The sequence below is a fragment of the Bidens hawaiensis genome, unplaced genomic scaffold, assembly GCF_021521415.1.
Source record: "Bidens hawaiensis isolate Kalapana, Puna unplaced genomic scaffold, B.hawaiensis_p1.1 tig00027194_1, whole genome shotgun sequence".
In the NCBI taxonomy this organism is placed as follows: Eukaryota; Viridiplantae; Streptophyta; class Magnoliopsida; order Asterales; family Asteraceae; genus Bidens; species Bidens hawaiensis.
The window spans coordinates 37,504-159,399 of NW_027494394.1; the positions used below are offsets into that span (position 1 = coordinate 37,504).

Sequence of the window (121,896 nt, forward strand, 5' to 3'; positions counted from 1 at the left end):
GGTGATTTAGCTCATTTACTTTGAATAATTTTATGTTTAAGAAAATTTATATGATACTTTAAATGTTAAAGTTTCAACCTCCTGAATTCAACTTCAAGTTTCAAACAACCCCCCCCCCCCCCCAACCCCAATACACACCCACACCCCACCTCCATTGGGTGTATAATTTATGTATTCAACTTTCGTCATTGCTTTACATGCAAAACACACCAAGTCATTGGGATGGGTCACATGTACTTTGGTAAAGTGTATACACTTTGTATGGCTACGTAACATGTGTGTATAATTATGCAACGTTTTAAACAACACACCATGAATAATTGGAGAATATATTAACAATTATATACGTTTTTTAGAAGCAAATTAAATAAAAATAATAATGAAGTATTTAAAAAGTTATGTGTGTTAAAAATAGGGTGACTAATTTTTTTTAAATCATCAAATAGTTTTTTTTTTTACTTTATTATTTATGATATAGTCACTCAAACTTTTTTGCTAGTTTGAGTCTAATTTGCTAGTTTCGTAATTTAAAGAGTCTCGTGGGTTCGATATCCGGACTTACTTAGCTGTACTAGAGTCGATCGGTTCACTTGCCGGTTAGTAGTTTAAGTTAAGTTTAAGGGTCTAGAGTATTACTTAGTGTCTAGATTAGTATATTTTTAGTTAATAATTATTTGACTACTTCAAGTATATGACCCCCTTCTTTTTTTTTTAATTCCATTCCTCCTTCAACCTACTTTCTCAACAACACCATCATCTAACAACAACCACCGCCACCACCACCACTACCATAGACACCACTATCATCTGACCACCACCGCCACCGTCACCACCACCACCACCTCCGCCGCCACCACCGTCGCCGCCACCACCACCTGACCGCCACCGTCGCCATCACCATCTACACCACCACCACCTTATCACCCAAGCTACCACCGCCACCATCGTCGCCATAACCACAACAACCATTGTCACCGTCGCCACTCGACCATAACCGCCACCACCACTATCACTGCCTGGCCACCACCACCGTCATCACCACCCTACCACCGCCATCACTACTAATGCTACCATCGCTTGACCACCACCACCACAACCACCACCCCCGTCGCCTGACCGCCACCACCACCACCACAACTACCATAGCCACCACCATCATCTGACCACCACCGCCACTGTCACCACCACCACCACTTCCGCCGCTACCACCGTCGCCGCCACCACCACCTGACCGCCACCGTCGCCATCACCACCTACACCACCACCACCTTACCACCCAAGCTACCACCGCCACCATCGTCGCCATAACCACAACAAACATTGTCACCGTTGCCACCCGACCATAACCGCCACCACCACTATCACTGCCTGGCCACCACCACCGTCAACACCACCCTACCGCCGCCATCACTACTAATGCTACCATCGCTTGACCAACCCCCCCCCCCCCTGACCGCCGCCACCACCACCACCACCACCACTACGTCTACGGTATGAACAAATAAATAAACCTACGCTTAATCTTGTTACAATTAACGACACATACAATTAGTCATTGATCAGGTTAAAGATTAACGTGTAAACCAAAATGATCAACTTTATATATTATATTTGTAATTTTTAATTCTCATATTATAATTACAATTAGTTCTTGCTTATTCAAAATTTATATATTTGTCGTAAAAAATATATTAACTTTATGTCAATGTTTTACCTAATTAATTCGATATATGTTTGTTTTATCGGCGTCATAAATTGAGATGGATGAACAAGGTAACAAACACATACGTAAACCGAAGAAACACCGTTCTAAAACGGGTTTGGACATGTTTCAATGATTAGCTTTCTAAGACGAAAGCGTCGTTAGCCTTGTTACCGGAAGGAACGAAGTCCATATCTCTTCATAAACATTAATCATACACACCCACTCGAACCATATAAACACCAAAGAGAGCTACAAAAGCTAGATACATTATATAAAATGTATAAAGAAAATTTAAGTAGAAAAAAAAAACTTATTACAATGTCATAAGTTGTTTTTTTGAAACATATAAAATTTTATATTTATAAGCTACACTCATACCTAAAACACTAATTTTGATCAACATAACCAAGAAGTTTGATCAACACAACGAACATTAAATAAAGGAAAATTGGATTTAGAGAATCCTAATTATTGACCGTTGGAAACTAATAGGTTGGCTGCTAGCGGTTTCAAGTTTTAACATATTAGTTCTCAACGAGTCGCGACTAACAGAAGCTTAACTCTGTTAGTCTTTGGTTGTCGGAAAAACGTTTTTTTGGTCAAAAAAATCTTTTTGGCCAAGTAAAACTCAACATTTTCGTCATAAACCTCTTTGTAACCTAAGATCGGACCTTTAGCAAACTTTTTCTAGTTAAATCTCCTAATTATTCAGGTTGCGAGAACCATAGAACCACCTTCAGAGCCATCAGCTATAGAAGAAGAGGGTCGCATCAGCTCCGTGAGAGTGACGGGCAACGGTTTGAGGCAAATATGGCGAGCACCCAACCATTTAGACGACGAACTAGGGCTCTAACGACTGGAATGAATGACGGTTCGGCGGTTTTAATCGGCGAGAATCGGTCTATCCCTAACACGCAGAAGGTGTTGTTGGTGGTGATGGCGATGGATATTAGCGGTGGTGGTGATTATGGTGTTGGTGGTGTTCAGGTTGAGTTTTTCGCCGAAAAATGTTGAGTTTTTCGGCAAAAACGTTTTTCCGGCGACCAATGACAAACGGAGTTAAGCTTCCGATAGTTGGGAGTGTTATTTGTCACTTCTCCATGATTAGGATTATTTAAATCCAATTATTTTATAATTTTTGACCATTTTTTTTTCTTCTCTTTTTCTTACATTATGATCTATCCATAAACTAATCAACAATTTAGGTACTCCGTCCCTCGTCACTTTCCAACATCATTTTATAAATAAAAGTCGCCCCATAATTTATTCAACACGTTTATACATTTATATATCCTAAGCAGACCACAAAAGGCCATTCGTTAATTCGAATATAATTAACATGAATAAATATCTGTAATTTTGTGTTGATGGAAACAAAGAAACATGAAATTATACATTTGATAGGAAATTGAGATGCAAAGGGGATCGACGATGACATGAGAGGTGATCACCAACAAGGAGTGGGCACACAAAGCAACAGTTAGGCATGAGTTGATGCCGACAAATGAGAAGAGTGATGGGTCATCTGCTTAAGACACGAGTAAAAAAAATCCAACTTCAAATGTTCAAACATAAAAATAAAATATATAATACGAGTTAAATAGTATAACTCTTTTATTGTATTTTCTTACAAGAACCTCACTAAGACTTATTTTCTTTGTCTAAGGGCGGACGGGGCGGTGCGTGGTGGCCTCCTCGTCACGCGTGATGAGCCATCCAACACCGCCGCCGCTCCCCTTGTCACGCGAAAATATGTTAGTTTGCGTGATGGTCATCACGCTTGGTGGGGGTGATTTCCAAGAAAAATAGCCGTTGAGGGGGGGGGGGGGGTCAATCTAGCCGTTGGAGTTGAAAAATAAAAACAAACATTATTTACAAACACAATAAAAACATTATAAATATATCTTCAAAACATACACAAATCCAACTCAAAATCTTCTATTACACACACCATTTTTAACATATCAAATGGAGGGTTCTAAGAAACGTGGGTCGGGTTCAAAGAAAACCCAAACCCGACCAAAGGTTCGACAAAATCTTGGCGAACCGACTAGATTTCGCTTACAAAACGAACCCGACACAAACCAACCTTCCGAACAACAACCTTATTATCCCCAACCTTTTCATCCGTCCCAAAACCAACAACAACGTTATTATCAACCGTCCCAAAACCAATCGTATTAAAACCAACCTTTTATACCACCTTTTTCTACCCAAAATTACCCAAATAATGCTTTTCTAACTTTTGGATCTCAACCGTCTCAAATGTTTGGCTCTCAACCGTCTCAATTGTTTGGCTCTCAACCGTCTCAAATGTCCGTCGATCCCCTAGACAATAACGATGTCATACATCAATTTGCAAGTGCTTTTCGTCACGATGTGCAAACTTTGGATGAAGATGAATCCGAGGATGAGGAGCCGCATCAAAGAGGTGCTCGGCGTTGGTTGGCCGATGAGGAGGTCGCCTTGACCAAGGGCTTATTTACATTGCTCCGAATCAAAAAAAACGCTCAAACCAACAAAAAAAAGACGCGTTATGGAAACGTATTAAATAACATTTCTCGCAACTTCCCGGCGCAACCGAACGAAACAAGGATCAAATGATTGGCAAGTGGGGAGATTTGAATAAAAAAATGTCAAAATTTAATACATGTTACGTCCAAGAGGTAACTATTTTAGTTTATTTATTTTATAATCTTTTACTTTATTTTTATAATTTGATATATATAATTTTTTATAAATGTTTTGTAGTCCCGAACTCCACAAAGCGGAGCGAGCGAGGCGACTATGATAACGAACGCTTTGCGCGAATATGTCTCAGTTTACAAATGTAAGGATTTTCCCACTTGGATGCGTGGCAGATTGCGAGACGTCACGCGAAGTGGGTACCGATTCCGTTGGTCGATTTGAACGGACCAACGGCTCCAAGGAAGAAAGGATCTTGTTCAAAAAGATCAAAAACTTCCGAGTCCGGGACTACACGACGTCTACCGGCGGCTTGTCATGCAACATGCCGAACATGAACTTGAACGAAGAACCCGAAGACAATCCCGACGAAGACATACCCACATTCACACGGCCGAATCGCAAGAAAAGTGGGGAACCGTCAAGACTTGGAAAGGAAGCGGTGGCCGAAAACCTCGCTGAATACAAGTCGGCTAAGATGGGGGAAATGGCCGAGAAGGAGTTTAGGAAAGAGGCTCATATGTTAAAAATGAAACGTGAGGAGACGTATATCAACCATTTGAATGAAAAACAAAAAAACGCTGATCTAACTTTCCTCCTACAACCGCACGACTATCTTGATGAACCATTTAAATCGCTCCTACTACAACGAAAACGCGAGATATGCGATAAGTGGGGTTGGGAAGGGCCGTAGGTTTTTTTTTGTCGGTTTTTTTAATTCAGTTGTCTTTGTTTAATGTAATCTTGTTTTATTTTTTAGTTAATGTAAAATATTGTTTTCTTTTTATTTAATTTAGTATTTATTAAAAAAACCATCACACACCATCACACAACACCACCACCCCTAGTAGAAAACCATCACATGTTATGGATTTAGGGTTGGTGATGTGACACCATTTGATTGGGTGGGGTATGTGATGAGTGATCACACCACATCCACCACCCCTCCCCCTAAGGAATCCCATCCTAATAACATTTTTTATAACTTTTATAATTTATACAACATAAGGTTGTTTATGAGCCAAGTTGAGCAAAGTCAAACTCGAACTTGCTCGACTTAAAAGAAAACTTAGAATAAACATTTTTAAACATAACGAAACGAAACAAAAATACAGTATTTAGACACTTGATTTCTAACATTAAATTTCAATATCTTAATTAAATCAACAAAATATAAAGGGTTTAAAATAAATTTTAATCAACGAAGTAACATAAACTCATTCAAAGCAACAAAATATTTGAATCCATTGAACAAAATATCATAAACTACTTGTTTAACGACAATCATAGCCACATACATACATAGAATATATAATAATAGAGTAAAGGTAATATAATTTGAACCAAAACCGAGCCGAGCGAGCTACCCTTGGCTCGGGCTTGACTTGTTTACAAACAAAGCCAGCTTGGCTTGACTTGGTTTCAAACCAAGCCAAGCAAGCCTTTTCAAACGAGTATCAAGCCATGAGTTTTTTAGATCGTCCTATTACAACTGGGGTTGCAATCGAGTCGAGCCTAAGCTGCAAATGAAGCTCTTTTAGTTATTGAAGCTAAGCTCAAGTCTTGCATGAGAAGCTGATTTAGGCTTGTCGAGACTTGCTATAGCTAAGTTTTACCTCTTTTAGACATCTATGTTATAATTTCACACTATATAGCCGAGCTCGAACTGATCTTTAACTTGTTTAAGGTATTACACAAGTTCGAACAAACCTAGTCTCTTTTAAGGTTTATTTTTTTTAAATATATAAAATAATCAAAAACATATAGAAATTAGTTAATAAATAATAATTGAACCGGAAATAAGTTTGAGAAAACAACTCAAGAATCAAGCTTGAACTTAGAAATATAACGCAAAACCAGCCAAGTTTGAGCTCTATCTCTTGTATGTAAGCAGGATGGGCAAATTCGGTATTAGTACCAGTGCTAAACCTGTACCTATTTGGTACCGTCGGTTCCGAATCAGTAACAAAGTTTTGAGTTTTCAGTATCGGCACGGTACTGCTATTTCCCGAATTTTACCTTAAATACCGATAATGTTACCAAAAAATTATAATTTTAAAGATCGAGATTTTTGGAGCCGGTAGGATATTGTGTTCATCCCTACTCGTAAGTTATAATTAGCTAAGCTCGCTTAACTTCGCTCTTTTACACCCGTAGAATAATAGAGGGCGTTAAAAAAAGGTTAGGCAGTGAAAGATATAATTTTGGTGGGCGTAAATAATATTGGGGAAGGACAAGGACGGATCACCCTTAATAGTTAAGACACCAGTGTCGGATTCGGTCCCCTTTCCCCCGGTCCCCGCCCTACCATACCATCATCATAATAATAATATTATTCATTCCTTTCTCTTTCTCTTTCGCTTTCTCTTTCTCTTCAATACCATACTACTTCCTCTTATCTAAATCATGCACTCACCGTAATTCCATTCCATCTTATTTTGTGACTAGTTTGCTCTCCATTTCCTATTATTATTATTATTATTATTATTATTATTATTATTATTATTATTATTCTCCACCCACTTTCCACCTCCAGCACTCCATTTATTATTATTATTATTTGTATGGAACCGTTTCAATTCGGTGAGGATATTCAACGCTTGATGTCAGTTGTTCCACCGCCGGACTCCTGCAACTCCTTCACTGCGCTGCTAGAGCTTCCGCCCAACCAGGCGGTGAAGCTCTTACACTCGCCGGAACCTTCCTCGGTCTTTCCGCCAATCCAAACCGACAATTCGGTGAAACAAGTGCCGATTGATGACTCCGGCTCGATGCTTAATTCCTCACCGTCAGATCCGGTGGTCTCCAAATCCACCAAGCGGAAGGACCGAGACAGAATTGTGCGTATCGGTTTCTGACGTCATTGTTTCAATTCCGGCTAATTATGTTTTAATTTTATTGTTATTATTATTGTTGTTGTTATTATTATTATTATTATTATTCTTACTGTGAATAAATTAGGTTAAATCGACGGCGAAGAAGAGCAAAAGCGTTGCGGTTGAGAATGACGGTGAGGAGCTGCCGTACGTTCACGTTCGTGCTCGACGAGGTCAAGCTACAGACAGCCATAGTTTAGCTGAACGAGTAAGTATTATTATCTCATGATTAGTGCAATTAATTAAGTTTTATTAATATTAATCTCGTGAATTGTTTAATTATTTTTTACTGATTTTTTTAAAAATTTTATTTGAAAAAACTGACATGTTACAGGTTCATTGGTTCTGTTAACTTTTTTTGAACAACTAAAGTTTATTTCCACTTAGAACCCACGACCATTTGGTTATAAGCCACACGCATTTGTCACTAGACTAAGCTAGCGGTTATTGGTTTTGTTAATAAACTAACCGGTTTTGATGGTTAGATTTCCAGCCTATAAACTTTCAATGTCCGGTTTTGACCATTTGACAAATAACCGGTTAGCCACTAATCTCATAATTAGTATAATTAACTTTTTTCTATTTTTTAAAAATAATTTTGTTGGAAAAGACCGGTAAAGTTTACTCGTTACAGGTTAACCGGCTCGGTTAATAACGTAACTGATTTTGATGGTTATAGATTCCAAGCCTAGTTAGTAACCAGTTATTTGCAATAACTGTATTTGACCGTTTTTGACCAATAGCCCGTGTTGATTGTTAGACCAATTACCGGTTTTGACTGTTTGATCAATAACCGGTTACAGTTAGTAGCTGATATTCCATTCCGAAAACCGTTAATTGTAACTCTTAACTCAACACTTTTTGCAACTAATTTGCAGGCAAGAAGAGAGAAGATCAATGCTAGAATGAAGCTCCTTCAAGAGCTAGTTCCTGGTTGTAACAAGGTTAGCAATGTTCAATTTCACTATTCATCATATCACCTGCCCTGATTACTTGTACCGTCATTAAACATTATACGAGAGGCCTCAAGTTCAAATCTTTTAAAAAGTGAAAACAACATATGTCTGCAACAAATTTCATTCGGTTTTAGGAATAACGCTTTATTATTATTATTATTATTTATTTATCAATTTGTTTTTTTTTTTTTTTTTTTTTTTTGCAGATTTCAGGTACAGCAATGGTGCTTGATGAAATTATCAATCATGTACAATCCCTACAACGCCAAGTAGAGGTTCGTTTAGCTGTCTTAAAACTGTTTAACCTAGGCTTGTAAGCGAACCGAACACGCACATGCCCCCTTCGTGTACGTTCAGTTCATCTGCAGGCCTGGTTTAACCTTTTATTTGTTTCATATAATTATCAAACTTCTAGAAGACCACAATTACTAGTTAGCAAACAGACTTTGACCGGCCGTGCATCATTTGTTATTGTGCAGTTTTTATCAATGAGACTAGCTGCAGTGCACCCTAACATTGATATCAACCTAGACAACATATTTGCTGCTGAGGTAACAATTAATTACATTTACAGTCCTTTTTATCGACTTTTATGTAATTTCACATGATATGCTATAAGTCATTAATTCCTTTCGGTTTGGTATACTTTCACCGGTACACAATATAAGCAAATGCATACAACATGAAATCAATGAACATCTGCCTCCATTTTGGAAATTGGACCACAAAAGTCAATTATTTTCACTTTGATTGGAGAAATTGTATTTACTCTTGTGGGACTGCACATTCAATCCACTGTTTAAAGAATTAATGGTACTTGCATAGTTGCATACATTAGTCATATAAAGAAGCAATTAATGTGGTGAGTAGAGTCGTTGGGCCCGGTTGTTGTATGTGATAAGGGTGACACACTGAAGGGTCTACTTCTTTTTTGGTCAGCTTGTCTGACCTGTTTATTGGAATGATGCAGAGTGGGTCACTAATGGACTGTAGTTTTGTGGGTATGGTTTCACCCCAACCGTTGAGCCACTCGTTATGGCAACCTGATGGGTTACCCCAACAGCCACTGTGGGGAGTTGAAGAGATGAACCCTAATTTTATCACACCCGAAAACTCGCTTTTTAGTTATGATTCTTCTGGCAATTCAGGTAAATCTTCATTATTATTACTTTTTTTGAGGGGGGGGGGGGGGGGGGGGAGGGGTGATATGGTCAGGCCAGTAGTCAACCTATAAACATGCAGGCTTGTAATGAACCAAACGAATACAAACGGAGCATGTTCGTGTTGGTTCGCTTAACTTCAATCAAACAAAAGATGGAACACATACATCAAACGGCCTTAATTTTCTTAAGAAAATGAACCTGTCCGTCTTTGTTAAGAAAATGAACTTGTTCGTGTTCGTTGAACGAACAAGTTAACGAAGACGAACATTAAAGAATGGATTTTCTTGTTTGTGTTAGTTTATTAAAGAATGAACTTGTCCGTGCTCGTTTATGTTTGTTCATTAACAATATATATGAACGGTTCATGAATGAACGTGACTGAACATAGATGAACGAACATAACTTAGCGGAAACCACTTAAAAGTAATTGTGAACAGCAATGTATTGGGTCTAAAAAGTTATTAACACTAGACTAAATTGTTATGAGCCTAAACAATTTAACTGGATATATTAACGAACGAACATAAAAGCATTTTAATGAACGAATATAAGCGAACCTTTGCAAACATAAATTAACAAACGAGACATGTGCTCATGTTCATTAGGTTATCAAATTAACGAACATGACACGAACTTTCAGCCAAACGGTTCACCGAACATTTGGTTCGTTTATAGGACTATAAAGACGCAAATGGATCTTTGGATTGTATGGTTTGGAAGTTGGGACTGGTAAGATTTGATTTAGAGTTGGCAAAAAAACGGGGTGGGTCGGCTGAAAACCATTTTCTTTTAATAATAAATATATCCCAAAATTACCTTTTTACCCTTGTTTTAACAACTATTAAATTGTGTTTTATTTAATTTGCAGTTTCATTGTATACAAACCAGCTGAAATTGGAATTATGAAGACTTGGAGTTTTAGGTAGTCAGTATTTTGTATATATATTGGAAGATAGTACTTGATAGAAAATAGTAGTTTATGCTATTAGAATCAAATCATTGATATTAGGTTTTTAGAAATCAAGTTTGAGTGGTCAAAATTAGTAATTTAGTATCAGTTATTTTATATATATATTTATTATATATATAGTTGGACTCTAGCATTCATTTCTGAGGAGCATCCACAGTATTGTTCCCTACATGATAGTATTATTAATTTCTGGTCTCTTCTGTACAAGCTGTTATTTTATGAACCAATTCACCTTTTTGAGTATAAATTATTGGTCACAATCACATCATTCAAGAGTAAACCAGTGGGACACGTTGGCTCTAGTGCAAACGAGTTATGTTGCTCACGGTCTATTTGAGACCGGACCGTTAAAAAGCTTGAGCACGGGCTTGGTCGGGCCTAAGCCTCACATAAAGCTTGTTTTGTTATCAAGCCCGAGCCTTTAGTGGGAAGATCGTTTTAAGTCTTTAAGCTTGTTGAGCTGTAACGAGTGTAGCGTATTTTTGAATTTGAACTATTTTTGTATTATATATATTAATTTCACACTGTTGAGTCGAGCTCTAGCTTGTTTAAGTTAGAGCCTAGAATAGGTTCGTTTAAAGTTTTTATTAAAATATAAAAAATGCATATTAATTAATTAAGATATAATAAACGAGTTTAGCCTAATTCGAGCTCGAGCTTGAAAAAACAACGCAAGAGACGAGCTTCAGATGTAGAAAAATTGCTTGAATCAAGCCGAGCTCGAGCCAAGTCATAGTAAGGACCGGATCGGCTCGCCTCATTACACCCATAGTTGGCTCGCTTTCAACTCATCCCATTTAGCTAAAAGAGTTCGAGTTTAACACGCTTCGAGCCTAGTGTAAATGCAGGTTTTACAAGCTCGAGACTTGGTTCGCTTCATTTACCATTCAATTAGTTTATTTTAATTATATTTTTGTGATTATGCTGAATATAGAACCATATTTGATGTTTCATTTTATATAATCGTAAATATGAATATATAATAGGAGTTAATTATATATATACGTTATAACACTAGAGAACTAATATGTTTGCTTAGGCTGGTATGTCTACTAGTTAAATCAAAACTCAGATTACCTTTATTGTATATTTGTATAAGCTTCGAGTTAAGACTGACCTTGTTAGAGTGGCTCATATCGCGAATATAGTTTACTAATAATCTGGTTTTCTTACCACCTGATTAATTTTTTTATATTACGATACTTCACTATTAGTTAAAAATGATAGACTAAGATTGACTATAATAATAAATTCATCTTTTTTCTCTTTTCAACTTATGCATGTAACATAATTTTAAACTATGTAAGTACACCATCTATCAGAGAGAAAATAACTCAAAAAAAAGTTGTTAAAAGTGTACCATTTAGGCTTTTAGGTATTGTGGACCTTGTGACTGTCAATTATTTATTGCATTTAATGTGTGCATATATTTTAAAATATATGCTGTCAGTTATCTCGTAGGTGACGAAATGGGCTATGTCATATGCAATCTAACTATTTATATAATTGTCTGTCATAAAATCCTAGGTGTCGCTTTTATGTTGTTATTAAATTAATAATAACAAACTAATATATATTATTAAATTAAAACATAACCACGTTAAAAATAAAATAAATCATCATAAAATAGCAAAACGATTAAAAACAAAAATTTAAATAAACTCTCGTAACACGAGAGAATCAAACTAGTATTAAAATATATATCTACATATAAGATAAGTACAAGAACGGATATAGTGCAAAGAGAAATACAAGAATGGTCAATGGATATTAGGGGTGAGCAAATTAACCGTTGTTAATCATAAACCAAACCATAACCGGCATAACTGAACCGATTTTAACCGATAACCGCTATAACCGGTGGGCCGGTTTAATGATTTTTGAAAACCGTCAAATACGGGTCGGTTTTGGTTATTGATAATATCAAACCCGCCATAACCGAACCGCCCCGTTTATTATACTTATGAATCGACAAAGAGATTTGGATATTGGAATTAGTGCCATAGCAGGAGACATTCTTTTAACCTTTTAGCTTCATTTTCTCAACAAACTACATCAATTGAAACGTTAATAATGGTGGCTGCCATATTGATATTCACAATCAATATATCAATATTAATTAAACTAGGTTAGGTACCCGTGTGCAAAACGGGTTGGAATAAATAAATGTATTAAATAATGACAATATAAAATAAAAAAGAAAAAAAGAAAGAAAATGTTGGACACTCTAAAAAAATTAAGAACTGTTAGGAACCCTTAAAAACTAAACAAATTTTTTATATATTAACATTATTTAAGAGTAGTTTTGTCATATCATATATAAATTTTTTGATTACATATATTATTCACAAGTTTACATACATGTAAAATTTATGTACTAACAAATTTACATAGGTGTAAAACAAAAACATAGATATTTATAAAAACTAATTTTCAAAATTGTAATTGTAGATATAGATATAAAAAATGCTAAAACTACTCTCAAAGAACATTAACATACAAATTTTTTTATAAAAAACGTTAGTTTTCAAGGGTTCCTTCAAGTTCTTAAATAATTTAACAATTCTGTAATGATACTCATCCTATATATATATATATGTGTGTGTGTGTGTTAAGGATCCTAAGAGAACCACTTGCAAATTGAGAACTTTGAGAACCATTTTGAACCACTAAAAAAACCTTTAAAAAAATTATAAAACAAAAAAAATTTAAAAGTAAAAAAAACCAAAATTATTATATTTCATTCCGGTTTCATTAAAAAAAAACTTCGTATTATACACATATGTATAATTTCATTTAATCTCTAGTTACGCAATATACACATATGTGCATTATCATTTACCTTAAATTGTACATATGTGTATAAAAATACGTGTATATACATATATGTTGATACCAATAGGTCGAGCCAACTCTGTGGGCCACCACTCCGAGGTTGGCTCTGAAACGTTGGTCACGGCTAGCTCACTCCAGGTCACCACTCCGAGGTTGTCTCTAAGTGTATTTTGTTTAGCTCTCAGTTGCCCATACGTTGCAATGGTTTCAGTCCGTAACATTAATGTACCTACGATGGAAAAATGATGCATGCTTCATCTACATGCTAAGTCATTCTCCTTAACTTCTCATCTCAAGATTGCCCCAATTTTTAAATTCACTGCAAATAACAACAATTTCAACTGATAAGTGTTGATGGTTACCTGATCGCCTAGCTCTCAACACATGCATGAAGGTTCCTTGGTGGTATCAATGTTGATTTGCATATATAAATATAAAATTTGCTCAACTACAACTAAACACAGTACAATCTACACCAAAAAGACGCAAGAAAGTTAGTCTACTTCAACGAAAAGTTGGGGTTGACCTGCTAATCTTGTTTTGACTTTCTTTCACAAATAAAGAATGTGTTTACAATAGTACAATACAATATTAAAACAAATGGTATTTAATATTCTTTGAATAAAAAACTTTACCTATTTAATTAAAATGGTCTTGTTCAGGTTGACTTGTTTAACCAGTTTAGATAAACGGGTCAACCCGTCATCTGATCTAGTTTAATGAGTCAAATTGTCATCTTTTTTAGTTAGACGAGACAACCCGCAATCATGGCTAGTTAAATGGTCCAACCTGCATCCTGTCTAGTAAAATGGGTCGACCCATTTATGACCCATTAAACCCAATTTTTTACAACCCACAAATTCGATTAAAAAGTTTACACATTAATTATCACTTACCATCTCATTTGACAAGTTTAGATAAATGGGCTAAACAGGTCGTATTCCTATTACAAAATTTTACGTGTGTGCAGGTTAGGGCTGGCGAACTTGACACAAATAAAACTACTAATTTTGTTTGGGTTTAACAATTCAACCCATAAACCAGCAACCCATTACTCAAGAAATTCTCACTCGGATTCTTGACAGCTTTTAATCCACTTGGTCACATTTCAAACACACCAATTTAATATCCATTTCATATAATGAATAACCAAAATAATCAAACACACATATTAACATGTTTTACCCTATATGAGCATGCTTTAAAAGGGAATTATTATGGAAAAAAAGTATTTTAGCAAGTTAATCTTGACAAGAAAAACAACATTACCTGATCGTTTCTAGAGAACACAGATTTTTTTGAGCATGTATTGTTCTTTTCGTTGCAACAGTTTTTCTATGTTTTCTAGTAATTAAATAAAATTAGCTTAAAAGAAGTATAGAACCAAGTATGAAACCTGAACGGGATCATTAGATTCTTTCTTCACCAATAAAGTTGCTGCCCACATAAGTAAAGACAAACTAAAATAAACCTTATTTATGTATTCTGCTAATTGATCAAATTTATTAACTACTAAAAGATACAACTTCGACAGGAACTATTATTTTAATCGCAGTTTGAAATAGGCATGTAATTGGAAAATGTAAACATGTAGGGTTTCGAGTTAAAATTTTTGCGTCATATATCAAGCATAATGATGCCAGTTAGACATTCAAGAGCGAACTGAAGAAAATGCAATAAACAATTCATGTAAATAATCAACATTTTAGACGTCGAGAACCCTCATATTTTCTATTAAATTGCAAATACAAAACTAAACAAATACCGAGCAAAATTGTAAACTTGTAAACTCAACAATCAATGGTCACAAATCAAAGAAACCCTTGTGTACCTGATGAGAACGAATATGATGAGGAATTTCAAGTTGTAATACAATCAAAAGAAACAATTTTTAGGAATGTACAATAATACATTCTTAATATACAATCAAAATCATTGTAACAAAGCACACTCGGCATTATAGAATTTGCTTACCATCACAGGTTTGACATACGATTGTTGTTCTTCACTCTTGATTAGCTCATACCTAAAATAATTGGCTGGTACCGAACATCCCTATAACAAAAAAATTGGCAGCCTCAAAGAAAAAACCACAACTTATAGAAGTAATTAGTTGATCTAATTAAAAAAGGTCAGAGCATGATTCATGTGGTCAGACTAATGAAGTTAAAAAAAATTACTTCTATTATTGGCATGAATTAATGTGGTCAAGCTACAATTCAAAACAGACATGAAATTCAAAATTCTACACATTTAGGTAGCGTTTGGTATGCATGAATGGTGGACAGAATGGAATGATCCATTGTGAGGGAATGAAGAAAAGTGTGTTTGGTTAATCAAAGGAATTGAATGACCCATTACCTAGTTCATTCCTTCCCTCTTTCACCCTACATTACCTCCACCATCCTCCTACCACCACCACCCACCATCATCAACATTAACCACCCATCACCACCATCGCCACTGCCACCAACCACCACCACAGCCGTTCACCGCCACCACCACCAACCATCGCCATTAGTGCCAACCGCCCACCACCGCCACCCGCTCGTTGCCACCATCAACCGTCACCCCTGCCCCTCACCACCACCACTTACCGCCCACTCCCACCACCGCTACCGCCACCACCCACCCCAACACCACCACCAACCACCATTATCTCTCATCACACACCACCCACCCCACCACCACCCCCATCACCGCCCACCAATGCCATTACTGCCACCTACCTCCCACCACCACCGCCACTCACTACCGTTTTAATTTTATTTTTTCTTTTTACCCTGCATACCAAACTACGCAAAGTAATCATTTCATTCCCATGTGGTAACCAAACATTTCATTGGAATGGTAATAACCTATTCCATTTCTTTGTCCATTCCATTACCACGTTCATTCCATTCCATTACTTCATACCAAACAGAACATTAGGGTTTCAATTTTATATTATAAAGTCAAATTAGAGTTTATACAGTGGATGAAATTTAATGATTCAAGTAGATAACGGAGCAAGGTTAATAACATACCTTAAAATAGATCCAAATAAGAACAACGTAACTGCTAAATTATGAGACCCAATTTCGATTGAATAGTAACAAACACGAATTCAAGAGCTTTTGTGAGAATTGAAGAACAAAGAAACCGTCAATTGAGGAATACGAGTGAATTTGGAAAGTATATTTACGGTAAGTGAACAAAAACGGGGTAAAGAAAAACTATGCCACGTGGGTTAAGGACAGACCAAATAGATGACAAGTGGCACAATATCATTTTTATTTATTATAATATTAGATATATATATTCAGATTATATCTTTTTGTGTTTTGGTTCACTGTTTCTTATCGAATTAACTTGAATTTTATTGGTGTGTTATGTCATGGCGTTTTGTTTGAATATTTGGTATTAATATTATGGATTATGTATTTTGTTTGATGGTGTCATGTCTTTTTTTGTTTTTTGATAATATTTGGTACAAAAGTTTTAGGCCTAATTATATTTGTTTTGGTCACGGTTAACCGACCCATAACCGATTCGTTATAACCATCAAAACCGATTAACCGAAACCGCCATAACGGATCGGTTATGGTTATGGTTTTCTATTAACCGCCATGTTGGTTATAGTTATGGGTTTTACCAAAACCCGCCTCAAACCGTCCCATGCACACCCCTAATGGATATACATGGTGTGACGAAAGTAAGGTATCAAATTATACTAAAGACCATCCTCGTACAGAATTTGAACCATCACACAGATTATTATATTAGTTGGAAAAGAATTTTGTGAGTGTACGAAATTATAACAGTTTTGAGCAATGTATACTTCACATCTACAATCTTGTATTGATGTGTTACATAGTTTAACTTTGGTTTGAAAAAATCCCAATGAACAAAATGACTTGATAACACAAGAACCACCAACACTTGCCACCACAACCTAACAAAGGTTAGGCAAGACTCAACTTGATACCGGTAGATGCTATATAGCAATAGTGCGAAAGCCACTACCAACAGTTAACGCCTTAGATCAATAGTGAGCCTCGACAAAGCAACACCTAACATGAGGTAAAACTGGTAATCATATGATCTTTATACAAGTGACAACGTTCTTGAGAGAACGTGTCACATAGTAAGAAATGTTAAAAGATGCTCATTATAATTTATAAATATACTCTTTCTTTATCTCACACTAAGGGGGTGTTTGGGATTCCTTATTTAAGGTAAAAAGACCTTTTTATGATAAGTTGAAAAGGTCTTATGACTTTCTAATAATGACTTTCTAATAAGGAGTTTTCAAAAAAGTGTTTTTATTAACATATGACAATAAGTTGTTCTTTAAAATGTATTTGGTTTATCTTTTTGATTTAAATGACCAAAAAAGACATAAGTTAGCAATGGGTGGAATGGAACTTGGAAGGTGTAATGAGTTTTATAATCCTAAAAGGAGATAAGTTAGCAAACTCTAACTTATTGAAAACCCTTATTTTAGTCTTGTTGACAAGGAAAAATGGAAAAGACCTTATGTGTTTCCAAACACTTTGTTAACACAAAAATGACTTATTCAACCATTATAAGTCATAAGGAGAGGAAAATAAGGAATCCCAAACACACCCTAAAATCTATGTAGCAACAACTTATTATCCTTTTAGTTTTGTAGAAATATTCATTGTTATAAAGATTGTAGTATCGGTCAAAAAAACTAAAATGTAAAACTGTTGTTAAATAACTATAATAATAATATTATATAATTTATCTAACAAAGCTAATGGTTTCTTAGTTATAATTTGTTGTAAATTTTTGTGTTATCAACATATATTTTAGTATATTCAATTGACTTGTTGAGCGAGATAAAAATGTTTGTGATTAATCGAGTTAGGTGCGTGACAATGCATGCTCGTTCAAAACTAATATTATTTGGGCCTTATCATTGGTCTTACACATGGGTTTTTAAGTTGTTAATGCTTGGGCTCAATTATAATGTAAAGTGGGCTTCTAATTATTGATTTAGGCTCATATGGGAATTAGTTTTGGTTTAAACAAGCCGATGTTATAAAATGTAAAAAGCACTCGATCGAATATTTTGTTAATAAGGAATATACACATGCATACAAAAGAGACGGTTACAACATCCATCGATTTTATATACACTCGTAGATTTTTTAAATCCAAGATTTCCAAGATATAATTCTCTGTTTAATTTGATAAATAATCGTATGTTACCCGGCCACAAATAAGTTTATAGTGATTACAAGATTAAGAAAATGATCCGGCCATTCAGCTTTCAATTTCCTCATATCTACAGTGCATACATAGTTTCAGATTTATTTAATTTTTTGATTTTAGGTTGTAGACTACAATATACACAACATACTTTACGTGTCAAAACAAAAATGTCACAATCTCATTGGATTACAAGAGCATTAACTAATGTTTTCAAATACTTTCACGGCAATAAAATAATCAGATTTAAGAAGTAATCAAAAGTTAATAACGACATAAAATAAAGTCACTTTGAAAGTTTAGTAGCTTCTAAATTATTTGTTAAAACAAAATGTCACTATCTCATTGGATTATCAGAACATTTAACTAATGTTTTCAAACACTTTCACAACAATAAAATAATCAGAGTTTACGAAATAATTAAAAGGTAATAACATAAGATAAAGTTAGTTTGATTCAGTCTCAAAAGATTTAAATTTAACTATTTAAAGCAACAATGCTAAACAACGTGCAAAAACTACAGGTTCACTTATAATTTAGACACAAACCTTGTAACTTACTCTAAAGTACCAAATTAAGAGGATGTCACAAATATGCTGTTTTTTTAACGTATACATATTTCAGGCAATGTTTTTATTTGGCAAAATCTTCATGAAATACACAAACAAATTACAGGTGTACACTTTATAGTTATAGTTTATACCGATAATTAGAAAGGTTTTATAGCGTACACACTTCATTCACTTTGTAAGTTTAGAAAAGAATCAGATTCTTAGAAAATATATAAGGGAAGGTTAATGTACAAATAAAATTAACGTGCTAAACGTGAGAATCAAGTAAAGTACTTATATATACAAGTAGCGTAACTATGTAATTATATTATAGAGTAATTACGGAAAACAAAACCAAATCCAAAGTGATCGGGTGAGAAGATTAATATACCACTTATCATGAGTAATTTTCAAAAGATAATGACAACATGCCTATAATAAAACATATGCGCAATTTTTAATAGGTAAAACAAATTGTAGTATTTTAACTTACAATGTCTGTTAACTTGTCTTTTTAAACAACAAAGTGTCGACACCCGATTTACATGTAACATCCCGTTTTTCGGGTTTCGGTTAATAAATGAACGTATGGGTTATTAGGAGTTGGGCTAGTGTTGGGTCAAATGAACATGGGTTATGGACTTGGGTTATGAAAGAAAGAGGAAATGACCATGGGCTTAGGCCCATGATCCATATATATATAAACACTTAATACCCATTTTCATTCATTCACACATATTCCATACACCTCTCAAAACACACACTTAAGCTCTCTCTCTCTAGCCGAAATATAGAAGAAGAAACGGATCCTGACCCAAGGTATGATAGTATTTTGTTGTATGAGTTTAAATCCGTGAGATATAAACACGAAACGACGAGCCGACACCGTTAAACCGTTTAAGTCACGAGATCCGGGTGGAATCGGGTATAAACCGAACCTATGATGAGCTTAGGGGTCACCCTAGCTCAGATCTGGATCAAACGAGACGAAAAACGGTGGAAAACGAGCTAGATCTCGTTTTTCCGGTGAAACAGCGTTTTTCCGGCGGCGGCGCCGGAAAGGCGGCTGGTACGAGGTTAGCGTGTCAGATAATGTTTCCGACATTCTCTGACCTAACCCTAATTCGCTAAGGGTAACTAGCGAAGTAGATATGATTCGCCAGCCGATTCGCTAAGGAAAGATTAGCGAACTGGCATGCAATTCGTTAAGGAAATAAGAGCGAACTAGGCCATTCGCTAAGGCCATTCGTTAAGAGAGGGACGAACGAACCCCATTCGTTATAGGGTTCATTCGTTGACCGGATCAGTTCGTTAAGGTTCAATTCGCTAAAAGGACCAGTTCGTTAAGATGCTTGATTCGTCACAAAGGCATATTCGCTATAATGGGTAATTCGTTATGAATTCCCATTCGTTAAGGACTGAGTGACGAATCAGAACTTTGAAAGAATGACAGAATGGTCCTGGACTTAAAAAATAATGATTTAATTACAAAGAAGCCCTTGGATTTTATGTAGCAAATTATTTAATGATTCAAAATCCTAATGGAAAATGTGTTAAGACTGTTAATGAAAATAAAATTTTTCCAAGCTGACCTGCCAGCTTAACCCCAGCCAGGGGCTCTGCCCCTTGGACCCCGCTAGGGGCTGCCGCCCCTAGAACCCCGCTGCCAGGGGCGCTGCCCCGGACCCTCGTTCGTTGAGGGTAATAATTAAACTAGAAAGACGATATGTGTAGTGATAGTTTACTGAAACGTTAATTATTATACAGTTAGTCGTGCACAGCTCAAGAAGGGAATAACAGTAAATGGTGAACGCAACCACATTGAGTTGAGTTTCTAGCCCCACTTCCTTGTTATGTTTTCAGGGCTGTGTGCATACTCGATGTGATAGTTAATACACTTACCTTAAGTGGTAAGTGTATGCCTTGTATGTTTTATGTATGATGATTGATTGACGGTGCGTGAACGATTTTCGGATATTGCATGTACCGTCAGGTGGTAGCTAAAGATGTGATTGCTATGTATGATGTAAGATAAGATGCATGTATGAATATATATGATGTGTGCATAATGTACGTATGATATGTTAATGGTACGTGAACGCTCTTCGGAGATTGCACGTATTGTCAGGAAAAGCATTTAAGAACATGTATAGTATGAAGCTATGGATGAAGGGTACCGGGCTCTAATAATATCCGAGGATGAAGGGTACCGGACCCTAATAATATCCGAGGATGAAGGGCGACCGGACCCTAATAATGTCCGAGGATGAAGGGTACCGGACCCTAATAATATCCGAGGATGAAGGGTGACCGGACCCTAATAATATCCGAGGTATGTAGGGTGAAACACCCTTTATAATGTATGGTTAGATATGAATGTGTATGGACGATTGTTGATCATGATATGTATGTAATGCGTACCTTCGGGCACGTATATGTGTATGAAAAGTAAGTTATGTGATTAACTAGAACTCACTCAGCGTAACTGACTTTTAGTATGCACGTAGGCAAATAGGTTGAGGCAGCTTGCGTGACTGAAGATACATGGCATGGAATCGAAGATACTGGCATCTCGAGGAAATGTTGTGATGTTTTAAAGACTATGTTTTGTTTTAATTGTCTACGAACGTTTTATAAGACATGATTTGAGGGTTATGTAAAATGTTATGGTTGAAGTTTTATTATTCTGCGAAAGTTTTTATTAACTCTGATATTTAGAACTGCGTTTATGAGTAAATCCAACTTCCAAATGTGAGGTACCGGTAACGGGGCCTTACATTACCCTGATAAATTGATTGCGTTTTCGTTTAAAGAACATAACATGATGACTTGGCCCATTCATTCACATAGAAAGACCTTCACAACAAGGAAAACCTTCTGATTCAATCCGAATCAAATTTTTATAGCGAGACTCGAGCCCTCGATTCATATAAAAATAAACCATTGGATGACTTCTACACCACGTTACCATCAATATAACTTTGAGAATGAGATTGAAAACAACATGGATTACTTGCTTGAAATATACTCTTTTAACGAGAATATTATTATAGTTTGTTTAGAGCAATTTTATATGTTTACACTTTGCAAACTTGTTGCTAACAAATTATTATTTTATTATTATTATTAGGGATAATGAAAAAAAAAAAAGAGACTATTTTACTAATAACATTCATTGACTAACCCCTCTAAACCAAAAATACTCAAAATGATCATTTTTTAAATTGTCGGATACAACAAATTAGAACTGACATCCGACAGATTTATCTGACACACTTCTGTTTTCAAACCAACCACATCTAAACACGTATACGCCTAAACCATTGGCCAAATCTATTCTGTCGAGGTTCACATCTATTATGCCGGGCTCCATTTTCGTATGATATATTATTCCGTCGGGACCGACATAGTAGATACGAAGCCTGACGGTAAAGATCAATGGACAACTATTTAAGGGTATACGTATCTAAATGTTGTTGGTTTGAAAATGAAACAGTGTAAGTTAGATTCGTCGGATATCAGTTCCAATCTGTTGTATATGACAATTTAAAAATGGACAATTTTTTTATATTTTTAGTTTGAGTGTTTAGTTAGGGAAATTTGTTATTTAAAAGGGCTATTTTAGTCATTAACCTTATTATTTACTTATTATTTTATTATTATTATTATAACCAATGACTCATCACTTTTTATATAATTTAAAAAGATTCTGTTATCAGGTATCATCATCATCATCATCATCATCAATATCTTTTAAAATCTTCAACTCATAAAACCCCAAACAATCCGCCGGCTACCACCGTACACCGGCGCCGGAAAAAAAATGCCGATAACTCTTAACCTCCATTCCTTCTTCATATTATCATCCACTTTAATCCTCATCATCTCCACACTAACAACTTCATCATTTCTCCAGCTTCCTTCAGTCAGTTACACCTCAAACCCTAACCCTAATAATAATAATAATAATAATAATACCATCTCCGTCACCGAATTCGGCGCCATCGGCGACGGCATCCACTACGAAACCGTACCAATCCAGACCGCCATCGACGCGTGCTGGTCCGCCGGCGGCGGCCGCGTGGTGTTCCCGCCGGGGAAGTACTTAACGGCGACGGTGTGGTTGAAGTCCGGCGTGGTGTTGGAGGTGCAGAAGGAGGCGACGGTGTACGGCGGGACGAGGCTGGAGGATTATCCGGAGGAGAGAGAGCGGTGGTACGTGGTGGTGGCGGAGGACGCGGAGGATGTGGGGATAACTGGTGGTGGTGAGATTAATGGACAAGGGTTGGAGTTTGTGGTGAGGTTTGATGACAGGAAGAATGTGATGGTGAGTTGGAATCAGACGGGCGCGTGTGAGGGCGATGAGTGTCGGCCGAGACTGGTTGGGTTTATTAATTGTAGGAATGTTAGGGTTTGGGATATTCGGTTGATTGAGCCGGCTTATTGGTGGTTAGTCTGTCTTCTTTCTAATTGTTAATATTTGCTATATCTGCACACACACATTTGAGATTTGAGTTTGAAATATGTATATTGACTGTGTCATTAATGCTGCTCAATAAACATAAGTAACACATCGTTGAAGTGTTATACGGGCCATTTGATTAGGAGAAACAATGTGGACCGTATGACAAGAAGTAAATATTGTCATACGGGCTGTATAGCGAGAACTAACTATGGTTACAGGGGCCATATGACATGAGGAAATCTGTCGTACGGGTCGTATGACAAACATCAGGAATTTGAATTTCCTTGTATGTCAGAAACCTCATACGGGCTCTTAGATTTGCCTTTTATATGACTCGTATAACCATTTTCTCCAAAGTCGTGCAGCCCGTATGACCATATTTTTCATGTCGTACAACCATTTTTCACTCAATCATACGGCTCGTATGACGAAGTTTCGCCTTTGCATACATCTCGTATGATGTGGCAGGTTCTAGTGTGCGCATTCAATTTGACATCATACGGCTAATATGAACATTTTTCACTCTACAATATCCGTTTTGACTTTTTTCCACCCTATCATAAGGCTCGTATGATGTGGCTGGTGTCTAGAGTCAATTTGACATCATACGGCTAATATGACCTTTTTCGCCCTTTTCATATAGCCCGTATGACTATTGTTTGCTATGTCAAACAGCCCCGTATGATGTGGCTGGCTCGGGTGTGCGGAGTCAATTTTACATTATACGGGCTGTATGACCATTATTTGCCCTATCATAAGGCGCATATGATGTAGTAGAATCTAGTTTACATAGTCGATTTGACTTCATACCAACCGTATGATGTGGCATTCTTTGGTGTGCAAAATTGATTGGACATCATATGGCCTGTATGATATGATAGACTGTCTATTATAGACCTATTGGTTACACTATTGGGAATTGGGATTGGTGTTTCTGTATATTACATTATTACCTTGTACAATTGGAATTGGTACTGCTAATCTGCTACTGATTTCGAATCAATCCTACAAATTTCATAAGTTGTAATTCATGATGTTATAATTGCAGCTTGCATTTGGTGCAATGTGATAACACCTACATTCATGATATGTCAATCTATGGAGATTTCAACACTCCAAACAACGACGGAATTGACATAGACGATTCAAACAATACTGTAATCACAAGATGCAACATCAACACCGGAGATGATGCCATCTGCCCCAAAACATACGATGGTCCTCTCTACAATCTCACTGCAACAGATTCTTGGATATGAACTAAATCCTCTGCTATCAAATTCGGTAGTGCAAGTTGGTTCGATTTCAAAGGGCTTCGTTTTGATAACATCACCATTGTAGACTCTCATCGTGGACTTGGATTCCAAATACGCGATGGAGGTATGACTATTACCACTATGTTATCTGATTATTGTGTTTTCATACAACACTTATTAGTTTTTAGTGTTAGCTTTATTGGTTAGTTAAAATTTTTTTTTTTTGAACTACCAACTAAGTAACGCCGGGTACTCCGTACGCGGCCCCCATTGGCTAAAGGTAGCCCGAGCCGGCCACTAGTCCGGACGGACGGAGCCCCTAGCGGTCCACCAATTGAGGGATTCCCCGGATAAAACCCGACCGCCACGCCCGCCAAATGACACGACAGCGGGAAGCCGGTAAAACCGGGTGACATCAGGACTCGAACCCTGACAAGCCAGGGTCATCCCTCATATCTCCCATATAAATTGGTGATAGTGAGGTTTGAACCCCCTACCTCTCACTTGTAAAGTGAGTGCTCTACCATTGAGCCACATCCAACTTATTATTGGTTAGTTAAATATGTTAGTTAATTATGGAAAAAAGAATATCAAAAATTTTAAAAAGTAATAAAACAGAAATATATCATAAAAAGTTGCTTTTCAAGAGTACCGCAGATCCATCTTTGTTGTAAGATTCAAAAGGTAATAAAAAATAGCTTTTTAAGAGTTCTGTAGATCCATCTTTGTTTTAATATTATATATATTGTAGACATGAGTGATAATGAGATTTAAGTAGGTTTAGCGGTTCAGTTTTTGAACCAATTTTTTCCCTTGTTCAAAATCATTAATTTATGTAAACTTTTTAAAACGGTAAACATGATTCATGATTATAATACATATGCATATCTACATATTCTAAATAAAAATATGTATAAATAGTAAAAGTTACCATACCTCAAATCGTATAGTTTGGACCTCAACCCGGGTTTGAACAGTTTGGTTAGTTTCAACTGTTTTTTATTATTTTTTGATCGTCTTGATCACACACACACCGTTTAATTATTTTCTAAGTTCATTATATGTTCTTGTTTTTCAGGAAATGTAAGCGATATAACATTTTCGAACATTAACATAACTACCAGATACTATGATCCATCATGGTGGGGTCGGGCCGAGCCGATCTACGTAACAACATGCCCACGAGACAACACTTCGAAAACAGGTTCAATCTCCAATCTACTTTTCGTTAACATCACTGCCACTTCAGAAAACGGGGTGTTTCTGTCCGGGTCAAAACATGGCAGACTTGTTAATCTGAAGTTCTTGAATGTGGACTTTAACTATAATCGATGGACCGATTATGATGATGGGTTCGTTGATTACAGACCGGGGTGTCAAGGCTTGGTTAACCATAGCTCGGCTGGGTTCATGATGGAACACATTGACGGGTTAGAGGTTGAAAATGTAAATATGAGATGGTTCGGGGACCGTGTGAGAAATTGGAATAATCCTTTGGATTTTAGGCCCTCAACTGTTGATAACATTTCTTTGGTTAATTTCCACTCCAATTCATACGGACAATAAACATGGTAAAATAATGGTATTTATTTCATGAAAATTTATATGCACTGCTTGTAAAGTTTCATACTTTCATGAGATTAAGAGAAAGTTTGGATTTTTTATAAACTTATCATTTACAGATTTGATTATGTTTATTGTTCTTCTTACTCACTGTTATGAGTAAACGGAACAGGCATTTCCGCTTAATCGGTGTATACGTTTACACAAGTAATCATTTAATTCACTGTTTAGCAAACTTACGCGTCATTTAAGCTAACAGCAATTGCAAATCAGCTGCTATACCACTTCTGTTAGCAAAGTTCAGCTCGTTAGATTATAAGAACTAAGAAGTTGGCCTTAAAAGATTAGATGTCTATTACCTGGGCTATAACATGTTAAAGGTTAGTGTTCGTTTAAACGAGCCAACAAACAAGCCACGAGCGAGCCAACCTTGGCTCCCTTTTAAACTAGACCGATTTGAAGTGGGCTTTTTTTGAGCAAGGTTCAAGCCACAAGACGTCATAATTCCAAGAGGCTTCTCTCTTTCTCCTCCACACTCTTTGTCCTAGCCGACAATCTCTCTCTGTGTTTGTGTTGCACCGTATCTCTGCTTCCTCTCCCACTCTTTGTCCTAGCCGATTATCTCTCCATGTGTGTTTGTTTTGTATTCCATCTCTACTTATATACACTTGTACATAGATGAGAGGTGTATATAAGTCTCATAATGTTGTATAACTAGCTAACGTGATCATTAGAAGGTGGTCTTGAGGCTACAGCATCGAGGGCCTTCTAATGGATTTGTTGCATTGCATGTTGCAACTCTGCTTCATATTCAAAAACGTTAGATTTGGTCCACATCATTTCATAATCCGACCCGTATAATCGTCGCTTTAACAGTTACAAAATAAACTGTTAAATAATGTATCAAATATTTACAAACCAATAGAAAAGTTAAACAAAGGCTTAAAAGAACCGGACTAAGCCCATCATGAGCCCATGTACTTGACAATTTTTATAACAGCTGGACTGGGCTCTTGAAAGTTGAAGCATGAGAAAAGCCCACATGGTAGTGGCCTACTGGTTCAGACTGAGCAAATGCCAATCAATTTGGTCCTACACAAAACACCTCTTTATATTGTAGGGCCGATTGAGTCGGTCGTGCTTCTTCATATACATATTTCTTGTGACATTATTTATTGGTATTCATAATTACTCGAGTCAATTTAATTTTAGCTGTTTACATAAGTATATGGACATTCTTTATTTGCTAATATAAAAAATCTAGTTGAGGTGATCATATAAATATGAAACAATAGAAATAAAAAAATAATAATCATGTTTTGATAATCTTTTTGTGTGTGAAACTATCTTCAATCAATTATTTATTACTATTACTAGTACTAGTATGAGAAATAGTTGACCAAAGTCATATGAAATCAATCATAACCATTTTTTTTTAACTGCAAATTTTTCATAATCATGTAACTTTTGGTCGTTTTTTATTGCTACTACTACTATTATTATTATTATTTAAAAACACACACACACACACACATATTTTCTAGCCTCAAATAAACACAAAACCTCTTTAATCTTAAATGAATGAGTAGTTAGCTAGCTATATACATCTAAAAAAAGGATCTCTCCAAACTACTATATTTGTCTATTTTCACCAATCCATATAATTAGACCCATAATCATGTTTGTCTTATGATTCTATTAAACAACCCCACCCCACCCCACCCCACCCCACCCCACCTTACTACACACACATTTCTTTCCCATCAAGTGAAAACTTGGGTTGTTCTTTTACCACTTTACCCATGCCACATTCCTTGTTTACCACTTCTTCAAACACTCCAATTTGGTGACATATTACATACTTTGTTGCAAGTTTTGTAGCGTATTTGTGGTACTTGCTAGAGAATATGAGTACAATTATGGATTGGATATTGGTATTATATTGCAAGAAATTATTTTGTGTCCTTTTGGTAATAACCATACCAAACAAAGGAATAAGTTAGGTATTTTGAGGTGTAAGACAAATATATCATGCCTTTTATTATCCACACGAGGGAAGGGACGGGAGGGTACAAACCTTATCTTTACACCAATATATGTGCACGTATTTTTGCATTTATGTACCATTTTTCTTAATATTTTACGCAAAAGTTGGTGTGTGACATTCAATAACCCTATTAAAATTTGCCTATCCTTTTTATATACATTTAATTGATTGTGTTAGTTGGTTGTAGTTTCATTAAACATAAAATTCTTGATGATCGGTAGTCTTTTAATTCAAATTTTGTTTTTTTTTTTGTGTGTTTGAATTGGTTCTTATATTATATTAAGTATTTTCATTTGAACATAAAATGCTTGCAAATAAAATTATTTTAATGAGATTTATTATTGACTTATTTCTTTATTTCTCTATTACTAATTACTAAATGGCTTCTAGCCTATTAGTTTTGGTGTGTGTATGACGGTGTTGTTCTTTATTTGATTTAGGGTTCAAGTTACATAATAGTAATAATTAGTAATAATGTGGATCTAAGAATGGACTATTGTGTGTGAGAGTTCAACCTTATTTTTTCTTTTTTTTCTCCTTTTTTAAAGAAAAAAGTTATGTAAAGGTTTAAGAAAACTACATTGTGTTCCGTTTAATAACTTATAATTTCATGATTTGCCGTTAAATAATAATAATAATAATAATAATAATAACAACTTCATGATTTAAATATTAGCTTTAATAATCTAATCTAATATATATATTTGGATAACGAAAATTATTTTATTGTTAACAATTATTGAATGAAATTTTTTCTTTTCTTATTTATTTATGTTTCATACACTATTGCATCGTCATATTATTTATCATCTCTTGTTTGACTCATTTTTCACCATAGTTATGAATGGGAAAAAATTTTAAAGTCACATACAAGACCTTAAATAACTTATTAGCACAAAAAATAATTCCTATAATAAGAATGATGATTAATCCTCGTTGATTTTTCTATTAAACTATGTAACTAATTGGTTTAACATCATTTTCCGGCTTTCAATGTCTAGGTGTTGATTACGAATATGAGTGATTTGAGATATAGCACGAGTATAAGATTTGTCAAAGGAAACCTAACTCATCAGACTAGTTGTTATGTGTTGTTTAATCATACGAGGGGACCGATAGCTAAGCTTAATTTACAACTCATATTATGAGCCTAGGGCATTTTGTCTTGAAGCAGCCAGTGATTTACAATCATCATCCCTCCTTAGGTTTAGATTAATGATGTTTAATTAGTGTTCACCATGAAATCGAACATTAGGTCAAATTAATGATAAGATATGAAAACAACGTATTTTTATATGGCATGACTAGTGTCGTCTATGATATTTCGGGTGCCCCATACGAGTACTAAAAAATACCCTTATATATGAAAAATACATATATTAAAAAATTGACGATAATTGTTATCGAACTTGTCTACTATGGGTTTATTGCTTAACCATACTTGAATTCTCAATTCTGAATTACCGTGCTACCCAAATTTGTTATTAGTTTGATTACTATTAGGGTCTAAAAATTGTATATTGTGTAGAGTAAACTTTACAGTTATAGAAAAAGGTTTGTATGGCTATATACATACAAGAATTGCTCATCGGCCATCTCTAAGTGTAACTATATATTTTACACATATACAAATAAAAAAGAATCAAAGTTTCGAGCCCCTTCTTGATTAGGGGGCTTCAACTATGAGTCTATGACCGAGCCCAGTTATTATTGATAGCAGACCCGCGCATAATTTTCTATCATAATAGGTATAATAGGTTAAGAATAATCAAATCAAGATTTATAGTTTGATAAGGTGGTTGGGAACCTAATAATTGATATTGTGTGGCTTAAAATTTAAAATTTCACAATGGGTCATGAAAAGTGATATGTATTTATGAGAGATTGTAACTTAAATGACAATTAGACCCCTTAATAATATATGAAAACTAACTCACCTGGACCATAGGATGGTTTTGGGGGTGGGGTCAAAACTAAAAAAGTTGATGTCAACAAGGTTGTAAAGCATTCAAACTTCCAAAAAGCAAAAACGAGTATCACTTGTTTGTTTATATGCAAATCATGCCTCAATTAACGACTTTTAGGCAACCAAGTTCAAATTTGTTGTCACATTTTCAACTTCACCTTAATGTTTCTCTACCTACTCATTTTGGTGTCACTAAAGTTTTTCTATATATGAAACGTTCAACCGTATTATTATCAATGCTATCAAATATTTTAGTGGACCATTGGACCATATATTGGTGCGAGGTTAGACCGGCAATTTTTTTCTTGGTATAAATTAAAGCAGGGTCGTCCCCGAGCTCGTGCAAAATATAATTATTTATTAAGCTCGTGCAAAATATAATTATTTTTAATAAATTTGAGATTAAATGAATTATGTAATTAAGTTTAAACATTAACAATACACTTTTTTAAATATATATAACTTAAAAACAATAAAATATTGGGCCTACCTGGGTGAGCGAGCCCATAGTTAAAGCTATAAAAATACTGAGAAGCCCACTTGAAGGTATCCCGAGTTGGATTGTTCACGAGTCGAGCTAGGGTGAGCTCGGCTCGGCTACACTATTTGAGTGAGTTCAAGTGTTGATTTGACTCGTCTAGCCTACTTGGACTGTTTTCAACTATTGCTTGATTAATGTGCTTTAAGTACTTTATTTGTATAGATGACATAACTATTAGTTTTACAAGCTTTGAATACGTAGACAAAAATAATAGTAATTTTGTTGTTACATATTTTAAACCCTCAAGTCCACAACCTATCAACCACATGATAAAGAGCTCTTGTCCAAGTATAACAAAACAGACAAATAAAATTTACTTATACAATTCATACGAGCCAACAAACAAGCGAACACGCAAGTTTTCCTTGCTTACAAATCAACTCTCCTTGGAACAAGTTTTTCTAGAGCGAGTTCCGAGTCATAGATCATTTAAGCAACCATAGTTGCAAAAGTCAAAGAAAGTCAAAGTTTCGAGAAATACCCTCTTAAGAATCAAATTAGTATCATGTGTATGTGTATATGCATATAATGTGTAAGATCAAAACTCTAAATAGTGGGAAAACAGATTGAGGTTGTATGGAAAGTGAGAAAGAAGCCACAATGTAAATAGTCCCGTGATAGGTTAATAGGTCTAAACACATGGGTCAAATGGGACGAGCTAGGTTCCAAAAATATCGGATATGATTGGAGTTTACCTTTACAATCAACATGTTAGATTCATTTGATGTACTTTTGAGTGAATCTAATTTACTATAAATCGTTTCGATTGTGATCAAACGTACCGTTTTTATAATTTTATATGTATGAAAAATAATGAAAACACATCAAGGGTCATTTAATTGACTAAACTGAAATTTTAATTTTGTTTCTAACATGTTTCAACTTTCTCAAAAAAATCAATACATAATTTATTCTAACCCGTAAAAAAACTCAATCAAAATATAAATTTAGTCTCCCACTCATATTTGTTATCACTACCCCTCATCAACACCACAAAATCCATCACCGCTAACTCGAACGTTGTCGGTTTTCATCCATCCAGATACCGCTCCACTAAAAATATATGCGACTATGAAAGCCTCTCTCTACAACCTGTTTTTATTTTTTGGCTGTATGAACTCATTTTCTAGCAAGAATATCTCAAATAGTATACTACTTTATAAAGATCTTAAATCTTTTAAATACTAAAATGATATTAATTAACAAATGAATTGATTGCATAATATTATAATCCAAGAAGTCAAGAACCAACAACCATGACCACCCCATCACCACCCACGTGTGCATAAACGGCTACAATGTATGCCAATGGCTACAAAATATTTTTATTATAGCTTTTATAATGGTATTAATCTACTAATATAGTAATCTTTCCCAATATAACTGATTTTTGTTATATTTTCTAAAACAAAAAGTATTAATAAATGAGATATGTAACTATGTATACGTGTATTAAAATAAAATACCAGAGAATTTCAGGTGTAGATGTTGACATCATAACCGTAGCCCATTCCCTAAATAAAATAAAATAAAATAAAGACAGAATTACAAATTTTGTCCTTTAAAAAAAGCCAAATTACGGTTCGTGTCCTTTTCTAAGTTTCCTTGCAGGCGGTGTACTTTAAACTTTTTTTTCCTACAAGTTATGTCCTTTACGCTAACTGGGTTAGAAAAACTCTGTTAAATCCCATCACGTGATAAGCATGTGAGTGTAGTTTTGTCTTTTTGCCTACCCTGCAACTTCTTCATCACAAGGGCAGAAACATCCCGCCGGAAAACTCGTCGGAGCTCCGGCATCCATTTCCGGCCACCAAACATCAACATCACTTCAAACCAACAATCCCATCATAACCACCTGTCACCGGAAAATCCAAGCCAGAATACCATATCCGACAACATCAAGATTGGAACCGAGTTTAACCCCACCGAAAAGTTGTACTCCGGTAACATCACCTGCCTTATACCAACAACACATCAAAGGTCATGGGGCATCTGCCACTACAGCCGCTGCTGCCATCTTCCACCACGAACCACTGCCGGAAAACCATTCTTTCTTCTCAATCACCACCACCCACCATATTTGTTACTGATTATCTCAACCCCAATTTCAAAATCCCAGCTCACCTTGAAATGGATTATCTCAACCCCATTCAGTTATCGCAAATCATACCCCCATTACTCTCGTCACTTTAATTTTATCAGAGGAAGGCAGTCACGACCAATCGAAACCCTAATAGAAGTCCATTCACGGTATTCCGGCCAAATAAAAAGCCTAATCGAAGTCCATTCTTCTTATTTTGGCCAAATCGGAACCCTATCGAAACCCATTCACTGTCTTTCGGTCAAATCGAAGATGGAGGAATGCAAAAGAGAAAGGAAGATGGTGAATGGACTGGTTATACGGCAGCGGAGATCGTCAGAGAGATGGTTTACGGCATGGTTTATGGCAGCGGAGATCGTCGGAGCGATGCTTTACGGCAGTGGATATCGTCGGAGGCGATGAAGCCGTGGCTATGAACGTCGGAGCGATGAATAGTGATGAGTGATTTTGGTTATGGGGTTTATTAAATGTGGATTAAGTAATATTATTTTAAAGGTGTAATGGAGGTTTGGGAAAGTTACTGTAATGAATTTTCAAGATCTGCAAAATGAAGGAGTTGCAGGTACAGGTTTAGTGAAACAGTACCTCTACATCATTCCCGGTGGCTAGGGTTAGAAGGATGAGGCTAATGAAGATGAAGAAGATGGATATGATAAGGTTTAGTGGTGGGTTTAGTATGGTACAGGTGAAAAGATGGATATGGTACAGGTGAAACAGAAGCTTAAGATCTGCAAAATGAAGAAGAAGAAGGAGTTGCAGGTACAGGTGAAAAGACAAAAATGCCCTCAAATGCGCCTCACGTGAGGGCATTTAACTGAGTTTTTCTAACCCAGTTAGCGTAAAGGACATAACGTGTAGAAAAAAAAAGTTTAAAGTACACCGCCTGCAAGGAAACTTAGAAAAGGACACGAACCGGTTTTTGGCTTTTTTTAAAGGACAAAATTTGTAATTCTGTCTAAAATAAATAATAAAAAATTCCTTTGGTATGAATGCTACACACCCTATTAATAAACCTGTATGGAATGCATTTATTTTCCATTTATTTTCCATTTATTTTTATTCCATAAACAAACCCATCTCTCTCTCTCTCTTGTTTGGTGAGTTAACTACCTCTTTCTTTGATCCCACAAAAAATAATATTGAAAAAAATATAAAATATATAAAAAAATAAAAAATACACCCCATTTGATTAATCATTATTATTTTATAAGTGTTGTGTTCATTTACTTAAGTTTGCATATCCTCATCTCTGTGTGTGTTTATGTGTAAAGACTATATGGTGAAGTCTTGAAGTTGCTTTTCTTGAGTCTTGTTTTTTCCACCTATTTTAAATATAAAACTACTCAAAAAATTCAACTTTTAATTGAGTGTTTGTGCTTCTTTCTACCTCACACCCATTTTCTTGAATCTTGATATCACCATTGTTTAAAAATTTCACACCTTTTTTATCCCAAATTCTTGTTTCTAGGGTTTCTTGAATGTTTTGAGACAACCCATTTGAATCTGTTGAAAACCCATTATTTTAAAGCCATAAAGTTATAATCTTTTTAGCAAATCAGGGAAGATTTTGGTGGTTTTAGGTGATTTGAGGTAAAACCCAGTTCATTTTGGTAATCTTTTAGTTAATTTGTTGATTTATTTGACATTTTAGGGATAAAGATTGAGTCTTTTTTGGTACTGTTTTTAGGGTTTGAAGAACATGCCTCAAATGGAAGCTGAAAATGGTGATGGCAAGTCAAAGATGGAAGAATATGAAATTATTGAGCAGATTGGTAGAGGGGCTTTTGGGGCTTCTTTTCTTGTTCTTCACAAAATTGAAAAAAAGAAGTATGTAATTTAATTTAATTTATTTTTATTTTTATCTGTGTGTTCTTGTGCTACTTGTTATTATTATTTTTTAAATTGTGACTTGTGTTTTTGATTTAATTCAAAATAAGAAAAGGATGTTTAGTTAATTAGCTGATTATTGTTATTATTATTTTTTTAAATTGTATAACATGTGTGGTTTTATTGAAGGTATGTCATGAAGAAGATTAGATTAAACAAGCAAACAGAGAAGTTTAAGAAGACTGCCCATCAAGAGGTATTTCTTTTGTAGTTTCTGAGAATTAATGACTTCGTCTGTTCTATAGTTGACTTTATTGAAGTCAAACATATTTTGTTTTAATGAAAAATATGTGATTCAAGTTAATACCCTTATGACATCAGAGGACACGGTGGATACATGAATCCTGTAGCAAAATATAAATGTCACCGACAACATCATGATGAATAAAAAATAATTTTATAGAGTTATCTAAATAAGAAATTGAATAATAGGAATTGAATTGATGTTTTCTTATTTAAATGATGTCATTGTGGTATGATTTTATTCTGTGCTAGATATACATTTGACTTTTATGGTCAAACAAGGAATTATCAGACTAAACTAAAAACTGGATCTTTGTTTTGATTTATTTGAAACAAGATGCTAAATTAGTAAATTATTATCACATGTGAGAACTATATTGTTTTTTTTTGTTTTTTCATTAAAGGAATTTTATGTTGATATGGAATTTGATTGGTGATGTTGGTATATAAATGTTAGGCTTGAAAAGAAATGAAACATGTTCTGAATTAATTTTAAAATGCCCCCAAAAAGGAAATTTTAATGGTTAAAACACATTTCATGCTTTGAACTAAAAAAACTTTTATATGTTATTATTGTAGATGGATTTGATATCCCGACTCAATCATCCATACGTTGTGGAGTACAGAGATGCTTGGGTAGATAAGGTAATGTGGTTTTATTTCTGTATTCTTCTTTTGGTTGAGCATAAAGAGTGTTTGGTTTTACTTAGAGCCTTTTATGTATGTATTTATTTTAATATCTTAGTTTTTAGTGTTAAAATTTTTACAAGTTAGTATATTATCTGTAGGCAATTTATTATTATTATTATTATTATTATTATTTTTTATAATTCCAAACGCCTCGAAGTGCCTCACATTTTTAAAACAAGATAGCATAAATGATGCAATATACAAATATAACTTATGTTTATTTTGTTTTATAGGCGGGTATATGCATAGTGACAGCTTATTGTGAAGGAGGAGACATGTAAGTATTTCTTTGTACTTTGAAATTGCAAACCTTTTGACTTTATACATAACTAAAGAAATTTTTTTTTTGAATAATTTTTGAAAATTTTAAACCCCTTAAACGAAAACAAACTAGTGGATATACGTCTAATGCCTATTATTAATAATTTTTTTGTTGAACTCTAGAATTTTTTTTGGTTAAACTCCTTGCAAAAAGAAGTTAAAATGATATTAATCTTTTGGTTTATTAGGGCTGAGCTTATACGTAAGGCTAGAGGAGCATATTTCCCGGAGGAGGTAATTATATAAAAACCTCAAATTTCTTGTTTATTTATTTATTTATGTATATTTGTCGGTTGAATAGAACTTATATATCTTTCTATATATCTTTGTAGAAACTCTGCAAATGGCTCACACAACTATTACTGGCATTGGATTATTTGCATACTAATCGTGTCCTTCATAGGGATTTAAAGGTAACCTTTTTTTCCCCTTTTCCAGTTAATATATATTGTACATTTGTACTTCATACCAAAATAAATGAAACATTTCATTTTATGGCAAAGTATTCTTTGGCTCTTTGCATGAATTATAGTTAAAAAAACTCAGGAAATTTGACCAACAATCAAACGCTTCTATTATATACGTCTCTTTTTGAATATTCCATTTGATATTGAATCCTCAAAGAAGGGCAGGTGGTCCCGCAGGTAACGAAGTTCAAGTATTTAAGGGCAGGTGGTCCCGCAGGTAACGAAGTTCAAGTATTTAGGATCATTTGTACAGAGCGATGGGGAATTAGACAGTGATGTGACCCACCGAGTTCAGGTAGGATGGTGTAGATGGAAAGCAGCCACATGTATATTGTGCGACAAGAGTTTCCCGACTAATCTGAAGGGAAAATTCTATAGGGTGGCAGTTAGACCTGCAATGCTATATGGAACAGATTGTTGGGCCATCAAGAAGGCACAAGTGCGGAAGATGGAGGTAGCAGAAATGAGAATGCTACGTTGGATGTGTGGGCACACAAGGCTAGACAGAATAAGAAACGTTGTGCTTCGCGAGAGATTAGGGGTGGCGAACATAGCAGACAAGATAAGAGAGTGGAGATTGAGATGGTTTGGACATGTAAAGAGAAGACAGACGACGAATCCTGTTAGATCCGTAGAAAACATTACTATAGAGGGGAGGAGGGGTAGAGGACGACCGAAATTGACTTGGGATGAGAGGATTAGGCATGATTTGATAGACCTAAACCTCTCCGAGGACATGGTTGAGGATAGGAATTCGTGGAGAAGTAGAATTAAAGTTAAGGATTTTTAGAGAGAATTGAATACCTTAGGGCTTAGACTTAACTTATTTAGGTCACATACCATAATGGTATTTCCCTTACATATTTTATTATTATTATTATTAGCTTTTATATTGCGGTTAAACTGTGACCTTATTATTAATATTATTATAATTAGTAGTAGTTTTTTATATAACTGTTAAACTTTGATTTCCTTTTTTTTGCTTCATACACATGTTCTTAGAGCCGAGGGTCTCTCTGGAAGCCACCTCTTTATTCCTTTGGATAGAGGTACGGTGTGCCTACATCCCACCCTCCCCAGACCCTACCTATAGCTCTGCTGTCGGTGGGATTTTACTGGGTATGATTGATTGATTGATTGATATATTGAATCCTCACATTCTCATACTTAGAAATTTTTTTGTTTAATTTCAGTGCTCCAACATATTCCTCACGAAAGAGAACGACATCCGTCTCGGTAAGCATGCAATATATTCTCATTAAATTTAAAATTCAATTGGTTTTATTTGGTATTTATTTTTTTAAACTTTTGTGTGAGCAGGTGACTTTGGACTCGCGAAACTACTCAACTCAGAAGACCTTGCTTCCTCGGTAATAAACTTGTTATCAACTTTTAATATCATTTTAATGCTTGTAAAATATATTTTTCTACATGCCATGCCACACTTCTAATTTATATATCATTTTAATTCATTAAAACCTTTATTATTTTGCTTTGACCCATTTACTTATGGGTCAAACTGATTGAAAGTCGCTACACGACTCTTTTTTTATTGATCACAACCCCCCGGACCGTTTTATATTCCAAATTGGATATAAAAATATGCGTGGGCCAATACAATCCGTCCCGGTCATTTTGACCCGAGACAAAAGTCAACAACTTTTTTTCAAATTATAATATTTTCTTTGGCTATTGAATCTATAGGTTGTCGGCACCCCGAACTACATGTGTCCCGAACTCCTCCTTGCAGATATTCCTTATGGCTATAAATCAGATATATGGTCCCTTGGTAAGCACACAATAATCCCAATCGCCTTAAAAGACTCAACCTTTATTTTGCTTTGTTATTTTTGACACTTAAGTTAATAACCATGTCTTTTTGCTCTTTCCATCATCTTAGGTTGTTGCATGTTCGAGATTTGTGCGCATCAACAACCATTTCGAGCTCCTGTAAGTTCCTTTTGGATCTAATGGTTGGGTAACCGGTTAAAACATGTGAGGTTGGGTTGACCCAAAACGCTATATGCTCATAATTTAAATTTGTAAAAAGATAGTGTTTCAAATGTGATTTCTAGTGAAAGGTGCAAAACTATCCTTTTTAAGACAGTTTCTAAATCAAAGTTACCTATTTGCCATTAATCGTGTGCTACGAAGATCCTTATTTTGACCTTTTGAAGGATATTTTCGGTATTTAGCGCCTTTGATTCCGTTAAAAGTGCAAACTTTTCCTTCTTTAGAAAGTTTTCAAGCCAAGTTTATTTATTTTTCTTTAATTGCATGCTTCCAAGATCCTTATTCAAGACCTTTTGAAGGGTGTTTTCGGTATTTGACATCTTTGATTCCGTGAAAAGTGCAAAATATTCCTTTTTTTAGAAAGTTTCCAAGTCAAAGTTACCTATGTGCCCTTGATCATATGCTTCCAAGATCCTTTATTCTGACCTTTTGAAGGGTATTTACGGAATTTAACGTCTTTAATCCTGCAGGATATGGCGGGACTCATCAACAAGATAAACAGATCCATCATTTCGCCTCTCCCCATCGTTTATTCTTCGACTTTGTAAGTATTTTTTCATCCCAGACTAGTTATATTTTGTTATTATTATGCATGACACGAACGTTTTCTCGTTAATGTTTCAGTAAACAGATTATAAAAACGTTGTTAAGGAAAAGTCCTGAACATAGACCGACTGTAAGTCAAAACATCATAATACAAGTTTTTTTTAATCATTTTTTGAATTTTATCTAATTTTATTATGTTTGAAACTAATAGGCTGCAGAACTTTTAAGACATCAACATTTACAACCGTACCTCCTCAAATGCCACAACCCGTCTAAGGTTTTTCTTCCTGTGAAACCCCCGAATAGCCCGAATAATAAAACCCCTAAAAGACATTCACCCAGGACACTAAATGATGCACATGTTATAAAGCAGAAAGTACAAGTAACAAAGCATCAAGAGAACGGTAATGGTGGCAGGCTGGTTAGAAGTTTACATAACCGAACATTCACGGTTTTGGAAGAAGCAACTGAGACCAAGCGGGTGGACCCCACGAGTTATTCTAACGATAGTGAGGACACAAGTTGTGAGACAACAACAATTGTTTGCAATGGAGACGGGCCCGAAAATTCAGATTCTTTAGCACAAAAACTCAGCACAAGGTCAAACTCGTTGAATCTTTCTAACGAAGAAGAAGAAGTGACAAGTCTTGAACTTTTTCTGAAACTCGAAAAGGATATTATTGGAAATGACAAAAATGATAATCTTGTGGACTGGTTTAGTGAGAAAGGTGAGTCTTTTGATGAAGAAACCATATCGAGTCAAAAAGTCAGCACAAAATCAAGCTCCTTGGATCTTTCTAATGATGAAAAAGAAGTGACAAGTCTTGAAATTTTTGTGAAACTCGAAAAGGATATTATTGGAAACGACAAAGATAATCATGTGGACGAGTTTAGCGAGAAAGGTGAAGAAAACATATCGGGTCAAAAAGTCAGCTCAAAATCGAGCTCGTTGGATCTCTCTAACGAAGAAAAGGAAATGAAAAGTCTTGAACTTTTTGTGGAACTCGAAAAGGGTATTATTGCAAACGACGAAAAGGATAATCTTGTGGACGGGTTTAGTGAGAAAGGCGAGTCTTTTGATGAAGAAAACATATCGGGTCAAAAAGTCAGCACAAAGTCTTCTAACGAAGAAAAAGAAGTGACAAGTGTTGAACCTTTTGTGGAACTCGAAAAAGGTATTATTGCAAAAGATGAAAAAGGTAATCTTGTCGATGGGCTTAGTGAGAAAGGCGGGTCTTTTGATGAAGAAAACATATCAAGTCAAAAAGTCAACACAAAGTCAAGCTCGTTGGATCTTTCTAACAAAGAAAAAGAAGTGAAAAGTGCTGAACTTTATGTGGAACTGGAAAAGGGTATTATTGGAAACGATGAAAAAGATAACCTTGTGGACGGGTTTAGTGAGAAAGGCGAGTCTTTTGATGAAGAAAACATAGCGGGTCAAAAAGTCATCACAAAGTCAAGCTCATTGGATCTTTCTAACGAAGAAAAGGAAGTGACAAGTCTTGAACTTTCTATGGAACTCGAAAAGGGTATAATTGGAAACGATGAAAAAGATAATTTTGCGGACGGGTTTAGTGAAAAAAGCGAATCTTTTGATGAAAAAAACATATCGGGTCAAATGGTCATTTGTGAGGTTGATACCGAGCAACCAAGAACCATTGAGCCCATACCAACCGAACCACCCATCAACCAAGAAACAGAGAAGGGTGCACCGGTTAACGAGCCTAGACCGACCGAACCATCCGTTAATAATGATATCAACTGCAAGACCGAATGGTTAAACCCGACTCAACAAAGAGCCGACGCTCTAGAAGCTTTACTTGAGCTATGCGCGCGGTTGTTAAAACAAGAGAAGCTTGAAGAGCTTGCTGCTGTATTGAAACCGTTTGGTGAAGAAACAGTTTCTTCACGAGAAACCGCGATTTGGTTAACGAAAAGCCTCATCGGTGCCCAGAAACTCGCAGAGGGTTCTTGATATCTTGAGTTTATAAGTTTTTGAATAGTTTTGTTAGTTGTGTGTATCTATGAGTGGTTTTGGGTTGGAATAAAAGAGAACTGGGTAAGTTTTTGTGTTTAAAAGATGGTTTGACTTTTGAGTAGTCAGTCCTTTGACTTTTGTGGGGGTTGACTAACCTGATGTAAATATATGACTACCCCCACATTTACAAAGGCCTTCAATTTACCTATGTTTTTATGGGTGTTTGATTGCTTGTGTGGATTTTTTTTTTCTTTTACGGGTGTTGTTTAAGGAACATGGTTCATCTTGTTTACAAATGTTAAGCTTATAATATAATATTATTAGCTTTGTTAAGTGGTGCCAGTCTCTATATATGATATCAAATGTGACACGGTCACATGGAACTATAAGATTGTTATGTATTAATATGACCTTATAATCAACAGAAAATAGGTAAGTGATTTCATTTATACCAATTATGACAATGAAAAAAACCTTACGAGAAAACGACTACTTTACAGAGAACATCTTTACAGAAAATGGCTTATTTGCCTACATGCATTATTACAAGGTTTGTAACCGAGCTTTAGCCGGCTTGGTTCTGGTTTGACCGGTTTCAATGTTTCAAAGTATAGGGTTATAAACCGACTTCAATCTTACGATTCAGGTTCGGTTCTAGTTCAAACTGAGGGTTCGATCCCTATCCCGTTTGTTGTGAGCCTCTATGTTGATTAGGGCCGTCCAAACCGCTCGTCGCTCGAACTCGCTCACCGCTCGCTCGGAAATTGCTCGGAAAATGCTCGCTCGATTGAAAACGAGCCGCTCTGCTCGGTTCGGTTTGTAAACGAGCCAAGCAACGAGCAAAGATCTGCTCGGTTTGGTTTGGCTCGAATATTTTTAGTTTATTTTATATATAATTATATATGAACAAATATATAAATATATCGACAAAACACATAAATATAAGCTTACAGTTGCTTACAGTTATTTTTACTCCTTTAATTTTTTTCATATTCCATCAATTTTATAGCTTTATTTGTTTGTTTCAAGTTTTTAGAATACTAAAAAAGTTTGTTTACATGATCATTATATCACGCTTCAAACTTATTTTTAATAAAAATTTACAATCTATAACGCGTATGTCTAAAAACTACTAATTTATTTATAAAGCATATTATTTACAACCTTCAAATTTGTTTTTATTGAAAATTTTAAAGTAAAAAAGAAATAAATAATGCTCGAAATCGCTCGATGTTAGATCGAAAAATGCTCGGTTCGATTTTGGCTCGTTTCGGTTTTCTCTCGGTTCGAATTTCAGCCGTTCGGTTCGGTTCGGTTGTAAACGAGTCAAGCAACGAGCAAGCCTTCGCTCGGTTCGGCTCGGCTCGTGAACAGCCCTAATGTTGATACACGTCTATTGGGCTGAATATTTATGTTTGTGCTCAAAAGTTGGATTTTATTCTCTGACTTTATTGGGCTGAATTCTATGACGAATAGTTAAGGAGTAAGATGGCTATTAAAAGTATTGAAACTTTTAGATGAACATTTAATCTTGTAGGACGGTGTACGTTTAATAATAATAATAGGAAAATATATTATGTTTAACGATGCTTCGTTTTTGTTAAAACATAGGTCGAAATAAAGAGGAAAATTGAGCTTCTTTCAACGAGTCGTTTGTAGTTTTTTAAACCAGTACATTTTAGAGTTAAAAAAAAATAAGATTTGAGTTAAATTAGTTATAAAAATACAACAGTAATAGTAATAAGGTTTAATTAGTTACATGTGGGGGCCTATACCGTTGTGCTAACATGATTCCCTATACATACACACACATATTTACATTCTGTTAGGGCAGGTGTTAGTAGTCCACGTGAGACACAATTTGTTGGTACAGTTGGACATATGCTTTATTATTATTATTATAAGTTAAGCATTTTTTCCTTGAGACTCCTTACATTAAGGTTAGCATTTTTGTTTTAATGTTTATACGTGGTAGAATTCGTTTGGAATTTTTTGTATCAGACCTTTTAATGTTAACACGTCAACTTTCTTTTTTCTTTTTTCGGAATGACAATGAGATTTTAAACTTACCAAAAATTAACAACACAGTAAGAACAGAAAGTTAATTTCAAATTTCAATTCAAATAACGCACCCTGAATCTAACAAAATAAGCATATATCGTTCACCCTAAATCTGTTAACAATAGCCATCAAAACAAGCAGTAAAATGAAGAAGCAAAAGCATGAACGGTAGACATATCTCCTTATCTAATAAACAAGTGGATTCTTCAACAAACCACCCCATTACTTTTCACCAAAACTCTTTATTTGTCCACGTGTAATTTTCTATTTCATTTTATTTTTTAATTTAATTAATAGTATATTACCACAAATCGTAACATGTATGTTGGTCCAATCGCAGTTTGTTGATCCAGTCGCGGTTTGTATTATTTTTTAATCCAGTAACAGTATTCTTCATATTTCATTAGCCTTTGTTTACACCTAAATATTCTATTGTTCAAAGTTCATTCATATAAATATTATATGATTATCAGGAAATCTTATGTTGGCAATGTCTCACTTTTCAATGCAATGGAAGAACAACTAAACCATGTAGGTATTTGATCTTAATTATGACAATTTTTTTAAGAATTAAGATTCTAATATTTGTTTTATTGTTAATCCATCAGGGTGAACATGTGATTTCGATCTCAAAGCACAAATCATAAGCAGATCCAGTTTTATTGCTTGAAACAACAATTCCCTATAATTCTGAAAACACAGTAAGTCAGTAAGTTTTTTATTAATCTCAATGCTTGAGTTACTGTAATTCTCGTCTATGTGGCTTAGGGGGATAGAGTTACAACATATCCACTTTTTTGTTGTTTTCAAACATAACTAACTATGTTCTAATATTGACTTACAACATAGGAACCGATTATTGTGCTTATATTCAAATTAAAAAGCATATGAATGGTGTTCTTTAGCTTGCTGAGATGAAAAGGGGAGGATCAAATGCAAGAATTTAAAATAGATGGCTTCAATTTTAATATTTTCTATCCTCTGCCTAAACACTATTAATAATTTGGAACTTTTGCATGGTGAAATAGGATAAAGTCATAAAACGGTAAATCAATTTCAATATTGTTCCAATAAAGTCACATTTTCTCTAACTATAAAAAATATGCAACTTTCATTATCATTCTATTGTTGTAAGTTTTTTTCATAGTTGTTTGAATTAGATAACCTAAATGGAACAATTATAAAACTTGATTATTATTTAGAGACCTTTTTAATTCACTGTGAAGCCGTTCTTTAGGTTAAACATGCTCAATCATTAGTAACTAATATATAATATTTCCATTTATATTTACGGCTAATAGTCAGCCATTAGTAACTAGATTCAAATTATGGTTTTATCAAGGATTGAGTTTTCTTTAATCCAGGGGAAACTTGGGGATAAGTAAAACAATGAATAAATATAGTAGTATATCATGCATGCTTGATTTGTGCAAACATGCAAATACATAAAACTACCATTCATTAACTATTGTTGATTACAAGGAGCCAAAGTTCTTGTGGGTGGTAATTTTAAAGGTTTTGAAAGAGGAACTACAACAAATACATTTGTTGTATAATAAATATATGGATTTGTGAAGACGGATTGACTTGGAGATTTATATAAATGAAAAAAATAAGTTATCATGCTGAAGGTGTTTTAGTGACACTAGATGTGAAAATTTTCAAATTTTGATTTCAAGAATTATAAGAGGGTGTCAATTTTTTTACGAATAATTGATAAATGAGATAGACGTAGTTTAACTATTGAAGTCAATTGGGCGATTCTATAAACAAGCAAATGATAAGGAAGTTTATAAGACTGCATGAATATTATGATGATATCCACATTTGTGAGAGGTTTTTGTTTACTTTTTATTGCAACCCGTATCAATTAAGACTTGAAAAATCACATTCTTGACTTTTGAGGTCAACTGAACCATGTTTATAAACACTAAACTGATACGATTTCTTTAGGTTATCAAGACAGTTGTTAAGACGTTCATAAACTTTATGATAAATTGACATTCAAGAAAGGTTTTTCTTTAGTTTTCATGACAGCGTATTGCAATCTTGCACTTGAATGTTTAAATCTTCGACCTCAAAAGTCAAACCTTACTTCTTAGCATGATAAGTTGATATTTTTTTCCTCAATTTTGCAGGTGAATCTGTTAGAAACATGTTAGAAACATTTGAAGTGAATCAAGTTCCGCCACCACTTATGTTCTAATAGTGTTCTTACTCGCTTATAGTACTTTTTCTTGTGTATGTTAATGCTACTTATGTAAGTGGATGTAAATAGTTTGTAATTATTTATGTTTATATATTATGTTTTATTGCTTTATTTCATACCAACCCGTCTATTACACGGGTTCTAACCTAGTTATTAATAAAAAGTAACGAAATCATCTACCAACGGTTTCATAGTCCGCCTCAATCCCCACCACTGGCACCACCGCCATTCCCTCCGCCGCTGCCATTCCCTCCCCCACTTCCACCAGCATTTCCCCCGCCTCACCGCCAATTTTCCCACGGCCACCTATATATTAACCCACCGAGCCCAATTGCACCGAATAACAGGTTAATCCATTGGTTCTACACCCGTTTCACCATGCCGATAAATCCCTTTTTTGTCTGAGCAACAATGTCGGCATTATCCTTCTCCTGCTTCTCCTTCTATGCTTCTTTTGCGGCGGTTTCTTTCGCTTCCTTCCAATCCTTCTTATCATCGCCGGCTTCTTTCGGTTTTTCGGGTTCGGTGGGCTTCTTCGTGTTTTCTGGCTTCGGAGTTTAAAGTTCGGGTTTTGCGGCGGCGAAAGGATTATGGAGACGTCACGGATGTGCTTACGGACTTCATCAATCCAGCAATTGACAAAGGTTAGTGTAGAAGAGATCGTCAAGGACTTACCATTCACATCAGACAGAGAAAGGCGACCGACGGCCGCATCGGCCATTTCAGCAGCAAGTTTTGTCGTCGCCTTTGCTGCGTCCGACGACGCCTTTGCAGCTCCGGCCTTCCTGGACAGATATGACGTGTGAAACTCATGGTGATAGGTGGGTTTTCAAGTGGATTGATGTTAAGCTAGGTGTAGGAGGAGATACAGAATGGGGGTCCAGGTGGTATTATATATAGTCTACGACACACACTCACACACACTCTCTCCCTCCCTCAATACGTACATATATTATATATATATACTTTATTATTCTCTTATTTTTGAACAAATAAGTACACGTATTTATGTATTTTCACTATTGTGCCATTTAATTGTATTTAGCAAATTAACTTTTTGTAATAATGAATATATTACGCATTTGCCCTTAACAAATTGTGTCACGTGGAAAACTAACCGCCTGCCTAACATAATGTAATATAAATATATGTGTGTGCGCGTGAGGTAGGACCACGAAATCATGTTAGCACAACGGTATAGGTGTAACATCACATAACTTACCCTAAAATAATTAGCCAAAAATACTAACTTATAAAGCATAAGGACCAAAATTGTAAATTCTGGAAAATCTATCCATCGCGATACGCGACGGGACAAGCATTAAGTCCATCGTGTAGCACTATGGAGTGGCACAAAAACCAAACTTTGGGCGGTGTAGCGATACGCGATGGCTCAATTCAAATGACCATCGCGTAACGCGATGCCCTTGCTGAGTCATTAGGACATGTGTCCAACCACGTGTCAACACGTGGCACAATATGACAGGCCACATGTCATAAGCAGATAAGGCGGAGACTTATTGCGGCGTCGCGATACGCGACGGGGTAAAGAAAACCCATCGCGTATCGCGGTGGGGGCCAGATTCTGCCTATAAATAGAGGGTTACGAAATTGAGCCTCGTTCATCCCATTACACCTTCACTTTCACACACATAAGCATAGAGAAACGTGCCCTGTTGCCGTAGCAAGTCGACGTGCCTTTATCTCGAAGTTCGTGCAAGAATAGAAGTTATAATCAAGTAGCAATCACATAAGCGAGTAGATCAAGATCCTGCCTGTCACACCCCAACCTATGGCGGAAATGCTAGTGCGCGAACTGATTGCCACAACTCTCAAGGTACTATCATGCAATATTTATATGACAATATCTATTAATTTTATTCAATTTTCAAATAAATCAAATACAAAATATAACTCATTAAACAAACAATAAACACAAATTTAATTCTTTATTTTATCTTTTCTAACATAATTCTTCACTATATCTTCACAAAGTCTTGCAACTAATTCAAGCGATAACCTGCATATGCGTATAAAATAGAATTTTGTCAACAACACATGTTGAGTGAGCAACACACCAGTTTAGTTGTACATATAGTATATGTAGCTGCAACAAGTCATATGAGAATAACAAATTAACCAATGAGCAAGTATAACTGAGATGTCGAGAAGCACAAAGGCTAACGACTGGCGTATGATCATACTAGACTGAGATTATGTTGGACCTCTCCGAATGCGGAAGCATACAAAGCAAATAAGCACATAAACACGTAAGGTATAAGTTGTTAACACATAAGACAAAAGTTGCAGTTTTGTGTATAAGTATATATGAGAAAGTATATTTACGCATATGTCCCCAAAATGTGAGAAAACAAGTAAAATAGGGGAATGTGGTACTCACCTTAATAGACGAACAATAGTGAAAAGAGAAGTATTAGAAATGATGATTGCGGATCATGCGTTGACGACAAAGCCTAAGTAACGTAAATTGAGGAAAATAAATACGAGTTGAATAAAGGATTAAAGACTAAATAGAGGTTCGGGATTTGATGATTGAGTGTGTTCTTGCGAAAGTAAAATATTAAATAGATTTATTATTAATTTTTAGTATCAAAGTTTTATCATAAATAATATGATTTAATTATACGAAGATACATAAAATATTTAAATAAATATCTATAAGACTTTAGATAGATTATATAGAATAATTATCTTAAACTAAAAATACATTTAATGTTTATACATTTTCGTATTATTAATAAAGATGTCTATTAAATAAGTGTTGTAAATATAATAGATAACAGATAATAAATAAATAATATTAATATAAACTATGATACTTTAAATATATTTTTAATACGTGATATTAAAAAACATTTATCAACTTGAATCACTTTATATAAAATCACATATATACATGTATATATATTTGGCTTATCATAAGTTCGGAAAAACGATCGGTTATTATGTCGGTTTTAACAAATATGGATTGATTATAAGTTTTATAATATTAACAATAATTTAAATTATTAATTAGGTTAAGATAAATGGCTAAATAAATTAAAATAAAAAAATAACTAAAACCCGGGCTGGGGGAGGCTCGAACCTGTGCCCCCAGCCACCACAGACCCAACGAGCACGCCCCTAGCCAGCTGGGGCTAGGGCTAGGGGTTTAGATGATAAAAACATGAATCTGTTAAAATAAGATCCAGAAGTCTGCGAACCAGAAGGGGCATAAACCCTAAATAACTAATCGATCAAAATGATCAAATCATTAACTATGGATTCAATTAACATTAGGGTTATTGAACAGCAGTCAAAGACGATTCTAACCATACAAGAAATTACCTGCTGCGATGATTATAAGAGGGCTAATTAGATCCGTCCATTGCCAGCCAAAACACGATGACGAACAGGGTATTGAAGGTGATTATAATCATATTAGACTTAGGGGTTAGATAGGCGCTATTAAGAGGGTTGATTCCGCAACTTGAATTGAATTATGATGATGATTAGAGGGTATAACATAAATGGGTTTTCCCTGTAACATCCGGCCCTTCGCACCACCAATATTGTCCGCTCTGCCCACGAAGAGCTCACGGATTTGTTTTTGGTTACCCAAAACGCGTTGGTGATTGAAGAGGCAAGACATTTACTTATGAACCCAAGGATCTCTCTTGTCCACGGCCGATGTGGGATAGCCTAAGAGTGGGACGATGTTGTGTTTGTCAAGGGTGTTACAAATAACCCCCCTTTGGACTCATCGTCCTCGATGAGGCGTGTCCCATCATCCCGAACGGCACAAGAGTGGCTATGATACCACCTGTAACATCCGGCCCCTCGCACCACCAATATTGTCCACTCTGCCCACGAAGAGCTCACAGATTTGTTTTTGGTTACCCAAAACGCGTTGGTGATTGAAGAGGTAGGACATTTACTTATGAACCAAGGATCTCTCTTGTCCACGGCCGATGTGGGATAGCCTAAGAGTGGGACGATGTTGTGTTTGTCAAGGGTGTTACACTGCCTTTTTCTTATTATCATTCTAAGCATCTGATTTAAGGTAGGAGTTATGTATAAGTTGTTTGAATTATAGCTTAGACAATCAATCAAGGTTATGGCTGTAACACCACGTTCCTAACCCTCTTAATTTTAAGCTTAAATATACTAACTTTGAAAGTACAAGGACCAAAAATGACAATTATAAAAATCTTCTCCCGTCGCGGTACGCGACGGGATAACAATTAAACCCATCGCGTAGCGCGATGGGGTTGCTGAGTCAGTGGACACGTGTCCAACAACGTGTCAACACGTGGCACGTTGTGACAGGCCACGTGTCACCACCGCATAAGGCGGCGTCTTTTTGCGGCGCCGCGGTACGCGATAGAGCACAAGGAACCCATCGCGGTACGCGATGGGGACGAAAATTGGCTATAAAAGGGGGGCGACGGGCATGAGCTCAAATCATCCCAAAAACACCTTCCTTTACACACACATAGCATTGGAAAGCGTGCCCTATCGCCGTAGCAAGCCGACGTACTGTTTTCTCGTAATACGTGCAAGAAACGAAGTTGGAATTAAGCTAGCAATCACATAAGCGAGTAGATCAAGTCCTGCCTTATCGTGTTATCATTTTAAGCATCCAATCTAAGGTAGGAGTTATGTTTAAGTTATTTGAATTATAGCTTAGACTATCAATCGAGGCTATGGCCTTTAACCTTGATCGTATTTTACAAACATTCATTCCCAATCATGTTTTCATAAACGTTACTTCATGATGAAGTAATGTTAAACGAAATATATATTTTGACGGGCATGTAGTAACTGGAAGGGGGATATCATTAGTAGTAAGTTTCTTGCTTAAGGAAAAGTAATTCGCATAAATCCCAATCAACCGAGGGACCCGTTTACTTACCTGGAGAAACTTACCAACGCGATAGAACCTATTAGGCCAAAGCATGCTATATCAAACGTCACATAAAACAAGTGTTTTCATTCACAATCAAAGATAAATGATTTCAAGGTTAAGCTTACAATCATAGCTTAACATCATTCAAAACATTCATACGAACCTATTTATGTATAGGTTAAGTATAATTCACAATCAATCAATCAGTCAAGGTTTCCAACACCGACGATACAGGTGAATACGTTCAAACCTTTTATAACATGAATACGTTAACCTTTTCAATCAGTCAAAACATATTTATACATGATAAGGTGTTTGTCTTAACAAGTCAATCAATGTCTACATGAGATAATGAAATCTCTAAAACGTTATAATACAAAGCAGAGAATAATATCAACTCAGACCTAATACACATGTGTCTGGATCCAAACATAACTGTTCTCAGTTTAGGGCAATGAAGCCGCGAGCTTAAACGGTCATGACCAGTTCTCAGTTTAGGGCCGTTTGGCTTGGGGAATACCGTTGTGTGTGTAGGGCAGTGGTACATATACCGGAAGTAGAAATGCTTCCGCTGAGATTGTCAAGAAAACTACATTTGTATTGTAATCGTCATTCAAAATGTTTTATTGAGTCATACGTGTTCACCAGCATATAGCTGATGTATTTTTCCAACCCATTGCAGGTAATTAAGCTTAAGTAGCATTAGCAAGGATTTGAGTCTATATGAAGATAGAAGAGCGTACAAGATGGCTCCGTTTTTTTTTGATATAAAATCCTTGTAATATGAAAACGTATATTTTGTAAACTAATACTTGGGTATTTAATTCCCAAGTAAATTTTCAATGTAAATTAATATTATATTCAAACCTAAAGTCTTCCGCTAAAATTAACCCATAACTCTGATATATTCACAAAACAGGTACCAACTTGTGGTCACACGCCTAGGCCCTAAGTCGGGGTGTGACAATAGGCCCCACATGTAACTAATTAACAGCATTCTCATTCCATTCTCCATCTCTATCTCTATAATTACACTAAAAACATCATCTTTTCTCTTCCAATTTCAATTAAATAATAATTTTTTATACTTTTATCTCTCCTTCACTCACAACCACTTTCAAAAACATTAAAAAAGTATAGAGGTGAACAGTGTGTTTCTCCAAATTTAACCATGAACAGTAATATTTTCTCTCTGCTCATCTCACAACAACTTTTAACAATCTCTAAAGAATGGAAACTCCCCTCACATTATTTGGGGAATGGAACGGGAATGCTTTAAGATCATGACCTTATTAATATTACTATTGTATTTTTATAACTAATTTAACTCAAGTCTTATTTTTCTTAGTCAACTCTGAATGTAGCGGTTTACAAAACTACAAACGACTCGTTGAAAGAAGCTCATTTTTCCTCTGCATTTCAACCTAAGTTTTAACAAAAACGAAGCATCGTTAAAAAATATATATTTTCCTATTATTATTAAACACCATCCTATAAGATTAAATGTTCATCTAAAAGTCTCAATACTTCTAATAGCCATCTTACTCCTTAAACTACTCGTTTAACAAATTTAAAATATAAATTTTATACATTTTTATTTTTACCACCAAAAAGAGGTGTTACAACAAAGATACACACCAAATCAAAACGGGCCTGTTTTGGAAGCTTGACCCGGTAATAAATTATAGACCACATCCATTTGGCCACCCCGCATTGAACCATTAGATTAGTGAATGTTCTGGACGTGCTTCACATAACGCGCAAGTTATATTCCCAACATCGTCACCTCTACATGACAACGTCTCTTTAATATAACTCCAATCAAGGAGCAATCTCTAAATGACAAACGTGATTGACAAACTTGAGGGTGGAATAGATTGTCAGGGACTTGCGTACTTCATCGATCCCGTAACTGCGTACTTCATCGATCCCGTAACTGACAAACGTGAGGGTAGAAGAGATCGTCAAGGACTTACCATTCACGTCCGACTGAGAAAGGCGACCGGCGACCGCATCGACAATTTCAGCAGCATGTTTTGCCGACGCCTTTGCTGCGTCCGACGACGCCATTGCGGCTTCGGTCTTCTTCCAGATCTGACGTGTGAAACTCATGGTGATAGGTGGGTTTTCAGGTGGATTGCTGTTAAGCTAGGTGTAGGAGGAGATACAGAATGGGGTCCAGGTGGTGTTATATAGTCTACGGCACACACTCACACACTCTCTTTTAATACGTACATATTATATATATATACACACCGTATTATTCTCTTATTTCTAACAAATAAGTACACATATGTATGTATTTTCACTATTGTGCCATTTAATTGTATTTAGCAAATTAACCTTTTGTAATAATAAATATATTAACGCATTTGTCCTCAACAAATTGTGCCACGTGGATAACTAACCGCCTGCCTAACAAAATGTAATGTAAATATGCGTGTGAGGTGGGACCAAGGAATCAAGTTAGCACAACGATATAGGCCCCACATGTAACTAATTAAGATCATGACCTTATTACTATTACTATTGTATTTTTATAACTAATTTAAATCAAGTCTTATTTTTCTTATCCAAATGGTTTACAAAACTACAAACGACTCGTTGAAAGAAGCTCATTTTTCCTCTGCATTCCAACCTAAGTTATAATAAAAACGAAGCATCGTTAAATAATATATATTTTCCTATTATTATTAACTAAGGTTAAGTTTTCTGTCTAGAATCGAAAATTGTGGTGTTTATATCTTAAATTGCAGAACATGAACCCAAAAAGCAAAAAAAAATGAAATCACAAACAAAATACCTTTATGAAGTTAGAGGAAATGCAAGATATTAAACACATAATATGTTACTTTTAATAAAAACATATGGAGTGAGAGGTATGGTTTTAAAGGAGATGGCCAATGACTAGTCACTTTCCATGGCAGTAGCAAGGACCAAAGGAAGGGGCTGAAATGGGTTTTGGTTTTCTATTTACTATCTTTATATTTCTTATTTCAGGGGCGGACATACCTTATGTCGAGCCATAGCCTCCTCTACGGCTCAAATTTTTACGGGTAGTGTAAAAAAATAAAATTTTGATCGATTTTCGTGTTTCGTTACGGCTGGAAAAAAATAACGTTCCGGCTAAGATTTTAAGCCCAGCTAATATATGTTTTAAACCCAGTCAAAATATAAAGCCTAAACAAGTTTGTTAAAATTATTCCCAGAAGTTGTTGAGGTGCTTCAATTTATTAAATTAGATGGAGATAGTGTGCAACAAAGATACAACACGAAAGGTATTCTATCATATTTTAAGACTCTTGAATTTGTGTTTTATATACACTTGTTGGACAAAATTTTAGGCCTCACAAATGCTTTATCAAAACATCTTAAAAAAAGAGTCAAGATTTGTTGGAAGCGTCTAAGTTGATAAGCGGGACAAATCGAGCATTAATAATCTAAGACAAACCGGATTTGACAAGATGTTGGCAAAAGTTACATCTTTTGTGAAAAAAACAAGATTAAGATGTTAGATATGGAGGAAAGTTATGGTAATCAAAGAAACCGGAAGTATGTCATTACTAATCCACATCATTTTGAGGTTGAAGTTTTTAATACGGTCTTGGATATGCAAATTCAAGAACTTGGAAATAGATTTAGTGAGGTCTCGACTACTTTGTTAGAAAATATGTCGGGTTTAAATCCTTGTGATTCGTTTTCCAAGTTTGACATATCTAAGATAGTGGCTTTTTCAGAGATGTATCCGAATGATTTTACTAACGAAGAAAGAGGGTGTATTCCGGGTGATCTTACGACCTTTTATTACACGTTAAAGAAAGATGATAAATTTGCAAAACTTGGTGGAATGGGTGATCTTGCTCGTGTAATGGTGGAAACCGGAAAACACACAACTTTTCCTTTGGTTTATCGGATATTAAAACTAGCATTGGTTTTACCGGTTGCAACTGCAACCGTTGAAAGATGTTTCTCTAAAATGAAGCTTATCAAGACGGATTTGCGCAATCGAATGGGTAATGAGTATTTGAACAATGCTTTAGTTTGTGCGGTCAAAAAAGAAACGTTTGATAAATTAAATGAAGAAGATGTAATGGCTCGATTTCAAGCTATCAAAAACCGAAGAGAAGATATTTACAGCCCAACCTAGATCCGTCACGGCGCCACTGTTGGTTCGTTAACCCGGTTAGCTTAAATTTATTTGTTGTCGTGTTCTTTATATTTGTTCGTTAACATTGTATTAAATATGGGGAAAAAAATTTGAACGCTCCGGCTCGGTTTCGAGTCTAGATCCGCCACTATTTAATGTATTATTTTAATTTCTTGTTTTAGACTTTAGTAGTCAAATTTTCGACAAACTATTTTAAGAACTTATTATACTCTTCTTGAGGTGTACAAAACTGGGTTAATTACAAAAGCGGTTCGAGTTATAAACCAAACCTGATTGATGAATAGGTTATAAAAATTAGTTTCTTAAAAAATGAGTATGAGTTATAAACTAACTAGGTTAGCCCACAACACATAAATATAATAATCAGCTCAAATACACGATAAGCAAAAAAAAAGTTAAAAATCAAGTTATTAAAAATACACGAAACAATTTAATTTCTCAACACAAGAGCAACAACACATGACAAAACCAAAGAACATGCAACTATTACTCCGGAAGCAGACCCGGAGTAGGCCGCTCCAGCGTCCGGTGAAGGTGCAGGACCTTGAGCCGACACCGTTGAGAGTACGACGGCAACAACCGCAAGAATGGAAGCCTTCTTCACCATGCTAAGTTGCACCATCTCTTGTTACACTTGCACTGAATGATGCAAATGCTTAGAGAGGGTTTATTTATATGGTGTGTTTGGGTCCATGAATTAGGATTACAGGTTGTTTTATGCTTGTAATTAGTTGTTCACCAAACATACACAATGATATGCAATTATACAATACACCTAACATAATATTTTAGAGATGAATGATTTGTTTCCATGTTCATAGAATCATAGAAAGTTAATGATATTTTAATATATGATTAAAAGAAAGAGGAAAAATTCATTTTTTTTCAAGATTTTACATTTTTAAAAGATTTTCTTAATTTTGAAAAATAGTTTAAAATAAAGATAATTTTTTTTAGAAATATACTTTTTAAAAAAATTTATGGATATGGTTTTAGTGTAGGTATGGGATATTTGGTATTTTTTATCATTGTTTTTTCGGTATTTAGTACGGATTCCCATCCCTATTAAAATGGACGAACGCACATGGCATGTACCAACACTCATGCCTATTTAGTATATTTGATACGGTACTATTGGTCACGGTATCATTTTATTCTATTTGATACCCTATTCTATTTGATACCCATACCGGTACCTAGATCAATAGAAATTAGGGGAAAAAACAACCAAAGCGGTAGCCTATTGAAATATCGGGATCGATACCAGTACCGATACCCATACTATACTAGTATACTCAATACAATATTTGGTGGTTAGTGTTGTTTTGATTCAATATTAGTATTTTCGGTTTTGGTACAGGTAACAATACAATACCAATCTCATCCCTAATTAATTGATATCCGGCCTAATTATCCGATATATAAACAAGCATACACATATACCCAAACAACACCCCTAAAAATATTTTATAAATGGTTTTATTAAAAAAAAGTACATATATTTTATATATGGTTTTTATTTTAAAAACCAGAGTATACAAATTATTCTTTGGTGCAATGGAATTATTTTTTTCGTATAGAATGAAAGGTCATTGGTTCAATTCTCATTAAGGTTGTTTTTTTTATTAGAATTTTTTTTTCTTTGTGTTTATTTTTTATTATTATCATCATCATTTGACCATTGAATTCGAAACCAATTACAATAAAGTGACAAGCAAACGGACAACAAATTGCGCCGCCACCACCTTTTTAAAATATCAAGGTCAGTCCTACTAAAACGAATCTTTGGGACCTAGGAGCCGAAGAGGTACCATGTACGAAAAGTTGAACCATACTCAAAAAATTCACAACCTCTAGCCAGAAAACCAAAAGTATCAAAAGCAAATGAGAGAAACGCATGTTAATTCTCTAAACAAGCTTTCTTTGATTTTAGTTTAGGGGTCCTTTTTTTAAATTGCCCCGAGCCCCAAAATTTTGATGGATTCTCAGAGACGGTCATGCCTCTATTAGTAGTGCACATTCTAAACACGTCTCATTGTTATTCTTAAATTTATGTTGGCATATAAAGCTCATCAAGATCATGGCTAATCTACCGTAAAAGTTTGTGAAACGTTTGAGCTGGCAAATTTTAGAGGTAGAGTACGTTTTTTTTTGGCATGACTACTATTTTTTTTAAAATATGATATAACTAAATAAAAACAAAATTATTTGATATGTGTATACTAGTAATTGACTCATTAACTATTTAAGGGTTATCGGCCTTGCATAGTTCCATGAAACTTTGTAAATTTAAATATAGTAAGATTTTAAGTTCTATCTTGGTAGTAAGGGCCTTTGTTTTGTTTTTTCAGTCATAGGATTCATATGAATAATATCGATATTCTTAATATGAATAAAAAAGTAACCAACTTTATAATGTATAATATTATCATCTAATGAGTTATAGTATATTAGTTATCACGAATCATGATAAGTCATCTGTTTAATCACCAAAAATTCTTATTTTCAATTAGGCCAATGAAATCCATTGTAAATATTAGAAATCAATAAAGGAAAGATAAGTGGACCTGACCCATTGAATTATGACCATATCCGCTATTCTGATATTCAAATTCAATAGAGATGAAATTGGAACAAGTTGACCCCTTTTTTGTCTTTTCATTTCTTTGGACTCCGCAAAAATTTCCAGCCAATTCAATTCACTATGCATAACACGATTCTATATCCTATCATATATCAAGAGGAAATATTAACACGTGTTATAACTGACGTTCAATACATAATCAAAATTAATTAGAATACCGTAACATTTTAAAGATACTTGTATATTTTGTTTTAAGACAAATCTTTATATAATTGTTTACTCCAATGTCCTTCTAAGTTCTAACTCTTACTATATCTATAAAAATTAGTATTATGTTTAATGGGAAAAGAGTTGTAGAATTTAAACTATGTTTTTTGAGTTTCAAATCATTCAAAATTGGCTTCAAGTTATATCTTTCAACACATCTTTTTAACACTGCGTGTTTTGTGGAAAAAAACGAAAATTATTTATTGGACACAAAACTGAATCCTAAGAATGATTCATGTTATTCATGTTAGATGTGTTGTACTTTTATCTTAAATAAATATACTAATTACATTCATAATTCATAATGCAAATATGTAATATATTTAAAGTATTGGATCATCCAACCACCAGCCATGTATAAAACTAGTTCAAAATGTTAAAAGAAAAGATCATGGATCTCATAATAATAAATATCTTCCCGTATCAATTCAATCATACAACAAATATACAACACATAAAAACAAAAGAAATCTGAATATCATTAAACAATTTAAAAGGGAATTAAACAAAATTAATTTCTCAAGAGAGCAACGAAGGAGAGTATGAGAGAAGTCCCGATCATGACACCGGAAGCGGGAAGAGAAAATGCTGCTCCGACGTCAGGAGAGGGTGCCGGAGCTTGAGCCGACACAATGGAGGCCGCAGATAGAGCAATGGCAATGACTGTAATCATGGAAGCCTTCTTCACAATAACCATTACTAACTCTAATTATTCAAAAACCATTAATTAAAGCTAATAGAGGCAGTTTCGAAAATCGCGATAATGAACTTGAATCATAATTAAATCATTAAAAATGAATTTCATAAGAGCAATGGCTCGTCACTTTATAAACAAAAATTACAATTCACAAAATAGCATTTTCTTATACAATAACTATGAACATAATACTTATAAAATCATTGTGCATAAGTGCTCCTTAGAACTTCTCAGAAATTACATGAAATGTTAGTAATAATGTAAATAATAAAACAGTTTAAACAATGCATATTTACTTGCTTAATAAGCAAAGGAGACAACTAAATTTTAATCACTTTAAGCAGTTCCCTTCAAAACTAAAAATTTAATAATAATAATAATAATAGTTAATGTTATCCAAAGAAAGAAAATTAAAAAAAAAATTATAAAGGATATGACTTTTTAAGACAACTGTTGTATCTAATGATGAATTCATATAAATTTGAAATTAATGAACCAAAAGAATTCATATAATGCAGTTTGACTTTTTAAGCCAACTACTATATATAATGAAGAACACACATATAAAAAATCACTTGTACCTTAAAACCTCTAAAGATGCTGTGTTCCTGAGTCTTATTTAAAGAGGGAATGGGAGGGAAATGAGAAGAAAATGGGAAGGAATCATGTTCCAGAGATTTTTTAACAAGAGGAGGGGAGAGAAAAGGCTAGAAAACATAAGTCCATACCCATCCTTCCAAATTGGAGAGATTAGGAGAGAAAATGTGTGTATAACATTAACAACCTATTAACTCCTACATTTTCTTTCCTTTTCTTTCATTTTTCATTAAACTCGGGAACATGAAATGAAGTGACACATTTTCCTTCCCCTTTCTTTCTTTACTCTTTAAATTCTCCTCCCTTTCTTTTCTCTCCTTAAATGAAACTCGGAAACACAGTGTAAAACTGAGAGCAAAATATAACTGAGAGCACAACCAAGAAACGATATGAACATAGCAGCAGTAAAGGCCTCTTCATATTTGTGTTCATATGTCAACCAGGATAGTTCTTTCTGTTGGATTCATTTGTACTTCAATCTATTATAATAATTAGAATATTAATGAATGATTTAAAAAAATTGTAATATAGCGAAAGGGTAAACCGACGTTTTCACGTAAAAAAAATTAACTAATTTCGATAGTATATTATGTATGATTAAACACATTTGGTAATTGACCGAACAATACAAACATATACGTCGAGATTGAAGAGATTCGAGTAGTTATACAAGTTCTTGTGATGTCGATCTAAGTCCATATGGTGTCGGCAAGCGACAATTTGAAGAATTAGGTGAATGGAACCGTTATTGTGAAGAAAATGGTGAATTTTATTTAAGAAACTAACCCTATGCATGTTGGAGAAGAAGGCCGATGATAACAGGTTTAAGGAGAAGGGAACGGGATAAGGAGGTGTTATGACTCGTGTAAACTAATTGGGTCTAAACCGGGTTAAATCAATGAGAATTCAGCACATAAGAGGTGGGAGGCGACCAGAGCGCAACACTTAGTATTTTTGAGGTTTCGTTTATATATATTATAGATTATAGATAGATACATACATTGGTTTGTAATATTTTGAATTTATTGTAAATTAACTAGTAGTTTGTTAGGCATGCTATTTTCCCTGTTGACCTTTACTATATTTAGAGAGGATTGGGCATATTCTTGTTTGATTGTATCAAGTGTTGCGACATCAACTGATTTCGATTTTTGTTTTTCTTTTATAAGTTTTAATATATTATGTTTAAAATAAAAAAAACAAAAAAAAAACACCAAACATGACGTTATGATATGTTTATAATTGTCTATGTTTTGGCATAAATTTTATGAAAATGGAGCCATTCTAAATAAAAACTTTTATAATTTGTTACATAAATTTATATTCGAAACAACCCCCTCGTAGAATTCATATCAAAACGAAGCTACTAATATATACTATTGTATATATCACAACGCCATACTCGCTTTTTATAAAACATATTTTATTTATTAAACATTTTAAAAGGAAACACAAAAATCTGAAATTAATTAATGTCAACATTAGTTGGTGCAAATATAAAAAAGTTGGATGTATATTGGACCATTGATTACGAACAATTTATATATTATAATAAACTAAACAGAGTATACATCAACAGAGGACAAGCGAGCAACAAACAGCGTCATAAGCTTTTTTTAAACTGCAAATGACGGATTTGTACGGGTAAAAGGTTTGGATTTGTATCATTGTATTTATACGATTAAAGAACGAAAAGAAACTCTGGTATAGCCCAACTTAACACTGGCTTGAGCAACAGGCCCAAATGGGACCTCAAAAAGTTTGCTAAATTAGTTGAGTAAGCCTAAAGAAAGCAACCGGTCCATGTCTTTAATTATAATTGACTAGGTTATAAACCCGTATGATACACGGGGTTAGGTAAAAAAACCTGAGCTTAACATCAATTATATTTAACATACATTAGTGAAAAGAAAACATCAAATGACAGGATCGAGTAACACGTAAGTAAAAGTTGATGTATAAATAAAATCCGTTTGATAACGTGGAGGAGTAAATTCACAAATAAAAGCTATAACTAATTCTCTACATAATTATGAATCCTTTTGCAAAAGTATTTTTCATTTTGACAGTTGATTTCTTTATTAATATATAGTTGATGCATCTATTAACATGATTAATAATTCATCATTGCTACAACTATTAACAAAATTAATAAGTAACATGTTCTAAAAAGTGTCATGCGCAATCCGAATAATGAAAAAATGAAAATTTACATTTATAATTCATATTTGAAAAACTATTATCCATCAATATTTTCATCCACAAGTTTGAAATAAGTTCTATCTAAACCGACATTAAAGTGTTTCTAAACCATATTCTTGATCATCTAATTTTTGCGTTGGTTCTACAAATAATATCCCATTCAACTTCTTTTGTCTTTAAATTATCTACACAAGTCCACATTCAATTCAATATATATTCTCAAGACAGAAAATTTTGGTTTTTTACAACCGGGCTTGAAAACTAAAAAAAATACAATTTAAGATAAGAGTCTCATACCATTCTCTTACAACCAGGCTTGAAAACTAAAAAAAATACAATTTAAGATAAGAGCCGCATACCATTCTCTTACAACCAGGCCTGAAAACTAAAAAAATACAATTTAAAATAAGAGTTGTACACCATCCTCCTAGTTTTTGGTCCTACTAACCTACTACATGAACCAATCTTAGGATTCAATTTTGTGTCCAATAAATTACTTTGGGTTAGATCAACAAAACACGCAGTGTTAAAAGGATGTGTTGAAGGGTATAACTTGATGTCAATTTTGAATTATTTGAAACTCAAAAAACATAGTTTAAATTCTACAACTCTTTTTCCAATTAAACATAAATCAAATTTTATAGAGATAGTAAGAGTTAGAACTTAGGACATTGGAGTAAACAATTATATAAAGATTTGTCTTAAAACAAAATATACAAGTATTTTTAAAATGTTAAGGTATTCTAATTAATTTTGGTTATGTATTGAACGTCAGTTATAACACGTATTAATATTTCCTCTTGATATCTGATAGGATATAGAATCGTGTTATGCATATCGAATTGATTCGGCCGGACTCGTTGATAATAACACAACCAAGATAGAACTTAAACTCTTACTATTTGAATTTGCAAAGTTTCATGGAACTATGCAAGGCCGATAGCCCTTAACGAGTCAATTACCAGTATACAAAAATCAAATAATTTTGTTTTTATTTAGTTATATCATATTTGAAAAAATATTAGTCATACCAAAAAAACGCACTCCACCTCTACTATTTGTCAGCTCAAACGTTTCACAAACTTTTACGGTAGATTAACCATGATCATGATGAACTTTACATCTCAACATAAAATTAAGAATAACAATTAGACGTGTTTAGAACGTGCGCTAATAGAGGCATGATCGTCTATGAGAATCCATCAAAATTTTGAGGCTCGAGGCAATTAAAAAAGGACCTCTAAACTAAAATCAAAACGCAAAGAGAAAAAGATTTTCTAATAAGGAAAAACCACAATAAAAATTGAACCAATGGCCTTTCATTCTATACAAAATAACAAATAAAAATTCCATTGCACCAAAGAATAATTTGTATACTCTGGTTTTAAAATCATATATAAAATATATGTAGTTTTATTTTAAATAATTATGAACCTATGTGTGAATTAATAGATTATTTTATTACTCAATAACAAATGAAATAAAAAAAATATTTTTTAGGCATGTGGTTTGGGTATATGTGTATGCTTGCCTATATATCGGATAATTAGGCCGAATATCAATTAATTAGAGATGAGCTTGGTATCGAAACTGAAAATACTAATATTGAATCAAAACAACACTAACCACCATATATTGTATTGAATATACTGGTATAATATGTGTACTGGTACCGGTATCGATGCCGATATTTCAATAGGGCTACCGCTTTGGTTGTTTTTCCCCTAATTTCTATTGGTCTTGGTACTGGTACGGGTATCAAATATAATAAAACGGTACTGTTACCGTATTACCGTATCATATATGCTAAATCGGCATGAGTGTTGGTACATACCATATGCGTTCGTCCATTTTAATAGGGATGAGAATCGGTCCAAATACCGATAAAAAAATACATATACAGAAAATACCAAATATCCCATACCTACAGTAAAACCATATCCATAATTTTTTTAAAAAAAGTATATTTATAAAAAAGATTATCTTTATTTTAAATATTTTTCAAAATTAAGAAAATCTAATAAAAATGTAAAATCTTGAAAAAAAATGATACAACTATTTTTCCTCTCTCTTTTTAATCATATATTAAAATATCATTAACTTTCTATGATTCTATGAACATGGAAACAAATCATTCATCTCTAAAATATTATGTTAGGTGTATTGTATAATTGCATATCATTGTGTATGTCTGGTGAACAACCAATTACAAGCATAAAACAACCTGTAATCCTAATTCATGGACCCAAACACACCATATAAATAAACCCTCTCTAAGCATTTGCATCATTCAGTGCAAGTGTAACAAGAGATGGTGCAACTTAGCATGGTGAAGAAGGCTTTCATTCTTGCGGTTGTTGCCGTCGTACTCTCAACGGTGTCGGCTCAAGGTCCTGCACCTTCTCCGGACGCTGGAGCGGCCTACTCCGGGTCTGCTTCCGGGGTAATGGTTGCATGTTCTTTGGTTTTTTCGTGTGTGGCTCTTGTGTTGAGAAATTAAATTGTTTCGTGAATTTTAAATAACTTGATTTTTATTATTTTTTTGCTTATCGTGTATTTGAGCTGATTATTATATTTATGTGACTAAATAATGTAATATAATGAATATGCGTAAGGAAATTAATAAAAAGTATTATATAAAGTATGACTAGTTATAATAAGATGACGACTGTTTTGACGAAAAAACTGTGTAGTTGAGGGTGGAGGCGTCGCCCCAAATCACATCACCACTTCTCCATCAACATCTACCAAGAAGGTTGAGCCCTTTGGGTGCTACCCTATTAACAAGCTCAAGGGCTTAAATTATGGTGGTGTGGGGACTATTTAATTCAATCAATCAAATTATTTAACTCATGCTATAAAAACAAGAAAAAAATGCATATGGTAATAATTGTGTTATTAGTATAACCATTATGTGTTTTTTAATGTAAAAGTAGTGACGACCTCAATGTCTACGTGACAGTGACGTGATAGTTGCAATTTCACCTTTTTAGTTAAAAGTTAAAACCATATGAGAATCAGTAAGACATATTTTTTTACTGTGAACTATCTACCATACTCCTAGTCTTTAAAATAAGGTATTAACTTTTTATCAGCATTATAACATAAATATTATTTTTCATGTGTACGTTTCCAATAGAAAAGCTTCCCGAATTGTGAACATCATTTGAGTCGAGCTTTATGAATGGCATGTCTATAGTAGACCATAGTGATTGGATGCAAGTTCAGACCATGTGTAATGGGCTAACGTAGTTAGTTTAACTCAGAACCCATTTTTTAAAAGATTGTATTTTATAACCTATTGACAAATCATGTGAAGAAACACTAACCGGACCCCGAGCAGGTTACTGGTAACCTGGGGGTTGGAGAGATGTTTCCCACGAGGGGTTAGACCCTTGGAAGATGGTTCTTCTGATAACCTGCAAAACAGACACCGTGAGCTCGTCACTGAGAAGGGGGGGGTTCCTCCTTGTGACCACCCTCCGGCGTGAGAATCAGACTAGATTGCTCTTTAAATATAAAAGTATATTAAGAGATTGCTAGAGCAGATATCAGGTATATTATGATGATAATGTGGTAAGATATGATAAGATGAGATGATCATACCATTTGTGGTATTTATAGCCGAAGGTAGGTTTCCAAGGGGTTTAGCCGGCCCAACACGCTACCAACTGTAACCTATGCACGTGCCCTGCCTGTGAGTGGTGGATAGGTAGCGTCTGACACAGAGCAGGCGTGTCGTGCACTCTTCCTCTTCTGCCAACTACAGGCTAGGCACGTGGTATGGCAGGAGTTGGTGGGTAGGCGGCGGCTATTGGTCACAGTGCTGTGACGTGCTGTCTGCCATGCTGCTGTCAGTGAGCTGTCGCATCTCTGATCAGATCTTTTGCCCATACCTCGTCAGGTACAGTAAAAGATCCTTCAGTATACGGACTGGCTTATTTGGGCGGGAGTATTCCCCCTCCCGCCTCTGTGCGGGATTGCTCCCGGCTTGGCTCATTCCTTCAGGTGACACTGAACGATTGAGAGCTAAGTGCCTTGTGCGTGTAGCCATGCTGCGCGGGTGGCCTTCCCTAATGGCTTGTATCCGAGGCTGCGGGGACAGGCGGAGTCCTTCACCATTGGGAGGCATTTCCTGCGGGACCAGCTTGCGTACTGCGCGTAAGGACGTCACGTCTCTGAGCATGGTTGGTCCTGCGGATCCAGTTGGTCTCTGCGCAGACGTTCCTGTTTAAGGTGAGTCTTGCGGGTCCAACTGGGCTCTGCTGGGACCTACCTCTTCAAGTCCCCCCAGTCCAATGTTCTTCTCATGAGTGTTTAATGAAGTGAGGTGAACTTTTGGACTTTAAGCAAGGGGTTTTGAAAAGGGTTTTGTAAGGTTTTCCATGGGGATTCTTTCCGCGGAAGTCCTTGTCACTTGCAGAAATGCCCGAGTTTCCTGCTTGGTCTTTGGGTATGATGCGGGTAGGTCTGTAACCTCCTCGCAAGTCAGGAGCATTGAGTCCCAGTTGTATGTATTTTCCATGAGGTTTTGGTAGTTTTGAACATAGTGATCAATTATGTTAAGACCACCAATTCCATCCTGGAGCTTCAAACAACGTAGTTCTCGATGTTCCCGCTATGCGGGGATGCTATTTCCGTTTCCGCAAGCATTGCCCAGAAGATCCTTCTTGGTTTCAATTCCCAGCGGAGCGCTAGGTATGTGAAGGGTTTTGCCTTAACACTGTACCTGCGCTCGTCTTACGGTTACTTTTACTCTCAAGGTATTCCTGGCGTCAATTCCCTGCGGGTGCTAGGTATGTGAAGGGTTTTGCCTTAACACTGTACCCGCATCCGTCTTACGGTTACTTGTTCACCAAGGTTCTTGGCTTCAATTCCCTGCAGGTGCTAGGTATGTGAAGGGTTTTGCCTTAACACTATACCCGCAGCCGGCTTACGGTTACTTGTTTGCCAAGGTTTATTTGGCTTCAATTCCCTGCGGGTGCTAGGTATGTGAAGGGTTTTGCCTTTACACTGTACCCGCATCCGTCTTACGGTTACTTGCTTGCCAAGGGTTAAGGGGTATTTTCCCGCTTACTTTTTAATACTTTCGAATTTTGAATTTTGAAATTCGAAGAGTTGGTGAAAAGATAAACCTCTGAAACGTCGTGCGACGGTTACTTCTGACTGTGTCAGGACGTGCAGGAAGTTATGGTGACGTGACAGAACATGGTCATTCCAGTCGCTTTTTCAGGCGCGTGGGAGCGATTTTTCGGGCGCGTGGCCGCGAAATTACTGGCACACGTCCTTTCAACAGCTGTTGCCAGCTTGCTTTTTGCCACGTGTCATAGTTTCATTGCACATTTGATTTCTCTCTCCTCCGCATTAAATTCACCGCATTAATTGCGATTACTATATAAAGGGGGAGAGGGTTATTTGCAATTCACACTTTCCACTTTCATCTCTTCTTCTCAAGTAATTTCCGGCGAATTTTTCTGTTCAGTAAAGCATTACCCTGAAATCTCTTTTCGTCTTTCTTCCACCATGTCTTCTCATGATGCTGATGACCAGAAGACTGCTGGCGAATGCCAGTGCTCTCTTCCTGTCGATCTGTACCAGTATATCATCAGGAAGTTCATGCTCGAGTCTCTCGAGCCTGAGTTTCCTGAACCCCACCATACTGTGTACGATGCCCCTAGTGGCAAGATCGGGGTTTATGCTGCATTCTTTGTCTACGGGAACCTTAGGTTTCCGTTGACAAAGTTTGTGTACCGTGTCCTAGAGAGGCACGGTGTGCACCTGACAGAGGTGCACCCCATGGCCATTGCCAAGGTCCGGCACTTTGAGTGGGTGTGCCGGATACTGGGCCTTGAGCCCCTCGTTGATCGCCTGATGACCTTCTATACATGGAGGTGCATCCAAGGGTGGTACACTCTTACAACCCGTATCAAGGGTTTAAAGATTTGTACCACCGAGCGGAGTCTTCGCTCATGGAGAAGAGAGTTCTTCTTCATATCCGCTCGCGCCATCCCCATCGCCATGAAGTTCAAGAATGGCCAGGCGCTTCCGAACCTTCCCGCCCTCAACTACGAGGAGGCGGAATGGTTCTCGAAGATTTCCCGGGTCCAGTCCCCGGTTTTCCGTTTTCCGGAGTCGGCGATGGTGATGTTGGGGATGAGCCGGGTGTGGAAGGCGGCGAATGCGGATAAGGTTCCGATCGTCCTTGAATATGGTTCGAACTCTGTCCCTTATGGTACGTCTTGTTTCATTTTGCTGACTTCGATTTTTACTAACTTTCTTGTTGATTTCAGAGGGGAACGATCTTCAGTCGCTCCTGAACCCGCGGGAGGAAGATGGTCCCGCGCGGATGGGTACTCGTGCTCTGGACGAGAACGAGTTGCCCATCTTAGAGCAGACCGCGGGTCGGTTCGTGGAGGTTTACCCGCCAGGCCAAGAGATCCTGAGCCACCGACGGCCAGGTAAGCCTATCTTCTACCCTGAACCTCTCAATGCTGTGCCTGCTGCTGGAGTTCATGACATTTCTTCTTCTGAGGAATCCGCAGAAGGTCCTCCACTGGTGCGGAAGAAAAAGGCTGCCGTCGGGAAGGGCAAGGAGAAGGTGGCCTCTACGGCCGACCCGGTAGTCCTATCTGACTCGGAGTCAGATAATGCAGAGGTGGCGGGGAAGCCCGGTGGTGAGGAGACCACCGCTCCGGAGGCTGCAGGTGTTACCTCCGGGGAGGCAGCGACGACGACGGTTACCGGTGTCAAGAGGCCGGCTCCATCGGGTTCGCCCCCACTCGTCCGTGCGTTCAAGCTCAAGAAACCCCGTGAGTACCCCCATAATTCTTGTCTAAATTTATTGTTTCAAATAAATTTTTCTAACACTTTTGCTTGTGCAGGTGTGGATGTTGACGCATTCCAGGGTGGAGTTGGAGCAAGTGTTCCCCCGCCAATGACGGTAGGCTCGGTCAGCCTTCCCGAGGCGTCGACCCAGGCGTCTACGCCTGCTTCCGCTGGTTCCAGCCTTCCTGAGGCTGTTCCAGCTGAGAAGGTGTCTCCGCCGGCCGTGAGTGCAATTTTTACAGCATCTTTCACGGAGCCGGCGGTTACTGTTGCTGAGGAGGTGGCGCCAAACATGGCTACCACAGCGGCTACCACTATACCTGCGCCACCGGCACCGACGGCCGGACCATCAGGTATGCGCCAGGCTTCCCGCCGATCTATGCCACCTTCCCGTCTGCCTGACCTGTTGGATGGATTTCCTTTAGGTTCAGGTGATGGGTTTGGCGGCTATCGGCCTGTTATTGACCCTACAGGTACGTAGGGTTCTTTTTCCCTTATATATTTTTATCATCTTTTCCTAACTGCCTTTGTTTCTTTTGCAGTGTCGGATTCCAATGAAGTGTATGTTCCAAGATGGAACATACGCCGAGGAACAACCCTTCGTACCCCTGTGGAGTGCGTGGACTGGGCTCGCCACGCTGCTCCTCATGGTGCGTTGGGGGAAGCCATGGCTAGCTACCAAGAGGGTAGGCTAACCAATGAGCTTCGGGTTCTCCAGGCCCGGACGCAGCCCCGCGTCGAGCTGCTTTGTCGTGAAAACGACAAGTTAAAAGCAGCTCGCGCCAAAGATGTATCTGAAGCGCGGGCTCTTCGGGAGGAGAACCGGCAGTTGGCCGCTGCCGCAGCCGAGAAGGAGAAGGCATTCAAGGCCCTCGAGGTTGAAGTCCAGGCGCGACTCGAGGCCCGCTCCAAGGCTGCCCAAGCTGTGAATGAACAGCTTCGGCTGGCCAAGGAGACTGCGCGAAACTCAACTGAGAGGGCTGCCAAGGCTGAAGCTGTTGCTGAGCCACTTCGCGAAGAGAATGAGCAGCTTAAATGCAAATTAAAGGCTCTTCAGCATGCTCATGACGCCTTGGCAATGGAAGACGCCAAGAAGCTGCAAGAGATTCTTGACCAGAGGGGGGTGCTTGACCAAACCGAGCGGAAGCTTAAGGGCGTCGAAGAGGCTGCCGCAAAGGAAGTATTACTTGCCAATCTGAACCAAAGCGAAGCCGAACGCGCCCGTGACGAAGTGCAAGCTACCCTCCAATGGCTACTTCGAGAAGCGTTGCCTCAGGTATCCTCTTTTTTTCTCTCTTTTCTACTTGTAATTAGAAAATGTTCTAACTTGTAATTTTCTTTTGTAGGTTGTGCGTCGGGTCCTTTCAGAGACCTCTTACGACGATGCAATGAGCGCAGCCCTCAACGCTTCTCATGAGGATGGGGAGAAGACTGGTTTCCTGCTTGGTCTAGGGTTTGCTGAGAGAGGCTTTCCGCCCTCCAACTTCCCTTTATTCAATGTTAATACTGAAGTTGCTTATGACCAAGCTGTGAACCAGTATGCTGCCTTCCCGCATCCAGTGGTGGAGAAGGTGAATGAAGCTGCTGCTGCTGATGATGGGCTCAACATCCTTAAGGCTTTCCTTGGGCAGCCGCACTCTGACGGTGCTGGTCCAAGCGGAGGTGGCCCTTCAGCCTGATCCTGAAGATCTCTTCCCACCGCTAGGATAGACTTAGCTTTGTATAGATTTCTTTTAGGCGGGTAGTTACCCGGCCACTGTTGTAATATATCATTGAAATATTAATCTTTTTGCGTATAAGATTGTTATTTCCTTATTTGGGTTCCTTGCTTTATAAACTTATGACTTGCATACTTAGTTTAAATTAGCAATTTTCCAAGTGTTCAGAATAATAACCTTTGAACGTGGTTGATAATAGGTGTGAAGTTTTGTTTCCTCTTTCGTGATTGTGCGGGTAGAACCGTCACTTGCACTTAGTAGGATGGCAAGACTTTACCCTTATCTGACCTGTGTGTAGGTTTCTCTTACCTTTTGAGGATAAGTTAACCTTTGAACGTGGTTGATAATAGGTGTGAAGTTTTGCTTCCCCTTTCGTGATTGTGCGGGTAAAACCGTCACTTGCACTTAGTAGGATGGCAAAACTTTACCCTTATCTGACCTGCGTGTAGGTTTCTCTTACCTTTTGAGGATAAGTTAACCTTTGAACGTGGTCGATAATAGGTGTGAAGTTTTGCTTCCCCTTTCGTGATTGTGCGGGTAGAACCGTCACTTGCACTTAGTAGGATGGCAAGACTTTACCCTTATCTGACCTGCGTGTAGGTTTTTCTCATCTTTTTAAGAATTTTGTTTTGAACCGTTCGACGCGCGGTTGTTGGTGCAGTTCCCTCGAATGATTCATGCGGGATAGACCGGCACTTTCATTTAATGGGATGAACTCCTTCAACTGACCTGCGTGAAGGTTTGCCACGTTATTGGGTTCGTGCGGGTAAGACCGCCTTCCCACGCAACGACTTCACGTAATATGAATGTCGTCCAGTGTTGGATAGTTTTAACCGTTCGACGCGCGGTTGTTGACAGGTTATTATTCAGTTTCCTTAATGATTCATGCGGATAGACCGGCACTTTCATTTTTGGGTGCTGAATTTTTTCCCCTTCAACTGACCTGCGTGAAGGTTTGTTACGTTATTGGGTTCGTGCGGGTAGGACCGCCTTCCCATGCAATGACTTCACGTAATTATGCGGTGAAAACCGGCATATTAGTGTCCAGAAAAGTATAAATGTAAAATCATCAGCTTCGATGTTCTAGAGAGAATCATTTCCATTAGAAGTGGCTCTTGGCCTTTTCTTTACAAATTGGAATTGATTTACATGCAAACTGTGTAAATGAGCTCCCTTCCATGTTGTTGGGATGGGAGCGCCATCGAGCCGACACGCACCTGTTTCGGGATCTCGTTCTTTACGCAGCATGTAGTCTCTATTGAAGCTGATTTTTTATTCGTGTTTACCCCAGCCGTGGTTCCACACGCACCTGCCTGCCTGCTTAGCTTTTATTTCGCCACGAGGTGCGCGAGCGTCCCATCTCTGACGAATGTTTCGACCATGTCTTTTACGTCTATGCATTCTTCAGTGTTGTGGCCTTTTGTTCTGTGATAGTCGCAGTACTTGCTCCGATCAGCATCGTGACGATGTCGGATTTCTGGAGGCTTTGGCCATGGGAGCTCTTCAGTAGCAAATATGTCAGTGACGCTTTTGGTAAGTGGCGTCCATCTGGGGTTCCGGTGCGGCTTTACATTATCCCTTTCACCCAATCGGTGTTGTAAGCCGGATGAGGTGTCAAAGTTTACCCTTGACTGCCAAATGCCTTGCTTCCGTTTTTTGTTCAATCGGGCGGTGAGGACGTTGTCCTCTCTCGTCCTCTGGGTGTAAAGGTTTGTGTTCTGCGGAAGGTCTCTACCCAGTTGCTTCTCCGTTTCCGCATAGCGTTTGGCTGCTGTCATGATGCCATCCCATGTGGATGGCATTCCATCTTTACCCGTTAGGGTGCGGATAAGCTCTGGGTCTTGCGCGCCCTGGATGAAGGCTGCGCGAACAAGATCCTCGCTGATATTGCCCAAACTTAACTTCTTTGAGTTGAAGCGAGTGATGAAGTTTGGCAGAGATTCATCTTCTTCCCGTGTGCATTTGAGGATTGTCCATTGCTCCTCGGTATACTTTCGCTGCTGGCTGAAGTGTTGGCTAAACTTCTGCTGGAAGTCTGCCCAGTCGTAAATGTGGTTAACCGGTAAACGATCAAACCAAGCCCTAGCAGCCCCCACCAGCGTCATTTGGAACATGTAACACCACGTGGGTTCCGTCCAATTGCTAACGGTTGCCCCCGCTATGAACCTGTTCAAATGATCGTCTGGATCAGATAGGCCGTCATATGTGCCTATGTTAGGCATTTGTTTAGCACTTTTCGGGGCAATTGCTTCAGCAATGTCCCTTGCAAATTTGGACGTTCCTGCATTTGTAACGTTTGGTCTGAACGTTTTAGAGAAGTCTCGTGGACTTCTATCTATGCTTTTTGGTTTGAAGGCTTGTCCAAAATGCCTTTTCGGTTGGGTTTCCGTTTCTTTACGCTTCCCTTTTGCCTTATGACGAGGGTTCGCGTCGGAGTCGGATTCCTCCGAGTCATCCTCCCAGTATTCGAATTCGTCGGCCTGTTGCACGGAACGCAAGCGTTCGTTCAACTCAGCCTGGAATTCCTTTTGTCGTGTCTCCGCCCATGCCTTGACTTCGTCGAGAGTCTGGCGGGGGAGTCTTCGTTTTTCAAACTGGGTATCGGTGGATCCCAGTAGGCGGTCGTTTACTGCACTTGCCCCTGCTTTAGTAAGTGGGGTAGTGTTCGTAAAATTTACTTCACTTGCTCCGGCTTCGGTAGCCGGAGTAGTGTTTGTAAAAACTGTGTTGCCGGTATTCCCCCCAATAGCTGGGGTTGTGGTTACCGGAATTTCTCTAACCATCTTTTGTATAAAGTTTTGAAAAAACTGGAGAAAATTGTAGTTCTAGCTTTATGCACGGATGGCGCCAATGAAGAAACACTAACCGGACCCCGAGCAGGTTACTGGTAACCTGGGGGTTGGAGAGATGTTTCCCACGAGGGGTTAGACCCTTGGAAGATGGTTCTTCTGATAACCTGCAAAACAGACACCGTGAGCTCGTCACTGAGAAGGGGGGGGTTCCTCCTTGTGACCACCCTCCGGCGTGAGAATCAGACTAGATTGCTCTTTAAATATAAAAGTATATTAAGAGATTGCTAGAGCAGATATCAGGTATATTATGATGATAATGTGGTAAGATATGATAAGATGAGATGATCATACCATTTGTGGTATTTATAGCCGAAGGTAGGTTTCCAAGGGGTTTAGCCGGCCCAACACGCTACCAACTGTAACCTATGCACGTGCCCTGCCTGTGAGTGGTGGATAGGTAGCGTCTGACACAGAGCAGGCGTGTCGTGCACTCTTCCTCTTCTGCCAACTACAGGCTAGGCACGTGGTATGGCAGGAGTTGGTGGGTAGGCGGCGGCTATTGGTCACAGTGCTGTGGCGTGCTGTCTGCCATGCTGCTGTCAGTGAGCTGTCGCATCTCTGATCAGATCTTTTGCCCATACCTCGTCAGGTACAGTAAAAGATCCTTCAGTATACGGACTGGCTTATTTGGGCGGGAGTATTCCCCCTCCCGCCTCTGTGCGGGATTGCTCCCGGCTTGGCTCATTCCTTCAGGTGACACTGAACGATTGAGAGCTAAGTGCCTTGTGCGTGTAGCCATGCTGCGCGGGTGGCCTTCCCTAATGGCTTGTATCCGAGGCTGCGGGGACAGGCGGAGTCCTTCACCATTGGGAGGCATTTCCTGCGGGACCAGCTTGCGTACTGCGCGTAAGGACGTCACGTCTCTGAGCATGGTTGGTCCTGCGGATCCAGTTGGTCTCTGCGCAGACGTTCCTGTTTAAGGTGAGTCTTGCGGGTCCAACTGGGCTCTGCTGGGACCTACCTCTTCAAAATCCATGTGTAATGGGCTAACGTAGTTAGTTTAACTCAGAACCCATTTTTTAAAAGATTGTATTTTATAACCTATTGACAAATCATGGTTGATTTATAACTCGAACCGGTTTTGCAATTAACCCAGTTTTCTACACATTTGGAAGAGTATAATAAGTTTTTAAAATAGTTTGTCGAAAATTTGACTACTAAAGTCTAAAACAATCAATTAGAATAATAAAGATAGTAAATAGAAAACCAAAACCAATTTCAGCCCCTTCCTTTGGTCCTTGCTACTGCCATGGAAAGTGACTAGTCATTGACCATCTCCTTTAAAACCATACCTCTCACTCCATATGTTTTTATTAAAAGTAACATATTATGTGTTTAATATCTTGCATTTCCTCTAACTTCATAAAGGTATTTTGTTTGTGATTTCATTTTTTTTTTTTCCTTTTTTGGTTCATGTTCTACAATTTATGATATAAACACCACATTTTTCGATTTTAGACCAAAAAAAAAAAAAAAAAAAACTTAACCTTAGTTGTTAAGGACAAAAAAATCATGAATTATTATATTTCACAACACTAAGCTTGAATTTTTAAAATCAAAAGTACATTATTGTAATGTGTTCATTTTGAGAGTTTATATCGAACTTTAGTGATATTACGTGGTCTTGAAATTGGTTCTTCAAACTTTTTAAATTTAGTTTTTGAAAGGCAATAGAAAATTTAGTGAAATCCCGATCTCACCCCAAAAATCTATAATTATATGTTGCTAAAAATCCGAGTGACACATGAGAAAAACGTTCTAGCTTTGCCGCTTATTAAATTTTTGTCTCATGGGATAAATTAATGTATTACTAAAATTAAGAGTGCATATCCTTTCCTTTCTTTACATACATGTAGCACTTATAATTTTGTTTTAATATAATAGTACGGAGGTTGAATTTCAATAATATTATGACGTATAATGTATACATGCTAATTATAGTTTGTAAATCATTTTGAAAGTTACTCGAATAACCTTTCATTTTTCTATGTATGATTTTCATTTTGATCATCATAACTATACAACTTGATATTTATATAAGATATACAAACAACCCATATAATATATTACAACTTTCACTTGTAAAGTTAACCAAACTTCTTTAATTACTTTGTGCAAAGTATGTGTTTGGATTAACAATTTTCTTTTATCCTCGTAACCACTTGCAGTATAAGTGTTTTGATTGGCATTGCAACCCACATATCTATGTCACGACGTCAAGACAATGTGCTTGTGTGAGAGACTCTTTTGTTATAAGATATCATAGTGATTCTTTTTTTTGTTGAAATAGGTGGTCTCGGAATACGTAAGTTCCATTTCTTTTTTCTTTTATCTTGATTTAATTTATATTGATAATCATTGACAATGTATTATTTTTTCTTTATTTGCGAATGAATAGGGCATCCGATCCGTTGAAAATCTCCAACACCGAAGATTACCGTGTTTTCTTGGGTCGGGTGAGAGCTCGTCCTGTCAATGCGGCGGTGCTCGTAGGAGGTGTTGTTTTTGGTAGCCTTTATTTCTTGTTTGTTTAAGGGTGCAATTGACTTCTTGTTTTGACTAGAATGTAGCTTAAATCAGCTTTTGTTTGGAGCTGAGATGTTCTGATTTTATTTTGGATTTTGATGATATGTAACCCTTATCTAATGGTCTCATGTGGTTGATAAGGATTGAAAAGATTTCTTCTCCCGTCTACGGACAATGTTTTACCTACCTTTTCATTTCAAGTTGTATCTCAAACAAAATTTACTGTTCATCTTAACATCATTTTGAACACACGTTAAATTGTTGTGAAACGCTTATAAACGACAATGCAAACCCATAAAATGTTATAAAAACATTCTGCCTCATATATAGTTGGTTTGAATTCAAAATTTGTTTTTGATGTTAGCAAATGAGAGTATGCAATTAGAATCTGAGCTCAAAAGTCAAAATATAAATCTTTGAAAAGTGTCATCCACCATACCGTTTTACTCTCTGTTAAAAATCCCGCACAGTTTGTAAAAGGTGATTTTGTCCAAAATTCGGCCAAAGAGATTGAGTAATACCAGGCCCGGCTCCAAAGACGAAAATTTTTTCGGGATTCAAGTAATATGAGTATTTTGTTAGCTTTAAACAATTAAATATTTAAATGGCTATACTTGGTTATGATTTGAGTTGTGTAAAAAAGTTTTATATAAAAATAAGCTTAAACATGTTCTAAATGAGACTAGAACCCACAATCTTTTGGTTGAGAGTAATACCTCTTTGCCACTAAGCCAAACTAGTTATTATGTAATTGGGTTTAAACATTAAATATACATCTTGTTATTTATAAAAATATATATAATTTTTTTAAAAAAAAAAAGAAATTTGGGCCTTACGGGGTGTCGGGCCGGGGGCCATCAACCACCCCGCCCTCCCTAAAGGCCGGCCCTGAGTAATACTTACACTGCATTCTTGAGTTTTTTATTTAAGGGATTATAAAAGAAAAGATAAGAAAATTTTTCTTTTTTCATTTTTAAGTTTTTTCATTAAAAGAAAAAAAAGAGAATGAAAAGAAAAGTTAAGCTTTTTTTCCTTCAAAACTTTCCTGCCAAATATGGCCGGATTGTGAAGGAAAGTTTATATCACATTACTATATTACCAATTTACCCTATCTTAATTCTCTTTTTCATGTTGCTATGAGGACATAATTGTAAAATTACAATTTTTTTCCTATCTTTTCCTTTCAATCTAACTCAATAATGTAATAAACACTTTCTTTTATTTTCTTTTCTTTTAACTCGAGAATGTCTTTTAAATATATAATTTCTTTTCCTTTCTTCCTCTATCCAATCTCTATCATTTCTTTTCCTTGTATTTTAAACCCGATAATGCAGTGTTAATTCATTGTATGCCACTTGCCATAAAAAGAAGTTACTCAGTCTAAGTTCCCCGCTTGTCTGAATAAGAAGATCGGGATGAGGGAGCTTGACAAATTCATTTTCGATCATAAACTAGTTGACTTCCCAAGGTTCAACAAAGCAATCTTTGACGTATTGAGCAATGCTTTGACAAGCTTGGAGGATATCATACTTTTCACTCTAGTTAATTGCTATAACAAGATTGAGTCGTGAATTGTTCTCCGTCATATGTTCAGCGTATGTAATGGATTCTTTTAAGGATTTTGGAAGCTTAGAGGATGGCAGGAAGTTTTATCTCCTCCCTATATAATTAAACATGTGATTTCCACATATATGTGTTATATATTTCTAGTCCTCAATGATTTTACCTCGAGATATAGGCAATTTCATCTTGTAAGGAACTTTCAAGCGGTCTCATTAAGAAATCAACTTTAGCCTACATCAAAACAATCAACCACTTACAAGAATAATAAATTTAAATCAAGATATAGTAAATTAACATATATACGTTCGGTTTGACTAGTTGCCAGATGAGAAGGCGAAGACGGTAACAACTCATATTCCCCAATCCCCACTTACGACACAACTCAATAAACAACTTCAGTGATCAAGCACCTGCATGCATCACCTGAAATGTTATTTTAAATACGAGTTAATTTAAGTGTTAAGCACAACGATCAACTTTATAGCTAAAAAAATGAGATTCATATACTTTCGATCCTAGTAGAATTCGGTAGAAAAAATGTTGCTTCAGCTAGCGCGATTCAAGTTCATTCAAACTCGGCTCAAATTCACGTTTTAGCAAGATGATCTCGGATAAATTGAACGAGTTAGCTCCATTAACATATAGGAATGCCTAAAAGATGATAAGTCATATGGCTTGGGCTTGCCATTTAATTGTTAAAAAGTCCAGTCTCTATTAAGCCCATTGAAATAAAAAGAAAAAAGAAAAGTGTGCTTAATTATATATGTTTAAATTTTAATTGTTGATAAGTATCATAAAGTTGCTCATTTAAGACAAACTCTTTATTCTCACGTATTCTTGCTTAGATGTTTTTTCATATGCCTAGTATATTTACTTAGGTCATACGTCAAACGGGTAAAAATTAAAAGGTTTGAAGAAAATGAAAGGATCAAAATCTGCTCCAAATGTAAAACTAATTCAAAGGATCAAATAACTTTTTTCACAGCAATAATAATAAATTATAATAAAATTCTACATGTTCAATTGTTCATTTTTTTCGAATTGATGGTCATTAGTATGATTATTAACTAATTCTACATTTAGATAATATTTGATTAAATAGTGTAACATCTCAAATTTGATTAACTTGTAAGTTGTAACAATCCATGTGTATTCTTTAGTGCAGGTTGACTGTTGAATGTTTATGTTTCAGATTTGCAAAGTAAATGTTTTATTGATTTATCAAGTAAATGTTTTATTGACTTGGTTGTGTTGGTGAATGAAGAATCGTTTTGAGAGTTAATAATGTTGAACCCCATACAACCAAATCGTTGTAGTATAGTGGTAAGTATTCCCGCCTATCACGCGGGGTGACCCGGGTTCGGTCCCCGGCAACGGTGATTATTATTTTTAGAACCTGTCAAATCTTTTACCTACATTTCATGTTGTTACGATTGTACGATTGTAAGAATCGGGTACCCATCAAAGTAAACTTTCGTATCAAAAGCTCTCAATCGACTACCTAGATTTGCTAGGGGAAAAAAACATTGTTGATAATGTTCTAATTCCGATCAATGTTGTAAAAGTAGGTCTACAAGGCCGAGTACTCTTCGAGTACTCGCTACAAGGTATGGTGCCGAGGAGAGTTTCTTTAACTCCGCCTAGTTACTAAAAATTGGTCAAAGGTGGTTAACATTAGCCTGAATCACATCTAGTCGATTTACTTGGGTCTATTTTGACTTAAAAAATACAACATAATTCGTATTTCTATAATATTAAAGAACGAGTATCATGATTTTTAATTAATGATTTAACATTTTTTAGAATAATTCAGTGTTTACAAATGTATTTATCTTATTTATATTGATATTCATTTATTTTGTATAAACATTAGTAAACTTATGATATTTGAAATATATATATTACCCAAAATCTAATTTTCTTTATATTTATCATTGCCGAGTACTCTCCGAGTACTCCTCGGGTACTCCAAGTACTCCCTCCAAGGGGGTCGGCCGCCTAGGGACCGCCTAGCGACTTTTGCAACATTGATTCCTATGCAGTTTTGACAGGGGTACCTGACTCTTTGTGCAAGACCCCAATGTGTTTATCGTGATTCGGTCAAGTTTTGGACTTTGTATCCAGTTCATACTCGTTCTTGAAGTTAAGGAAATTAATTCTGGGAGTTGCATCAATCGCGCTTTGGAGCATTTGGTGGGCGGGAATAATCTAGTCTTCAACATCACGAGACGTGCGGAAACTAGCACTCGAGAAATCAAAATTATGAGCATGTTATGGATCAAAAATAGAGCAGAATTGGGAAGATCTAGATTGGGAGTCTTGGTATAACCAGTTTTTTTTTTTTTATCTTTTAAAATTTTGAGGTATCTTGTTATAAGTTTTTAGGCATAGTGTTATTGTAATATTTGTACAACATCATACCTAATAAAACTAAAACACCAAAGCTAAAAATTATTTTACATCTTTCAAGTTTAATTAAATTTTTAACTAAACCCAAAAATTATCGTAAAATATACCAAATTACTTTCGATCTTGACATAAAACACACTAAAATGTTTATAACTCGACATGAAACTGACTCAAGTCCATTTAGACTATATCCAAAGCCGCAAAACCATGTTCTAAAGTCTTAACTATGGATTATCAAAACGAACGAGAATAGTACAAAACGACTAAACCGGTCAACGATTACAAATAATTCAACTGAAGCTAATAATTAACAAGATAAATCCACATAACATTCATACTAGTCTGTCATTTACTGCACACATCTGTTGTTTGTTCATAAAGGAACAAAAACAAGAAGTTGTACTCAATGTTGTTTCTCTTGTACAGTACCACCATTGGTAGACCTTGTGGGGGCCACTTTTGCGGGTGTAGAACGTTCGGCTTGCGAAAACTGAATCAAGATTTGCATCAAAATGGTAACAACTCCCAACCCAATTGCAGCGAATGTGAGACCCTTCCATGAGGATAAAAGATTTGACCATTGTAGGAATTTGTATGTCCCGAATACAAGCAGGCATGCCCAAGATACAACCACCTGTTGCACAGTCAAAATATGTCAGAATATTTACGATATTATGGAGAATTACTATTTACCCTCAAACTATGGATAGCTAGTTGGAGTGAGCAAAAAACTTATTAACCAAATACCAAACCTGAACCCAAATAACCAACAGAAACTAGTAACCAATGATTCGGTTTTGCTTTTTTTGTGAAAACCGAAAATTACGGTTCGGTTTCAGTTTTGCCTCGTTCCAAAACCGAGTGGAACCAAACCGAATCGAAAGCGAAGAAAACTGACTCAAACCAATAACCGACGGTTCGGTTGACTTTTAAAGCCAAACATTTTAAGCCCAGATGTAAAACCACATAACCAGACCGAACCAATACATAAAACCAAAACATCTAACCACCCATGCACACCCATATAACTACTTTTACATGGGTCGATTTTTGGTAATTTTTTTATTTCTTAAAGTTTAAACTTCAAATACAAGAAACAGGTGGAAAAACTAAAAATGAAACAGATCGGATGGGTCAACAAAAAATGTGTTTTTAATGCGTCAAAACCTACTAAATTACGTTACTAAAAAGAATGGATTTAAATTTTACTAGCATATCAAACGTATTTAACCTTTTAATAAAAGAACTAGCTTGCTTGATAATTTTTCCATTAAAAGAACTAAATGCACACAATATACTAAATTACTTAATGCACACAACACGTAAGCAGAAAAAAAACTGCTAAGAACTTTAAAGTCAAGATGGCCCGTTTTAACATGTAGAATAACTTGTGACCTGTTACCCGGCCCGCCCATAACTATAACGGTGTTCTTACCACAAGGGACTTCACCGGTCGGCCGATGTCAACGAGTTCTGAATCAGGAAAGGCGTTTAATTCTTTATGTTTGTCTAACAAATCATCCTGTAGAGTGTTGATCACAAAATAAATCAATAAAAATTAGTCGAGCCTCAATAGGATACACAATAATATATAGTATAGTGAAGACAAACAAATACCAAAGACATGTACCTTGGCAACAAAAATATCTTTACACCATTGTGCAACACCTTCATCAGTTTCTGGCAGGTCCTTCATTAAATGGCGCTTAACTCTCACATCAATCTGCACAATAGAAACCGGTTTTGATATTATACAACCGCCTAAATCGATTTATTTACAAAAAACAACATGTTAATTTTCTATAAAATAATTTTGAAAGGCCTACCGCAGAAGACTGCCCTTTAAAGAGCCTCAACATTGTTGGTGGGGTTGAATCTTTAGGGATAGCAACCGTCATATCAATGATTGCAGGAGCAAATGATCTCATTTCACTCACTGAAGTGACAAATCCCTGATAGAACAATATTAATATCAATGTCATAAGTAGATGAAGCCATACGGAAAATAACATGTACGATTGGCGTTTGATAACATTGAACATTATAGTAACTCAAACATTTTAACCCTCAAAACAATGTGTTGTCTGATAATATTTAAGATATAGGTTGAAAAGGTTTTTTTTTACCTTTGTTCTTGGAATTAAGACATTTCTAGGAACAGGTAATCCCATTGAAGATGCATATTCTTGAGCTGCTAAAAGTTTTGCTTTAGTAAAGCGAGTTCCTTCAACAAAAAGGGCCAACCAAAAGGGCTGCGGGTAATCTTTTAGGCGTCGAAGACCTGACTGCAATACAACAGTCAAAGTGTGAATACACACACAGACTAAATAAATTAGCTAAGTTATGAATGTAAATAAGTGTGACAGTAATAACACCTTTAAGGTACTTTCATCTTTAGCCCAACTTCTCTCAAGAAATAGATACTCAGAAAACCACATTGACCAACCGATTACCTGCATGTATTCACATATAAAAAAAATAAATTTAATGTGTTATATATTACTATTCAATGTGTTAAAATACTTACAGGAAGAAACTTTGATGATTTCTTCATGACAGCCAATGTGCTACCAAGACAACCAGATCTCTGTATCCAGAAGATTAAAAAATAATTGGTACATTGAATACACGCATAGAATTAAGAACTAATTTTATATCATAAATTGCAAAATTTTATAGATATACTACTTCTAAATTTCAAAACTTCCTATCTACCCGTTAAAAACACTACAAATGGGATTGCAACATTTTGATTGTGAAAACTGACATTAGACCTGTAATGAATCAAAAATTCGGTGGACTGTTTGTAAACTGTTCGGCGTCAAGTTCGTTTATGTTAGCGAATTGTGCATTTAACAAACAAACGAACATGAATAAATTTTTTGGTCCATGGACTCATGTCTTATTCGTTCATTTATGTTTTTTAGCATCTGTTTACATCCGTTCATTTACGTTCATTAGTTTAAGTTTGTTCGTTTATGTTCATTAATATATTCATTATAACGTTTAGTCCTGCTACAGTTTAGTCTAGTTTTGATAACTTTTTCAGAGTAACAGATTGTTGTTCACTTCTACTTTTAATTGGGTTTGATCTCGATTATGCTCGTTCCTCTACCCTCATGAACCGTTCGTTTATACTTTATACTGTTAATGAACAAACATAACTAACACACTCATTTTCTTAACGTACGAACACAAATAAACGGGTATATTGGATGATCAATCACCTGAGCAAACACCCATCCGATAAGCCAATCAATGTCACTTTTGTGATTAGCTATCACAAGAGCATGTTCTTTACCTGGAAAAAAGCTGGGGTAAGCTAAAACTATTTGTGCAAAAATAATATAAATTCACAAAACAAACCTAAAGTTACACATTACAAAAGCAATATCCAACTTACCCATCATACGAAGAGTCTCAGGGTCTGTGTACAAGTTAACCTGCAGCAATATGACCTCAGAAATCTTAATAAGATTTACATGTAAGAAAATATAAGAAATAACAGTCCTTACAAGTTTTAACTTGTGTTGGTTTTATACATTTAGATATTTATAGCTAGTTATTGATTAACGGAAATGGAAGACTTCTTTACTTCCTAATATCACACAAACGAAAGCAACAGCTTTAATAATTTGAACATTAAAGCATATTAAAAAATGATCAGAAACAGACTGAATGCAAATAGAAAATAATCATTAAACAGAGAGATTAGTAAAGTCATATAAATGCTACATAAAAGTAAGCATGATTGAGTATTTATTTGTTTGATGAGTCATGATTATACAGAGATGTTTAGTAAAATATTTTAAATATACATAAAAGCAAAGCATGCTTGAAGGTTTATTTGTTTAATGATAGATTCAAAATTACAAATTTTGCCTTAGGGTTAAATAAGTTTATAATTAGAAGCACATATCCAGCATGTTTTAGGATAATATGGTAAAAATAAGACATTAAACCTAACTTAGTGTTCTAGAAACCGATTATACACATATTACAAGTCAACAAAATGGCACAATTTTCAGGTAGCCAACTAAAGATTAATGAATATTAGGTACATATATAGCAATTAATGACGTTACTGTAGCTTTCCCAATAACCGAAGAAACGCTTACTTGAATACTATATCTGCTTTTGAGTAATTTAAAACAATTAAACACATTTGTTAGTTTAGACTTTGAGTTTAAATAAAGAAAAATGTTTATTTTAATCAACTATTTTATAGTGAAATAAGCTGATTTCATAAAGCAATTGCAGAAAATCAACCTAGTGAAAATTGCTTATTTAATCTAACCCTGGGTTTAAACTTGTAATTCCAAATCCGCTATTGAACACACGCATCCTCAACCACAGAATCCGTATTTGAATCCAGTGGTTGATTATCCCCAAATCAGCAAATATATAGTAAAAACTCAAATCAACAAATAGTCAAATAGTAAACATAACAAAACCCTAATTCATCATTTATCCAATAACACAAACACAAACCTCACAATTGATTTCAAATTTCGATTAACTTAAAACAAAATCAACAATACCTTAACTAAGCAACTTCCAATACCTTAATATAAACAGCATGCTTCACTCTAAAATAATGGACATGTAAAAACTTTTCTTTATACAAACTCGTCAAAACTGTTTATCTTGTTTAAATTAACGCAACAAGCAAATGAACTGTCTAGGTAAGCAGTTTTTCGGTAATCGGGAACATCACAATTAAAGCATTAAATTCCAGTAATTAATGCCTTAACTATAACGTGCTGTCGTGCTCGATTACCAAACAATTTATTTGCTAATTCAGTTAATTAGAACAAGATAACACTTTATCCAGTTTAAATAAAGAAAAGTGTTTATGTTCATCCAGTTTAAATAAAGAAAAGTGTTTATGTTCATCCAGTTAATTTAAGAGTGAAATAAGCTGATTTTAATAAGCAGTTGGAGATTGCTTATTTCAAACATGTTAGGTTTATAAGTAGAAGCACATAATCAATTTCATTAAAATAGCTTATCTAACCTAACCCTAGGGTTAAACTTGTAATTTCAAATCCACCATCAAACACATGCATCCTCAATCAAATCCATGTTTCAATCCGGTGGTTAACTATCCCCAAATCAACACACAACTAACATAATAAAACCCTAAACTAACAACTGATTTCAAACTTTAATCAACATCACCTTAACTCCTGCCCACCAATCAACGATCCACACAAGCTCCAGCCACAACAACTCTGCTACGATTCGATTAATCCTTCGAAACAAACTCTTCGAGAACGGCCGTATAGTCACAAATATAATCGCCTGCAAACACAATCAGATCCAACATTTCAACAAATTTTAACACATTTTAAAGAATTAACATTACTGCATAACTGTATAAGCTCTAATCAGTGAATCGGGGTAGCAAATCATTGATAAGTTGTCAAGTAAACCTGAAATAGATTGGCTAATATAATCGTCTATAAAACGAAGTGAGATTCAACATTTTATCGAATATTAATGGAACCGTATGACTGTATAAGCTCGAATTAGTGAACCGCAGTAGCAAATCAATAATAAGTTGTGAATCTACACATAAGTTGCAACCGAACGGTTACAGCTTACACGACAAAAGTAAACCTGAATTAACAAGTTAACGTTACTGTATAACTGAATAATAAGCTCGAATGAGTGAATCAGAGTACTGATTCAATAATAAGGCGTCAAGCTAGCAACTGATTGAACACATAAGTATCAATCCAACGGTTAAACTGAAGTTAGGTCAAAACTAAAACCTAATTAACAAATTCTAACGAATTTAAACGAATAAAACGTAACTGTATAACTGTATAAGCTCAAACAAATGAAACAGAGTAACATATCAATAAGAATCTGTGAATCTAGCAATCAATCGAACGGTTAAACTAAAGTTAGGTTAAAAATAAACCTAAAATAACAATTTCTAACGGATTTTAACGAATTAAACGTTAGTGTATAAGCTCGAATCAATGAATCTCAGTAACAGATCAATAATAAGTAGCAATCGAACGGTTAAATTGAAGTTAGGGCAAAAATAAACCAAAATGAAGGAATTAAGGTAACTGTATAGGCACGAATGAGTGAATCGGACGGAGTAACATGTTGATAATAATAATAATAAGTAGCAATCGGACGGTTAAGAAAGAAGTAGTGTAAAACTGTATGAAATGAAGTTAGGGCTAATAATAATAATAGTACCTGAATGAGATTGACGATGAGACCAGAGAGAAAGAAGAGGACGCCAATAGGAACGATAACAGCTGCTGCTGCGATAGCCATGGCCAAGCCAAACTCTGTGTCAGTGAGAGAGAAGAGAAGTGAATTACAAAGTAAACGTTTATTTATAAGAGGATAAATTATGATGATGATGGTATTGGATCCGATATATCAAAGTGTTGTATGATAATAATAATAATAATAATAAGGGTTGAGTTATAACAAGAAGATTAGTTCTTTAAGAAAAATAGGAAATAATCTTGTTCATTCATTTGAGAATTGAATGGTTGAGATTAGATTAGAGAGATCATCAAGTGTAAAACAAGGGTAAGGGGATAACATATTTGTTGATTTTCTCTCTCCACATGTAAGGCACATGTCAAATACCCTATCATTTTAAAACGCTCATAACTTTTTTATACGACATGTTTTTTTCAAAACAATTTCACCATAATAACGAGTGTTTTTTTATCTTTTATATGAGTACCATATTGCTTTATAAAAATAAAAAAAAATCGTGGGTTTTTACAAGGTGTGTTTTATCATAATTGTGTTTTACAAAATTGTGTTATACAAGTGTGTTTCATAGTGTTTTTTGCATTGTGTTTTTTACATTGTGTTATTTAATTGTGTTTTTGTCATTATGTTTTTATTTTCATAGTGTTTTTTCCATTGTGTTTTATACATTGTGTCTTTTTCATTGTGTTTTTCATAGTGTTTTATTTTCCGGTGAAATTTCCGAAGACTTTTCGGGCAAGGTGGTGGCGGTGGGCGGTGGTAGTTGTAGGAGATGAGTGAAAATTTAAGTGGGTTTTAATTAAATATTTTTTAATTAAGTGGGTTTCAATATTAAGGTAGTAGATTAAAATACCCTCCTTCCTAGCCTTATTAGAAAAACCAAACTTCTTATTTGATCCTTTCTCATAATAATAATAATAATAAAATACACATATAAAACGCATTTTAGGAAAATAAATTATAAAAAATAATGTGTACTTTATATATATAAAAACAACAAAAATAATAACAAGAATAATAATAATTTAATTTAAAAAAATTGATGTACGAAGGTGCTTACGATTTCTCTAATATTCATATACTAGCTTTTATTCATCATATTAACAGGCTGTTCTACATTATTTTTTTATAATAATCATATATTTTTTTATTTTAATTTTATTTATTTTAATGTACTTAATAATATACTTATGGCAGCTTTTATCCCCCGTATTATGGATGTATTTTATATTATTCGTTTCTAGTATTTATATATATTTTTTTTATTTTAATTTTATTTATTGTTAGGTACTTGATAGTAATATACTTGGGATTTGATGATGAAAGGATTTCACAAATAAATGAGATATTATAACCCAGTTTATAAACTATCTGGGTTTGGTGAGTTCATGACCCGTTTATTTTTTTACTATAAAACTGTTTATTAATTATAGATAATATTTTTTTTTAAATAAGATATTAATTTTTGGTATATCCCTATTTAGTAGGACTTTCATATCAAATATTTTATTAGATTAATTTTTAATTTAATTAGATGTTATAAGCCATTTCAAGGGTATCTTGGTTTAGTGAAACTCATGCTCATGAATTCGGGTCAAATGCATGAGAAACCATCATTTACAAATATAGCAATATGATGGCTTGAGAGTTGTAGTGAGTAACCAGAGAGCTTTTAAGATTAAGATAAGATTTAAGATTACATGTGATCTGGTATTTACGCGTGGTTGGAACAAATGGGTGTTATTAAAGGTGAATCTATTCAGATGGAATGTGGAAATAGGCAAGAATTACAAGATTGCAACATTGGGTGACGTTATGTGAGGATTTGTTGGAACCAGTGAAACGTAATTTATTATCATATTATGCGGCATCGGTTACATGGCAATTCATTAGTAGTTGGGGCGGTATTCAACCGACGTATACATTCGATGTGAAGATTAATTAAAGATACACTTGAATGTAAAAGAACATGATGGCAAACGAAAAGCGATACAAGTAATCATCCTCACGATATGAAACCATCTTCAACAACAAAAAAAGGCGTTGATAAATATCATTAAAAAATACATAAAAAGGCTTGTTTATATCGGTGAAGAATATATATGGTACGATTTTATATGCTGTTATCTTTTAAATAAGGTTAAGGTGTCATACATAGTACACTAGCAACACTTGTCTATAACGATAAAAGTTAATCTGGTCTATCTATTTATTTACAAGATAATATATATGTTTATCGTTCTGTAACTTCGCATTCGTCACAATATTATTTTCCTATACAGTATAATAACAACACATATGACATATTTCTTATACATTATAATGTTAAACATGTTAGAGACATCGCACGTTGCAACAATTTGAACTTGATTGGCGAAGGAATCCTAACATCAAATGAGTCAAACTCTTTCACTGTAGTTGTTTTAAACTGGCGCGTTACGGCGGGAATGCTAAACTCTTGTTGCAAAAATTGAAAGCGTAAAACAAAGGTGTAAAAGTGAAAACTTTCATGACCAATTTGTTAAAGTCAGTGTTGTGCCGAAGTTGAAAAGGAAAAAAGTCTGGTTGCCATCAGAAACCCATGTCTCATCCCAAGTAGGCTCACTCAAGTATTAGAGATAGCTCAACGTTGTTAAGTAAATGTTATAGTTATCGTATATTGTACATTGTTATTATAACACTTATTTGAATAAGCGAATACATATAAAACTCGTGTTTATAAAAATAATACTCCTTCCGTCCCTTTGAAAGTGTCTACATTTCTATTTTAGTTTGTCCCATTGCAAATGTCTTACTTTTAAAATTTATTAACTAATTTTCAAATTTACCCTTACACAAATACAATCATTGAAACTTTTTAAATTTTGTCTTTTTATATATGTAAGGGCCATTATAGTCAATTGTTAAGCAAAAAATGTAATAATTCAAAGTTTCTTAAAATTTGTGTTTTTCAAACAATGACATTTGTTATGGGACGGAGGGAGTAACTGATAAAAAGATATAACCCCAACTGATGATGCATATATTCATCACATTTAATATCGTGTGTATTCGTATGCTCTCTTAATTGTATTTTATTGACTGAATAAGGAGTTTATGAAAGGGTTAGGCTAAACATACATTTATTGTGTACCTGCCATACCCTCTCCTCTAAACTTTAATTTCCTTCAAAAACTTTATTTGACATATTACCACCCTCTAATATTTTTAGTCATTTCAAGCCCCTCTTTAAAAAATCAAATCAAATACTATAAAGTTTATTTTTTATTATTTTTATCTTCTCTCTTTGTTTTACTGTTCTATATTATAATAATATTTATTATCATTATAAAATGCATTTAAAGAATAACAATATAACGTCTTTATAAAAACGATAAAACATTTTGTATATATTTATCTTATCATATGCCTGACACCCGACAAAAAGATAATTTAAATATTTTTTGATAAGTTTGAAAGCATGAAATTAATGTCACATGAGAAAAGAACCAACTTGTTGATCAAGTCGTATGTTGTTTATTCTTGTAGAAAAAAAAATGTTTTTTTTTCTTTTTAATTTTAAAAAAAACGTTTTTTACATAAACAATTTTTTTGTTATTTAAAAATAATTATATAATATACAAAAAAGATTAAAAAGGGAAAAGAAAACCTATTTAAATAATTAAAAAAAAAATTAATTAATAATGATAATAAAAGATGACAAAATGACAAAGAATAAACGTAAAAGTTTAAATGATATTAATGTAAAACTTGATGGATGGGGTACGTTTAGTAAAAATGAAGGAAATGAGGGTACGTTTAGCAAGACCTTTATGGTAATTCATTAAGGTGTGTCGAGATTAGAGGAGAAAAAAAGTATAAAAATGAAATAAAAAATTGTTTCATGATTCTTTATATTTCGGCTTCACATACTTGATTCTCTATATTGGGCCATCGATGCCGGTGATATTGATAGACCCGTCATACTGACACCCCGGATATCCTAAAAAAATCTTCAAATGTTAAAAGTTGTACTACGTATTAAGGAAATCAGTTGATACACGAAAATATTATGGATGAAAATAAAGCATATTCAAAAGTACACAACACAACACAACACAACAGATTTTGATTATGTTTGAGGTTGAACATGATATTGGTGTTGATATGTACTATACACTTGTGATCTTTGGGTGGTTGGTTGGTGGGTGGATAAGATTGCCTTCTGCTATGGATGATCCCAGAAATGTAAAATGAGGTGACATTGATGTTTGAAACCACCTTCATGTTTTTAACCCACTTAATTAATAGAATATTAAAAATGAAAAACAAAATTACCTTTTTCTTAAATTTAATAACTAATTAGCATGGATTTAACATATAATCACCATTATAAAACATCACAATATCCACATTGCTATATCAACTTGTTTATCGTACTCTATTTTCAAACTACATCATTTTTCATCATTAGCATATCAATTGTATCTAAAGAGGTATAGTATTAAAAAACCAAGATAGGTTCGGATATAACCCAATGACTCTTGAGTGAAATATTTCGGGTTGAGGCTGGTAAACTGATGGCCCCAGACTATGTGGCGAATGTCGTGGAGTACATGCTCAAGCAAGTGAACCACCACCTATCACATTAAAGAGAAAACTACACATGGAAAAACGATTATGACCTAATGTGGGACCATCTCTATTTAATAATGACTTTTATAAACACCTAGTGTATATACTAGTGATATCATACAAATCATGTAATTCACCCTCTATATCTTTTCTTTTACATACTTATTTCCAGTTATCGTATTAATATTTATCCTCACGTCGGAGCATGATCACAAGAAAGTTCCCTCCACATGGTGAAGCACAACTCAAAGGGCTCTCCGTTAATAGTCGATATTAAATCAGTGCTTTTATAACTTTTACGACTTAATAAATAAAGAGAAATAATAAATGAAAAGGTGTTAAAAAATAATAAATGTAGTTAGGGCCCCATGATTTACGACTTGAAAAAGTCTAGGAGGTTCCAATACAATCAAATCAAGAATTTATTTGTTTCCCTTTTTAATAACTACATTGTCATCCAAACTCATCTACCTTATATTTAATTTCCAAATAAATGAATTCGTTACCTCACCGTCTAGCGGCCTAGGTACGTGCAAATAAAATAATTGAACCCATGACAATTTTCTATATTTTTGGTGATGTTAGTTATTATTATGTTTACCAACATTTTTTCTATGTTTTTTTATTTTAACTAAGCCAAACAATCATGATCCACTAGGATAATTTTTTATCTAATAATTTGTATTGGTTAAGATAGATCTGAAAATAAGTAAAGGAGTGGATCAGGATCTAAGACAAAAAGAAAGTTGTGATTTATTTGTTGGAATAATTTGGATCGGATCAATTGAAGAAATAACGGAAATCAATTCAACAAGATAAAGATGTGAATTTGATTAATTTGTTTTAACTCATATTTGAATCTGTTTAGGTTTATCGATTAGGATTAATGTTTTTTGTTTACTTAAGTGAATTTGAGATAAATTGTATATTGGTATAACTATATAGGTTTACTATTAATATATGGTTATGTAATTGCTTTATTTGTGTTAGTTTAATAGAAACGGGTTGAGACAAGTTTGTATCCCAAAATACCAGTGTTTGTATTCCTGATTTAATCGTATTTTGTTGCTTTTGTGCCTTTATTATTTTACGCCAAAGAAGGTTTCGACTAATGTTTGGTATCCACTTTAAAGAAGACTTCGACTTCTGTCCAACTTGATTCCATCCATCACCATATCATTCGATACCCTCCACCTTAAACTCTCTAATTAACCGTGTCTTCTTTGGTCGTTTTTAGATGGGTACCTTGCATGTTTTAGGGGTTTAGTCAGTTGCTCCAAATCATAATTAGATTTCTATGTATAACTTTGTGGATAGAAAGTTGTCCACTTACACCTAAACATTACTAGAAAAAAGGCATTCAATGACACGCATTGCATGTCATTAAAGGGCCCTTATGACCGTAGATGTTCTAATCTCCATTTCAAGCTATCTTGAGTTTGATTCATTCTCTTTCTGTATGTTCTATTGCTGAACAGTAGACGTTATGATTTATGTATATAACTTTTATGTGAATTGGCATCAATTTGGATTCTAGTTTTTGTCATTACTTAAATATATACTAGTGAAACATGTTTGGTTTATGTTGATGTTTGCATTATGATTCTTGGTTTACACATCAATAATGTGATGTAAATGCGCTCCAAGAGAGCGCTCCAAAAGATAGGGTATGTGGAGCCGAGAGGGGACAGGGGTGGAACTTGCGCATGGACATTTATGTGCAACTTATAGTACTATAAGTAGATTTTCAGACGCTAACCTCCATATATACATTGGTGATAAATGTAACACAAGTCATTCGATTGGATTGATGATTAATCATGTTGTTCCTTCATCAAAATGACTTAGAGTTTAATAAATTTATTCAATTAATTATATCTTTTATAACTGAACTTGTGAAGAAGAATAAATGGTTTTTTGTTAGAACAAAATCCGCACACTAGACTTGTGGTATAAAGGCATGAGATGCAATTGGCTAGGTTAATAACAAGTATCAAATAATTAGTTAAAAATGTATGGACAATACTATCTTTCAAAAAAAAGTTTTACAGTCGCTAGAGTAACCAAAAAGAAAAATCTGACGTTAAAATTAAATTAAAATCACCTTAAAAAAGACTTACAAACCAGATCAAATTATGATATCTTTTATTAATAAAATTCTACGGGCTTTGGCATAAACGAAATGGGCCAAAGAGCCCACCAAAATAAGATAATAACTTGTTTTAACTTAGTTTTAACTAGATATTGAAAAAATAACCAATGAGTTACCACTTACCAGTATGTTACGAAACCTTCTAACAAAATATAACACAATCAATATTGGACACATGAACCATTTTTATGTATAACCTACCCAGCCACATCGTCGCATTCACTGAACGTTAACATGGTCTTCTTGTGCTTCTTTTTTCTTGTTATTATTTTAGGAAAAGGTTAATGACTTTTGATATTTATTTGATGAAATGTTTAGTCACTTACATTTCCCGTAATCTTTAGGTTAGAATATTGGTAACAAAACTGCATTCTTGAAAGATAATCTCTGTTTAGGAGATTCTTGGTTAAGCTTGTCTTCAAAGAACTGTCTCATCGCGCAGATGGGTTCAAATCGAAAACGAGTTAGTCAACTATCTCTTTCAGCTTATTTGGAGGAACTAAGGAACTAACAACGCTGTCACAAGATGACAAAATGGACATTTCATCTCAAAAATTATATTAGAAAAGAGGACAGTAGATGGGTGTGGATGGGTTATGAATCAAGATTATTCACGGTTAAGTCACTAAGCTACTCAAAGATGGAATCAATATCTGAGGCCTGAAGGTTGAGTGTTTTGCCGGGAGGATGCTACAAAACAGGATTCCCAGGTAACTAATTTAAAAGCAACAAAATTGAGCATTCGTTTCACAGCATACAAAATTGGGTGTGTTGACATTGAGTCTTTGGACCATGTATTCATCATATTGAGTTCGTTCGTTAAGACCTGGTATAAAATATCATCCTGGAGCAAACAAGGCTTCTCGAAAGAACAATAGGTGAAGCAATTAGCAAGCAACATGATCTCAACAACAAAAAATAGGGGGAAAAAGTGTCACGCAATCATGCATTTTTCATTTTGGTTCATATGGAATCAAGAAATAGTTTAGTGTTTTAACTCCAAATGCTCTTCCTGGTGGCTGATTTCTGTAGAAAACTTCAACTGTTTGATTGGTTTAGTAATAGGCTGCTTATGTTTAAGAAGCTGATTCTCTGTCCTATGTTCATATACTTTGTATTTTCGCCAATTCCCCAGTAGTTTATGAATGAATATTGTATAAAAATAAAAAAAAACTATGCAGGCTAATAATAACTTTCTTCTAAACTGATTTAGGGGAGTAACTCAGCTAACTGTTAACCTATCATTTTGTGTTCATAGGATATTGATACAAAATTAACCCATCCAGAATGCACAGATCATTTCATCATGTTCATAGCGTCTTAATATCACGATTCTACATCACCGATTTGATTTTCAAGTTTACTGCATCTTCCTAACAATTTTTTTATTCATCGATGAATCATTTCAATCACTGATTGACAATTCAGTGCCATATTATCAGCCAAAATCAAACTATAAGCTATGACTCAATGGTGAATCACTCTTTCACTCTCATCTAAATTAAATAAAAAACCTAACAGTAATCCATAAACTCTTTTATGTAAATCTCATACACACTCAAATCATATTCGTACAGCGCTTATGCAGACGAAATCACACTAAATTAGCAAACCTAATCCGATCACTTATTCATCCTATCATTTACATAATCATACAAGCAATTCACAAAACGTTACAAACTTACAATGACAAAAATCATTTGTCTTGTTACCTGTTGCGAAAATCGAAATTGAAAAGTTATTATAAAACATATATTAAAAACCTTTAATGAACAAACATAAACAAACAAACGTTAAGGAACATAAACGGACGTAAACGAACACATTATCGAACACTCACAAACACAATTAAGCTAATTAAACGAAATTCCTTGTTCATGTTCGCTCATTTATTAAACGAACAAACATAAATGAACTTCCCGCCGAACAGTTTGATTTGTTTAGATACCTAATTTAAATCACTTGTTTTAGTTTACAGATGTTAATATGTTATATTGTTATTGTTCCAAAACTAGGTATTGATGTTATATGATTCACAGGTCAGTGCTATTTTATCATCTAAATCAAACCATAAGCTATATTCAATCAATAACCTAACAACAATCCATAAACTCTTTATATAAAATCACATATACACTCAAATCAAACTAAATTGGCAAAAAACCTAATCCAAAAATTTAGTCATTCTCATATATTATCATCAAAACTCAATCAATAAGTTAACAAATACAATATCGATCGTCAAAACCTAAAAATACTCCATAAACTCTTTATGTAATATCTCATACAAACTCAAATCACACTAAATTAGCAAAACCCAATCCGATCAATTATTCGTTCCATCATACATAATCACACAATCAATTCACGAAATGTCACAAAAATAAATATAATATCAAAAATCACTCTGAAGTGCATTATCGTTTTGATACAGAATCATGAAGCGTGTTATCATTTCGTTACCTGTAGCAAAATTGAAATAGAAGAATTAATGGATATAAATGGAGATAAACGAACATAAACGCACACAAACAAACACATTATTGAACGTTCACGAACAAAACTGAGCAAACATCACCTGTGTTTGTGTTTATTCATTTAGTTAATTGAACGAAATTCCTTGTTCATGTTCATTCATTTCTTAAACCAACGAACATAACATAAGTGAACTTCATGCTAACGCTCGGTTCGTTTACAGCCCTAATTTCAATCACTTGTTCAGTTTACGACATTATTGTTTCCAAATTAGGTATTATTGTGAAACGATTCACAAGTTCAGTGCTACATTATCATCATCTAAAATCAAACCTTAGCTAACATCTAAAATCTCATCCAAATTGAATCAATAACCTAACACTTAATAATCCATAAACTCTTTATGCTCATGCTCATACACACTCAAATCATATCCGTACAACACGAAACGTTACAAAATCAAAACTAATACATTATTATTCGATTCGTTTAGTTAATTAATTAAATTACCTATGGCGAAACTGCGAGCGTAGAATCGGCGTAACGATCCTTGAGAACGCGAGGCGTAAGCGAGGACAGATGTGGAGGAGATAGACGGTGATGTGACCGACGAGTTGCTGAAACGATCCGACGAAGAGGCTGAGGCTTCTCACCGGCGGAATGTAGAGCGTTAACGGCACCGCCGAGAAGGCCACGGTGAAGAATAATTGCAGCATTTAATAATAATAATAATAAGATTGACGGAGGAAATGAGAAGAGGTGGTTTTGATATTTTGGTGGTTGGGTAGGTGGTAGGTTTGTTATTTAGTTATTTGGATTATTGCCATGTGGATGGTTTGGATTGCTTATGTTAAATGATTGTTTGTGGTTTTGGAACACGGGTGGACGGTTTGTCGGTTCGGTTATTAGACGAAATGTTAATCGAAGTCGTTGGTTAATCTAGTTTGTTATTTGAGCTATAGTTTCAGAGATTTTGACGTGTCATGGTCAGAATGTAAATATGACTAAAGAAAGGAATGTTGGTACGAGTAGCTACGTAACAAGAGGTAATGGTATTACTTATTACGTTCCAAATCATAACTTGGGATGGTATTGTTAGTATTTTTGTCTCCATTTGTATGTGTTAAGAATTAGTTTTAATTACGGATTAAGGTGAAGGACAATTTGGTTGTCGTTGTGGTGCTCGTTAAAGGCCTTGTACTAAACCATTAGTGGCTAGAAGGAAGATTAATCTAAGTGAATCTGAACAAAAAAACTATCATAATGTGAAAACGAAACCAACTCTCGGCTCTCATATGAGATTGTTGTTTTGGAACCCATTGAGAGGCTACTGCTGATAAGGTATGTCAGGTGATTTGTGGTACCATGCTCGAGATTATGGTGAGGCTATTAAGACCATAACCAAGGAGAATTAGATTGGAAAGAAAAAGATAAGGAGAGTTTTGGTAAGAAAAGTGAGGGGAAAAAAGACCTCCCTAAAAAAGACTATTGTTAGCATGTCTTTTGAATTATTCAGCATGTCTTTAAAATTTAACTATTAAAATATGTAACCAAAAACACTCATAGTCCCTACTCTATCTTATTAAAAGCTATTGAATTTTTATATTGGAAGTAATTTTATTTATCGTGTAAAAAATGTTAGATTAGGGTAAATTTTGGGTTAAAAAAAGGCTCAGCTCAAAATCATTTATACCAATCTTTTCTTCAATACAACTCTTCTTTATATCTTTCAAATAATTAAACAAATTCAACATTTTTAAAACCAGTCTTATAAAAAAGTTCATACAAGCTTAAGTTATTCGTTGATTAATCTACTACTAAATGATCATATATTATTCATATTTGTAAACGAATATTAAACAGATAGATTCGAGCAAACAACACGAACACAATACAATCTTAAACCAGAATGATTTTTCATATCCTTTCTGGAATCTATTAACAAGAAACATATGTGAAAAGCATAAGTATCATTTTAAAGAATATAAATTGGGCATTTGCCCAAGGCCTCATCTAAATCTCATCTCTTGTAAAGTATCAAGATTCATTATTCCTAGACAATTAAAAAGGTTGTGCAATTGAGAATCTCATCCTCATCTCCACATATATTAAATGATTTATTAAAAAAGATATACTTAAAAATAAAAATAAAAATAAAAATAATATAAAGGAGAACACTTTGTGTTATAGAATAGAATCATAACAAATGGCAGGTTCCCCATCCACATAATCCCACAACTCACCATCCCAAATCTACCTTTAGAGATTTGGAAATCTCACATCACATATTATTATTTTTTGTCAATAATCCACTAATTTCACCATAATCCCATTCCCAACCTAAACAAATAAAACATAGTTATGGCCACAAGATATTAGTTATAGGGAAAAGTTGTCACTAAAATAAAATTGCAATCTTTAATTAAATCAAATCAAAATCTAAAAGCCTAACACCATAATCTTTCAACACTTTAGAACAAATGGTTATCATTATTTTGGTCCTAAATAATCATAATATCAAAACAAAAGATGGATGTTTGGAATTGCTTAATGAAAATATATATTTGACTATTATGTATTTGATAGTTTATTGCTATGAATAATTAGATGTGAATGATCATCTAAAAGTGAAATGGTTAAGATTATACGACTATTTGAGGTTCAAATGACGTTAAATTATCTACGTGCATATAAGTAATTTTTAAAAAATAATAACTTACAAAATTAAGATTAAACCTTATAAAACCGTAGTCTTTTGAGAAACCATAATAGGTCGTGTTTAGGACAAATTTTAATATTTCCAGTCTCATAGTTGATTCTAAGGCACAAAATCAAAACTCGCTTCATCACCATATACCAACTTGCTCGTTAATAATCAGGTTCACGGTCACTCCGTGAGGACCCAAAATTCCCATTTGGGATCTTGACGGTTTAACTGTCAAGATTTTCGCAACCTGATCCGAACCTTATCCTTGAACCAACTTGAAATATATAAAAACATACATGTATCATAAATGTTTGAAATCCCATAGAAAATGTAAATTGGATCCAAAATCTCATACCAAGAAAATAAAATCTTTAAAATGTGATTTATATAATAATAATTGAACAGAATTATATTAATCCAAATCATTGCTACATAAGTTATCATCATCATCATTACCATCCTTCACCAAAACACTACTGAGATCTGCACTAGACATGATTACATCAACCAACACCTTGCATCTCTCAAGAACAAGAAAAAAGGAGGCAAATTTACTGTCAATAATAAACATTAATAATAATTAATATTGGTAATTCTTTTTTAGAAAACTTCTAGTTTCAAGATCATCTTGTTCTTCTAATTTTTCTAACTTCTGCTTGTATCATAATAATAATAATAATAATTAAATTAAAAATAACTGGAGAGAATCTTGATTCTTACTCCTTTTTACTGCGAATTTTTCATCCCAAAAATCAAAACCGAATAAAAATCGGATCTTTGTTATTTACCCCCTTCCAAGATTTCAATTTTGCTGAGCAACAAGTTGGTCAAGCTGCATTTGCTCAATCCACGCGCTCAATGCCGATTGATCGATTTGGTCAACCTGCATGTTTGACTTCTCACCGCCACCGTTACCACCTTCACCAAACGACCCGTCACCACCCGACATCCTTTCCAGAGGTGTTTCTTTAACCAAAGATTGAACCCATGACAGATCAGGTTCCTCCACATTATTATTATTATTGTTCCCGCCATTTTCAAAAGACGAAGATCTTCGAAGCCTACCGAACTCATCCGAACTAACATTAACCCCCCAATCAGCTTTCTCGTTACCCGAACCCCATTTTGACCATGGGTCAACACCCGAGCCCGTGACATTAGACGATCTCGACCCGAGTTCCCGTGAACTTAAGCTCCTAAACTGGTGTTGATTCTCACGTGCCAACATCGAAACCCGAGAACTCATAGGTGAAATCGGGTCAACGCTTCTCGGGGACATTCTCCCAGGAGACTGAACCGAAAAGGCAGGATTTTTTGTTGAGAAATTTGTGTTGATTGGTGACAACATACTTTGTTGTTGCTGAAACTGATTAAAAACCGATGAATTGTGTCTCGGTGAAAAAACCGACTGATCGGAAAATCTTGGAGATGAGCTCTCGGCTGCGAAGATATCATCGAGTTTTGTTGGGGTTAAAATGGTCCTTTGTTGTCGGTTCAATTCATTGAAAAGCTGCATGTTAAGTTCTTGATCGATATCTCGAGCGTTTAGAGATGATCTTAAACGACTAGACTGAAGGTTACTTCCCGGTAAATGCAAAGACGGGACATTCGGTTGGGCCCAGTTGCCATTAGCATTTGGAGACATAGGTGGTGTGAAAGACGGGCTAAGGCTTGGACCTGGGCCCGCCCCCTGGCCCGACATCAAGCTCATGGCTGCAGCAAAATCCAATGCACTTGAGCCTGGGCCCGAACCGGACCGAGGTGACGGGACTGCCGAGCCCGTTGACACAAACAGCGGGCGAAGCTCTTCTTGTGCATGTGCAAAGAAACAGACGCGTCGGTTACACCCGGACCCATCTTTACAAAGACGGGTCCGGTATTGGGCCGGATGTAACCAACACTCGAAAACCCCGTGCGCGTATTCGCACATATCGCCTCTTCGACAAGTGCCTTTGCGGAAATCGGGACACGGGACACAGCTATAATGGTATTTCCGTGGATCCCGCCGACGGGCATTTTCGCCCGGGTGAACAAACGGGCATTCAGTCCAGTCATGAGAGTAGGCCCGTGAACATGGTCGGACCTTAAACGAGTACATCCGAAACTCATCAGTTGAGTAAATACTATTCTTGATATCTGGTAATGAAGGGTCAACTGGGTACTCCCTTTTCGGATCACTAAAAGCCAACGCCTTTAAAGATCTTTCCAAATCTAATTCCGGGTCTTGTTCTGTATCGTTTCCCGTTTCTGGCTCCGGTTCTGGTTCCGGCTCGGGCAAGGGCAAAACGCTAGTTTCCCCATCGACGCAAAGAACCTCTTCGAGTATCTTTTTCATATCGGGAAACTTCGGAAAAACGACTATCACATCCACGGGTCGAAGCCCGTTAACATCTATCAAATTCCGGTCAGCACCAGCAAGTAACAACAATTTAACGATTTCGATCGCGTTTAAAGACCCGCCAGAAGCAGCACAATGAAGTGCAGTCGTTTTATCAACACCACATAACTGATTCACATCGGCTTTTGACCGATCAAGAATATACTTCAAAACATCAATGCTTCCGTACATTGCAGCCACCATTAATGGGGTTCGGTGTTCAAGAACCATTTGTTTTGACCCCTTTTGGCGACCGTACCACAGTCCAACTTCATCAATACCAGTCGGGTCAGATTCGGTTGACGTTTTGAACCCTTCAATGTCATTATTTGCTGCCAGTTCCAGTAAAGTAGCAAAAGCATCTTCAGTTTCAACGCTCAGGTGGCTCATGTTGGCGAAATTGTCGAGAAAGAACGTTACGATCAATGGTCAACGGTCAACAGTCAAACTGTGTAAAATTACCTATCCCATGACTTTGATCTGCAAAAGAACAATAAAACAAAAACAAGATTAAAGATTAAAACTTTATCAGAAACCAACACAGAAATAGTACTTTAGGGGTGTTTGGGAATATGGATTTCTTAATAAATCAGATATAATCATCTTATTGAAAATAGAGCTCATGTAATAATATCATAAACTTGTAATCTTGATTCTTGATTCAACCAAAAATCCCTAATTTAAAACTTTAAGTTGACATATAAGTATAAATCAAACTTTATGAGAAAGCCACAAAAATATATGTCACTTTAGGGGTGTTTGGGACTTTGGGTGTGACTTAAAACTTATTATTGTGAATAGAAGTTAAAGGTTATCCCACAAGAATATCCAATCTTATGATTAGGGGTGTTTGGGAATTGGGATAGATTGATAAAACCATAGATAATCAATCATCTTATTGAGTCTTGGATCCATCAAAAACCACTTATTTTTAAAACTTTAAGTTGCACAAAAACGGTTAAAACGCACATCCAAACGCCCCTCTTCCATAATCAAATCAATCAAGATGAGTAACCAAGATTATTAATTTCAATGGTACAACTAGTCAACTACACAATAAACACACACACACACACACACACAAACAGTTCTTGATGTATCTATACACATTAAAGATCTCAAGTAAATAACTTGGGGAAAAGGTCAAATAAAAAAGGTGATGTTGCAAAGTGATAACTAATATATTATATAAAATTGGAGATGTAGACAAGATGAAAGACTAAACTCTTGTACAAAAATAGATAAAATAAGTTGGAGTCATGGGTAGATGATAATATACTCTTGATATAGAATGAAGACAAATTTATTGGTATTTAGAATACTGTGATTGATCACCAAACCAACCATCAATTTTTTCCATAAAAACAAAATTATCATGTAGAAAATCCACACTGATGCATCTTATTTTCTTCACTTTGAAAAAAATAAAAGTTTATTTGTTTTTATTTTTACTTATTTTGTAGTTTTGAATGATTGAGTCCCTGATTTTTGGTTGTTTATAATCAAGATTGCATGAGAACAGTAAAGGGTGATCAAAAAAGTTGGCAAAAAAGTCAAAAACTGAAATGAAAAACCAAAATTTTATTCAGAAATTGAGACAAATTTGTTCTTTCAAAGAACAAGAAACCCATGAAAAATACAATCTTTTGAATCCATATTTTATGGTTATTTATCATCAAGATTGCATGAAAACAGATATGTGTATTCAAGAAAGTTGACAAAAAAAAGTCAAAACTGAAATGAAAAGCTAAATCTTCATTCAGAAACTAAGAACAATCAGTTCTTTAAAAGAAACCCAAAAACCCAATAAAAACTGTTTTTCAAATCCGTTGTTTTTAGTTGATTATCATCAAAATTGCATGAAAACAAAATGGATAGTCAAGAAAGTTGACCAAAAGTCAAAATTGATACAACAAAAAAGCTAAACCTTTATTCAGAAATCAACAACAATCAGTTGTTTAAACTTTAAACCAAACCCAAAAACCCCATAAAAATATAGACATAAAAATCTCAACTTGATTAACAATTAAACATAACCCCCAGAAAAATCAATCATCAAAAGGAAGTTGTACCACACGCCTAACAACTTGTACTTTATTTCCCTGCGCTGAAAACAACAAACATGCTTCAATGCCGTTTCTTGTCAATCAACCCACAAAAATCACATTCCTCAACCGATCAAAAAGCAGTAATTTTTACCCAAAAAGTGTTTCAAGAAACTGATAACCGGTCGGGTAAAACCCACCAAAACACACACATAAGTGTGTGTACGGACACACACTGTCGGATTCAGATTCCAAAAGGGTGTCCGAAAATATGAAGATCGGTGAGTTTAACTTAAAATCAGTAAACACACATAATCAGTTCGCCGGAAAAGTAACCGGAGACTTACCGGAGTTGTTGCTGTTCTTGTTGTTGTAATAATAATAATAATAATAATAATAATCTGATGGGTTTTCAGATCTAAGACTCAAAAAGTTGGATTTGTGAAGGGTAATAATAATCAGAAGAGAAGAGCTTATTATTATTATTATTATTATTATTATTATTATTATTATTGTTCTTGCATCTTCTCCATTTCCTATGCCGCCTCTACTTCAACTGATATAAATTATTATTGTTTATTATTATTATTATTATTACAATGGAAGCTAAAGTTTTATAAAAGGTTTACAATTTTGGTTAAGTGAACACTTTTGGGCACTTTAGTTGAAAGTGTTACATTGGAGTCCCTCTTTTGGTACTTGGAGTTGTGTTTCGTTTTGTTTCGTTTACAGAAATTTCTGGAACTGGAATGTTAACTTTTTATCTGTTCCTGACGAGAAAAGTTTGTGGGGTGATTGTGTGTCTTACTAGCACAATCCTTTCTTGTTTGTAAAGAAAGGTTATCTTCGTGAATTTTTTAGAATTAGGTCTTTTTTTTGTTATGCATGTTGAAATTAACAGGAGAATTCTGAAAAGCTTGTTTGAAAATAGTCTTATATGTAGGCATGTAGTGGTTAGGTTTAGGACAGCTTTTTCGTATTTCCAATCTAATACTTTATTTTAAAGTAGGTTTACAATTTTTAAATAAGCACGTGATAAAAGTCTATGAGAAAATTATATGTCTTATAAGCACAATCCTTTATTAGTTGCAAAGAAAGTTTAGCTTCATGATTTTTAATATAAGGTTAGTTAGAATACATAGACACGAAAATAAATGTAATTTGGTTTATTGAGTGTAAGCCTGTTTGGAACGAGTCTCATTGGTGTTTATGTCGTGGTCAAGTTTACGACTGCCTTTTTTTATTTCAAATCTCATACTTTATATTAAGATGTTTCTTATACTAATTATCATTCTTACATGACACTTAAATCTTAAAATGTTTAATTGTGATCCTTGTGTATCAAGATTTTAATAACTTGCAAGTATTTACAAACTCAATTCTCTAGGTATTATCTGTTAGTTCCCACTGTAACACGATACCGGCCGAACCATTATTCATATCCATTCCCCTATTTGTAATGACATTGATTTGAGTCATTTGGTAAAGGAGGGTCATTTGGTTTACTTCTAAAAGTATAGGGATCGTTACGTTATGTTTTCATATAATGCCCTCCTTTTATGTTGTTGAAAGAAACGTCTACCCAATAAAAGCGGGATTATGTATTTCTTTGTCTTTTTCTTTATTTATTTTTTTTTTATTAATTTCGGGATTATTCGTGTACCTAATTAAATTTTCGAATAAACAAAATATATAATTGAACTTTAAGATATAGTATTATGTGAATATTATTTAAAATAATATTGTTATTGTAATTTTTAACTTGTTTTACATTAATTGAACACCTATCAAGCTAATACTTTTTTAAGAATAATTAATAAGATTATTTTGATATTAAATCATTTATTGATTTTGTTACATTATAATAAAATATAACTGTTTAGCATTAATTGAAGCCTATCAAAGCTAATATTGTTATATTAGAAAAGAAAAGGTTATTTAACTTTTCAGCTGGTCAAGAATTTATTAAGTGATAATCAACATTTTCACACACACAAAAATTATAACTATTTATTGTTTTTGTTATATTATAATAAAATATGACTATTTAGCATTAATTGAAGCCTATCAAAGCTACTATTGTTATATTAAAATTAAAAAAAAAAGGTTATTTAACTTTTCAGCTGGTCAAGAATTAATTAAGTGATAATCGACATTTTCACACACAAAAAAAATATATAACTATTTATTGATTTTGTTATATTATAATAAAATATGACTATTTAGCATTAATTGAAGCCTATCAAAGCTAATATTGCTATATTAAAATTAATAAAAGAAAGTTATTTAACTTTTAAGCTGGTCAAGAATTTATTAAGTGATAATCAACATTTTCACACACAAAAAATTATAACCTTTTGTTTTGAACAATACAAAAAGTAGTGTATTTTAAATAGACCAATAGGCTTTAATATAGCAACATAGTTTGACGGTTGTTTCATTTAGTTTTAACATGTTTGGTGATTTTTTTAAATCAACTTAATTTCATTATTAAGATGCTTTGGTTATAATAAACTATCTTATAAATCTTAATTTCATTATTAAGCTCAAATGGTTATAATAAACTATCTTATAAATTATTGATACGATTCTTTAGCAATTAAACTAGATTTCAAAATGTTAATTTTTTTACTTGCATGTTATGTAAATAAAAAATTTAAGGTTGAACGATACAGGCCAATTAGTAATTTGATAATTACATTAGTGTTTTATTTATTTATTCGGAAGATAATAAAACCCCGCTAATTACATTCGTGAATTTATGCAACACAATTCAATAGTGTGGAACTCTAGATTGTGAATAGTGTTTTGTTATTTTTTATTTGAGCTTATATTTTTACCCTTAGGCTTTTGCGTTTTTAACTCATCTATTCATTAATTAATTTGATATATCTTTAATAACTTGCATTTGTTAATTTATTATGAAATGTTGTATAACTAGTGTTATTTAACTATTTTTTCTAAATATTTTGGCATAAATTTCGTTGAAAACTATGTTATTTTAAAATAAAGTACTTTGTGACTCGTAAGCTATAATGTTGATACCGTACTAGAATCATCTCGAACTGAATCGAATCTGATCGGTATTATTAGGTTTGGTACTAGTATTTGTTCTTATGATTTCAAATCCGTGTATAACTTTTTCTTTATATTTTGGTATAGATTTTGTTGAACATGAAGTTGTATTCAAAATAACGTATATTTATAACGTAGGCTATACAAATATCAATATCGTATTAGCATAGTGACGAACCATAACAAACTAAATCGATATCAGTCAAAATCTCACTACATCTTGCGGGCTATATTTTGCTACAACGTATCATATATTATGATTTTTATTACAAGTTGTTTGATTGTTATAAGATTATAATATCATGTTCTTTTAAGAATAAAACTGAAGTTTAGCGCTAGCTCTTTGTTTTTTCTTTTTTAATTAGTTCATTATATATAATTTATGATCTTGAAGACCCTTTTTTCATATAAATTTTATACTCATGATCCCATATATAAGCATTATATAATCTATAAGAAGATTATCAAATTATCTTGATTTCCAATCACTTGTGTAGACGGTACTTTTATATATTCTTTGTGGTTTGACACGCTCCGCCACATCTTATTATACAACCGAATGTAACATCTTATTTTCATGGATTCCTTATTCCTCTCCCACACATATGTCGGTTTATCGCTCCTATTAAATTCTATTCTGTTAACTATATGACACATCTATCTATCATAATAAAAGCCTACCAATTTTGCCACTTGTTAACATCATAGCCCTCATCACCTTTTTTTCAATCAATTTTCATATATGGTCCTTATCTTTTAAGTCATTTCATTATATGACATTAAAACTATAGGTTTATTCCAACTAAATCCATTACTACATATAATAAGTGGTCTTCGTATGAATTGACAAGAGACGATTAGTGAATTTTAAAGTGTTAACTAAATTGTTTATTATGGTTTATATTCAAAATAATAAACATTCGATTCATAATACGTGGAATGAGAATAATCGACTTAGACTAAATTCTGATAACGTCAGCGGCTAAGGCTTAGCCTTTAATACCTAAAAATACATATGATTTTATTATTAAAAATTTTCGGGTTGACCCAAAACCTAGAATTCGGACCCAAGAACCAACTCGAATTACTTCGGTTCAGGTTCGGGTTACTACTTTCTTGGGTTCGAGATTCTCGGGTCAGGTTAGTTTGGGTTCAGATACGGGTTTTCTTGGGTTGGGTTTCATGTTACGGGTAACAGTGGCAACCCTACTTTCAAATATTATAAATAAGAATCACTACATTCATTTTATGCAACTTTAAATCTTCTAATATTCTTTAATTCATAATAATCACTATTATTTAAATATGGTTTTAGGGTTATTATGTATTTTTCATTTTCCTGGCAATTTCATTCATATGAAATAAATAAATCATTTTGTTATATTTGAATTTTCGGTTTTTATTTTGCTTGATTATACAATTTTTATTGTAAAATATAAAGTCAATTAAAAATTTGTAAAGATTCTAAGAATAATTATATCATCAAAGTTTAGGTATATGGTTTTTGGGATAATCATGTTTTTTTTGGCTAAACTGAGGAAATGTTCTCAAATGACATCATATTAATTGATTAAAAGCTATGACATTTTATTTGTATGAATTTTTCTTTTATTAGTATCATGGATATATATTATCATTTATCTAAAGTTTGTATGTACTTGGATAACCATTTTTGTCACACGCACAACTATATATAGCTATATCAAGAGTTATAAGCATGTCTATATGTTACTTTATCAAGAGTTACAGGCAGACATGGACTAAAAATTTGGTTTTTTATAAACAATGTATACATGCTATTACAATAACAAATGTAGTGTAAAAGGAAGTTTTTACCTATTTGTAACATATTTGTGCAATCTTACTTATGTAATTTTAGTTTAATTTTAATTGTATTAACAATATATGATCAATTTGTTGATTGTATTTCACTTAATAATAAAAGTTTAAAATTTTCAACAATTACCTATGTAATACACGGGCCTCAAACTAATATATACATATATAATATATTAGCTTTGATACCTTATATTGATTTAACTATCAAAAGTGGTACTTGAACTCATGGTATCTCTAACAAATTTATGTATCTCAATCTTTATAACTGAACTAAAAGTTGTCATTTTTTAATTTCTACTACTTTTAAACAAATAACATATTATGTCATTTATGTTTTGGGTCACTTGCACACGCGCTAAGCCGATAGTGCTTTAAATGGAGACGTAACATAAAAGAGTTATTTAATCTATAATAAGACTTGAGCCCTCAACTAATTAAAGAAAAATATTTTTATATAAATGTTTTAATACTACCAAACCAGTACATGTATTTGGATTATTATATGTTGTTATTTATTTTAATCAAATCAATCAATCAATCAATCAATCATACCCAGTAAAATTCCACCGACAGCAGAGCTATATGTAGGGTCTGGGGAGGGTGGGATGTAGGCACACCGTACCTCTATCCAAAGGAATAAAGAGGTGGCTTCCAGAGAGACCATCGGCTCTAAGAACATGTGTATGAAGCAAAAAAAAGGAAATCAAAGTTTAACAGTTATATAAAAAACTACTACTAATTATAATAATATTAATAATAAGGTCACAGTTTAACCGCAATATAAAAGCTAATAATAATAATAATAATAAAATATGTAAGGGAAATACCATTATGGTATGTGACATAAATAAGTTAAGTCTAAGCCCTAAGGTATTCAATTCTCTCTAAAAATCCTTAACTTTAATTCTACTTCTCCACGAATTCCTATCCTCAACCATGTCCTCGGAGAGGTTTAGGTCTATCAAATCATGCCTAATCCTCTCATCCCAAGTCAATTTCGGTCGTCCTCTACCCCTCCTCCCCTCTATAGTAATGTTTTCTACGGATCTAACAGGATTCGTCGTCTGTCTTCTCTTTACATGTCCAAACCATCTCAATCTCCACTCTCTTATCTTGTCTGCTATGTTCGCCACCCCTAATCTCTCGCGAAGCACAACGTTTCTTATTCTGTCTAGCCTTGTGTGCCCACACATCCAACGTAGCATTCTCATTTCTGCTACCTCCATCTTCCGCACTTGTGCCTTCTTGATGGCCCAACAATCTGTTCCATATAGCATTGCAGGTCTAACTGCCACCCTATAGAATTTTCCCTTCAGATTAGTCGGGAAACTCTTGTCGCACAATATACCTGTGGCTGCTTTCCATCTACACCATCCTACCTGAACTCGGTGGGTCACATCACTGTCTAATTCCCCATCGCTCTGTACAAATGATCCTAAATACTTGAACTTCGTTACCTGCGGGACCACCTGCCCTTCAATTGTGATGTGTGCGTCTTCACTGTCGTTTATCTCACCAAAATCACAGTGTAGGTACTCCGTCTTAGATCGGCTAATCTTTAAACCTTTTGTCTCTAAGGTTGTTCGCCACTCCTCAAGCCTCATGTTTAGATCTTGTTTTTTCTCAGCAAGTAACACAATATCGTCTGCGAACATCATGCACCACGGGAGAGTCTCCTGAATCGACTTTGACAACTCATCCAAGACTACTGCAAAAAGAAACGGGGTCAACGCTGACCCCTGGTGAAGACCTACCTCTACAGGAAAGAAATCAGTATCCCCCACTGGCGCACGGACACTTGTTTCACTCATGGTATACATATCCATAATTATCTCTATGTATTTCCTGGGCACTCTTCTACCCTCAAAGCACTCCCAGAGCACCTGTCGTGGCACACTGTCGTAGGCCTTTTCTAGGTCAATAAACACCATATGTAGATCACGCTTCTTCTCCCTATACTTTTCCATTAATCTTTTTATAAGGTGTATTGCCTCTGTGGTGGAACGCCCCGGCATGAAGCCAAATTGGTTGACCGTAACCTGAGTTTCTCGTCTAAGTCTAACCTCAATCACTCTTTCCCATAGCTTCATAGTATGACTTAGTAGTTTGATTCCTCGGTAGTTACCACAACATTGGGCGTCTCCTTTGTTCTTATAGATAGGAACTACAACGCTGCTCCTCCACTGGTCTGGCATCTTACCTGATTTGAGAATACTATTGAACAGAGTAGTTAACCACATGACTCCTTCCTCCCCCAGACACTTCCACACCTCGATGGGTATGTTGTCTGGGCCAACCGCCTTAGACCTTCCCATCCTCCTAAGTGCGTCCTTCACCTCTTCTCGTGTGATCCGTCGGCAGTAGCAGTTATTCGATTGTTGTCGTTGAAAGTTTGTGTTGTCATGTTCTTCTTGGTAAGCTCTCCCATTGTTAAAAAGATTGTGGAAGTAGGTTTGCCATCTTAGCTTGATGTCCTGCTCCTTGACCAGTACATGCCCATCTGTATCCTTTATGAACTTCACCGGTCCTAGATCTTGCCTTCTACGCTCCCTGGCTTTGGCAATCTTAAACATAGCATGTTCCCCCTCTTTTGTTTCTAGACTTTCATACATCCGTTTAAAGGCCGCCTTCTTTGCTTCCGCCACTGCCTTCTTTGCCTCTATCTTGGCCGTTTTGTAGTTGTCCCTCAATTCCACTCGCTCCTCCTCATTCGTGCACCTCATTAGCTCCCTAAAACATCCTTGTTTGTCCCTTATCTTGTCTTGCACTGCGTCATTCCACCACCAAGACTCCTTATGCCCACTTGACTTTCCTGTTGTGACCCCGAGAGTCTCCTTTGCTACTTGGATGATCTTTGTCTCCATAGCTTCCCATATATGAGTTGAGTCCCCATTTAGTCGAGCCCGCGTATGCAGTATGAGTTTATCCTTAAACAGTAGGAGATTTTCGTCCTTCAAATTTCCCCATCGAATTCTCGGTGTACCTTTCTTCTCTCGAACAGTCAGCTTATTTCTGAAGGCTATATCAGTCACTAGTAGTCGATGTTGAGTCACAACTGCCTCCCCAGGTATGACTTTGCAGTCCTTCCACCTACGTCGGTCTCCTCGCCTCATCAAAAGGTAGTCAATTTGCGTGTCGCGTCCGCCACTGCTAAAAGTGATTAAATGAGAATCTCGTTTCCTAAAAAAAGAATTTATAATACCTAGGTCATGTGTCACCGCAAACTCTAGAAGATTTGTTCCGGTCTCATTCCTATCACCAAAACCGAAACCCCCATCATCAAAAGGTAGTCAATTGTTATTTATTTTAAATGGTATGCTTTTCAAAAGTAGAAGACAAATGAATATAAACTTCCTTTATGCCAATCGTTTCAACTTTGTGACAGTCATTCTTTCAACGTATTAACAGTACGGAAAATAACTTTCGTATTTTTTTTACTTTACAAATTATTGATATTAATTTAACTTTTTATAAAAAAAAATGTTAATATATGCTTTAATCTCTAGTTAGTATGTTGTCTTTATTAACTTAATAGAGATGCATTAAATAAAAAATTGACTTTAGATTAAAAAAAATAATAAACAAAAATTGTATGCTTGCGTAACCAGTTGCAACTATTGTTTTAACCAATGCTTTTAATGAGCGAGCTAAACCAAAGCAAGCTCGGAATTGGCTCAAATTCTAAACCAAACTGAAATTTTGAGTTTGATCTTGGTTTGAATTGGTTGGTTTGGCTCATATAAAAAGGTTGGCTTATGATTGTTTGAACTTTAAAAAAGAAAATGAATTGAAGTGAAACGAAGTGAATAATAATAGAAAGTATAGCTAGGCTTTAAAAGATTAAAAGTATCTTACTTAGCTTGTAAACTATTAAAACTTGGTGTTAATTTAAACAAGACAAACGAGTGAGCTAGTGAGCGAGCCAAACTTGGCTTGAGTTGTACTCCTTTACAAATTGAAGTAGTTTGGAGCGAGATTTTTTGCTCGTTACCCAGGCTAGCTTCATGTCACGAGCTAACTGAACAATCGTTGTTTTAATCAAGATGGATAAGGTAGTTGCATGCATGGGTGAGCAATAATCGAAATCAAACAAAAAATTGACGAGACTGAACAGTAATAACCAAAAATCGTTAATGGTCTTCTTTGTACCTTTGGTTAATCGAAATTAACCAAAGAAACCATTCATATTTTCATATATTTATAGCTTTTATACATTGTATTTCATGTATTTACTTTCGTTTCATGTATTTTTAAGCAAAAAAAAAAAATAGACTAAGTTTGATTTTAGTTATTAACCAAATTATTTTAATCGAACCAAACCGAACCTTGCACTGTGAAAGTAACAAACAACCGTACAAATGCATATACGATTGCCATGTCCTGCATATATTATTAAATTATTATTAATATGTGTATTTTCATGCAATAGGTATGGCAAAAGTATGTAATGTCTCTTCGGTGGTCCTTTTTATTATATTTGGATAATTTTATATTAAAGTACCGAGTACGAATAAATGATTATATTCTAAATAATATAATATATATAAATGTAAGTTATATGTGGAGAATACCATTTCCAGATTAATCTATGATTCTATGGAATCAAATACTCTCTTAAGTCTTAACACCACCTAATATTGATCAGTGAGTTGGTTAATGATCTTTTGTTGTACTTAAGTTTGAGAAGTTTGGTAGTTTATAAATCATAATGTTATTAGTAATGGATTCAGTCTAAAGTTGAATATCTAAACATCTTTAGCTAGTTATAGACACTAGTAAATTGAAAAGACAAGCCTAGCAATAGAGTTAGAGAAATATGATGCTTTAGTGTGGGGGGGTAAAGTAACGAGTTTATTAATTAAATTTTATAAGGTCATGTATGATGAGCTTATTAATTAATTTTTATAAGGTCATGTGCATTTGTCTCAATTAAAAGTTAAAACACACGACCTCTCACTTAGAGATAATAATCTCTATTAAGTAAGCCAGTCTCATATTAACACTTATTAATAACCTTTAGTTTATATCATATTATTTTGGCTTTCAGCTTATATAAGAATTTAATTTATTTTATAATGATTTAGTTTTAAAATAAAAATTAGTTTTGAATTCCCTTTTTGTTGGTTTTATCACACGCCTGTAAAAATACAAAGGATAATTAAAACCAGACAATAAACTTAATAGAAAATTCTCAAAATAGTCCATTTATAGAATACGGTTCCAAGTTTGTCCCAACAAATTTAAGTTTCTAACTTTGTCCCTTTGGTATCTCGTCGTCGGCGACATGTTAGCGAACACCGACGATGTGTTAACATAACATAGGGTTGACAATGTATTATGTTGCTAACACAGGGTAGCAGCGATGCGTTAATGTTTTAAGCAGGGGTTCTACGATGCGTTAGTTGATAACGCATCGCTGCTACCCTATGTTAGCAACATAAACGCATCGTCAACCCTACGCTATGTTAGCAACATAAACGCATCGTCGGCGACTTGTTGACATAACATAGGGTTGACGATGCGTTAATGTTGCTAACATAGGGTAGCAGCGATGCGTTATCAACTAACGCATCGTGGAATCCCTGCTTTAAACATTAACGCATCGCTGCTACCCTATGTTAGTAACATAACGCATTGTCAACCCTATGTTATGTTAACACATCGTCGGTGTTCGCCAACATGTCGCCGACGACGAGACACCAAAGAGACAAATTTGGAAACTTAAATTTGAGGGGACAAACTTGGAACCACATTATATAAATGGGCCATTTTGGAGATTTAAACTTAAATACGTCTATATGGAAAACATGCTCTAGGTAAAAAGAGTTGTATTCGACACGACACGTTGTTTTATTAAAAACCGGGATAGTTAATGTATGGTCTAAAATTGTGTCGAATTTAGACAGGTTCCGGGGAACGAGACTACGAGCTGGTATACAAACTGGGTCGGGTGGTCGGCGGGCCCAAACCGGTTGTTTGTACGTCACTAATTACTAAAATACTTTAAAAACAGGAATTTAGAACCAGGCCCAAATACTTTACATGACTCTGGGCTTAGCTTCTGTAAATATCCAGGGTGGGTTATAAAATGAGCTAGGGTTTCAATTTCTGAACTTCTGCAAGTGTTAGAGACCACCGCCGCCGCCGGAATAATATTGTTATCTCAGCCGGTTAGTTTCAATTCCGCTTTGATTTTAACTTGTTCATCTGTTAATTATGTTAAACTCGATTGTATATTGTTCATACTTTGTGATATTATATAAATTAGGTTGTGTTAGTAGACATTGGTTATGTTTTTGGTGGATTTGAATCTGAATTGAATATCATTGCTGCTACAGTGTTTAATTCTTGTTTTTTAATTCAATTAGTAGTTTATTTGGAAATTAGGTCTATTTTGTAGGCACTTTAGTTTCATTTTAACCGATTATACCAAATTCTGTTTAGTTCTAGGGGTGTAAATGATTATTATTATTTTGTATTTTTAGAATTCATTAAATGAGCCTAAGCTCAGCTCGAGCTTGGCTATTGTAGTGGGAACTTAATATACACAAGGCTCGAAAGTACACGGCTTGAGCTTGATAACTAAACGGGCCGTATTTGAGGTTCGACTTTGAATAAGCTTGGCTTGTTTCGAGCGTATAGGATTGTTTACTCAGGTGTACGCGTGTTATAATCTCGAATCGAGATGAGCTTAAACAAGTCCGTGCACAAGCTTTTATTGAGGTTCATTTAATAACGGGTCTGAGCCCAAGCTTTGCATATCGAGCTCGAGCCTACACTAGGTTTTTGTTTTATATATATACTACGTATTATGTTTTTATAATAATATGTAAATATTTTTAAATTAATTATAAAGAATAAACAAGCAGAGCTTGAGCTTGAGTCCAGTTTAGTTGAAAGTTAAAATGAGCTGAGCTCAGGCCTGGCTTGTATACACTGCTACTTAGCTCTACAAACACCTGTGAAATTTGATAGATTTGAACATGAAACAGTTCCATAGCTACACTGATGTTTGTTTGTGCATGTACAATACAAATAAATAGACTGTTGCAACACATTATTATTTGTATAGAGCTTCAATAGTCTTTTGATCTTATGACACTTTGTGTCATTGATTAATACTGTGTTTATCAGAACCAAGAAGATGGCTTATGCAGCAATGAAGCCAACGAAGCCAGGGCTTGAAGAGACACAAGAACAGATCCACAAGATTAGGATTACTCTCTCATCCAAGAATGTTAAGAATCTTGAGAAAGGTATCAATTACTACACTAATCATAAAAATCACTTATGCAATGATTTGGTTTCATTTTCATTTTCATTTAATAATTTACGTTGATAATATTAACCATAGTGTGTGCTGATTTGGTTCGTGGGGCCAAGGACAAGAAGTTGAGGGTAAAGGGACCGGTTAGAATGCCAACCAAGGTTCTTAATATCACAACCAGGAAGTCTCCTTGTGGTGAAGGTATTAGTTTTTTATTGTTTGTTAAACTTTTTGGTAGACTAGAAACTATGATATTGAGGGTTAAACCCTAAACCAAGTTTAAATATATCATGACATTGCTTTGAATATTGTATCAGACACGCTTGACGATCTTTTTTTTTGGGTCATATTTGTCACTAAAATCTATAAATTTTCACCAAAACACAATTGTCATTTTAAGATTTGACATGAAATACTCTTACAAAAGTTTTATATAAACTAGAGTAGATTACATGTTTAGGGTTTTGTGGTTTAAACATTATGGGTTTCGTCTCCACCAACTTTTTTTTAGCTATTTGAACATGTCTACGGGTTTGACTTGAACTTGTCATGCTGTTAGCTTAAACCAAAACCCACTAATTGTTAGGTTCATGTAAGTGTTTGAAGCTCAAAACCCATAAATTTTGTTTTTTTAACAGTTTTACATTCTTTATACAACTAGTTCTTAGCTATCTTTGAACGTTGTTTTTCTGTTAATTTTTAGGAACAAACACTTGGGACAGATTCGAGCTTCGAGTGCACAAACGTGTTATTGATCTTTTCAGCTCACCGGATGTTGTGAAGCAAATTACCTCGATCACCATTGAACCCGGTGTTGAAGTTGAGGTCACCATTGCCGATTCTTAGACATTACTAGGTTCTATGATCGATGGGTAAGAATGTCTTTTGGTTGTGCAATAGTTTCATTTCATGTAGCGTTTAATATCTTTGCAATTTTGAAAGTATTTGACAAGAAGAAATTCAGAGTTGTGTTTATTTATATGTTTTGTATGTTTCACGACCTTTAATGCATTTTCATATCGTCTACTGTTGCAATTTTATCGATGACTTGTTTGATGATGAACCAGACTACAGCATGCCACTAAATAATTTATTAGTTTTGCTTCTGATGTGCGCTTAAGTTTTGTCAAACCATCAAAAGATTAATTACGTTTGTGTTTGTGGTTAGCAGTATCTTAATCGTTATGGGAGAGACCTTTTCTACACTTCTTGATGCCACTAGACTACAATTGTTTTTGTTTTAGTATAACAATTTGAGCTTTGTCATACTACCCGAGTATTATTATTATTATTATCATATTGTTGACATGAGTTTCTGAGCTCACAACTTCTAAATCCTGTGACTTACGATTTGTCGTTAGCAACATTTTTAATGTGATTTTGTTATTCGTTTCCGCTTTGTTCACATCTCTCAAGTCTCAACATTGCTTTACCATTATGTAGTTACTGCTAACTTGCCAACTAACTTGCGAGGGTCTGGTCAACATGTTCTGTTTTGAAAACATTGGTTTGTTAATCCCATATAAATAACATAACCTTTCTCCAAGGGTAGTTCATGTGCCTATTTAAATACTACACAAGGTTACATAAGTTTTTAGATGATGTTCAATTATGGTACATATGTTGATATCTACATGGGTTACATTTTCTCAAATGAGTATCCACATGACTAAACAAACGATAATGCGAGTAATAAGTTGGACTATACAATGGCTGAAAAATGTGTAAGGTGGTGTATGCACATGGTTTCGGTAATGACAAAAAGAATATTTGTGCTGATCTTTGATTAACGATCTTGACTAGTAATCTCTTGTTTTACATGTATTTTTGCTCTGGAAAATGTATAAGGGTATTGTACTCTTGAGCGGAGTCAATTGAGTCGTCGAAAAAAAATGTTATCCTTGATTTAGTACTTTACTTTTAAATCCACCTAACTTGTCTATTGCGGATTGAACTCTCTCAGTAACGGGAGGAAACAGCTATTACACAACCAAATAAAATTTGACCAAATGCCATTTTGGTTTAGAGGCTAGCGACTTAGGCGGGCTCTTTTACCAAACAAATTCGTGGGAATTATAACCAACCAGTTTTAATGAAAAACATATTTGTAAAAACAGTCAATAAAACTATATAGTTGTTTATAAAAAGGAAACAAACATGCATTAAGTTACTAGCAATACAAAAGTTTAACCGAGTAGTCATTGTATTGTAATAATAGGATCCAACCTTGAAGAGTAAAGCTAGAAAATGTACAAAATACCCTCACAAGCCTTTTAATTTGTATACCGTCTTAAGCACTCACCACTCTGCCTTAGAACTTTTGAATAAAGAAACCTCAACATTACCCCGTGCTTATCATTCAAACACTAACTGTATCCCAAGGATTTGGTATTTTAATAATGTTGTGACAAACTTAAAAGAAGAATTGCTTGCTAGGAGCTCGACCAATGCCCCTCATCGAGTTAGCCACTTCCATGACTCTTGCCACTTTGGTCCCTCTCTTGGCCTCACCTGTGGCTCGTCTTTCTTCTGCCTTTCTACGAGCTTTTGCTATGTCATCATGAATTTTCTCCATTACATGTGTACGCTCGGCCTCTAGTATCCTCTACATGATGCAAATTTATGTTACATCTTAATATTTAAAAGTACTATGAAAGTCTTTATGTTAGGTGCAGGACCGTTTTTGAGAATTTAAATACCTCGACCGAGCCAAAATAAAAGGTCCGTAGGGCTTCACGAAACTTTTTTATTCTCTAACGTACATGGATAAAAATTTTATCTATCGATTTATTATAGGCATAAACCATTCTTAGCGTGTAATATCTCATAAACCATTGCAAATAACCTTATTTTTAACACCAAAAAACATATATATGTAATATGTATAAAAAGTATATGCCCCCGAAACTTATATGCCCCGGCTGATGGTGCGGCTCGGAGGGCCCATGATTAGGTGATTAATCTTTAAAACATCATATGAACTTTAGATGATCTAAGAAAACTTGACTATGTGAAGTTTCATGACCATTTTAATTTTTAATTCTATTTGGGGAAGCATGTTCAAATCATGAAAGAAATAATGCAAATTGATTAGTAGCCATTTAATATATCACCTAACAGTTTATTTGGTGTTTTGATTATAATCACTCACTTTTTTTTTTCAAACTATAAACACTCAAGTTTTTAGGATTACTTGATGGTTAGTGACATAGACAATTTTATATAATGGTAATCAAGTTTTAAAATTGTTTCAATTAGGTCACTTAAATTTAAAAAGTATTTTATTTAAGTTATTCAACTTTATATTTTATTTAAATTATATGTTTTAACATGTTTTTTTAGCTTTTTCTTGTATCACATAGAAATTCTTTTTTTTTTATGTTGACATGAATTTAATTTTTTATTTTTAAATATTTATATAATAATCATTTTTTTAAAATATAACTACATGTATTGTAAATCCTAACCCCTACATCTTCTCCTCCATTGCTTTCTTAACGCACAAAAAATTCGGCTAGTCTCGATTTGAAGATTTAGTGACCTAATTTGAGGAAAATTTGCATGAGTGACCTAATTTGAATATTTTTAAAACTTGATTACTATTCTATGAAATATTCCATTATAAGAAATATGCAACTTCGTATCTATTAAGTGATTATTTGTTTAAAATTTAACATGAAGCATGAATTTATTTTAAATAAAAATGTCACTAAATAATATAATTACATTAGTAATCACATATTATAAGTTTATAAAAAAAGAAATTCACGGTATAAAATAAATCTAAGAGCATTCCCAACCGATTTTCCAAATTATGTGAGAGGGTTCTCTATTTTTTAAAGATGGTTAAAAGTGATTGTGAGAGGATGAGAGAAAATGTTACTATTTATGGTTAAATTTGGAGGAGCACATTGTTCACATCTATAATTTTTTTAATATTTTTGAAAGTGGTTGTTAGTGAAGGAGACAGAAAATATAATGATAAAAGTATAAAGATATTATTTAATTGAAAACGAGAGAGAAAAAATGATGTTTTTAGTATACTTGTAGAGATGGATAATGAAGAATGGATTGAGAATGCCCTGATTAATTCAACTTACTATATACAGACTAATTAATACATTCATATCACTTCCGTACTACACCCCTCAAAAGTCAAGAGTAGAACCAGATCCTCATCTGAAACCTTGTTAATATATATATATATATATATATATATATATATATATTGTATCAGTTTTATATCCATCCTTTATTAATTTTCTTTTTCATTAGTTCAATTTTCTTATATTGGTTCATATATTTTTTGTTTGAGAATAAATATGCTGGTTGCTGGGCCTAGTGGTTGGAAGCTGGTTTGGGCTTGGAGCTTGGATGAACGAGCTTTTTTGGATGGGCTGCTATTTGTACCAGTTTAAAAGAAAAGAAAGACGGTTCAAGTTTTATGCAATATTATTTTTTTTTTCTCAAAAACACCAAGTTCTCTCTTAGGGTTTCACTGTGTTGGTGAAATTCAGTATTGTTCATCTGTTGATTTGAGTTCTTGTTTGTGATAATCTCAATCGCAGTTAGTTGTAATTGTTCTTGGTTCTGTTCTTCAGTTGTTTGATAAAGATTGGTCTGTTAGGGTTTGTATCGATTTATCAAATTTATAGAAGATTACGTTTGAGTTCTTGACATGGTATCAGAGCAGATGAAGCTCTGATCTACCATTCTTCCGCGTTTATTCTCTGGTTGATGTGTTTAGGGTTTCCAATTTGAAACCCTAGGTTTGTTCGGCAATTGACGATCTGTTTGAAAGGCTGTTTAGTTCGGGTTATTAGTCTGATTCGCGGCAAATTGGGAGTTGAGGATCATCTAGTTTCTTCTAATACTCTTGCTTATACCTTTGTGAGATCGTTCCTTCCTTTTTAATTTTTTTGTCTTTCTTTTTCTCTTTGATAATTTTAGGTTTTATTTTTGTTTTTTTTTGCAATAGGCCTTTGTTGTTGCTGGACTAGTCGGGCCAGTTTATGTGCTTATACTTGTGTGATATTCACACTTGATTTTCTTGATTGTTACTATGGGTGATACTGAAACGCCTGTTAGTAAGTTAGAGGCTAGTGATCCGTTGTATTTGCATGCAAGTGACTCTAACACATTAACTATTGTGAATATAAAACTGAAAGGGACAGAAAATTACACTGTATGGGCTAATGCTATGTTTCTCGCTTTGCAAGTTAAAAATAAAGTTGATTTTATTGACGATTCTTGTAAAAGATCACTTGATAACGAAGTTCTTGGGAAACAATGGGATAGATGTAATTCTGTGGTTCTGTCTTGGATTCTTAATTCTGTGTCTGATGAACTATACTTAGGACAAGTTTTTTCTAGGAAAGCTTTAGATGTTTGGCAAGATTTAAAAGAAACTTATGATAAAGTGGATGGGTCTGTGGTGTTTGGCCTTTATCAAAAAATGAATTCTCTTAATCAAAATGGTTCTTCTGTGTCTGAATATTATCATAAACTTAATACTATGCGGAAACAATTTGATGCTATGGTTCAACTCCCGTCATGTAGTTGCAATGCATCAGAAAATATTAATGATTTTAACCAGTTAATAAAACTTATGCAATTCTTAATGGGCTTAGATGATGTGTACCAATCTGTTAGAACTTCTTTGTTAACTAGGGATCCTCTACCTACTATTAAAACTGTTGTCTCAATTGTGTCTAGGGAAGAGTCCCATAGAAACTCTAGTGGGACTTCTAAGGCACAAACTCAAAATATGGGGTTCGTGTCTAAGTCAAGTCAATCTTTTGACACTAAGAAAAAATTCAACAGAGGGCCCAACCCTAACCTTAAATGCACACATTGCAATAAGATTGGGCACACTGTTGAAAGGTGTTTTGAGATTGTTGGATACCCACAAGGTCCTAGACCAAGGGGCCAGTCTTTTAATCAAGGATCTAAGTCTGTGGTTTCAAATAATGCCGTGCAAGGTAAAAATGATCAGTCCACTTCTAGCTCTGGAGCTACAATAACTTCTGAGCAAGTTACAAAACTTCTTAGTCTCTTGAATGAAAAGCAAGGAGATAGTGCTCCTACTTCTCATATAGGAGGTAAGAGTCAAGGATCTTTTTCTGCTAGTATTTTTAGTCCTAAGATGTTTTGTTTTGCTAGTAGTTTTCCTTTTTTAACCAATAATGAATGGATAGTAGATTCAGGTGCAAACCAACATATGGTAAAAAATGATGAAAATATTTTTGATCAAATTGATATTTATGAATTTAATGTAACTGTTAAACACCCAAATGGGTCTAATGCCATAGTTACTAAAATAGGAAATATAAAATTAAGTGACTCTATTATTTTAAATGATGTTTTAGTTGTTCCTGAATATCAAGTAAATCTACTATCTGTTCATAGACTTGCTAAGGATAACAAAGTCAAAGTTATTTTTGATGAAAATAATTGCTATCTCCAGGATTTACTCACAAGAAAAGTCCTGGTGACTGGTAGTCAGTTAGATGGTCTATACTTCTGTAGTGGTGTCACTAGCTCTCTAAAGGTGTATATGAATAGTCATGATATGATTAATTTGTGGCATGCTAGGTTAAGTCATCCTGCTGATAATGCTTAAAATGTTTTACAAACTAAGTTAAATTTTTATTTTCAAAAAAATTATCATCCCTGTGAGGTTTGTCATTTGGCTAAACAACACAGGGAAAAATTTCCTTTAAGTGACCACAAATCAAAATTTATAGGTGATCTTATACATATTGATGTGTGGGGTCCCTATAAGGTTAAAAGCAAAGAGGGTTACAAGTATTTTTTAACGGTTGTTGATGATTATGCTAGAGTTGTTTGGATTTTTTTGATGAAAAACAAGGATGAAGTTTTTTATAATATTGAAAGTTTTTTTAAACTTATTAAAAATCAGTTTAGTCAGAATATTAAGGTTGTTAGGAGTGATAATGGCACTGAGTTTGTCAATAACCAAACTAAGAATTTCTTTAAAGATAATGGTGTTTTGCATCAAACTTCTTGCACATATTCTCCACAACAAAATGGGGTTGTGGAGAGAAAACATAGACATCTTTTAAATGTTGCCAGGTCTTTACCTTTTCAAGGAGGTATTCCTCTTTCTTTCTGGTCCGAGTGTGTCCTAACTGCTGCATATCTTATTAACAGGACTCCATCTTCCGTGTTAGAAGGTAAAACCCCCTACGAATGTTTTTTTGGTTTTAAACCCTCATTATCACATTTAAGGACTTTTGGATGTTTATGTTTTGGTACTGTTTTAACCGTGTCACATAAGTTTGAAAAAAGAGCTGAAAAATGTGTTTTCTTAGGATACTCATATCAAAAAAAGGGTTATAAATTGTGGTGTTTAGACACTAAACAAATTATATTTTCTAGAGATGTTAAATTTTTATGAAAATATATTTCCTTTTAAAGATAATATATCATTAAAAGTCTTTGATTCTAACATCGATGCTTCTGTTAATAACTTGAATTTTTTTTAATCTTTATGATAATGATATTTCCAAAGTGTCCTTAAATGAATTAGGTCCCGGTGATGAAATGAGGGTAACAAATGATCACTCTAGCGAGGATCAGCCACCTAGTAGCAACTCTAGGACTGTTAATGATCCAACTGGATCACATAATGCTAGTTCTGTTGATGGCTCTAGTGAGGTAGATCAGCCTAGCGTTGAAAATGAAAATAATAATAATTCTGAGGGCACCTCAAATCAGATACCTCTTAGAAGGTCAACTAGAAATCATGCTTTACCAAAAAAATTGAATGATTTTGTTATAGAAGGGAAAGTAAAATATGGATTTGAGAAAGTGGTTAACTATTCAAACTTGTCAGTTGAAAACTTGTCTTTTGTGTCTAGTTTAAACAAAACAGTTGAACCTAAATACTATCAGGAGGCTGCAACTGATCCAAACTGGATTAGTGCTATGAATGATGAAATGAGTGCTTTGTATAGAAATAATACTTGGATTCTTGTTGACTTACCCAAAGATAGAAAAGCTATTGGGTGTAAATGGGTATACAAAATTAAGTATAAAGCAAATGGTGAAATTGATAGGTATAAGGCAATGTTAGTCGCTAAGGGATATAGTCAAAGAGAAGGTATTGATTTTGATGAGACATTCTCTCCGGTTGTTAAGATGGTAACTGTTAGATGTGTGATTAGTTTGGCCTCTGTTTCAGTTAGATATTAACAACGCTTTTTTATATGGTGATTGCATGAAGATGTTTATATGAAACTACATGAGGGTTATTTTTCTAAGAATGATACACGTGTTTGCAAACTTATAAAATATTTATATGGTTTAAAGCAAGCCCCTAGAATGTGGAATGCTAACCTTGTTAGTGCATTGTTAAGTATGGGTTTTGTTCAGTCTACATGTGATTATTCCTTGTTTATTAAATATGATAATTATGTGTTTATTGTATTATTAGTTT

The 121,896-nt window shown here is 34.9% G+C and overlaps 8 protein-coding genes and 1 pseudogene across 10 annotated transcripts; 6 read left to right on the top strand and 3 right to left on the bottom strand.

The window, feature by feature from the left end:
- The first annotated feature begins 6,285 nt into the window (after positions 1-6,285).
- Positions 6,286-10,665, top strand: LOC143574952 (transcription factor bHLH48-like). The gene is made up of 8 exons (XM_077059442.1): positions 6,286-6,385; positions 6,839-7,230; positions 7,352-7,474; positions 8,145-8,210; positions 8,429-8,497; positions 8,702-8,773; positions 9,193-9,370; positions 10,254-10,665. The coding sequence occupies exons 1-8, from the start codon at positions 6,286-6,288 to the stop codon at positions 10,289-10,291; spliced, it is 1,038 nt and encodes a 345-aa protein (XP_076915557.1). The 3' UTR covers positions 10,292-10,665.
- A 12,077-nt stretch (positions 10,666-22,742) lies between these two features.
- Positions 22,743-26,326, top strand: LOC143574944 (putative polygalacturonase At3g15720). The gene is made up of 3 exons (XM_077059434.1): positions 22,743-23,407; positions 24,472-24,803; positions 25,758-26,326. Exons 1-2 carry the CDS (start codon positions 22,782-22,784, stop codon positions 24,680-24,682), a joined length of 837 nt encoding a protein of 278 aa, XP_076915549.1. The 5' UTR covers positions 22,743-22,781; the 3' UTR covers positions 24,683-24,803; positions 25,758-26,326.
- LOC143574953 (uncharacterized) lies at positions 24,798-26,245 on the top strand. The gene is made up of 3 exons (XM_077059443.1): positions 24,798-24,803; positions 25,758-25,762; positions 25,804-26,245. The coding sequence occupies exons 1-3, from the start codon at positions 24,798-24,800 to the stop codon at positions 26,243-26,245; spliced, it is 453 nt and encodes a 150-aa protein (XP_076915558.1).
- A 7,681-nt stretch (positions 26,327-34,007) lies between the features above and the next one.
- LOC143574945 (serine/threonine-protein kinase Nek6-like) lies at positions 34,008-41,285 on the top strand. The gene is made up of 14 exons (XM_077059435.1): positions 34,008-34,724; positions 34,914-34,980; positions 35,607-35,672; positions 35,951-35,994; positions 36,227-36,272; positions 36,371-36,451; positions 37,699-37,741; positions 37,826-37,875; positions 38,210-38,294; positions 38,406-38,455; positions 38,989-39,062; positions 39,143-39,194; positions 39,276-39,796; positions 40,649-41,285. The coding sequence occupies exons 1-14, from the start codon at positions 34,597-34,599 to the stop codon at positions 41,037-41,039; spliced, it is 1,698 nt and encodes a 565-aa protein (XP_076915550.1). The 5' UTR covers positions 34,008-34,596; the 3' UTR covers positions 41,040-41,285.
- Positions 41,286-75,083: 33,798 nt separating this feature from the next.
- LOC143574954 (cis-prenyltransferase 4, chloroplastic-like) lies at positions 75,084-76,574 on the bottom strand (annotated as a pseudogene).
- A 2,241-nt stretch (positions 76,575-78,815) lies between these two features.
- Positions 78,816-84,941, bottom strand: LOC143574946 (1-acyl-sn-glycerol-3-phosphate acyltransferase 2-like). Its single transcript, XM_077059436.1, has 11 exons — positions 84,849-84,941; positions 83,811-83,933; positions 82,033-82,072; positions 81,857-81,930; positions 81,157-81,216; positions 81,005-81,082; positions 80,756-80,914; positions 80,456-80,581; positions 80,260-80,352; positions 80,065-80,151; positions 78,816-79,263 (listed from the first exon to the last, which is right to left on the bottom strand). Exons 1-11 carry the CDS (start codon positions 84,927-84,929, stop codon positions 79,033-79,035), a joined length of 1,152 nt encoding a protein of 383 aa, XP_076915551.1. The 5' UTR covers positions 84,930-84,941; the 3' UTR covers positions 78,816-79,032.
- A 12,256-nt stretch (positions 84,942-97,197) lies between these two features.
- LOC143574947 (zinc finger CCCH domain-containing protein 30-like) lies at positions 97,198-101,738 on the bottom strand. Of its 3 annotated transcripts, XR_013142682.1 has the most exons (3): positions 101,282-101,738; positions 97,553-99,689; positions 97,198-97,386 (listed from the first exon to the last, which is right to left on the bottom strand). XR_013142682.1 is itself a non-coding variant. In XM_077059438.1 (2 exons), exon 2 carries the CDS (start codon positions 99,597-99,599, stop codon positions 97,635-97,637), a length of 1,965 nt encoding a protein of 654 aa, XP_076915553.1. In that variant the 5' UTR covers positions 99,600-99,689; positions 101,602-101,738; the 3' UTR covers positions 97,198-97,634. The 3 variants fall into 3 exon arrangements, 2 of the variants coding, with proteins under 2 accessions (XP_076915553.1, XP_076915552.1); XM_077059438.1 differs by having other exon boundaries at positions 97,198-99,689; positions 101,602-101,738; XM_077059437.1 differs by having other exon boundaries at positions 97,198-99,689.
- A 10,459-nt stretch (positions 101,739-112,197) lies between these two features.
- Positions 112,198-114,475, top strand: LOC143574958 (small ribosomal subunit protein uS10y-like). The gene is made up of 4 exons (XM_077059446.1): positions 112,198-112,338; positions 113,303-113,424; positions 113,523-113,636; positions 114,139-114,475. The coding sequence occupies exons 2-4, from the start codon at positions 113,313-113,315 to the stop codon at positions 114,279-114,281; spliced, it is 369 nt and encodes a 122-aa protein (XP_076915561.1). The 5' UTR covers positions 112,198-112,338; positions 113,303-113,312; the 3' UTR covers positions 114,282-114,475.
- Positions 114,476-118,497: 4,022 nt separating this feature from the next.
- Positions 118,498-121,389, top strand: LOC143574955 (uncharacterized). The gene is made up of 5 exons (XM_077059444.1): positions 118,498-119,536; positions 119,804-119,985; positions 120,358-120,631; positions 120,988-121,247; positions 121,333-121,389. Exons 1-5 carry the CDS (start codon positions 118,498-118,500, stop codon positions 121,387-121,389), a joined length of 1,812 nt encoding a protein of 603 aa, XP_076915559.1.
- The last annotated feature ends 507 nt before the right edge of the window (positions 121,390-121,896 follow it).

Excerpts from the sequence above, each read along its gene's own strand:
- LOC143574952 (XM_077059442.1), top strand. The coding sequence starts at position 6,286 with ATGGGCAAATTCGGTATTAGTACCAGTGCTAAACCTGTACCTATTTGG. Across the intron at positions 8,774-9,192 it reads ACAACATATTTGCTGCTGAG|AGTGGGTCACTAATGGACTG; the intron begins GTAACAATTAAT and ends GGAATGATGCAG. Across the intron at positions 9,371-10,253 it reads TGATTCTTCTGGCAATTCAG|TTTCATTGTATACAAACCAG; the intron begins GTAAATCTTCAT and ends TTTAATTTGCAG.
- LOC143574944 (XM_077059434.1), top strand. The coding sequence starts at position 22,782 with ATGCCGATAACTCTTAACCTCCATTCCTTCTTCATATTATCATCCACT. Across the intron at positions 23,408-24,471 it reads ATTGAGCCGGCTTATTGGTG|CTTGCATTTGGTGCAATGTG; the intron begins GTTAGTCTGTCT and ends TTATAATTGCAG.
- LOC143574945 (XM_077059435.1), top strand. The coding sequence starts at position 34,597 with ATGCCTCAAATGGAAGCTGAAAATGGTGATGGCAAGTCAAAGATGGAA. Across the intron at positions 34,725-34,913 it reads CACAAAATTGAAAAAAAGAA|GTATGTCATGAAGAAGATTA; the intron begins GTATGTAATTTA and ends GTTTTATTGAAG. Across the intron at positions 35,673-35,950 it reads GAGATGCTTGGGTAGATAAG|GCGGGTATATGCATAGTGAC; the intron begins GTAATGTGGTTT and ends TTTGTTTTATAG.
- LOC143574946 (XM_077059436.1), bottom strand. The coding sequence starts at position 84,929 with ATGGCTATCGCAGCAGCAGCTGTTATCGTTCCTATTGGCGTCCTCTTC. Across the intron at positions 82,073-83,810 it reads ATTGGTGGGCAGGAGTTAAG|GTTAACTTGTACACAGACCC; the intron begins GTGATGTTGATT and ends ATATTGCTGCAG. Across the intron at positions 79,264-80,064 it reads GACCGGTGAAGTCCCTTGTG|GTGGTTGTATCTTGGGCATG; the intron begins GTAAGAACACCG and ends ACTGTGCAACAG.
- LOC143574947 (XM_077059438.1), bottom strand. The coding sequence starts at position 99,599 with ATGAGCCACCTGAGCGTTGAAACTGAAGATGCTTTTGCTACTTTACTG.
- LOC143574958 (XM_077059446.1), top strand. The coding sequence starts at position 113,313 with ATGGCTTATGCAGCAATGAAGCCAACGAAGCCAGGGCTTGAAGAGACA. Across the intron at positions 113,425-113,522 it reads TGTTAAGAATCTTGAGAAAG|TGTGTGCTGATTTGGTTCGT; the intron begins GTATCAATTACT and ends TATTAACCATAG. Across the intron at positions 113,637-114,138 it reads GAAGTCTCCTTGTGGTGAAG|GAACAAACACTTGGGACAGA; the intron begins GTATTAGTTTTT and ends GTTAATTTTTAG.
- LOC143574955 (XM_077059444.1), top strand. The coding sequence starts at position 118,498 with ATGGGTGATACTGAAACGCCTGTTAGTAAGTTAGAGGCTAGTGATCCG. Across the intron at positions 119,537-119,803 it reads TCCTACTTCTCATATAGGAG|TTGTTCCTGAATATCAAGTA; the intron begins GTAAGAGTCAAG and ends ATGATGTTTTAG. Across the intron at positions 119,986-120,357 it reads GTGTCACTAGCTCTCTAAAG|TTTAGTCAGAATATTAAGGT; the intron begins GTGTATATGAAT and ends ATTAAAAATCAG.